This window comes from Chroicocephalus ridibundus, chromosome 1, assembly GCF_963924245.1.
Source record: "Chroicocephalus ridibundus chromosome 1, bChrRid1.1, whole genome shotgun sequence".
Classification (NCBI taxonomy): domain Eukaryota; kingdom Metazoa; phylum Chordata; class Aves; order Charadriiformes; family Laridae; genus Chroicocephalus; species Chroicocephalus ridibundus.
The window spans coordinates 140,476,324-140,620,502 of record NC_086284.1 but is presented as its reverse complement, the minus strand read 5'-3'; the positions used below and the strand labels follow the sequence as shown (position 1 = coordinate 140,620,502).

The 144,179-nt window shown below is 42.9% G+C and overlaps 2 protein-coding genes across 6 annotated transcripts; both read left to right on the top strand.

Annotated features, from left to right (window-relative positions):
* Positions 1-66,081: 66,081 nt before the first annotated feature.
* LOC134525192 (very long chain fatty acid elongase 4-like) lies at positions 66,082-126,567 on the top strand. Of its 5 annotated transcripts, XR_010073725.1 has the most exons (11): positions 66,082-71,689; positions 72,292-72,357; positions 73,824-74,011; positions 75,106-75,186; positions 76,030-76,089; positions 77,521-77,635; positions 78,442-78,569; positions 116,857-116,975; positions 119,329-119,473; positions 121,785-121,993; positions 126,212-126,567. XR_010073725.1 is itself a non-coding variant. In XM_063355823.1 (9 exons), exons 2-9 carry the CDS (start codon positions 71,686-71,688, stop codon positions 80,090-80,092), a joined length of 813 nt encoding a protein of 270 aa, XP_063211893.1. In that variant the 5' UTR covers positions 66,082-70,683; positions 71,611-71,685; the 3' UTR covers positions 80,093-87,698. The 5 variants fall into 5 exon arrangements, 3 of the variants coding, with proteins under 3 accessions (XP_063211893.1, XP_063211901.1, XP_063211885.1); XR_010073724.1 differs by lacking the exons at positions 121,785-121,993; positions 126,212-126,567 and having other exon boundaries at positions 119,329-120,051; XM_063355823.1 differs by lacking the exons at positions 116,857-116,975; positions 119,329-119,473; positions 121,785-121,993; positions 126,212-126,567 and adding an exon at positions 79,922-87,698 and having other exon boundaries at positions 66,082-70,683; positions 71,611-71,689.
* Positions 88,641-91,314, top strand: LOC134525183 (potassium voltage-gated channel subfamily A member 5-like). The gene has a single exon (XM_063355804.1). It carries the CDS (start codon positions 88,738-88,740, stop codon positions 90,658-90,660), a length of 1,923 nt encoding a protein of 640 aa, XP_063211874.1. The 5' UTR covers positions 88,641-88,737; the 3' UTR covers positions 90,661-91,314.
* Positions 126,568-144,179: the final 17,612 nt, after the last annotated feature.

Sequence of the window (144,179 nt, the reverse complement as noted above, 5' to 3'; positions counted from 1 at the left end):
GCTGATCTTTCCAAGTGCCCTAAATTCCTGTTGAGTTCAGCACCTCTTAATATGTTACTGAGCAGGAATTATATTAGCGATGACATGTGGAAAGGCAGTAGACGCTGTTGTTTGAATGATGTTCTGCGGTTAGCTCAGATAAAACTTGCATGCTTGTTACCCGCTCAAGGCAAGGGCTGTTGGTGTGAAGCACCAAGTGAAATGGAGGCCTGGATCCCAGGGTGTGACTACACTAAAAATATGAGTTAAAACAAGCCTGTTCTGTTTGGTTTTTTTTCATAATCTTTGTGATTAGTGTTTAAAATAAAGCCCTCTCTGATTATTTCTATTCAGTAACATCTGGAGTGAGGCAGGTGTTTTATGGATAAATGGGAGAAAAGCTCTTTGCCTCATTTTGTTTACAACCTGTTTGAATAGCATCTCTGTGGAAGCTGAGACTGTGACTGTCAGGGAAACCGAGATAAAAAAAGGTCTTGCTATTTCTCATTTGTTTGAACTTTTCCATGGTAATACTTTTTATGGGATGTGTAGAAGACTAGTTTAATCTTTGCTGTACTCTTTCTTCCAGGGTTTCTGTTGAGTAACATGGAGTAAAGCTCAGCAGAAGCAGAAAGATGCTAGTCTTTTTATGGGTCTGCTAGGAAATGGATTTGGTAAATGTCTCTCTGCTTAGAAATATTGTAGAGACACTATAATGTGACAAAATTACAGTCTACCAAGTAATTGGTTTAGCCTTCCCAGTCTTTAGGATGCATAGCTATATAAAAAAGCCATGTCTACAGATACACTGTCCAACATACGTGACCACAGTGACAATATGCTTAGAGAAAACGTCGGTACTAACAGCTTACTGCCGCCGTCACTACCTGACTCTGCAGAGTCCTTGCCTGCAGAGAAAATCCATGATGCACTGGTCTTTAGGGCACACAGGAGTTTCTTGTGGTCCATGTGGGCTCCTGAACTTCAGCCTGCCCTATGCAGCAGAAGCACCACGAGTTTTAGGTGAGCAGGCTTCCCTAACTGCTGATGCAAAGCTGTGCAACTAGTGGACTCTAATCATATAGAGCTGGCAAGAAGTGTGGGCCTGCTTCTTGTCATGGGACTGCATCACATGGCAGGCAGAAAGGCTGCGTAATATGTGTCTCTTTCCCACGGCAGAGTGAGCAAGCCAGTAAGGGCTGCCAACAAAACTGAATGCTGTGCCATTCCTCTTTTTGTAGAGGAGAGATGACTGGAAACCGCTCCCAGTGCTCCCCTTCTTTGCAGTCTCCAAGGAATGTGGCACTTCTCTTACAGCTTTTGGCCACGTGGACATTTTGGTGCGTGGCTCATGGAGTCAATAGAGTTGTGTCCTCTTAGGAGGGTGAAGAAATGGTGTGGTATAAAGAGCAGTTGTGTAGGGCATCCTGTTCCTTGCCCTCCCTTCCCTGTGCCTCCCCTCCCTGCTGTTCCCCTCACCTCCCCTTGTGTTCCCAGTTTCAGAATTGATGTTATCTCTGAATGTTTCCATAGACCATGGTACTTACCCTTTCTCAGAAGGCACAATATGCTTGTGCCAGCTGCAAGCACAAGGCCTTGCTCCATCCTAATCACATACTTTCTCTGGGATTTAAATTACCTACAGCTGGTTCAGGTCATGGCAAACTCCAGGCTAATGGAGAAGGATTATTATTCTGGCGTGATGCAGGTCAGCAGTATGGCAGGAAGCAGGGCAGGGAAGTATAATGTAGGGAAGACAAAGCTGTTTTACTTGTTTCTGCATCCTCACATTGGCTTTCCAAGGGTACGGTCATCTGTTCTTGAATTTTTATGATACAGGGGGAATTAATACACTGACTCTCAGAGTGCCAGAAAGGTATATTTGTAATTCCTTTTGCACTGTTTTAACATCAAGGAAGAACAGTTCTCAGGAAAGCCAGGGATGAGGAATAGTGCTGTTTTCATCTGTGTTGGGACAGGTGTTGAAAGTAATTATTTTTTGCTGAGCAGTAGTGCAGAATCACAGAAATACTGAGTTTGGAAGAGACCTCTGGCAGTCATCTAGTCCAACCCCTGTGCTCCAAGTAGGGTCTTTATATATAGAGACAGTAGCAAACGACTATGTCCAGTTGTGTTTTGAATATCGCCAAGAATGGAGACTCCAAAAAGTCTCTGGGAAAGATGTTCCAGTGTTCAACCACCTTCACATTAAAAAAAAAAAAAAAAGTTTTCCTTATGTTTAGGTGGAATTTCTTGTGGCTCAGTTTGTGCCCTTTGCCTCTTGTCCTGTCACTGGGTACCACTGAGAAGAGTCTGGCTCTGTCGTCTTTACACCTTCCCCCATCAGTTATTTAGTTATTTATACACATTGGTAAGGTCCCCCTGAGCCTTTCCTTCTCCAGGCTGAACAGTCTCAGCTCTCTCAGCCTCTCCTGGAGCATATGACAGATGCTCCAGTCCTTTGATCATCTTTGTGGGATGTGTGATCACAAGTTGGACAGTGTGGTCACAAGGAACTGTGAATTCAGACACAGGCATTTGGAGGCCCATCTCTGCACATACATGCCAGATTAGTAGCTTGGAGTCTGTCTCTGGCTGGTAGTCCAGTTGTTTGTCCTCTGTAGCACCCATTGCACAGCACCCCAGAGAAGATACATGTAGGACCATCTAAGTCACCTTATATATATTGTCAGATGGAGTATCATCCTGATTTCTGGTACATAGAGATTGCTTTAAAACCTAAAAGGTGAGGTACAGTGTCTTTCAAAAGTTAAATGGGTAGTTAGAGTAATGAGAAATACTGTTGATATATAGATATACATACATATATATATACGCACACACGCATTCTTCTGGATATATTTCTTTCTCTGAAGGTGAAGGCAAGAATGAAAATGCAAAATCTGGAGGCAAAATCATTCATGTTTCTTGTCCCTTAAGGAATTATTAACATGGGGAGACCCATTTGATCTGATGCTGATTCAGTTCACTTAAATAGAGTTTATTCTGTGCAGATGTACATACCTAAAGATTAAAGCACAGATGTTAATAATAGAAGAACAAAGATGGGAGGAGAGGTTCTCAGAACTGGACTTTTGGTAGACCAATGGTTTAATCAAACCTGCTAGATTTATAAGTGCCTTGTATGCATAAAAGTTCTCAGGTAACGGGAACTGCTGTAGGTCCATTGATTTCCACTAATTTATGCCAGTTTACAGCAGATGGAAATTGGTCAAGTGATTTCAGCAGCAAAAATAAGTTGGAGAGAGGAGGGGGGAGATGGATGTGTAGTTATTCAGATGGCATTCCCACTCCTTAAGTATGCACAGACGTATACACTAATTATTTATTAGAATTTAAGTTTGAGATAAGTACACTTGAATATATAAGCACACTCATTTAGTATCCCTCTAATTATATGCCCGTCCAACAATTTCACTTGGAAAAGAAGATGTGTTTCGTTTGAAAAAGTATGTAAAAAGCTTACTTTTTTTTTTATTATTATTTGCTATTACAAGGGGCAGGAAATATTACACATTAGCAAAATATATCCTCCGTGTCAAGTTTTATAGGAACTCCTGACTGCAGTTCATTACAGTAATGGAGGCTCATCAAGGAGCCCAAACTAGAGAAGACAACAGGAACATGTGACTGATGATAAACAACACGTCAAGACATGTCAGTGCAATGAAGATAGAAATCTCTTGGCATTGGACTGTATTTGGGAGAAATTGGTAGTGAAGGGGTAAAGGACACTGGCTGATCTGCCATAGTACATGTAATGACATCGGATACTAAAGTAAACGTAATGACACCGTAACTACTAAAGGTAGTTATGCTGTTGCGGAGCCAGAGTTAATACCCTGGTTGTGCTTCCCCATGTTTACAAAGCTGAAGATGGAACCAGCACAGAGACCGTTGCTTTCAAGCCCCCAGTCTCCTTTGAAAATGTCAAATCACTTGGATGCCTGCATCCACACTATTTTGTCCAACTTCCTTTGAGTTGGGCTCAAGACATGGAGGTAAAGCTGCTCTTTCCCTCATGTTATCACATAGGTGGTGCAGACAACCTTTTTAGCCATGGCAGCGTGAGGCATGCATGCCAGGGAAGGCTGTGCTTGGATGTCCTGGAAATGTCTTTAATTGTTTCTGTTTGCTGTTTTTGATAATTGCTGATTACTGCTATGTGGGATTCAGGCAAACACCAAAACATTACATTCATCGTAGCCTGAGGAGGTAGTGGAAACATCACTGTGAGTTGATGGCAGCGTGAAGCAGATGCTGCTACTGTAAAAACCCAGGCACAAAGGACAAACTCTGCACTGAAACACACTGTTATAAATCAGTCGTCTTCATTTTAGTCTGTCACTGTCTATGAAGGGGAACATGGACAGAGTCATAGGCGGGGAATTTCTTCCTCAACTAGGACTAGCAGTGTCTGCAGAATCAGAGAGAAAAAAAAAGAAAAAAACCAGAAAAATAATAAAAAAAGGATGCTAGGATGCTTAGAGTCTTCTGATTTAAGTGATTTTTTTTTTTAACCTGAAATCTAATTTCCAGAAGGTGTGGAAGGAAAGGTGTTCATTTTCGTCCAGTTGCAGAAGTTCTGGTGCGAGTATAAGAGTCAGAGAAAACAAAGAAGGGGTTGGCCTGGTTTGAAGTCACACAAAGCTGGAATATGTCACCGAATGGAGCTCACTTCCCAGCTTACCAGACCAAAGGAAGGAAGAGACATGAATCCTTGGCCTAAAGAAAGAGATTAAAAGCTTCCCTTCCTGATATACTGGTGGTTTCACAAACCAGCAGCTGAAGTAGAAGAGAGAGGAGCTTTCATTTTCCTCAGTTTACTTACTTCCAACAATATAAAAATCTCAACTAGAGAAAACTAGCTGGAAAGATTTTTGAAAAAAGCAAAAACATGATTTGAAGTAGAAGCTTTTTCTTTTCTCCAGAAATTTTCAGCAAATTACCCAAGAGTTCGCTTGTTGCCAGAAGAAAACATTTGTCTGTCAAAAAGAAAAAAAAATCCCCAAAGTAATGTTGACTTCTAGGCTTATTGACAATTACTTCTTTTTTTTTTTGAGAGTGAGAGGGAGCTGAAAGCTGAAAAAACCCCTCACATTTAGCAACCTTCATTATGGTGGGCGCTCTGATTTATACAAGTCCTTACCTGTGGAACCAATTCTTAATGTATTTATTGCTCTCTGTTCCCATCCCACCTCTCACAGCTCCACCCCAGCTACATCTTTCTCTGCTAGCTAGATGGGGGGAGAGCAAAGTTTGTCATGTAGAGAGAAGAATATAACTTACTGGAGGGTCAACAGGGAAGTATTGACTCTAGAGGTATGTGATCAAAGCAGTTCAGGTAGCTCCTCCACGGTAAAACTGGTGGAAGTTGAAGGAAGCCTTGTGTTTGTATTACGGGATGCAGTAATAGGCAATACTCATTCCTGTTTAAGCCTTTAGAGACTCCGAGTCTGTAAACCTCAACATTTTATAGACAAGCTCACTCACCTTTATCCCATCTTTCTTTTGAAAAAGGCTTTGATGGATAATTTTCAGTCAGTCTAAATGATTATTATTTTCATGTTTTTCAGGGTTTACATGGCTTGTAGCCATAAATTTCTAGCAATGGGAATCCCATCGGCATAGTGATTAGGCATAAAAAATTTCACTGCTCCATGAATTGCTGCTTGCTCGTTCTAGAGAGTATTTTAATCTCACTAACAGTAACTCCTGATTCATACATCTAGAAGATCCAAATCCAGTCCTTTGAGCATGGGACCTTTGAAGTCCCCGTTCTGCTGGTTTTATATGAGAGACAAAAAACACCATCAGTCTTCCTTGCCAGTCACACATCTTCAGGAAGGGTTCAATCACTGAAAATGTGACATCCTAAATTTTCTTTTCCCCAGTATCTTTTTACCGTGACTTTTCCCTGTGCTGTGTGTCAGTTAATTCCCCACCCTGCCTTTTGACTCTTTCAAGTGCATGGCAGATGTCTCACTTCCCTTGGCTTTTTTAACTGGACTCTATGAACTTGCCATATGGAGAGACTGGGTAAGTCTCTGTAAGCAAAAGGGGGTATAAAATTAGGGCAGACTGATGGGGATAAATAATTTCTTCATAAATAGAGCCCTTGAAGTCTTTTTTGTCGCACTGGGATGGAATTGTTCCGGGTTGCTGATATGCTTTCAATACAGACAATCCCAGAAAGCAATGCAGTAATTTGAGGTACAGTCTCTCTCTATATCTGTGCAGCATGTATACACAGTGCCAGCTGGAGAATCCATACCATGTTGCTATTTACAGCACTAAGTAGACATGGACCTTATGTCTGCAGAGAAGCTGTATCTTAAATTAGTTCATTGACTTCTGGGCACTTTGTTTCTGATGTGGCTGTAAAACTGTTTCTGGAGTGGGTATCTCTGCCCACTCGTGCATTTCCCTGTGTAGACAAACCCTGCAAAGGATACAGGCGGTTTGGCCATATCGGGTAACAGAGTTTATGCACAACCCATGAGAATATCGCTAATCCCAGATCTCTTTACACTTTCTTCTAATGGTCCTACCCTTCTCCCATTGCAACTCTTGTTTACAGTTCCTCTATATTTTGCATTGTTTGATACCCACTCCAGGAGATGTTTCCAATGGCTGTGCTGGTGGGGTACTATTTTTACTCTCAATCTGCATGAGCGTGCTGCTTGGCCACAGCAGTACAAGGCAGTAAAGGACTGAGTTTTGCCACTGACTGCTGTGGGAACAGTATCAACCTGCCATTCTTAAATTCAAACTGATCCTTCCCTCATGCCCCAGGACTATTTTTCATCTCCTTATGATGCCAACTTGTTTTGAAAACCATGGGTCCTCTTTAGTATTGATGTACTGGTCAGTGAGTAATCAGATTTCATGATTACTTTGTTGGATTTCCAAACTGGATTTCCTAGCTGCTGTCTACCATTCTGTTCTCTCTTGCTGTCCGGCTGCAGTCACTCCCCTCCTTTGAAATACAGGTATTTACACTGAGGTAAATTAAAAAGCTCTTCTCACCTCCAGTGTGTTGTTAGTGCTCTCTGATACAGTGCAGCCCATTGCTACTGTTCATTTATGCAATTATACTTGGGTTTCAATCCATTTATTATGTCCAAGTTATATTTCAAGCATAATTTCTGAGACGCTGTTAAGTGCTTTGCTGAGAATCGCCTACACTACATCTCCTGCCTCCTGCCCATTCATTTGGTTTTTCTGTCAGAATATATAATCAAGTCTTTCTAACTTGGATTTTGAGGGTTGGGGTGTGGGGTTTTTTTCCCCCCAGCAAAGTTAAACTATGCTGTAAGCACCCCTGCATCATCTCAGAGGTATATTCTCCTGTGGATACAGAATTACAGGTCCTGCTGGCTTCAAGGGGAGCTGCACAGAGTGACTGAGGGCAGTTGTATCCTCACAGTTTGCAGGTTTCCTTTGATTATTGTCTTCCATTGAGAATGTAGAGGCAGGGCTTGCCCAGCTTGCTTCTTTCAGGTTTGGAAGGGCTGGTATTACACTTTACGCTCCCGGTGCTCAGATCTCTTGACCTTTTGCATGGTCTCTCTGTGATGCTCTTAAAATAATACTCTACGTTGTGGAAGGTGTCTGACAGTCTCCGTGGGCATTCCGTGATGTGGGCTTAAATAGAATCACAAATTTGTGTTGGTGTGGGACAGCCAAATGGTCCTTGGTAACTTTTGGGATCCTAGAACACTGGAAAACAGTGGTCCCCTGGAAGCACCTTTGGAAACATCCTGTTCTCAGTACCTTACTGAAGATGTTGCACTTGAATGCTATTTCTTAAAATCACATGACTGCACAGTCACAAACCCATGAAGCCGTCCTTCTGGTAATGCTAAACTTGGAACCAAATTAGGTCATATTTAACAGGAGCTTTACAGCTGTATGTCCTATATAAACCCTTGAAAATATAAGAGCAAGGTGGTGTGTGTTAGTGTGGGAGTTTGATGGATAAGGATGGGAGCTATCTCAAAGAGGAATGATATTGAGATGGAGAAAAATTCCTGTGTGAGGTCTCCAGTGATATTACAGAGTTTCAGATTGGACATTAGGAAAAAAAAAGGCACCATGTGGGCCAGGTGGGTACTTCAGCAACGAAATGAGTCACCCAGAGAGGTGCTGGAAACCCCAACCTTTGGAATTTCCAAGATTTGGCAAGATGAAGCTGCAGCTGACCTTATCTAGCATTGATAATAATCTTGCTCCAAGCAGGAGGTTGATCTACGTGACCACTTTCCATGGTTTAGGCCCAGTAGGCAGCTCAGACCCGCAAGAACCACTTAATTACTCCCCCCCAGTGAAATGGGGAAAAGAATCAAACGGCTAAAAGTGAGAAAACTTGTGAGTTGAGATAAAGACAGTTTAATAGGTTAAGCAAAAGCTGCACGTGCAAGCAAAGCAAAATAAGGAATTCATTCACTACTTCCCATGGGCATGCAGGTGTTCAGCGACCTCCAGGAAAGCAGGGCTCCATCATGCCTAACAGTTGCTTGGGAAGACAAACACCATAATTCTGAATGTCCCCCGTTTCTTCTTTTTGCCCCGGCCTTTATTGCTGAGCATGATGTAGTATGATATGAGATATCCCTTTGGTCGGTTGGGGTCAGCTGTCCCAGCTGTGATCCCTCCCAATCTCCTGTGCATGCCCAGTTTACTTGCTGGTGGGGTGGGGTGAGGAGCAGAAGAGGCCTTGATGCTGGTAAGCACCGCTCAGCAATAACTAAAACATCCCTGTGTTATCAATCAACACTGTTTTCAGCACAAATCAAAAATGTAGCCTCATACAAGCTACTTTGAAAAAAATTAACTCTATTGCAGCCAAAACCCAGTACACCCCTAGACGTCACTTCCAGCTAACACTTTCATGTTGAGAATAGATGCTACATGAGTAAAAAGAGATAGGAGAGAGCAAGAAAACAGATTCTTCTGAGACTAGTGCAGCTGCAGCTTGTAGCTCAGAAATCACCTTGCCTTTCCTTTGCATGCCAGTAATGAAGCAGCCTCTGCAGATGATTTGCAGGGGAAAGATCACGCTGTGGGAAATGCTAGGGTTGAAGGGAGGGGTGACTGCTGAGGACTTCAGTGCTATGCATCATCCAGTCTCTTCTGGTGCAGAGAGGCTGTAGCTGTTTGTGAGAACTACTTCAGCCCAGGGACTGTAGCAGTGCTGAAGGAAGATACTTTTTTTTGTGATATAGAAGAGATATGTCAATGCTTTGTGGCATATTCTTACACTGGGGAGAAGCTGCCATTTTCTTCTAACTTGTGTTTTATTCCAGCATGTGCAGTTTGTGCTTCTGAGCTGGGGGAAATGATTGTGGTACCAGGTATTTTACTGCTGCTGTGCTTTTGTGTATGGGGAAGAGCGGTCACCTCTTCTCTGGTGGGAGTCCTTACTATAGCTGAAGTGAGAAAGAAGAGCAGGTAGAACTAAAATTATAGGGAGACATTTGTCTTTGGGAAGAAGAGCAGGTAGAACTAAAATTATAGGGAGACATTTGTCTTTGGGAAGAGACCATGGTTCTTGAAAACCCGGTTTGAATGCCCCAAGGTATCCAAAGATAACACAAGCTAAGGAGGTCAAATGTCCTCATGTTCCCACTAGAGAGGGGCCACAGCACCAGCGAAGCCCATCCATGGCTGCCAGTGCTGTGCTGGGACCAAAGGACGGCTAAAAGCCTTTCATCCCAGCCCCACCTTGTCCTCCAACTAGAGAGGTCTTAAATGTTTTTCATCGCTTGTGGAATCACTGTTTCACCCTTGTGTGGAAAGGGTTAAGCATAGTGGCCCTGGTTCAGTAAATCACTTAGCTGGAGCAGCTCAGCGTGGGCCAGTCATGGTCCTGATGTCTGTGCTTTCCTTCTTTGCCATCCGATTTCGTCTCTGTCTGTAAGTGTCTCTGAATCATGCCCTTCAATGCACGGGACTGATCAGCCTTACATTTGTGTTTTCCCACTCAGAGTCCTTTGGGGAAAAGGAGCTGACTTCTTTTCTCCTATGATCATTTTGGGAAAGATGTTGCAGACAGTAGTCATATCTCTGAATTCACAGTGGCAGGATGCCCAGATACCATGGAGAAATTACAAGAATGTAGAAAGGAGATGATGCTGTATCCCTTCCTTGAGCCGAAAGATTTCTCCCCTCCCCATGATCGTTTGCAAATGTCCTTGGACGTATTTGATAGACATACTGTAATGGTTTGTTTAGAACATTACCATGGGAACACAAACTCATTTATCTCATTTACGTGCATGGTCCCCATAGGGCCCTGCTGCAATTGCTGTTCAGTCACGAGTCTTAATTGGATACTTAAAAATCCACAGTGTATGAATTATTGTTGCATTACCTGCAAAGTCTCCAAAGAACTAACTCACTGTGAAGTTCTTCCTGACCAGTTCATAAGCCCGACTCCAGGCTCACTCCTGGAGACGATCAGGCAATGGCCATGCAAGTGTGAATCCTAAATTCACACCTATATGTAACAAGAAGTGCCTAACAACCAAATGCTGTAGAAGTTATTGACGTTGATCTGGGTGGGAACTAGATTTTCTTGGACTGACTGTTTTGCTTTCCAAAGCAGGGGAAAAAAAAAAAATTACATAAAACAAAATTCATGGGAAAGGAAAGTGCCTGTGTCACTTAAAAAATATACATACCAGTAACAGCTGAGCACTCCTTTAACTGAATTTGTGTTTTACACATGCATCAGTAAAGCTACGAAACAGATCAAATACCTGCGTTTTCCATTGGAAAAAAATATTGGCACAAAAGCTGTGTATGACTTTCTGTGAAGCTGTTGCAAGTATTTGTGTCAGCGTTCTGTAACTGCTCTGAAGAACGCTTTTTGAAAAGTTTTCTTGACAGTATGTTCACAGCGTGTTTTGCCTGCTGAAAAGTTTGTGCTTTCATAAGGAAATTGCATTGAGATTAAATCCTTCAGTGGAGTTACAGCAGTATGCAGTTTGACAGTGGTGATCTTCAGCACTTCCTTAGGCTAGCAAATATTTATTATTCAGTTTGAACAATAAAGTGGGATCAGTTAGAGAAGAGTGCATACTACTGCAGGATAGCTTGTCTGGAAAAAAGAAAAACCTTCATCCTCTTTTTTTTTTTTTTAAAAAAGCATTCTGTGGGTTTTAATTGTCTAAAAATAAATACTTTTGTGAAAATGTCCAAAGTGAGGTCAATGGGTTTTGCTACTATGTTTACTCTGATAGTATTAATGGGCAGAGTTTTTAATAATCTTCTCACCCTGGTATTTTCCCTTTGCTACATCTGGCACCTCCATAGCAGAGTGGTGTACAAGCTGTTAAACAGGCATGAAAATCCCACTCTTTGTGTTTCAAGCTGGGTAACTAACAATGAAATACCCAGAAAAGGGTGACAAGTTGGAATATCTAGCCCTATCCTCTTTCTTTCCTGACTGGGAAGTCATATCAGTGGGAGTTTGCAAAACAGGAGAAGATCTGAGGGCCCTGAGCAACCTGATCTAGCTTTGAAGCTAGCCCTACTTTGGATTCAACTGTAAACCTCCAGAGGTCCCTTCCACACCAAGTGATTCTGTGGGTCTCTGTTGTTCTGGCTGTGGCACCTTGTTGTAACAGCTTCTCCAATGATGACTTATCTCAGCACATCACTTAAATACTCTCTACAGCACTGAACTTCAGTTGTTCTCTTCCTCCCCTCTTAAATGGAGCATGAGCATGATACTTGTCACATACTATTTGTTGAAACTCTGGCCATCTCTCAAAACAGTTGTCTTTTGGTGGTGCCATTTTTATGTCCTTTTCCTAGACATTTTTGGGGACCAAATTCTTTGATAATGTTTTCTGTTGTTAATACTAGGGTTATGTTCCACCTATTCCATTCCATCCACCTATTCCATTCCACCTATTCCTATCCATTCCATAGGATAGTTTGTATCCTATGGCTATCAGTCATCTGAAGGTTTTTGATGTCTTGAACATGAGACAGGAATTTTGCCCACCTTTTCTCTATGTCTTTGTTTACAATTGCCGGCTACTTCCTGTGCTTGGTGTCATGATCCTGAGGGCACTAAAAGGACTTAAATACTCTGATCAGCCTGACCTGAGGCTCCCACAATACAACTGACACCCATTGGTCTGGGAGCTCCATTTAAGCTCTGGTTGGGGGCACTTACGCTCAGTCTGACTTACGTTATAGGTGCGCTTGTACCTAGTCTTGCCTTTTGGTGTCCTGGCTTACTGACCGGCTTTCCTGGATGGCTTTTCGGATGTATGCTGTAGGTAGCTTTGTCTCTGTCCCTCTCCCCTAAATGGATCTCGAAACTATATATTGAGTAGCTTGTTTCCTGTTTTCAGTCCTCTCTCTGGTGTAATTTAGAGTACAGACTTCATGCACGTGCTGTAGTCTTGTATCTAGTCCTGTCTCTGGCCCCATCTCCTGGTGTTTCTGACTGGTCTCTGTGGATTGACTTTAGATCTGACTTCTTACCTCTTATTTCATGGGACTGCCAGCAGAACTGGTCACTGTCACTATGGTGGCCCTGCTTGGCTGCTATGGCACTGTGCCCTGGCCAGTGAGGGCAATGCCTCTGTTGCAGTTGCTCTTGGCTCATAGCTTGTTCTCCATGCTTGTGCAGCCCTTGCTCTTGGTGCTTGATCTGTTTGGAGCGCAGGAGTACTCATAGAATGGTAGGGATGTCTTCATGCTTGTTAACTTAAGTCAAAATGCAGAAGGGGAAAGCTGTAAGAAAAAGAGACATGATTCTTAAGTTTATCATAGAATCACAGAACGGTTTGGATTGGAAGGGACCTTAAAGATCATCTAGTTCCAAACCCCCCTGCCACTAGACCAGGTTGCTCAAAGCCCTATCTGACCTGGCCTTGAAAACTTCCAGGGATAGGGCATCTGCAGCCTCCCTGGGCAACCTGTTCCAGCGTCTCATCAGCCTCACAGTAAAGACTTTCTTCCTAATATCTAATCTAAATCTCCCCTCCTTCAGTTTAAAACCATTACCCCATGTTCTATCACTCCACTCCCTGATAGAGTCCCTCCCCATCTTTTCTGTAGGTCCCTTTTAAGTACTGGAAGGCTACTATAAGGTCTCCCTGGAGTCTTCTCTTCTCCAGGCTGAACAACCCCAACTCTCTCAGCCTGTCTTCACAGGAGAGGTGCTCCAGCCCCCTGACCATATTTGTGGCTCTCCTCTGGACTTGCTCGAAAAGGGTGATGTCTTTCTTATGTTGGGGGCCCTGGGGCTGGACGCAGTACTCCAGGTTGGGTCCCCACAAGAGCGGAGTAGAGGGGCAGAATCACCTCCCTTGACCTGCTGGCCATGCTTCTTTTGATGCAGCCCAGGATACAGTTGTCTTTCTGGGCTGTGAGTACATGTTGTCAGGTCATGTTTGGCTTCTCATCAGCCAACACCCCCAAGTCCTTCTCCTCAGGGTTGTTCTCAATCTATTCTCTGCCCAACCTGTATTTGTGCTTGGGATTGCTCTGACCCACATGCAAGACCCTGCACTTGGCCTTGTTGAATCTCTTGAGGTTCAAATGGGCCCACCTTTTAAGACTGCCCAGGTCTCTCTGGATGGCATCCCTTCCCTCCAGTTATGGACCACGCCACACAACTTGGTGTCATCAGCAGACTTGCTGAGGGTGCACTCAATCCCACTGTCTGTGTCACCAACAAAGATGTTAAACAGCACTGGTCCCAGTATCAACCCCTGAGGAACACCACTCGTCACTTGTTTCCACTTGAACATTGAGCCATTGACTGCAACTCTTTGAGTGCAGCCATACAGCCAGTTCCTTATCCACCGAGTGGTCCACCCGTCAAATCCATGTCTCTCCAATTTAGAGACAAGGATGTCATGAGGGACAGTGTCAAACGCTTTGACAAGTCCAGGTAGATGATGTCAGTTGCAGTTAAGAGGCACAATGTACTCCCTGTTTCATTCAGTGTGGTTGTGTTTTACAATTTAAGGAACAGGCAGGCAAGGGAGGATTTTCTGGTTGATGATGTATAGCGTCTAGCTTTTTAGCCAACGCTCTGTTGTTGGACATATGTATTCAACCCTTTGGGGTGTACTTAAAGCCCACTGAGGACACCCAAGGCTTAGTCATTGTCTTCAGTGAAATTTAAATGCAGAGTCAGAAGAGGCTATTCAGTCTTGTTTGGAGTAAGCAGGACTGCAAAAACAGTGTGAGATATTTGGGTTGCACTTTAATTCACAAAACAAGTCATATTTTAAAACAGCTAGTGCCTAAACAGTAGACTCCAGAGTGAAACCTGGAAGGAGGAGGTCATGGTATTGGTAGGTCTGGCTCATCGGATGCAGTACTGTATCTGTGCATTGCAATGGTACCAGAAAACGGTGTAATCTTTGCATTGTCAATGTTTCTTCTGAGACAAAAAAATTAAGGTTTTGGCTCCATGTGGTTAACAGACTTCTCAAGTCAGACTAGCTGGCTGAAGTCCAGCGTGGGTATCTCTGTTCCCCTATTTAAATGTGCCCCTGCCTCTCACTGTGTTACTGTTTTTCAGTGCTATGTTTCACTTCCATGCTTAAAGTACTTTTTCACCTGATAGCCTATTTAAGCAACTGCCACCTCTCACCAGATAGGGGGTAGCTGGGTTTCTGTGGTGGTTGAAATGGCAGCTACATGCAGTACATAAAGCACTCTGAGTTACTTCAAGGTGAAAAGCTCTAGCGAATGGTAGTTTTGTGGCTGCTGGGTGTTCTTCAGTCTGCAAAGGGTTTCTTTTCACTGTCACTTAGGACATGTGAGCTTTGCAGGTCTCGGGGAGGAGAACAGAACAGGTTTTTCTACCCGTGTTGGTCCCTGAAGCCCTGGAAAAGAGGTCAGATTTGCTCTGTTGAGCAAGATGAGGAACATCTGCTCCTGGCCTACAGGCCGAGAAAATATGATGGTCCCCTCCCAAGCTGAGCTGGTCTTGTCTACGGCGTGCTGCTCTCCGACAGCAAGCTTCCATAGCACGCTGGTTTTGTACTCATGATGGTAAACACAGTTGAGCTTGACTGCGTTGCTTGTCAGAGTGCAGTATCCTCATTTGGGGGGAGGGGATTGCTACAGAGTTGGAAATTATGCTTTTAATCTCCTAGTAACACCTTCAGGAGATGTCGTCCCCTCCCTCCCCTGTTAAGCTTTAGAGGCCTTGTGCTGAGGTGTCATCAATTTGAAGAATACTTCAACATGAAAGATGTTTTTGTTTTATCTTACTATATTTAGGCCTTGCACACAATAGGAGTACTAAACTTGGAATGGTTAGAGCATATGGGGGTGTTGATATCTGATATTTAGCTTGATCTGTCAGTTACACAAGCATCTGTCACAGAGGTAGCAGATGGCAAAAAGCCCTAATAGGGTTCAGAGGGAAAAGAACCGAGATCTTGGTTACTGGGGACAGGGTATGCTTAGGAGTGAAACATGCTTGTGAAACATGTGCCTGTTTTCTGCATCTAGGATGGTGATGATACTAATTCAATGTTTAAAAGCTGGGATGGCTCAAGAATGTCACTTGAGCTGGGATGCCTTTTGTTTCTGGGAGTAGCACGAAGGTACGTGAAAACGTGGTTCTCAGTCCAGGGAGCTTTGCAGCCTCCTCGCTAAGTGTATGTTGCTCTGTGGCTACAGCTGTTGGAATGAAGTTAAAAGAAGTGTTTGAGAATGTGGCTTCACAGTCAGCTTATCCTGACTGAATTATAATCTGCTGCCAAAAGGAGCAGTTCTCCTGCCTCCGCTCAGCTAATGTTCCCAACAAGCCCATATCTACTTGGGTGTTCTTGAAGCTGTGCTGTGAGTCAGATCAGCTCCCCCAGCTTGGCTGAAAATTAGCTTTCGGCTTGCTCAGCCTGCTGATCTGATTATTGTGTAGCTACGAGATTAGTGGTGCTGGTGCAAAATGGGAGAGTGGGGGAAGAACAGGGTACCCAAAGCTCTGGGCAGGGCAAAAAGTGAGGAGCATTCCTTCCAGCGGCAGTGCTCTCTCGTGTGGGCTAAAGGTAACCGCAGCCTTGTCTCGAAAATACTCCGCTGAGGCACTGTGGGCATGGCAGAGCAAAAAAACCTGGCACAAATGTGCATGGGCTGGCGTGGGGCTGGAGCTCGCCTGAGGTACTGTGGTGCTCTGCTCGGTGCTGTGGCGTAGGCTTACCTTGAGCAGCTCGCATCGCTTTAACAGAACCGTCCTAACTGTCAAAGGAATGCTTTTCCCACTTCACGTGCAGATGTATTAAGTGATTCATTGTGGTCATTTTACTTTTTCACTAACATCCACTTACTTACTACAGACTCCTTGTATCATAAATTAAGACGAATTATAAATTAAGTTGAATTGGCTGAAAATGAACCATTTCTGGAGACTGCACCTAGCGGTTTTTCTTCCCCGAGCAAATGCTTTCATTCTCTTTTGCTCAAAAGCAAGCAAAATCCCCAGGATAAATTAGTTGATGTAGCAGACGTATTATGTAGACACCAGCCAGTAAAACCAACCCCTTCTGAAATGCTGAGGCCAGGCAGTCCAAGTCACCATTTCCCTCTGCTTTCAGTGCTGAACCAACACGCACGGCTCATGCTTGTGTGCAATTCTACTGGAAGACGTGAATTGGTGTGTACATACAGTGGTAGAAGGATGTACAGACGGACGCTCCATTTGCAAGCTTCTGAGAGAGGCTTGAGAACTGGGGGGGAGGGGGGCGAGGGGAGAAGGGGAAAGGATGAAGAAGTCCCAAAGCTTTTTGTGTACCTGTTTACTTTAGATGTGCGGTGGGAGTGAAATATCTTTAAACAAACAACTTTGCAGCCAATAGAAATGAATCAGTGACTGAATTTTCATAGAAATGCTTCATTTATTATCTGGCTTGTCTCCAGTACTTAATCAGGGCTTTCTTGGGAAAGGTTGGTTTTGCAGTTAATGTGAAAGCATCACACAAGCAATTTTTGTTTTACTTGCGCCTTTGCCGCATCCTTTCTGTGCAGTGGCAGCCGTAGGGATCTGTTTAAGTGGGTAGGCTGCTGCTTTCTTTTCTGTTGATGGCAGCATAACCTTTCTGTGCATAAATAAGCGGGAACCTGCTGAATCTCAGGAGTAGCATTGTCCCCTCAAAGGTAATTAAACTTTTACGCAAGTCTCGAAACCAACTACTGGCGTCGAGAGTAATTTCTCTCCTGAAGGGGTGCCTGAGACTTTAGGGTTTAGGTGCTTACCAATAAGGATGGCACTCATAATTCTGCCGCGTGGACTAGATTTTTGGTGAGTTACATGGAAGATAAAACTTGATGTTGATGAAGGTTCTTCAATGAAGAACTAAGGTTTTCCGCTGATGTGAAAAGGCATTGCATTAGGTCCTTCCAAGCACGTTTTAATGAGCTTTGGAATAAAAAAGACTTATCTAGCTTTCTTACTGCCAGTCAGATAATGATCCTTGTTAGATAATGCTGAGTGGTCTGCTTCTGGTGCAAACAGAAACAGGGCAGCACTTCACTCTCCTTACTTTGATGCATGCAGCTGTCATCTTTGTTCATAATCAATAATGCTGCAGAAGTAGCTGTGCAATTGTTTATGGCTGCACCTTGCAAATAATAAATATTTTCCCAGCAGCAACTGATTATGTGCACATTTCCAAGTGGATTCAAAGAAATGCATGTATTTAAACTGATAAGTTACTGATAGAATCTGTTAATTCAGATACCTGGGAAAAATATTCAAAGCATATTTTTTTCTGGAGTTATAAGTAGAAAAAACCCCAAACCAACTGTTACATACTGTAATTCTGGTTTGTTAATAACAGCAATTAAGGTACCCAACCAATCATCATTTCTTTTTCTTTGTTTGCGCTGGGTTTGCCTCCTAAACTGATAGGCTTGAAAGCAAAGGACTGTCTTAGAATACTTGTTTCTTCCAGAGTCTCCTTTTACTGAAGAAAACTTTTTTAGCTGACCCCAAACAGTTCAGCAAAAGGAATGTTAATAAAAGAAATTATTAATAATCCTTAGACCAAATAGACTTTTACTGCAACTTAAATATTATTACAAGATGCCGTAACTGAGCCTAAGGACAACGCAACATGTTTATTTGGTAGCTGATTCAACTGTTGGAGTTCAGCTACGTCCAAGGCTTTGAGGAAAATTAATCAAGTAACGGGGAAGAGAGGCAGTCAGAGGGAAGTCTGATTTTATTTCAAACTCCACACGAACTGTTTTCAGAAAAGGCATAGCCCTTAAATGAATTAATGATTTAACTTTCTATATACTTTTCTGTTTGTATGTTGGCCTTTCGTACTATGACCTAATCAGCATGCAAAGTTCCTTTTTCTTGAAGTCTGCTGTATGCCTTTATGTCATAGATTTTTGTTCCTGTAGAGGGAAAAGTACTCACTTTTGGGGAAGTTCAACCTGAAGTCTGTACACTATTTACATGGCATTGAAGTCATCGAATTAGCAATGTAATGTTGTTGAGGGCTGTGCTGGCTCTCTGTATGGCTGGATCTAGCATTGCCCACTTTGGGATACAGTGTAGATGCCAGGCACTTGTCAGCTTTCTTTCCTTGAAAAAAGTATCATCACACTCCTCCCACTCCCTTGCATTAGCGGGTAAGAAGGAAGACCCAGGGAACTACAGGCTGGTCACACTTACCTTGATCTGTAGGGAAGTGATGGAACAACTCATCCTGGAAACTATTTCCAGGCACAGGAAGGACAGGAAGGTGACCAAGTATAGTCTGCATGGAATTCACCAAGGGGATGCCATGCTTGACTTCATGAAATGACTAGGTTGGTAGATGAGGGGAGAGCAGTGGATATTGTCTACCTAGACTTCAGCAAGGCTTTTGATGCTGTCTTCCATAACATTCTCACCAAGAAGCTGATGGAGTATGGTCCAGATAAGTAGACAGTGAGATGGACTGAGACCTGGATGAATGGCTGGGCCCAGAGGGTGGTGATCAGTGGCATGAAGTCTAGTTGGAGGCCAGTAACAAGCAGTGAATGGGTCCAATCCTGTTCAACATCTTCCTAATGATCTGGATGGTGGGGCAGAGTGCAGCAAGCTTGCAGCGAGCTTGCAGATGACACAAAACTAGGAGGAGCGGCTGATATACCAGGGGGTTGTGCTGCCATCCAGAGTAACCTTGACAGGCTGGAGTAATGGGCTGACAGGAACATTCTGAATTTCAGTAAGGAGAAGTGCAAAGTCCTGTACCTGGGGAGGAACAACCACATGCACCAGTATATGCTGGGGACTGACTGGCTGGAAAGCAGCTTGGCAGAAAAGGACCTGGCAGACACCAGGCTAAACATGAGCCAACAGTGTACTTCTGTAGCAAAGGCGGCTAAAAGTATCCTGAGCTGCATTAGGAGGAGCATTGCCAGCAGGTCAAGGGAGGTGATCCTTTCCCTTTGTTCAGCGCTGGTGAGGCCACACCTGGAGTATTGTCTTCATTTATGGGTGCCCGGTACAAGAAAGACATGGACATGCTGGATAGAGTCCAATGAAGGGCCATGGAGATGAGGAAGGGACTGGAGTGTCTCTCCTGTGAAGAAAAGCTGTGAGAACTGGGACTCTTGAGAAGAGAGGTCTCAGAGGGATCTTATCAACTATCTGATAGGACGGGGTAAAGGAGATAGAACCAGGCTCTTTTCAGTGGTGCCCAGTGACAGGACTAGAGGCCATGGGCACAAACTGAAACACACAAAGTTCCCCCTGAACATCAGGAAAAAGTTTTACTTTTACTGTGAGGGTGACTAAGCACTGGCACAGGTTCCCGAGGGAGGTTGTGGAGTCTCCATCCTTGCAAATATTCAAAAGCTGTCTGGACGTGGTCCTGGGCAACTGTCTGTAGGTGGCCCTGATTGAGCAGGGGGCTTGGACCAGATGCCCTTCAGAGGTCCCTGCCAAATTCAGCTATTCTGTGATTAATAGTGAAAATAACCTGATGTTTCTTGTCAGTGTATTGTGAGAGGGTACAATCTGGAAAAAAGCTTCTGCTGAGGGTGACTGATTTGGTATTTAACTCTTAAATTTCCTCAGAATTGTTCTGTACAGCTCTACAGACAGAAGCCTGAAAAGACTGTAGGACCATTCAGTCTGTCGCTGTCACTGACAGAAGATAAAGTTCAGGAATATAGTAGAAATATTGACAGGAGTCACCATCTTAAAAGTAACAGCACGACCTATATCCCTGTATTAGTCTTCTCTTCAAATCTCTTTTCTTTCCTTTAAGGAAAGAATAGTTTGTAGATTGCTTTTTATGTCAGATAAGCACCAGTACCTGCCTCCAGGTGAACCCCAGGGTTTGTGAAGAATTGGCTGCAGCTTTTTACTTCAGGCTTAGGCTTTACAGTTACTGTTTGCTGTAGGTCTTCAGCAAATGGGAAATGCTGTGGGATCTGGCCCCGTGTAAGGGGGGAGCTGGGCCTTAGCGTGCCACTGTGGTAGCCTTGACTGAAAGTCTTGGGGGATCTGCGGGTACTGCTGGAGAGCAGGGTTGGAAGACTAATAGTGTCATTCCTCCTCACGTCAGCCTCAGTCAATAAGCTGGTGAGAGATGGCAATTAGTTTATGTTTCTTCTACCTGCCTCTTGCGTTTGAAGCTTGTAAAACTTCGTTGGATGGTTCAGACCATCCTGCAAATCCCCTTAATTGTAACAGGGGAAAAAGAGTACTAAAACAGCTTCAGAGGATCTGCGTTTTCCTCCTTTTCTGTGGGTCTTGCTGTTTGGTTTACTGCAATCAGTTACACCCAAGGGATTTCTGCTTAGCCTAATTGGGGCTGAGAATTGAATGTCCTGCCTTATGACTCCCCACCTGCTGCTTTTTAGCAGCTGATAAAGATATACTTAAGGGAAAAATGCTGAATTACAGCATTTTATTAGCTTGGGATTGGAAAGACCTGGTTATTCCGGGGAGTCCTTCTCCCAGCCAATGTGGGATAATTCCTTCCAGGGTATTCCTCAGACTTTTTAAATAGCTGATGTGGTGCTGCTTCTAGCTTTTCCCTTTTAAAGAGGTTATTTTCCAGTTCTTACCATTAGAACATTTCTGTTGATGCTTGTGTCACTTTCTTTTTGTACTTAAATCCAGCAGTTTTAGTCGTAGTCCCTCATTCTAATTCTCCATCCTGTGTCTCTCCCATGAGAATCCCAAATGCCTGGAAATGGTTACTGATTTCATTCTTCGTCACTTGATAGTCTGCCTGACTGTCTAATGATGCAAGATGTATGTAGTGGTGGGTATAACTTGGTATTTTTCTGGTGTTTTCAATTTTCAGAACTGATTAGATTATGATACCCTCCTATAGAACATGGCCTAGGACTTTTTTTGGTAGTATCATCAAACCGGTTGCTCTATGTATTTCTCTTTTTGTCTTTCAGTGCCGTTCTTCAGCAGCACTGCTATCCAGTTCTCTTCTTCCCACTGCATATCTACATTTTTAAGTCTTAAATATATCGGAATCCAGCTGTATGCTTGTTAAAATAATCTGTGAGGCGTTTGGTGACATTCACTGCATTCTGGCTTCTTGAAGGCTGCCAAAAAAAAAAGTCAGAGCTACAGAAACAGTCAGAGCTGCAATGTGGGTAGGAAGTTACTTGTATACAGCATGTAGCTAATAAGCAATATTTGAGGATCTGAGTTGGCCAGGGTAGCAGAGTCATGTTGATTCTGTTGTTGGGAGAACAAACAACAGAAAAAGCATTAATCTTGCTTATGTTTCATACCTCTAATTTAGTCTCTGAAGGCCCTTTTGTATCACTTCACTGTCCTACTGGGTTTTGGGGTTTCCAGTTTTGTGTGCCCTGTGAATGCCATCTGTTCATTATTAAGAATGATAATGGGGCCAGACTCCAAATTAGTAATAAACTATTAGATCTATTAATATTACGTAATATTGATCTTTTCTATTGTTTGGTAGATAGATAGCAGGCTATGGTCCTTGGACATGATGACTGGTGGTACATTCTCATCATCTTGTCGCCACTTCTGTAACCCTATTTGCACATTCCAACCTTACAAGTCTCTGGCCTTCTGTCAGTTTCATAGAACTGCAGAGAATTCTTGGTTGGAAGGGACCACCAGAGATCTCTTGTGCAAAGCAGGACCAACTACAAAGCTACATCAGCTTGCTTAGCTTCTGATCCGGGTATCTTCAAGTATGAGAATTAAATGTGCTAAATATTTTGTCTTTGCGCTGAATTCTCTTGCATCCATGCAAACTGTACCTTTGACTGTCTTGCACTGCGGTGGTCTTACAGCATGGGTAACGTAATCCTTCACATTAGCACATCTGAGTGGAGAAACACCAGCAGTGGGGGGAGGGCAAGATCTCCTTTCTGGATATTTATGAGCACTGCACTTGGCTCCCTCTAAGTTACCTTTACAGTCAGTTGAGAAGAAAAGGAATTGCTGAGTGTGATTCACGGACAACCTTAAATGTTGACCCACTTACAATAAGTGGGTCATGTTGTGGAAATGTCTGTTTGACTCTGGTGACTATAATGGGAGTTCAGATGACTAGCTGAGATGTTTTAGTGATTCTGTAAATTCCTAGAGATAACCAGGGTAAATCTTACCTCTAGTTTCTAAAACCTGTTAGAGATTAGATATGGGTTCGATGCAGATTTTCAGCCTCATAAAGACTGCAATGCCTCTGAGCAGGCCCAGGTGACCTGTTAAACACCTGGGATGCTATAGAGCACAATATTTGAAATGCCTAGAGTCTGATGCAATGATGGAGTAGTATTTCGGAATCATGTTTTAGGTTTTAGGCATCTTTTTTTTTAGTCTCGCTGTAAACATCAGAGTCCTTTTTGGCTCATACTTAATGGTTCATGGTGCTAACTTAAAGAGATATATGAATGCATTGCTACATGGTGTGTTGTAAGGATAGATCCGCTAACTGATAGATACCAAAGTGCTCAGTTACTGCATTAACTGAGGCCACAGAAGGACCTGAGATGGAGTGGGTGGTGAGATGGAGAGGGTATCGTAGTAGAGTTTTCTGTTCTCTAAATCCCTTGTCACAAATTGTGTTAATATTAGATCTCACATTTTGCATGATTCAGGAGAATGCTGTAGGGGTAAACATTGGCTTCTAGTCAAGCACAAGTGCAACAAGAGAAAGGGTGAAAAGAAAATGTGGAGGAAAGCACTGTGGACTCAAATGTGGACAGCAGAAGGGAGGGGTTAGATGGTGCTGTTCTCTGACCTTCCAGAGGACCGCATAGAAATGAGTCCACCAAGAAAATAATGGGAAGGCTGAGCTATATGCTTTATCAAAAATATACCAGAATAAGGTGGAAGAGTGCACGTTTTAAAATAAAAGTCCAGTGAGTATTTTTGCCCAATACAGGGGGCGTGAGAGGGAAGTCCACTAGGGCTTTGAAATTTAGTAGTAACAAGCACCCACAGGAGCAGAATGTATGTGTACCACTGTATATTAGAGGGAATATACGTCTAAGCGTAGATATGTGGCTAGCTTATGTATGTAATGGAGGCTTTGTATGTTTGAGTACTGTCTGATGGAAGTGATTGTTCTGGTGCCTATGAATGAGCAATTCGTCTTTCTCACTCTCTTAGGTCTAGTTTTTCTCCTGCCATTTGGAGCGTGAAACCTGGTGATCACCAACTTATGCTAGTGACTTCAACGTATGGGATGGCATTACTGCAGATGAATGAAGACATTAGAATAATTGCTTGCTCTAATCTTGCAATGAAGGATTGGGATATCCTTAAAATATGCGTTTGAGTAAGTGTAGTCCATTATGCACCATCATAGCTAGTAAGGTTAAGCTGAAGTTTTTTATGCTGATCAAAAACTAATCCAAGCAGGGATGCAAGTTGTACGAGTGCTGGATGTGATTTGACAACCAGAGTAGCACTCCTGTATATGACAAGCAAAACTTGCTGGAGTTTCTGGTTATGTAAAATGAGTTTCCAGCAAATGTACAGTCAGTCCCTATCTACCAAAGTATATACAATACATGAATGCGGGCACCCACTTCCCCAATCTTTTCAGTGCCCCTATAGAAAATCAGTATTTCTTTGACATTCCCAGGCTCCGTGTCTTCGTACTCCCCACATGCTTGCTTCAGTGGGAGCTTTTTTCCTGGTGGACTTTTCAGGGTTTTCCCTTCTTATGTCATTGGTGAAAATAAACTAACGTTTATCCTCTAACCTCACACTGTTCAAGGTATCTCAGTAACTGAGGTGAAGCTGGGTGGGCGACTTGTTACTTTTCTCTTTGCCTTAGAGAAAAGGAGGGCGCTGTGTTATGGAATAAAAAAAAAAAAAGAGAGGTTTTTTGAGCTAGTAGGAAATGCTGCTGCTCCCCACTGTTGCACAGAGGTGTACCAGCGTGGAAGTGAGGAGGAGAGGTACTGATGGTTGGCAGGGAATTATACTGTTTTATCTGAGGAAGAGAGTCATGGGCTTGCTCTGCATTTCCTTTTCCTCCTAGGCACTGTTGTGTCAGTGGAAAGAAGCAAGAGTGTCATGCCAGAAACCCAGAGGCTTCTAAAGAAAATGGTTTGCCTTGTCCCAACCATTCCTGCTACTGAAGACGGTCTACTTAATGCTGGCAGCATCCTTACCCCCATATAAAGAGTGAAAACTAAACCCTTCTGCTTTCTCGGGCTTTATCTTTGCCTTAAGTGGGAAGAGGAAATGCGTGCAGGACTTCTGGGGGGAAGGGATGCAGGAAAAGCTTAATGAAGGGAAACTAATTTTTGTACCTCATCCTTTATGGGTTTAGTCCAACTGTTGGGATCACTCTTCTTAAGGTCTTACTCAAGATCCTTCTCTTCTACAAAACCTAGACAAGGTGTCCTGAAAGGTGGACGGAGGTAGTAGGCAGACATTTCATACTGCTATGATAATTGGAAGAAGTTTCCAGTATATTGTATTGGTAGATAAATTTCTGTCTGCTACATTGTCCTCATCTCTGCATCACTCTTTAATTTCTGAAGTCTTAGGATGAGTGCTTAAGAACTACTTTAAGTACAAGAGTAGTCTTTATAGACATTTACACTGGGTTTTGCAGGATCAGGGCCTGAAGATGTAAAGAGCATTGTATTGAAGGTGAGGTCTTCTGTGCTGACAGAGAACCTAGCCCAGCAGATACTGATCCTGAGTGAAGTCTTTGGATGCTGCTGCACAGCAAATATATGAATATCGGTTGTTCTCATGTCTCTCTCATGGTGGGAGAAATGCCTGTAAAATATTCCTTCTTTCTGTCTTTGCAGGAGGTGGAAAGCAGGCAAACAAAAAATGCGTGATTTTTCGGAGATTTGTAGGGGGTGGAAAAGCAATAACTTAGGGGACAAGCCACAGTCATTGTCACTCCAGGAATTGACTGTTATTAATTGTGAGCTTCTGTCCCTTATTTTTCCTTAATAAAGACTCCAGAAGGCTTTTCCACTTAGCGAACAACCTGTTCTACACAACAGGGAGTAAGGAAGATGAATTCATCTCTATCTCAAATTTGGATGAGGAAGGAGAGGAACATTTGGTCTGTGGTGAGGGGGCACAAGCTGCCTCTTCTAAAATGATCTTCTACAAAGGCCAGTTAAGCAATATGCTGGGTTTGCTGATTCCACACCTGGAAGTGTGTGTGCACAGTTTTTCTTTTCATGCTGAAAAGTTAACAATTTTAAAAACCGCATTTAGGAAAGTTTGAAACAGCGTTTGAGATGCGGTCTTTGCTCAAACTCCTTTTGTTCTTGCTATCTAGGTTGCATATTTGTATATGCTGGTGACACGAGTTCTATTTGTTTATAATTTTTTAATGGATAACCTTAAAATATACTATTACTAGTCATACCACTTTTATATTTAAAAAATAAAATAAATGTTTCCTTCTCTACTATTCTTTCTGTCAATCCATTCACCTCCCCTGTGATAGCTAGCTGGCTTGTGCACCATTCAAGAAAGCTGTGGTCATGGGGCAGATTCAGCTGCTCCAACTATCTACTGATATTGCTACTTCTTAAGCATGGCTTAGTCTTTCTGTGGTCTGTAGCACTGTGCCTTTACAAGCAGAGATTTTTTTGGTAAGCATCAGCTGTGTTTCCTATTATATCAAATTAGCAATAATTTACTTAGGGCAAACATCATGAGTTATGAAGTGGGATTGTGTCTAATTGCGCTGGCCTTCTTCCATCTGGGATTTCACCAGCCTTTTCCCTATGATCCTTGTTTGATAAAGCTTCCCTCTGAAGTAAAAGCAAGGGCTGGGAAATGGCAAGCTGGAGGACTCCGTATAATTCTCGATATTCTGAACTAAAGCACCCTGGTGGTGTCGCTCTTACATCCTGAACCTGAAAATCGCAGGAGTCCTATCAACTTAAATGGCACCATCAAATGCCCAGCTCCCTGAAAGGTCAGGCCATACATGCAGATGCTGTACCAGGGTTTAAGATTGGCATGATAATATGTTAATTTTGCCTATAGACTGATTAGCATCCTTCATCTGGTCTGTTTTACACAATGAACACAACTGATTTTAGCAGCGATTACAAAACAGCTATTGGCTACGCTTTAGATCCTATTTATGCTCTAAATACTATGAATAAGCGCTTGCCATTAACAGAAAAATGTACTGTGTTCTCTCTGATCCTTTGAAAGTGTGTAGATCCTCCCCGCTCCGCCCCCATTTTTGGGTCCCTCAGCACTTGGATATTGAACTTTTGGGAGTGATGCTATACTTCACGTGTCCTTCTTCTTACAGGCTATGTACTCCTACCTTTCCAACACAAAGCAGTGAAATCTTTCTTAATCTAAATGTAATGCTAAATGTAGAGGTGGAAATGCACAAGAGTAGAATTATATATAGTTCAGCCAATAGTATTGTTGTAAACTAAATGTATCTAGTAATTATCAGGATGTTCCTATATTAAGTTTTAGAGATCTCCTGAATTAGCTGTTTAAAAAAAAAAAAAAAAAAAGAAACTTAAAAACAACATAACATGCACCAACAATGACTGACAGCATGAATGCTCTCAAGGTAAGTATGTCAGGGGTGTATTGGGAGATTCAGGTTTGGATTTGCAATGGCTTATGGCAACAAAAAAAACCAGTATATGTTGGGCTACAAATTATATAAACTTCCTCAGAGAGAAACTAGAAGGAGGCGAGCAGTACTACTGGAAATGGCTCTTGAATGTTGATGGAGACAGTTTGAATCTTCACTGACCAGTGTTTTGCATAGTTAGGTGTGTTTAAACAAAAATTAATGGGAGTCTTCACCGCCTAAGCAACAATTGAACAGAAACTGAGCACACAGCAACTGGTTTTAGCCCTGACGGCACACAGACTAGCCAACAGGAATACAAGCAGAAACAGCAGAAGGGAACAGGTTAGCTGAATTACAGTGGTTCCCATGTTCACTGTTCTAAAGTCCCGAATTTTAGGATCCTCACCTGAACAGCAAAGGTGAGGGATTTGGTTTTGTTTTCAATTCTTCATAATGCTCAGGAGTTTGGGAGGAGGGTAGGTGAGTTAAGGTGAGTCAGACTAGCCTGCCTGTCCCCCTGTGACACCTGCAAGACCTGAACAAGATGAGATGCTTCAGTGCAGAGTGCTGAGATGAAATCAAAAGATGAGCAAACCCTGCGCTCCAGCCTTTGCTTGTAATCGAGCTGTCCAGTAGCACTGACATCATCTCTTGGAGAAGGAACTGAGAGGAACTTGAAATCCTGGAGAGTTGAATACAGCCCTGTTGGATGGGGCCTTCTGGCCCTCGATGGAGACTAAGATCAAGCTCTTTTATGTACATAGTGTTTGAAAAAAAAAAAAAAAAAGAAAAAACCACCAACAAAAAAATCAACAAGACTTATGTTTAGAGAGACGCTGTTAGTTCTGGGAATGGGAGCACTGGCTTTTTCAGACGGTAATGTGCTCAGCTCCCTTTTAGTCCTTACACAGACTCTCTCTCCTCTTTTCCCCTTTCTCTGGGCCCATGGGTTTTAAGGTCTTGTGGGACAGAAAACCTTAGTTTAAAATGAATACAGCATAGTTTTTTTTCTGAAAACAATCGAGATTCATGCTACAGATTCCCAGCAGAATGGAAGCATTTCAAACCAAATGAGTTACATTGGAAAGCAGAAAGGTAGGATGAGGACGTGTAACAAGCATATAGAAGGACTGCATGACAAATGTCTGCATCATCTCTCTTTTTGTTTTAAATTCTGTCATTACTGTATTCTGTCTCCTGGATACCGGCATTAGGAAAAAGTGAGTTATGGTATAAATTCTTGGGGTGGGTGGGTAATACTGCATTGAAAAGCTCCACAGGGAAATTTTGTCTTTATTGTTTGTGTTACCATATTACCAAAAGGCCTTTGGGAATCAAAACATTATTTGTTAGGCACTATATGGAAAAAGTCTCTCCACTTTAAGTAATAACCATGTAAAGAACGACTGCAGTGGAAGAAAAGATAAGAACTGGAAGCAATACTAGGAAAATCCATTATATGTATCAATATTGCATAGAAATCTTGGTAGAAGATTAAATTGGATTTTAGAATATTTACCTCTGAAGTATATAATGCTGCGCTGAATCTGTGGAGATAGTTCTAGGGAATTTAGCTTTTTGATCTCTCACTTTTCTTAACGTAAGAGATATTTGCATGCTACTAGTGCAATTCTTAGGCTCCCTAGACATGCCAGCATGCTAGGGAATGCTGATGGCATCATGGAGAAACAGTTGCTTATTTCACAGGAGGAAACTGGCAGAGGAATCATGGAATATGCTGGTAAACAGTACCAAAAAAAAAAAATAATTAAAAAAAATAAATATTGAGTGAGCTGGAAAAAGGTTAGTGACACTGGCAGCTATATAGGTGAGATTCCAATAGGATGCTTTGGCCAATGGTAAAAATGTCTGAATAGAATGGACCGTAATTGCAGTTAGTATAAACTTACTGTTTCATCACAGCCATGATCTCTGTGGAAAACATACCTTCATATTATATTAACTTTGTATTTAGACAGTTGTAATTGAGGCCAGAATGGGATATTGTTCCATCATGAAGTTCAGCCTTCTCCTTTCCCAGGATTCAGAGGATGCTGGATTTCTAAAGGACAGAGCAAGAGAGACTCATGAAGGGAATGCCGCTCCCTTCATTTGCAGATCAGCGTAACTCTAGAAGTTGTGGTGGACTGACTCTTGCTGTGCACTACTCTACACGCAAGGAGAATTGGGTGTGCAGCTTCTGGAGTATGCTTTTTCATTAGCAAGTAGCTTTTTTCTTTTTCTCCAGAACACGCGTGTCTGAAATGAGTCTGAAATAGAGAGATCTTGATCTAGCTTCAGTCACAGCAAAGCGTGGACATTGTTCCATCACAAACCAGCACTCATTGCCTTAGCGTGCTTGCTGCTGGATTTGGGTCCATACCATTAAAATCCACTCAACCTAGTAACTAGGTTTATCTGTTTTGTAGATTATATGGCTGTCCCTGGGAAGAGAGGGAATTGTTTTTCCTGATTATTTAGTTGAATACCCACTGTTCTTTGATTCCTTTCTTTAGAAATAGGGCATCGCAGTTCCCATAGATTTAAGCAGCTGTCGTGTAAAAATCATTAGGGAGTACAAGCAAGTCTTCATCGCCTGTACTGAGTGGAATTTGATCACTGTTTATTGCATTGACATATTGGAAGAGCTTTTGCTTTTGAATGTGGTTGCTGATTGATGCTGACATTAGTATATGATTGCCTGTGAAAGTTTCTTGTTATCTCCACAGGATCTCGGTGCAGAAATCATGGCAACAAACACTTAGATAAGTAAAGGGGCTGGCCTTACTTTGTTTCTTTAAAAATAAATAAAAATAAAGCTAGGGGTAGAATTAGATGGTGATGAGAAAATCCAGACTGAACACTTGGATGAAATATAAGCAATCAGTCAGCATGCTTGTTCCCTATATTGAGTATGTGCATGTCTTCAATGTAGTGAATGACCAAAAAGACTAAGCACGGCTGCTGGGTGCAGAAGCATAGTCAGTTCCCATCTCTGTGCAGAGGCTGGTTCCCAAACTACTTCCCTTTCCTCCTTTGGAGGGGCAGAGTTGCTTAAGTTGTTTTCCAGTTCTTCATACTCTATGGACCCTGCCCTTCTGTCTCTACTCCTGGTGGACTCAGAAACGGAAAAATATCGTCCAAGGTGGTAGGCATTCAAAACTCAACTGGACAAGCAGAGCAATCTAATCTAGATTTTAAACTGGCCTATTTGGAGCACATGATCGCACTGGATACCTCAAGAGGTCCCTTCCCTAGTCTCTCTATGCTTTTTAATATCCAGATGCTGCTGGATGTACCAACATGGTGGTTGCAAGCCTGTAACATCTTAATGGCCCCTGTTTACAGGAAATTCTGCACCTGTTTATCTGGCCAGAATTATACAATACCAAAGAGAACTGGGGAATCTATTAAAGTTTCTGTATTTAAACCCTTTCTGGGTATTGCTTCCTTATCTGCTTCCCATATGAAATCAAGACTTTACTGTATTGGATGTTATGCCTAGACAAAGCACGTATCTGTGAATGTATATTTTTCTCTTTTCTCAGCTAAAATGTATTCAACTCAGATTCATTCCCTCGGCATAAAGCTGAAGAAGGCTTCTTCAGCAGCAGAATCCTGCTGGGTAGGAAAAGGGCTGTGTTGCTTGTGGGCTAGAATGCGACTCTAAAAGTGAGAAATTTGAGAGGGGTCAGATAGGCATCTGGAGAGAAATAGCTATAAGGGTGTATTCCACCACTTTTATACGTGCTGAGTAAAATTGTTCTCCAAAGATAGCAGTGCATGAAGTAAAATATTATGTACTGCTACCTCTGTGAGGCCCGAAGGGCTTCAGAACTGTATTAGTCATTCAAAAGAGACCCAGGAATAGATGGTTTCCATCTGTGTGTCTGCAGCTAAACTGCTTCTGCTGTAATGTGTTCGGGGGAGAAACTTGGTGCCTTCCCACTGATGCCATGGTACTGCTCAGGAAAGATGATTTGCCTTGTAACAAGGACTCAGAAAAAGTTTAGAATGTGATATTACCTTTGCTTTATGTTATCAGGTTTTTTTCTTAAATCATGCTCTAGTGTGTGTATACTTACATCTCTATGTAAAAATATATACATTGCTACAGTCCATCTGAGTGGGGAAAAGTTCTTATAGAAAACATCACCCACTTACTGCCTTGGGTTAACCCAGAAGGTCTTCTGTTTTATTCTTAAGTGTGGTCCTTACAACTTAAAACATTTTGTATTTAAGCATCTAAACTTGTTTAGAGTTGCTCAGCAACTGCCATTTGAGGGCATTAGGAAAATAAATTTTTTGAGGGGAAATTTGTCGAAACAGAATATTTGAGCATTTGTCTGGAAAAAAATAAATCAGTTTGAAGTTAGAAAACATACAAAAATGTCACCCTACTTACCTTTCCAAAATACTATATGTAGAAACCTGGCTCATGTTGCTTATTGTTCTGTTATCATTAAGTATATGCATATGAAAAGGGAAAGTAAACTTCAAATCAATATTTTTTGTAGCAGTCTTACAGGTATTGTTAAAATAAATTGAGTTATGTCTATTATTCACAGATATTTTTTTTTTCTAAAAGCTGAAAATGCTTTACAGATGTCACAAAATGCAAAATCTTCTGGTTGACTGAAACTTGGAATTGTTCCGAGGGGGGGTAAAATACAGCCCCGAAGATCTTAGCCGTACTGGATATTACTGGAGATGTTACTACAACCATATCAGGGTGAGAGAGTTGCATTTATTTCAGTTGTTACCCATCCAACTTCAGGGGCATGCACCCGGGTGAACTATATTTTCTTTGTCATATTCACAAAACAAACTATTCTGTTCCTGTGTGAAGTTTGGGGGTGAACTCTCATGTGTGCAGAGAGGCTGACTGGGATATAAGATGGGGGTTGAGGACTATGGATCAAAGCAGGGATGTATGAAATTGGCAGTGTAGGCACACCCTGTACTTACCTGGAATAACTTTTACAAAGTTCATAATGACAAGCTAGCTGTTCTTGCTCAAAGGCTATATTCTCATTGACCTCTCGGAACAAGAGAAACTGCCACTACTGTGGCTTATGCCAGTGTAGCTTCATTGACTCCGGTGGTGTAAGATAAATCATGGAAAGATTTAGGTGGAAGAGACGCCTGGAAGTTTCTAGACCGATCCTGTTCCAACACAGGCTGTAATCCACAGTCCTGCTCCAGCAGCCAGTGCTGAGTCCCTCTCTCACCCCAGTCTCGCCAGCAGCCGTGCCCAGAACACGCCAGTCCTGTCCCAAGGGCTAGGCTGAGACCCTCACCCACAGCAGCAGCTGGCACCACAGCCCCAGGGTGCCTGCAGCCCCATCTCACTTCGGTTGCTAGTCCCATGTCTTCTTGCGCCCCCAGTTGCTGGCACCTTGTCCTTAAGGCATTCACACGCATGGGATAGGCTGTGAGATTGTACAGAAAGACAGTTAAGAAAGGTTTTAATAAGAAGATAGGGCAGACTGGAGTGATTGGGTGCAGGGCTTGGTCAGACAAATGTGCTGACCAGTGAGGATTTACATGTGGCTGGCCCGTTTTTATACCTTTTTCTCTCCGTTTTTTCTCCACTTGGTTTTGCCCCCGTCCCCCTTCCCCATAATGTTCCTATGGTTTTGCACAGTCCCACAGGCCCACTTCAAATATCCTGAGTCCTGTTCCTCTTGTTTCCCTCTTCTGGTCATGTACCAAGTCCAGACTGGCCCTCGCCAAAGCTGTGTCTGGAGTTCCTTGATAGCCCATCAATTAGTGGCAGAACACGTTTGGTCTTTGCCAGTGCCTCTGTATCTCTTGTGCACCTGGTTTGTGCCTCTGCATGTTCTTGCTTTATTAATTCCTCCTTTATTTAATATCCCCTTTGCACTGAAAGGCTCCCTGATTGGATAACCTTAATGAAGCCGAGGCTCTCACTTTGCATGTACCCTTACAGTAGTGGCTGCCTGTCTTGTACTGGAGGTGCAAAAGTGGATGTAGTAATCCAGAGTGCTTCGCTGGAGCTGAATAGAGAGGCAGAGATTATGTTTTTACCATTTTCACTTAATTACCACTGATTAAACATATACTTAATATGGTATTCACAGTGTTAGAGTATGAGCAATATTTCAGCGCATTGTTTGCTTAGCTATCACAAAACCTGTTATCATCATTGAACTAGAATTAATTTCTGGAGCAATGCTCTGGGGAATGATTCTAATGCTATTACCCTGAAAACAACAGCCAAAGTCTAGCTAATTGCAGTAGGAGCAAACTTTCAGAAGAGAGTTAAACGGCACCAGGAATTCACCTGTTTTCTACGGTTACAATCTTGTTATTTCATCTGGTTAGAGAGAATTAACTACTCATTCCCTGGCCAATATACCCATTATGGTTTTCAGTAGAAAAGCTCCAACACGGCACTACGTGGTTGCAGGTGACCCAGCACAAGCCCTGTTGAGAACAGTGGAGCTAAGATACTTTCTCATCAGCACGAATGGAGGCTCAGACTGTGTGGGTTCAGAGGGGTTCAGAGCACTCCTGAGATCACAGGCTAGTATGCGTGTGAAGGATAATCTTCTTTTCCTTCCACTGAGATGAGAAACCTCAGTTACCTGAGCGGAGCTGTTAGTACCACTGATGCAAATTCAGAGATTAAAATCTGTCCTTTACAACCATGTGCCTATGTTAGGGGCAGAAGGCAGTGTGTTTTCCATGTTGAAAGAGAGCCAGAACTGCGCTGCCAAGCTGTAACATTAGAAGAGCTGTAATGAGCCCAAAAGAAGTTGGGAGAGTATTAGCTTACACAAGTGACCAGAATCTGTAACTGATACGGAACAAAACAGTATTTGTGTCCTCTCCATGCTTCAGGTCCAGCAAATCTCTTCACTCTCTTAGCAACGGCCAAACTGAATAGACCTGCAGGACCTTTCATCACTTCTACCAATATGTGGCCCTTGTCCTGCTGCTTTTGTCAGCAAAGACTACATTTTCCATCACTTCTCTTCAGACAGATTGGACAGCCCTTCTTTCTTTTGCTGAACTAATCACCCCCTTGAATGACAAGCCAGCCAGATGGAAGAAAAAAAAGGAAGGTAAATAGCATATGCCTGAACATCCTGCATGCAGGATAAACACATAAAGGAGACTGGAAACTCCATGGTTTTGACTTCTGAAAATATCTTTATTTAACAGGAAGGGGGAGGATTTGACATCCTGCTTTCAAAGTCACGTTGACTTTGAAATGTGTCAGTCTTCATTCCCTTTCAGGGAAGGTTTCTGAAGATCAAGAAAGAAAACAAGCTTTTTTGGCATATGCCCTGCCTGTAGCTTCTCTTGTTGGTCTGGAAGGCTATGGTACCCCTGTGCCTCTCCTGAGCCATACCTTCTCTCCCTTGCAGGAGCTGAACTAGGGATGTCCATGGTCTGCATCTGATCTTGCTTCTCAGGTAACCCTGCTGAAGATGAGAATAGAAAACAGCAGAAGACCAGAGTCCACCCTTACTTTGCTTAAATAACGTGTGGTCTAGGACACTAATCCACCACCCTCTGTGTACTAGAGTAGCGCCAGTAATTTCACTAGGATCTATGCAGACTGTTGCTCTATGCAGGGCTGCTGGTCTGTGACTGCTTTTGAAGCAAGCCCATTCACTTTCAGGGTTAGGTCAAAGCTTTTTGCCTTGGACTGAAAGCATCAGGAAGGTGTTTTGTCTTGATCAAGTCCACTGTCCCTGTATAACCTCTGTGTATGATAAACATTGATGTTTATCTGGTATGGTCATTCCAGCCTGTGCGGATAGACTTAACAAGCTGCTGCCCTTGGTTTACAGGTAGGGAACCGTGGTACAGAGAAAATAAAGGACACATTTCTGGCCCTGTTTCCCTTTGAGTGTTTAAGGGCATCAGTCCCGTTGGTAAGATTGGTATTCAAAAGTGCTTCAAGCATTAAGAGTCTTAAAAGCCAGTGAAAGACAAAAAGGTTTAGATTTCAAACTGCCCAAGTTCTAGCTGAAGATTTCAAAGTCTCTCAGGTGCTTCAGGCCTTTGATGATTGCTGAAAGATTGCTTAGGGCTAATTGGTTGATAGTTAGGTGCCTTTGAGAATCTTGAAATACACTGACCTCAGTCAAGAATCCGTACCCTGAATCAATAACTTGCCAGTAAAGCATGTATGCTTTTCACTGGATGTAATTCAAATAACAGAAAATAATAAAGCAAGGCACCAGATGTCTTAGTACAAGTAAGGATGCCTTAAAAAACAGTTTATTTCTTGTCTGTTTCTCTATAAATGATGAAAAAAAAATCAGAAGCAAACACTTTACTACTTCAGCTCCTATATTATTTACTGTACAAACGCATTTTCCCCTAAGAAACATAATAATGAACTAGCCATCTAAATCAGGCTGTAATTTCAGTTTTCTTCGGAGAAAAAACTACCTCTTACAAGCAGCTCTTAAAAAGCAGAGTGGAAAACATTAGTGAGTCTCTTCAGCAGCATGCCCATTTAAGAGTATGTCTGTCTTTTTGTAATAGGCTCATATGATAAGAGAACATGGGATTACTCCACATGTGCATCCCCATGTCTATAGTCACTGATTCTGAGTGACTGATACCACCAAGGTGGCATCTTAGCCTGATGCAAGACTTTCAGGATTGAAAGATGCACACACTGACAATGTGAAGTAATTTCTGGAAGCCTTTCCGTCTTGGAGGATGTTTATGATGCCATTCAAAATGATCTTTTATCCAGAGAAGATTGTGGCTCATTGCTCACACGTTTTAGTTCAGTCAGCTTTTTCCTTTTGCACTGGGTACAGTTCTTTTCTGTGTTGAAGGCTCTCTCCAGAGGAAGAACAGGCTTGCTCTTATGCCAGTCTTGTCCAGGTGTCAGGTTTAGCATCACAAGGAGTGCTTTGATTTATGCTGCTGACACATGATCGGGCTCTAATTAGTTAAGCAGAGTTTAAGCAGGGGAGTACAGTTCCACTGAGAACAAAATCATCATGAACATTTATGCCAGCAGTGATTTTGGGACTCTAAGATTTATCTATCAACATACCTTTATCAGAAATTTGAATTATGTCTGTTTCTCTCTCAGCTGTATTACTCTTTAATCAGAAGGCTTATGAAGGAGCAACAGTTAGCCTGGAAAAAATCTGTTTCACTTTCAATAGGCGTTGGGTGAAGAATTACTCTGCGTTTGAAACCTTCCCCTTTTGTTAGTGTGCGTGTATTTATTTATATTCTAAATCTTGCTTAAATTATTTTATGCTTGTATATGTTTTGTTTTGGTGGGTTTTTTTTGGTTTTTGTTGTTGGTGTTTTTTTTTATATGGACCTATCCATGGCTTACAGCAAATTTGAGTGTAGTTATTGAAAAAATAAAGACTTTTAATCCAGAGGAGAGAATCAAATCTGCACTGTCTGTATTTCAGAAGATCTCATTTTTTGGGTCTCTTCCTTTGGAAAGAAGGCATTTAAAGTCTCCAAGCCAAATAAATATATAGTATTTCCTGTAGACTGAACAACTGCTGCCATATTAAAATCATTTGGGCGAGCAACTTGACCCATATTTGCCCGTATGTAACAATTATTGATAGATAGAAATGACTCGCCATTGAAGGAAACCTTGGGCCAGATTCACCCATTACATGAGTAGGCACATCTCTATTAGCATTAAAATACTGGCAACCACATATAATAGAAGTGATTTTAGCTTTTATGGTCTTTTTTTGCTTTTTGTGCTGCATATGAGCCAGTGGTTAAGCCCGTCATGCCAGTGGGTACCTAGTAAGGAGATGTTCTATCATAACCAGTTGCTGTACGAACATAACTATACAACATTGACTTTTACTTGGATAGTACTGCATATCTTGCATCACCTTTTTTGTGATACACTTTTATGCCTTTATCTCATCGTGTATGGAAGCTTGTAATCTGATTTTGTCTTGGTTGAAAGAAAAAGAGCTTGTGGCAGCGTGGTGCTTCATTTGTACCCTGAGAGTTCTGGAAATTATTTCAACCCTTCTAGCTCAACGTTGCTCAAAGTGCATTGCTCATTTTATTCTCTTTGGCCCAAAGAAATAAATCAAAGGAAAAACTTAAAAAGAAGAAGGGCAACTTAATGTGAATTTGCATAATACTGTTTGTGCAAGACCATCCTTTCTCAGGTATAAGGAGGAGGTCTTTGCAAACGTGCCATGTCTACATTGGCTCTGTGTAGCACATAACAAGTGTGTCCTGCTGAGATGGGGTTGGGGAGAAGACGGGGAGAATCGTCTTGTGCATGCTGAGGTCTGATACGTAGGCTTTCCTCTAATGTGTTTTATTGACATCGATTACAGAGAATGGAAGTTCTGTGTATGCTGTAGTTTCTGTTTAAGCCTTATGAGACATAAAATGTTATCAATTTTGTTGTCGATATTTTATGCTATTTATAACATTATGTGTGATGGTTGTACATTTAAATTATTATAGAATCATAGAGTAATTTGGGTTGGAAGGGACCTTTAGTGGCCATCTGGTCCAAGCACTTGTCAAAATAGGGTGAGCTCCAGAGATCCAACTCAGAGCTAGACTGGTTTGCTCAGGGTCTCGTCCAGTTGAACTTTGAATACTTTTTCCATAACTCTCTCGACAACCTTACTCAGTGCTGATCTGTTCTCAGGGGAAGATTTTTTTTCTTTATATCTAAGTCAAATTTGACTTTTCACCATCTGTGACTTGCTTCTCATCTGCTGTGCACTTTTGAGGAGAGTCTGGCTCCCTCTTCTCTATAATCTGACAACAGGTAGTGAGAAGCAGCAATCAGATCCCTCCTCAGTCCTTCTCTTCTGCAAACCAACCCCCTTCAGGTGGGGTTTATTTAATAAGCAACGACTGCAGAGCTCTTATTCCTCTTGATTATTTCACGCGCTCAGTCACTCTCTTGCTTCCCCCAACCCAATGCTACAATCTCTAGATCTCAACTTTGCTCCCCAGCAGGGAGGTCACTGCTGGTCTGGGAAGGTCAGTTCCTGCTATGCAGCTCCTTGCATGTGCCAGTCTGGGGGCCTGCTGGTCAAGGTCCCTGGACATCCCCGAGCATTAGTCTCTGCTTAGCAATCAGATCTCCAGGATTTTCTCCCACTTCTAGGATCTTTCCTCCAATCAAGATCTTCATCTTGTTCTTTCCAAGACCCCTGCTGCTTTTTGGAAAACCTTATTTTTAGTGGCACATCTTCTTTCTTGAAGTTAGACCCCTGGGTTTTCCAATCTGAATAGCATATGTACAGAACAGCAACACATGAATGGCCTCCTAATTGAAGGCTCTGTCTCATGTTTCTTTATTAATAGGAGGATTCAGGATTGTTTTCTCTATGTGCTATCTAAATTTATGATCATCCCTTATTGGTTTCAGCTAGCAAGTAGCCAAATTGCGCTTGAGTTTAAAAGCTGAATTTCAGATGTTCACCAACCCACACACATGCAACCAATTATCTGCTGCCTGTTAGCATTCCCGATGTAAGCTCTTTTTTCGTCTATGGCAACTGGGGAACCCAAAACAGGACACAGTACTCCCGATGTGGTGAACAGAGGGTAAGAGGCAATTTCCTTGACCTGATTTCTGCTTCCTGAGTTGCTATGTAGTTAACCTTCATCACTGCAAGGATGCACTGCTGGCATGCATTCAGCTTTTGCCCACCAGGACACTTGCTTTTAAAAGCTGCTCATTGCTGCTTTGTGGAGTTAGTCTGTTGCAGATGCAGGACTTCACATTTGCCTACGTGTTAAGTTATAAAATTACTCTTGGCCATAAAGATTCATAGTAAAATTTACTTTAAAAGGGACCTGTGGAGGTTATCCTGGCCAACCCTCTCTTTCAAGCAGGGCTAACTTCAAAGCTAGACCGTGCTAGTCAGTGCCTAGCCCAGTTGTGTTCTGAATATCTCAAAACTAAAGAAATACGTCTCAAATCTAATGTCTATGGAATACAATTAATTATTTTAAGAAGGGAAGAAGGTCAATTTATAGGCCAGGATCAGGAAAATCCACTTAAAGATGAGCCAGTAGCACACTGCAGACAAAAAAGATGTACTTGCACAATAGTTCTGCAAGAATGTTAACTCTTCTGATTGACACCTTCCAATACTACTGAAGAACTGGTTTGGATTGACTCTCAGAGTACCAGTAAATAAGGATGTTTCTTCTAATTTCTAGCCTTATTTCTAGCAATGTTTTTCTTATCAAAGTTAGATAAAATCAGATACAGTCTCTGGGATGAAGAAGGGAAACAGATTTATGAGGCATCAGCCACTCTGCTTTGTCACCCCAGGATGTAAGTAGAAAGAACGCATGGTAAGAAATTTGTCTTGTATTTTATTATTCATCTGAAGTGTTCAATTATTAGTGCTATGCTAATGAAGTCTCTTTGGATTGTCTGACAGATCTCATGATAAACTCCTTAACAAAACAATAAAACTGGGAGGATGTCAATTGGCTAATTAGATAATAATCAATATTCAGCAGCAGCAGCTGTGACGAGATTGCAGACAGATACTAGGCTCTGTTCAAGGACTGGGTACTTTGTTGGTTCAAGTTTCAGGGAACATGTTGCCAAAACAATAATAGTGTCATATGACGATAGTTAGGAGAAAGCAACAGCAGCCTAATAGTGATATTAATCTAAACTGAGTACTTAGAAGGGCTTTCTCCTACATAGATTACTATGAAATAGTTGATCCTGGCAATTCAAATTTTTTCTTGAGATGGGTATTGGACAGGGCAGATATGAAACGCCCTGGGTAGAACCTTAAATTCATAAGTCTCAAAGGAGCCAGCAATATGAACCCATGATATATTAAATGTTTAATTATAACTCCACAGATACAAAGCTGATCAAAGTAGTCCTTTACATTCTCAGAGGCAACCAGAGCAGGATTTACCTCATTTAACTGTAGGCATCTACAGAAAAGACATAGCCATTTAATTCTGAGCAAGCTATCTCAAGTCCCATGATATCCAGAAACAAAAAACAAGAGTTGTCTGTTCTAATGGAAGTGTCTGCATTATGATGGAGATGAGATATGTCCTGGAAGTCTCTGGTTCTGTTCATTAACTCCAGAAGCCTAGACAGTCACGTCAAGTGCCTGAAGTTGAGAGAGATGAATCTCACCATGATTAACTGCACCACAAATACTAGTGGTAATGAGAACTTGTTTGGTGGGTCTATTTGTATGGTAGCTCAAATGACACAAGTTATGCTTCGCTTACTGATATACAGCTGAAACTTTGCTTACCAAAATTCAGCTTATTCCAAATGTAATTTGGAGGTATGCAAGGGTGAGTACAATTTGGCCTTGCATTTCCATTCACTTGCAGTCCATCTTCATTGAAAAGGGTGCCCCCATTGGCACTGGGTTGGTGAGAACCATACAGTATCATGGACAGGATATTTCCTCAGAAAATTAAGCATGATCCTAAATATTGTTTTAATCACCTAACTGCAAGACATCTTCGTGCAGAAAACCCCTAAATTTCCCAGAATTACTTCCCACAGTAGCTGGGGGTGCAGGGTTTTTTCTGGGCTTGTGTGAGGTAAAGAAGCAAGCAGGAGAAGACAGCGTGGCCTGGATGGTCAGGGCTGTGCTAGAAGCAGCTCCCTCCCGTGTAGTGGAGGAGGCTGTTAAAAAATGCCTCCTGCAAGCTTCTGCCCCTGGTGCAACTTCTCCTGAGGGTTGTGCTGCGCTGCAAAGCACCTCAGCGATTCTTCTCCTTCCCCAACAGTTTCTGTCAGGCCTGGCTTGCACTGTCTGACTCAAGCCCAGAAGAGATGACCACTGCACCTTCCACCTGCCAGCGGCTGAGAGGTCTTCAGTCTGGGCTTGGGTATATGAGGAGTGAACAGCATGCAGCGGAGAGACGCAGTAGCTCCGAGTTTTGCGACTGTAGGGCTAATGAAAGACTCAGGCTTGAGGTTTGGCTGACAAGTGGAAAATAAGGATTGGGGGAAAATGAAAAAAAAGTCAAGAAATGGCAGTACAGCAGAAGCAAACAGTTGACACAGCTTATTGCGTCTTAAAGCAGGTTAGTGTTCCAGGGTTGTACTGCCGGGTGAGTTTGACAGGTTTATGCTGAAAGACACCACTTAGAAGTGTTAACTTCTTTTAGCTTAGCCTTATGGAGCCTTTTCACTGCAGAGTATAAAGCTGGCTATAGTCTTCATAATTCATTCTTAAAATGTGAGGTTAATGTGTAGCTACATTGGATATTAAGGGAAACAGATGGAGCAAGGAACACAGTGAATCACAGGGAATCTGTTCAAGAATTTTTCTCAGTAAGAGAATTTTTCCTTACTGAGTCTGCCTTAAATATCAAAGAAATCTCAAGTCACCATATAAATGCCAGTTCTACCGTCCCCTGGTTGGTATTTGAAGTTTCCAGCTAAATGTTGAGTTTGTCTGTTCGGGTTAGGGGTTACCAAGGAGAAAAAGAAAATTCATTCTCATTGAATTCAAGTTAGATCTTTGTTCCCGGTCTCTCTTGAAAATCTAAGAGTTTGATTTCTCTGGTGACCATCTGGACTATTATGCTTCGTAAACCTTACAGTTTGGCCATAACATGCAGGTCTGCTTATTTCAGCCAGAAGAAGACACTCCCAATTCCTAACACAAATCATACCTCATATCTAAACTTACAGTAATTCCAGACTACCCATCAGCTTCCTGGCCAGCTGCCCCAAGGCAGAGGAAGGCTGTGTGGTTACATAAATAGGGTTGTTGGAAGCATCAAGTGAGGTCAGCTGGCATGGTTCCCACAGTCAGAAAGCCCAGCCAGGATTTCCATTGCTCTTCAATCAGATAGGATGGAGGAAGAATGGCTCTGATGATCTCAGCTGCAGCTGGGGGCTGATATCTTTCCAGAGCTGGATAAATAATAAATGGCCCTGGTGATGGATGTCTCCAAAATGTGCTAATAATTTTAATATAATGGAGTGGATGGTATAGGTGTATGTTTGTGCCCTCGGCTGGTTGGAGCCAAATGATCTGGTGTTTTTCATTTGTGTGTAAGTGAACAGAAAATTAGGGCCCATTGACAAATTTGTGGTTATCCCCTGGAGGAAACGATCAAGGGATGTATCACTACCTCTTAATGTTTTCAAAACAGGTTTGCTTTCAGGAAGTAGAAGCTTTAGCTGAATATCTCTCATTGTGCTTGGTGAAGAAGTGAATGGATGAAATTGAAGTCTATGGAACATGAGGAGACCACACCAAGAGATCAAATAGTCTCTTTGTGCTTAGATTCTACAGAAAATATTTTACCTGTATTTTCTGTTAAGAGTTTTGAGTGAAACTTTTCTAACCATCCTTTGAACTGATCAAAAAAAGAAAAGTAACTTTTTGTCTTGTTCCCCATTTTGAGAAAAACATTTTGTCAGCTGGTTTTCATGTCTCTTTTTTCTTCCCCCCCTGCCATGGCTCATATTGCAGTAATCTGTACTTTTGGAACAAGAAGATCAGAGTTTTGTATATGCCTTTACTGAAATAATCCTCTTGGCTATGATGCGTGGCAAAGTGGCAGGTCTGAAGTCTTTTGTAGCATTTGACCTCACCTGCTGGGTAAGATGCGGTAAGGAGCTGTGCTACTTTGCGTGGAGCTACAGCAAAGTATCCCCCACTGTTCCCTGTGCAGAAACGAAGGCTTTGCACCATGCATTTGGCTAGAACACCAGGCTCATCTTGGCTTACCTCCTCACAGGCTAGTGATGGGGAAGAGTGGATGTGTCTGTGAGTCGGTCCTCCCCTCTGTCAATTCCACCTCCTTTGTCTTTGGAGTGTGAGCTACAGTCAACCAACTTTTAACCATCTAAACCCCTTTTTGTTCCTCTATAGCAAGGAAAGGAAACTCAGCTTCTATTTAGAGGGGACAGAAATCTGTGCTGATGTCAAAGTTCGTAGCTCCCATTAGCAGACATATGTAGTAGTTCACTCTCCAAAAGGCTCTGTCTGGACTTACACTTGGTTTCTCCTGAGGCAGAAGAAGACAGAATTGACACATTTGCAAAGGCAGAGATGGAATTCTGTAGCTGTTCTGCATAAGGCCATAGGTTCACTATACTGGGGGTCATGAGCAGCCTGGAGAAGGTGTAGGCAACCTCCTTTCCATGGCGTCCTGTTGGTTTTCTGCGCTAATGTGGTGGCAGAGTGGAAAACTGCAAGCTGCTGGGCTAGGCAGACAATCCCCTATACGATTCTGAAGCAGGCTGTCTGTCTCTGCTTGTGTGGGGTGTTGGTTCTTTCAGTCCATAGCCTGAATGGTGGAACCCTCAAAATGAGCTAGTATTACACGGCCCTGCAGGTTTATGTGTCACTATTCAGGACCTGAAATGTGCCGAGTAATCAATAAAGAAGAAAAAAAGCCTCATCCTGTCCCTGCTATTTCTCCTTGTAGAATATGCTGTGGTGGCATCCAATGAGCCAAAGCATGGGGCTTCTCTTCCCTTTTCTGTGTGTTGGTTTGCAGCAATGGTGTTTCTGGATACGTTGATACATCTCTGCCACCCTTTATTTCACAAGGTTCCTTCTTTGCCAGCCCTTATGAAACTTGTGACCTTTCCTTAGTATTTATGTCACTCCACATCTTCTGGGCACTAGCAGGATGCAGTGCAATACCAAGCCTGCTGGTGGTCAGAACCCTTTTTAGACCAGAGGTGGCAGGAACACTGGGCCTGGTTTACGCTGTTGTTGTTTCTGTGACTTGAGCAGAGATGTTGCTTACCCACCTCCTCACCTATGAAGTGATGGGAGAGTCAAGGTGAGCATTTCTCACGTTCTTTTGCAGGTGGGTGTTGTGTGGCATGTGGCTTTGGTACCCTGTGTCACCGTAGTAACAGCAAGTCATTGTTTCCTGGCAACTGTCAGGGTTGCTAAGAGAAAAATCGGCACCATTTGTAAATCTGACGTCTTTGACATCATCTGCTCACATTACATTGGGATGAGTTTGATGGAGAGAAGAAGACCTGGTGGCTACTCTCATCTCCTTTAACCCATCTGTTTGTTGGTTTTCATAAATAATTACAGTCTCTATAAGGCATTGGAATAGCCTGTCTGAGAGTCAGGGAACATGGATGCTGTTGCTTGCCCTCCTTGATCCATTCAATAACTAGAGGTAACACTTTCTGCCCTCTGATATAAGATGGAATGAGTTCTGTGGATAAAAATCACTATCTAGGTGCTAAGTGTTATCGCTGATCTTTGATGCTGTGGTTCCCCAGTACATTTCATAGGTGGCTTCACTGAGAAAGAAACTTCCATCGAGCCGTCTACTCTGCCAGTCCTTCATTCTTAAAACATTTTGCTTCATAAACCCACCTGTCCATGGGCCATTGTGTGAAAGCTGTAGTTGAAGTGGGGAGTGTGTGTATGGGGAGGGGAAAGAACAGCAGATTCAGTAAGGTATTACTCCAGCCTAGCTCTGTGGAATTCAGTGGAGTTATACCAACGCAAATCTAAAGCAACACAGTGATGGATTGATAAATCCTATTTGCTTGCATCTGCCCACTCTGAGCCAGAGCTGGAGACATTACTATCTGCTGGTGCCTGCCAGAGCATGTGCAGAGTGAGTTGTTGTGCTCTCTATGGTGCACAGGAGACAGATGGTGAAACCCACCCATTCTGAAGCATGCCTACAGACAGTACGGGTTTTGCAGTGTCGTGGTGCTGGCAGACAATGCCACAGCAATATTCGTACGTTTTAGAGAACTGGCTAGTCTCAGAAGTGCTATTGTACCAGTAGTCTCTTCTGGCACCTTTTTGTTCCGCAGCTGCCTGCACAGCTTTTGGCACAAACCACTGATGGAGACTGGGAACTGCTGTGGCTGGACCAGCTCTGTGATTTAATGTGAGAACTGGACTGCAGGCAAGAAAGCCAGATCATCTCAGCTCCTGAGGTGCTCTTAGGAGAGGAGAACCAGCGGAGTGATGTTCTTCACCCCTTCTGAAATTACAGCAAACCCTCCGAGTTAGCACTGTATAGGCAGAGCTTCTCTTGGTTGCTGGGTGGAGGGCAGAGCAGATTAATGGAGAGGATGTCTCCTCTACACTAAATGGCTAACATTTCTTTAGCTGTACAAGTGGTGCTTGTGACAAGACAATGAAGCCCTGTGCGCTTTTGCAGAAGCCATCAGAAATCCTGGGGACATTCAGAAATGCTCAGTTTTCCACCAGTTCCCTGCAGCTGACAGTACATTTGTGTTGACCTTGGTGACAGCACCAGCCTCACAAATGAAAAGGACATGCATCACTAAGAGAAGAATTAAATTTGCAACGAATGGCTTGTATTTCATTTTCTGTTACTGTCATTTTTATCTGTCCCGGCTAATCCTCGTGTCCCTAGAAAGCCTGCCCTAGTGTTCTGTTTCCTGCAGAAGGAACAACGCCTGTGCCCACAGCAGGGGTAGCTTTCTCAGGTCTTTTGTCAAACGCTGTCGTGTACCCCCCGAGCTCCTTGTTCCTTTGCTAGTGGTGGGGAGCCTGCGGCTCGCTGATGTGGAGTCTTCTGCCTCCTTCTCGGACACAAAAAAAAAATCGGCTCTGACTTTTGAATGGAGTTTGTAAAAGCAGCATTTCTCAAATGAAATTGTTGTTACCAGTTTAGCAGACAGGGACTCTGTATCGGTGTGAGAAGGGGAAAAAGTAATTTGTTAGACTGCAGCTGTCACTTCTGAGATTTTCATCCCTTTTTCTCTTATGTAAGCGTGAGAGTATTACGGACATGAGATATGGGGGTTACAGGCACGTGACATGGCTTCACACACCTATCTAGACATCCCTTTCAGCCTAGCTTGCGTTAGAAGAGGTGGGGGATTAAAGAACACATCCGTTTCTTGTTTTAATAAAATGTAGGTGTTTAGCATAATTACCAGTGCAACAGTGACACTGTGGGTGAATCCAGATGTGATTAGTGTGTTATTTTTCTCCTTTTTTTTTTTTTTTTTGTTGTTGTTTGTATAAAACGCCACTGTGGCTCATTTTTCAGGATTGTGTGATTATTATTTTATAGTGATCTGGCTCGGCTCAGAAATTCCTACCTGGAAAACCTGATAAGGTGAAGGTGTCCCTTAGGACCAAGAGACAGTCACCTGTAAAGAAGTGGGCTAGTAGTCTGAGCTACCTAGAGATGTTTGCCTGAGTTGCAGAGGCCCGTGATCTGAGTTTTGGGGGAGAGAAATTATTTGGTGTCAGGCTTTAGTCCTTGGCTTCTGGAGCCAGGCCAAATCCACTTCCTAGAATTAAATCATAGTAGTCGGGGGCACGATGATAGCTGGAAATGACCAGGTGATCCAGTAGCCTCTCCTGTCCTCCATCAGACATGAGGAGGAAGAGGGATCAGAGCAACTGGGGAATTGAAAACGGAGCCCGTGACAGGTGCCACTCGCTGTGCCCCACTACGAGAGGCTGGCTTACAAAAGAGGGAAGGGCGAGAGGCTGGCTCCTTTCCACCGCGAGCTCACTGACTTTGTAAGGTCATGGCGGGGCTGCCTTGACTCCCTGTGCGCCACGCTTTCTGCTGCCCTGCCAGCGCAGCGACTGCGGAGCTGTGGAGCGGCGCTTCAATTCAGCACACCAGACCGCAGCCAAGTCGAGATGACTTTGCAGATGCCGGTGTTGCGCATGAAACGACCTGAGATGGGCCATGATGCAGCTCTCGCGGCAGGACTGGAGCACTCTACCCAGAGGAACAAGGCGGTGGATTCCTCTTCTAAGCGGAGTCCCTCAAAAAGGGTTTCTTTTGCAAAAGGTTTGGGATTCACGCAGCTGGCCAAAGTGAGAATGCGTTTGTATTTCAGAGTCAATGGGAGTTTTCCTTTACCCTCTGTCAAAAATGAGGGAGACAGAAGAGCTTGGGAACCATGAGAAAAATGTTCCCAAGAGCTCTGTGGATAGGAGAGATTTTGTAGCAGCAGCTTGCTCTTTGTATCCCCAAACAGATCTAATCCAGAGAAACCTGAGCACAGCAAAGCCTTTTTCTTGGCAGTATCCAGCACCATTTCCTCTCTATGGAAGTACATGTCTCCAGTTCTATGCAGACAAAATGCCAGGGCTTCATCTGTCTCCCTCTCTTCTACCAGCTGAGAAGCCAGTGAGTGCCTCTCTAATGAAGGATTAACTTTGCACTCAGATATGTGCTCCTTGTGCCCTCCCCACATACTTATGCAATCATACTCAAAGCATATTAAGACATGCTCACTGAATAAAGCCAGGTCAGGTGTTGAGGTGTCAGTCTGCTGGCTTATAAGTAGCCCTGGCTCCTTGGCTTTGACTTGGCTAGCAACAGCAAGGCTGTGCTACAGGTTCAAAAAAGTACGATTGCAAAGGTTTTGGTCCCCACCTCCCATCTGAAGGCCATGGCTCCCTGAGCTGGCTGGCAGCCTTCTTTTCTCCGTTGTGATCCACATGCAGCCCCCAGCAAAAGTCCTGAGGCATTTAAGGCCCTTAGCGAGGCCGGGGCTGTGCTAGCTGCCGGTGGGTGGAAGAAGAGCCGGGGAGGCACAGCAGTAGCAGTCCAGCAGCAGGGCTGTTTTGTATGTTTTTGAATGTTCTTGGATGCCAGCCCTAGCTAGAAAAGGGGACTTGCTGGTTGGGTGACAGGGAAACGGGAATGAAAATGAACTCTGGGCATTTTTTGTATTAAAACATGTCCCCCTAGCCCTGATTGAACTAATCCTGCAGGACTTGGGGTGCCCGTGTCCCGACAAGCAGGGTTTTCAAGGCAGGTCTGGCTGGTGGGCAGTGATGAATGTGCCCTCGCTTTGCATGCAGCAGGGATGGGGAAAAGAGCCTGAGAAAAACAGTAGCTCCCGCTGCCAACAGCGTAAGGCAGCTGACTTCTCAGATGTCATGCAGATCTGAAACATCAAAGGGGCTTCTCCTGAACTAGCTGACCTTTCATTACATATATCCTTTCGCTAATACCCAGCAGATTATCTTTGCCTTATTTTCGCTACTGTGTTCTAGACGTGTGGCAACCCCCTTGCTTTGAACATGCTCCATGATGGCAGAGAGCTGGTATTCGCAGTGACTCTGCTGCTGCAGGTGGCTCCCAGTGGGTGGCGGTTGTTCCTCTCTGAATTTTTTTTTTGCATGTGTGTTCCTGGAAGTGCCTCAAAGCATGTGCCACCACCCCCATGCTTCAATCTATCTGAGCCACAGGTGAGCATCAGTTCAGCGGACACCGAGAGAAAGTGGGTTTAGCCCTGTTGCTGTGAATGCAAGAGTTGACCATGCTAATACACGTGGGAGGCTGCATCCCAAGACCACTGAGGACAGTAATGTCCAGTGGCTTTCTGTCTCCCTTGAGCAGTCTTGCTGGAATCCACGGAAGGGTTCATGGAAACAGATGTGAGAGAGGTGTTTCTGGGGAATGTGTTACTGGTAACTTCTGGAGATAAACATGATTATGAGATGATGAGATGAAGGAAAGACAGCACAGAGGAGAGAAACCCCCTGCTTTTAAGTACTGTTCTGCTGTGTCTTAAACATGCTGTCATTGGGCCCATCACGTTCTTGTTGAGAGGCAGCTGCACAACGCTGCCATGCCCGCAGATTGCCTCTGACTCTGCTCTCAGGGCTGTCTGCAGCATTCTTTTTCCTGGGTCTGCTGTTCTGGTCCTGGACTTTTTCCAGCCAACGCCTCCCACCTGCATTGCATTCTGGTATCAGTGATTCCCTTATCATGTTCTAATCTGCTGGAATAATTTGCACCATGTAAGCAATTCTTGAAATGTGCATAGAGCTTATCCTTAGGGCAGAGGACAGACACTCACAAAGAATACGAGAATCACTAGAGTAAAAACAGTTCCTCTAGGAAATAAAGGGTAGAAAACTTGTGTAATGTATTACTTGGACCATTAGGAAACCCTGGTTTCTAGGAGAAGAGAAGAAGTGAAAGAGGTGCCCGTGTGAGCCTGCCTGCGTTGGCATACTGGCCCAAACAGTGAGGGTCAGCTTCAGTCTTCAAGAGTCAAGACCCTGGATGTCTGTTGCATTCACCAGCTATCATGTCATGTCAGCCAGTCGTGAAAGCTAGCGGCTTGAGGCTGTGCCTGTAAAAATGGGTGTCTGGTTCTCTCCACTGTCCTTTTGCAGCCTTCAACATCCATGCAACTTGCGTGTCAAGTCTTTCCATTGTGATCTGAATTCATCCTGCCTTCATAGTCGGCCCATGGGGAGAATGTTCAGTACTGAGTTAAATTATCCCCCAAACTGACTTCCATCTACTTGAACAGCCCAACTTTCAATGTGCTTGCACAGGTTATCTTCTTTGCCAGCAAACTAGCTTCACTGTTTGAGGGCTGCACTCTCCAAGTGGCACTCAATTAGCATTTTCACTCCCGTTTGATCAATTTGTTGCTCCCTGCATGGTCTGTCCCTTTCTCAGTATAGAGATGGGCTGCTCAGGAAGGCTGAAGTGCCACCGTGAATGTGCTCATGTGCTACGCGGAGGAGCACTGGAGCTGACAGAATGAATAATTCTGTTGGGCATGGCTACAATTCAAAGTACTCTTTGCCTCTTTCGTCTCCTGGGCATCTATTGACTACCATCCCTCTACTAGTCTTAAAAGAGGCAGGGGTCCCTACCATACCAGGACCAGTGGATCAAACCTTCTAATTAGCTCTCTGTATATTTTTTTTCCATTTTTCTCAACCCCAGTGAGTTTTCCTGATTGAAAGATAGGTTTTAATGCTGGACTTAATCCTTAAATAGTGAAGCTGAACATTTATATAGGGTCTTAGTTTCAGGAAGGATGGCCAGGAACTCTACTGACAGCAAAACCACGGTGATTTTTGTTGTTAGCAAGAACACAAATAATAATTGATTATAGTTAGCTCAGGTTTGCCATCTCAGAAAGAATCTGGGAGCCACTGGATGAGACATAGAAAAATCAGGCAAAGCTGTATTTGTAGAAGACATGCATGAACTGTACGAAAGGTAGCCTGTTCTATATAGGGATAGCTTTGCCTAGGCTATGAAATATTATTGAAACAAAATTGGAACAATCCAGTTAGGTCATGCAATGAGATATGTGATTTATGAGGGTAAAATCAACTCAACATCATCTTAATGACACACTATTAAATACACATTACTAAATTTGATATCTCCAGGAGCACGCTGCCTGAGAGCCAGTGTTCCTATCTAATTAAGTGGTTTCTACTCATTTTCAAACACATTGCATAGCCATAAGAAAAAGAGTAGAAGCACTGTTTTGGAAGGTTACTCTTCTGGATACAGGTAAAGGTATACAATTTCCAGAAGCCTCACTTTTGCACAGCACCTTTGTTTTGACCTCCTGAGCAAAGAATGACTGATGTTTTAAGCTAATACACCATATATAAGGAATGGCAGCCAAAGAGCCAACCTATGTTCGCTTCTGTTTCCCCTGCTGCAGGTAAACTAACCTCTGATTGCATCATGGGTGGTGGCAATGTCTTAAACAATCACAGCTAATATAATGGCTTATCCATGGACCAAAAACATAGCCAAGCACAAACACAGAGTTACTTAGACTTTCCCTGCTGTAGCAAGGAAGGGAAATAGTGTAAGACTTCCTGTACTTCATCTACCTGAGTTACCTAGATGACCTTTCCAATGCTAATTAAGCTGAGTCAAAGATGTGATATGAATAGTTCTTGAACACAGGAAAAAGCAATAAATATACATACAGAGTTCTGAAAGCTCAAATTACTCTTCCTGATGCAGAGAATGTCTGTCCCCTAAGATAAATGCCACCAAACAATGCTGGATTCCTGTCAAAGTGGCAGCTGATGGCCATTCTGGGAGCATGACTACCAATGGTTCAGCATCTGACATCTTGGCCTGTTCTGCTTCTGCAGGATTCAGGCATCAGTTCAAGTTGGCCTCTCTCAGCAGAGCTCATTCCAGGGACTGAGAGGCGGAAAATCCCTTGCATATAACATACCTTTGACACCCCAAACTTCTATCCCCTCTTGAAAACTGGAAGGTGTCCTGTGCCTCAATTTCTACATACGAGGAGAGAGCTCTTTCCTGTGCTTCTAAGGTTTTGCCCCAAAGACCACAAAGTTCTTCCGTGCTATTTTGATGGGAATCATGTGGAAACATGACATAGATCTTTTCCTTATAATTGTAGTTTATGATTTCTGTCCTTTTCATGAACAACAGCCAGAAAGAGGAAATGAGCAAGCGGTTTATTGGTATCGAAACTTGCTTTTCTGTTCTTGTGACCATGCAAAATCCATGGGGTGTTGCAGCGCTCCACATCCAAGCAGAGTGATATCTGGTGATACTCCAGATGATACCTGGAGTGCAGGGGAATTTGTGAGGAATGTCACAGCATCCTAGAAAGCATTCTTGGACCTGCAAAGAGGACCTGTTCTGTTACAAAGTCAACTGAAGTTTCTAGGAACGATATAATCATGTGAAGGGAGACCAGATTTAAATTACCAAGTCAGTAGACGTCATCTGGAGGAACGCAGCTCTGAGGTGAAAACAGATAGCAGTACCAGGGTGAACCAGAGTTCATTTGAATTAAAGGGCACTATGCATGAAATTAACTATGCTTTATGCAAAGCAGTTGAGTGGATGAGCAGCCAGCAAGCCCCTGTAGAAGTGCAATAGGTAGAAGGTTATGTGTTGATGTCTAAAGCAGGACAATAAGTTATTAGTCTCTAGGGGCAAACTGTCACACAGACTGAGTTGCTGGGCTGGGTCCAGGACAGACATACAGGAGAGAGGACCACTGCTTCCTACAGCAGAGCGGGCCTGCGTCTTCTACTGCAGCACAAATACTATATCAGTGTCCTGAAGTGCTCCATGAAGAGGAAGAGGTGCCTTGGTAAAAAGGTGCAGTAGTGGTGGGATTAGCATGATGCTACTGGGTGAGATATGCAGGTCATGTAAATACGCTTGGTATCAGTGGACCTCCATCCACCTTCTGTTTGTCATCGGCAAACAAACTCACTCCATCTCCGTTCTGTCTTCATCCCCTTCTCTGATCACACACGGCGAGTCAAACAGCTTGGTCTGTGCCAGCCTTTGGGTCAAAGTTCTTGAACCCAATATCAGCTCCACTGAACGCTCCTGTTAGCCTGCATCTCAGAGCAACCCTCACTGTATGCACTAGACTGTCACGTTCGACAGACTATTTTCACACTAAAAGTCCCCTTGCGTTAGATTAACAAATGACAAATAAGCTGCTGCAAGTTCTTATGAGAATCCTACAGGATATGCCAGTGTGGGGACATTTTTTCTTGGGGGAAATCCTGTCACCTTCTATGCATAGAGAATTGCAACAGAAGGGTCCATATGGATTCACAAAGGAAATGCTTCCTGAGCATTTGAGATGGCAACAGCAGACAGGATTCCCTGTCAGTATAAGCGTATGAATGTCCTCTGCAAGCGCATGAAAGTGCCAGAAGTTCTTGGTGTCCAGTCTTTTCATTTTTATTTTTTTGGGGGGTGACTTAATTTTAGTTTGCAAGTGCATCAGGTCTCTTCCCAGGCACTGATAGTCAGAAACCCAGGAAGACTGAATGTGATTTACAGTCATTTCCCCATAAAAGTTGGAGGGCCAGCACAACCAGGGTCAAAGACTGAAGTAATAGCAGCTTTCACAGTAACAACCAGTCTTTCATTTCTAGATCACTAGCTCACTAGAGTAGCTCCAGGTAAATTACGACAGAAAAAAGTTCTAGGCCAACTAAGCCAAGTGCCAGAAACGCCAGAATGGCAAAAGGTCTGACAGGAAAGAAAGTAGCCATTTCTATGCCACCTTCCTCCCAAATATGCACATAAAAAGCTAAACCAGGAAAGATATGAATGACTGGTCTTCATTCTGCCTTTACTTAGAGCATCCTTATCTGAATTTAATAGTTGACCACAACAGCTAATATCAACATGAACAACAGCACAACAGCAGCTGTAGCTTAGATGTTCAGGTCTATATTTCAGGAGAAATCTTCCTGTGGTGTTAAACAAGCCTTTATCCTTCATTTTCCCAGTTCCCTGTTTCATAATACCAGTAAATGAAGCATATCCTCCTGCTTCATGTGATTTTTAGACTGGCCATTAGGAAGCATTTCTGTACCAAGAGGGGGGTCAAACACTGGAACAGGCTTCCTAAAGAGGTGATTGATGCCCCATGCCTGACAGTGTTTAAGAAGCATTTGGGCAATGCCCTCAATAACATGCTCTATCTTGGTCAGCCTTGAAGGGGCCAGGCGGTTTGACAAGATCATCATTGTAGTTTCCCTTGCAACTGAAATTATTCTATTCTATTCTATTCTATTCTATTCTATTCTATTCTATTCTATTCTATTCTATTCTATTTTTGCTGTCATTGCCTCCCCTCTGAGTCTGGATAGCGGGGGGAAAAGGGAATGAGAGTCCCAAAGGGCACAGCTGTTCATTGAAACTATGGGTAGCAGATTTCAAGTGAAGTGGCTGCCAGAGCAGTCCACACATGCCAGGCTGTCAAGGAAGTGCAGCTCAGGAGCGAAGCACATTAACAGCACTGCAGAGGCTGCTTACCCAGCACCTGCCTGCTTTGAACCTGGCTTGAATCAAATACATGAGCCTGTGAATGCTCACAAGTTCTAAATCTAGTGTTTAGTTTCGAAAGCCCCGTAGGAACTTGCTTTTCCTCCCCCCTCCACGCCTTTCCCCTGTGTCAAGCCTTTCTCCTCAGTGACTCTGCTGTGTGGGCTGGGAGCAGGATGCTGAATCTCTGCTACCCACTTTGCTCCCGGATGGGAACAGGAAGGATGCCACCATACCGTCGCTGCCCTGTGCAGGCTTCCACTTCCACAAAAAGACATAAGCTGTGTTTGCATGCAGGGAATCTCTGTGTTTCCCATGCCTGTTTTGTTCCACACCTAAACCTCTTCCGAGTGTGTATGCTGAACAGAAAGCTGGCAGAAGCAGCACCTCCATCAACTTAAGAAGAATTGTTCTTTAGTTATATCCATACAGTAAGAAATTGAAGTGCGGGGGAAAAAGTGAAACTTGTCATTATTTCAAGTGTACATATGTTTTACTGCATGGAATCCTGTTATTAAATAACACTCTCTGTGTACATACATAATAAGAGCGAGTGTATTTGCATGTGTGTCTGATTTTCCCAGCAGTCCCACCGTATTTCTCTTGTCAGGAAGGCGAATGATCATACTTTGCACTATTTTTTCAGTATATGATGCTCCTGAAAGAGTTGATGCTTTACTTAACTACAATTTGATGTGGCCATTCCTTCTCTTATAGAAGGCAGAGGCTTGTGTTTTTAAGGCAGTAGCTATGCTGCTTCTTTCATTTCCCCCCATAATTTGCTAACCTAGGATTATAAGCATTTGGTGATTTCCTGGCTTGCAGGATTTAAGCACTGACTATGTTTATGTTCCAGAACATGGGTAGCTCCTGCAAACCCCTTGTTCATCTGCAAACTTTCCGTCCTGCTTGTTGACAGGTGGCTTTTCACTCCAGTCAAGGTCTGAGAATCTCCAAGCATGCTGATTCCACGGTAAGTCTGGAATACCCGTTCCAGCGCTGCACCACTCTCACTGTGATTTTCTTTTCCTTATATCTAGTCAGCGTATCCCCTGCTGCAGCTTCTGAACAATCAACACAGATTAAGAATATTTTGACTAGGGTTTCATGAGTCTGAAATACCTCCATGGCTCTGCTGGAATAATTTCATTTTGCAAAGTCTGAAATACTTTATTTGTATTTGGACCTTTTCTAATGTGTTGAATACTTTAAAATAAGCTAATTTTAAGTAAAATTTGAAGCTCGTAGTCATCCTAAAATTAGGGAAACAACATTTTCACTTTTTCACTTAAGCAAATGTTGTTTTAACAATTTCTGAGGATTTTTCCATAAAATTATCAAAGCCAGCCTTTTACTTTTTATATTTTGGTATTTCAGTGTATTGTGGTTTTTTTGTTCTGTTTTGTTTGTTTGTTTGTTTGTTTTCAAAAAGTATGTTTTAGTCAAAACATATCCCACTGTATCAGTTCAGGAGCCCATGGAAATATCTGCACAATCAGGTACTGATGAATCTAATGCTAAGTGTGCACTGGTGGGACATGATCCAAACTGATGAGCTTTGATCCAAACCTGTTAGTCAGTGAAGGTCCAGGCTCCACAGGAAAACCTGCTGAGACAGAGATAGCTCTCTCTTCTTTCATATTTACGGTCTAGATTCATTCTGCATAACTATGAACTCTAAGTAGGTTAGTGACTCCTTGCCCCTCTGTTGCATCTGAGGAGAGAGAAGCATCTAGAAAGGGCAGCTCAGACCTCATCTGACCTGGTTTCCCACCATAGGTGTCTGCCTCCCTGTGATAACTACCCAAGGATCTCAGCTTGATCCAACTGCTAATTTAAATGCTTTACAGAGGTGGCAAAAACCCACTGCAGCAAACAAGGGCTCAAATTCCCACAAGGCAACTCCCTTCGGCCCATTGCAGGTATTTTCATCATCTGTGTTAAGATTTAGAAGCCATTCGTAAAACGGACATTAAAGACTTGGTTTGTTGCACAGAGATTGAGGAATGAGGGGATGTCTCCAGAGTACTAATGCTTAAGCTAGTACTCTCCGTCGGGACAGTATGAACACCTTCCTTCCCAGAGAAGGTGGACAGAAGCAGAGAAGGTGTACTTGTGCATCTTTCAGTGGTGGTTTGAGCTCGCTTTTCTAAAGGATATTGGTGTGAACATCCATTTTCTGTGAGAAGGCTTTCCAGAAGTGCTAAAGCAAGCTTGTTGCAGAGTTGGTGGTGATAATAAAATTTGGGACGTCAGGTTTCATCTCCAGCCCTGGTTCCTGGGCTGTTATCACCTCCTTTTCATCTGATGGCTCCCCATGTTTTTTCAGCGTAGCGTAGCGAGGGAAACAATTTGCAACTGAGTCACACTGAGGCGTTCTGCCTCCGTCACCAGAAGGCTTAGTTTTGCTTTTTATTAATTACAGGAGTTGAGTGACTGCTTAAAATGCAACAGTATGGCACTGGTGTCCTGTGAAACATATGGGCCCAGGAGAAAGGTCTGACCTGAGCCTCAGCTGGTGTCCCCTGACGTCAGACCAACTACACCTGTTTAGAGCCGCTGAGGGAGCTGGTCTCTTGTGCGCAGAGCTAAGCCGTTTGCTAAAGGGCAGCCTCGGCTAGGCTGAAGGACTTGTTTTGGGATGAGAGAAGGGATAGTTCCGTACTTCCCACCTATTCTTTTGCAATGTTTGCATCGGCTTACCGATGTGGTCTTGAGAAAGGGAGAAAGCAAGCCTTCCCTGATGACTCCAGTGGTGCATGTATTCTTTAGCAACCCTAGAAAGGGAATGCTGGCTTCCTACGGTGAGAATTTCCATGAGTTAGAAGCTGATAAGTTTCCCAGGGTCACCGAGTCCTCTGGCTCTTCTGCTTTGTCAGAACAAGTAAATATACAACTGTGCCAGGGACACTGAGGCTTAGATGGTCTCTGTTCCCTGGAGTTACTGCACCAAATCTATAGCTGGGGAAAGGCAGCATAATTCTGCTTTGCTCCGTTCTCCTGTTTGAAGCTTCAGCCCTGAGGATTTGTTTATCAGCGCTTCAATATGCCAATACGCCATGTTTCAATATGAAAATTCAGCATGTTACAATGCTAACTGGAATGACGTTTAATTTTAGAAGACACCTCCTTTCTGTGTGTAGGAAGATGGGATTTGCTGTGCGCTGAAGTGCATAATAAGGCTGTTATCGAACATTCCCATGCTGGTGTGAATTAGAAGCAGCACAGTTTTAAAATCAGCAAAGCTGCACCCACTTAAAACCAGCCTGCTTTCAAAGTCTTTACAGGGGCATTTTGCACTCAAGTGACCAAGTACATATTAAGGGTCATCTTTTTTCTGGAGCCACATCGTTTTATATCAGCTGAGAACCTGACTTTGCACCTGTATTCTACCAAGTGTGCCAGATTTGCTATGCGGTTGTGCAGCAAATGCCTAAAGACTGGTATGGTACCTGGAGCAATGCATAACAGGACTCAGATATGCCCGTGACCAAGCAGAAAAAGTCACTTTCTGGGGAAGGACTGTGAGGGAAGTCATTCATAGGGAGAAGGAGGACTTTTTGGATCACTGCTAAGGGGAGGGAGGGAAAGGGGAAGGAAGGGAAGAACGGCCCATGAAGCTTTCCATGACAGGAGCTGTGCGAGAACTAGTGCAGAGGAGGATGAGTCACCTTCAGGCTTTGGCTTGGGTGGCAAGGGAGGCAATTCCACCCCCCAGACTCCCCCTTCTTTTGCTTTATCACTGCTTTTCTGCTCTCAGACTCTGCTGTGACCCCCGATTCTCCGTTCAGAGAGGGATGGTGGCAGTGCCACACATGTGGGAAGAGCAGAGCAGGGAAGCACAGCGCCTGCTGTGGGGGATCTCAAAGCCATGCCTTTTGCTGGGCTTTCAGTTGGCTGTTAGAGGGCTGGCCTAGGGGCTGTGGGTAAGTCTGACTCTCCCATGTTTTATGTAGTCATTTTACACCCACAGAAATGGGGAAGGAAGCACCAGCAAATCAAGAAATCTCCATTTCTTTACACTAGACTTTGCTTGCTTTGCATTATATTCCACGGAGGGAAATTACTGCACAGAGCCGTAAGCAGAGACCTTCAGACCCTCATGTTTTCAGTACTGCTGCTGATATACAAGACTGGAGGCAGCGAAAGTGACATTTCGCCTGACTTGAACTATCTAACACTTAGGCATAAAGTCAGTTAATTGTCTAGGCTCTTTCTGTTGTTAGTAAAAAAGCTAGGCACTGCTAACGGGTGATTCATGCCGCACTATGGTAGATCTGACAGATAGGCACGGTGACTCACCTCCTAATAACCCTAGTATGCCTCCGCTGGCTGTGGGTTTGCTGAAGACATCTAAATTCCAGGTGGGTAAACTTAGGTGAGATGAATCTTACCTCAGGAATCATTTTTTGCTGCCATCTCTCACCTTCCTGTGCAAACACTTTCAGTGAAACATGTGCGGTGACTTGTGAAGAAATAGGCTTTTCAGTATGAAGCAGAACCTCCGAAATGAATATTGTGAAATGTCAGTGGCTCTACCCATGTACCTATGGCCAGCTTGTAAGGGAGTAACGGTTAGACCTGGAGTTGGCAGCCTGGAGCGTGTCAGCAGTAGAAAACCACCAGTCCGAGTGCTCGGTTTGTTTTCACCCACAGAGATTCAATTACAGGCTGAGATCTCACTTGTTCCTCTGAAATCCCCAGAAAAAAAATAAAAAAATTATTTATACCCAAGGAAAATATTTCCCTATCAGAGCAAAGCAGACTGATTAAATGGCCAAACCAACATGAAACAAAAAAACCCCAAACATTGTAAACAGCACTATTGTTTTGGAGATATCCATCTCTTATTAGAAGAAAAAAATATTTATCTGATAGCATTAAATATAGCCTTTATACATAGGTGAGGTACTTTTTTCAGACTACCAACAACAGGGAAGATGTCAGATGTGCTGTATTTGCAGATCAAATGCGCAAACATCCTAGATGTGAAGATTTATTCCTAAATTTCCATTTATTCCAAACCTGAAACTAGCCGGCTGGGTGTCTGTTCAGTAGATTCCAATCTGAGCAATATTACACATGAGTTTTAAAGAGAGCTGAGGAAAGTTTCTCACATGCATAAATAGTATCTGATTTGATTATTAAGGGTCCTCTCATATTAAACCACTGAGAAGTTACTTATTTGAACTTGCTCTGTCATTGGCAGAGAGTTGTCTTTGGAAGTTGAAATTAAATATGTAGAAACTTCTTTAAAAACATTATGCAAATTTGTACTCACAGTACTGTTGTGCCACTGGCAGATAATGTGGATTTTGCCAAATGCACGGCACATTACAGGCCTCTAGTGGTAGAAATAAAAATATATATATTAGGATCCATCTCTGTAACAGTTCCTGATGGTACTTACTGCAGTCTTACTAAATTGCGTAATGCTTTCTGTTTATAGATTTGGCCTGCTAGTTTGCTCACTTGAGGGATATGGAAATTCTGCAGAGCTCAGAGGTGTCAGTGACAATTTTCTGTTAATCTGAAAACCACAATAAGAAAGTAAACTAGGTTGAAAAAGAGAAAAGTACATAGAGTATGTACGTTTGCTACTACTCTTGCTCAATTTCAAGGGCTATTTGCAGTGCCCAGACATGGCAGAATGCAAGCCCTCCCTGTGAGTCTGGCAGGTTACAACCATGCCACACCATATATGCTGAGGCTCAAGCCTTAGCACTGCTTTTTCTGCCAGGTCTGTGCATGCACAGGGGCCTACCAGTACATCTCAAAGCCTGGCCATTGCCCGGTTGGTATCACCTCCCTGACAAATTTGAAGGTGTTAGTTGTCCAGAGGCATCCTCCTTTCAGTCCTTGTCAAGGAGCATACCATCCTGCCAGGGTGATCTGGCAGCATTTAACACTTTATTTGCCCAGCGCAAATTTATTTGTCTTGCACAAAGTACAAGACAGTGACTAATCAACTCCCAGAAGGTTCTTCGGTGGTTTGTCTTGGGTTTTTTTGAGAATTACAAATTTTCACTAATATTGAGAATAATACTCTCAAACGTGGCTTCAATTCTAAGATAAACATGATGTGTGAATTTATACCTCCCAAGGCTGGACTTCTGTACCGTTTCCACTACCTTCTTTCTTCTCAAGCTTGTGTTCAAAAGGAGCTGAGAACTGCAGGTGAAGAACAGGAAGAGAGATGATTTGGAGGATGTGAAGGTAATGATTCCTGTGTTTTGGATAGTATTAAGTGGAAAGTGATAATGAAACCTGAAGAAGATTGGAGGTGTTGGGGGAAATTATGTCTGCTTGGTAGAACAGAGATAGGAATACTTGCACATATTAAATGCTGATGGTAACAAGGCCAGCAGTTGTTATACAGTGTCTCTAAATGGAAGAATTTCAAAATTGTGCATAACTGCTAATGAGCTAGTAAGGCTCGCAGGTTGCCTGTAATGAAGTTATCCCTGTTTTATAGGAGTGATACCAAAGAAAGCGTAAAGGTAAACACAGCCCTGCTCACACAGGAATAACTCAGAGCTGTGGGCTGTACTGTGTCCAGTGAACTGGACTGACATGGTATAACCAGGATCTAGGATCTCCAAATGCTGGTGCATGCCTTAGTCTCAGCATTCTACTATATTTATAAAGGAGTTAATGGTTCATTAAATATTGTTGATAGAAGTACTATATGTAAAAAAAGTGAAGAGTGTCAGAAGAGACTGAAGCTAGATAAACTATTCCACTCTTTTTCCCACTTAGGTGTTCTTTATTGGACAGTGGGATTCATCACTGGTCACTGCATTTTAGTGAAGTAGGCAAATTTGAGAGGCTTCAGAAGAGAACATACTCGGAAGTGAATACGTTACTGTAAGATGCATCCTCTTGTGCTTGAATTTCTTCAGATCCTCTTATCTCCACTTATCAGGCAGGGGAGGAAGTATCTACGTTGTTGAAGTTTGTCAGGTAGAGTAAAAAAGAACTTGCTCATCCTTTTATTGCTTTCTTTTGGTTTTCTCTGTTACACTCCTTTATCCTGTCCAGGGGATGTGTGAGTTTGGTACACAGAGCACCCACATTTCTCAAACATTCCCACTCACGATCCACAGTGAAATTCTAGTGACCTGCAGCCACGAACTTGGAAACAATCACTCTTTGTGTTACCTGTTTGTAGCTATGTTTGAAGACAAGTTCAATGTCTTTGGTGGCTGTCCAGTGAGATGAAATTCGGTGACCTACTGGAAATCATATACAGTTCAGGAAATTCTGTGGGAAAAGGGAAAAGTCCTACCATACTATTAAGTAGTACCTAGTTATGATAAAAAACTTCCTTCACTTATCCCAGTAGCCCAGTTGCAGGGCATCCTGCCGTTATTGCTAAGCCAACTCACACCAACATTTTAAAGAGATTGTTTTTGTAGCAGATCCAGCTGCTTAATGTTCCCAAGTACAGAAGAAGAGACTGTCGTGTCTGAGACACGAACAAAGGCTCATGGCTACATGGCAAAAAAAAAATGCTCAGCTAATAAAATAACTGGCATCAGTCCCTAGTCCACAACTGAGCCCTGGCATCTATGGCTGACTTCCAAGCAGCTCACAGGGAATGAATGTTTGCCTGAGATCTACATGATAGCTCTGATAATCCATTTAACTGATGTGTAAGGGACCCAACAGAAGTGATTTCCTGATACTGCCAAGGGGCAGGTTATTCTATTAATTTAGGACCACAACTGGTCTATCCTTTTTATGACTAATCAGTGCCTCTCGTGGGAGTGGAAACCTGCTTGCCTCCCCTCCACTGCTGAGTGAACTCCCTTGATGTATCACCACGTTCCCAGAATGACTGCAAGCACTTAGATGTCACTTTAGGCCCTTCACTCGTCACCTTTTACTGTGGCAGATGTTGTTTGGCTAAGCTGTTACTCCTGGGGAACAGGGCTGGGCAGACAAGGCTGTGAAATCCCAAAGCGAATCTATTTGTAAGTGGGTTGAGAGCGACCTACTGATGAATTATGTGGAGGGCGATTATGACACTGCACAAACCAGCCTAATCACTACTTCTGCTGGAAACATGACTTCACTATCAGAATCCTAAATGCATACCTTTGGATATGCTTTTGCAGGGAGCAGCAGGAAACCTTTAAATCTGTGCTTCTGCCTTACCTACTTAGTATAGAAATGGAACTATTAAATTGGGCTTCAGCACATTATTCTAATTTCAGTGCACAATTTCTTTAGTTCAAAGGAAGCCCGTGATCCATGTGAACATTTTTTGCAGAAACAGGTCCTTTTTATTCTATCTGCTTTCTTTATATCATTCATTTGGGCATTGCTTGCTATACAGTCATTATATCATGTTTTAATTATCTAAATCTCTTCATGACAAAAAGGCTTCCTTGATATGCTAGGCATGAAGGGAACAAGTTGTACACCATCCACTTTTTTAACGAACAAATGAGACCGAGGTATGTGATCTGCATGCTCAGAAATAGTCTTTCTTTCCAACGTCAGCATCTGCTTTGTATTGCATTGTATCTCCTGTGGCAGAGATCAGCATTTTCCTCTCAGGAGGGTAGTGGGTTGACTTCCAATTAGGAGTGTACACTATCATTAAGAGTGTGTTTCCTATACTGAAATATAGAAGATTGTGTCCCAAAGCACTGTAAGGCAACAAGGTCAAAACTGCAAGTCCAGGAGCACTTACAATCCTGACTTGATCAGTTACAAACTTCTTACAGTAGTTAAAATAGGAAGGAAGACTGAAGTATATTGCAGCTTGAGGTACACTGAGCTACCAAAGCAGGATGGCTAGTCTACATCATCACTCAGGATTTGGCTGATAGCCTGTAAATATGACAAGACCTATGACTATAGGCTAGGTTAAAATTCCCTAGTATGTAATGCTATTGAAGGGCAATGGAAAGCAGGATGTTTCCCATTGCTGCATACTGCAGCAGGAGGAGAGAGAATTCCTGCATTCCTCTGGCTAATTTCTTGTCACCTTTATGAGGACTGTACTGGCCAGCAGCAACAGTGACATTAATGATGCTACCCATGAACATATTGTCTTTTATCCGAAGATCTTTCAGCATATGTAAACAGTAATTAAGCTCCATAACACCTCAGGGAGTCACAAAGGATTCATGTCACTTTTAGGATGCAGCTCTGCAGCTGTTTGACTGCATATGGCCTTGCTAGTTATTGATTGATTCACCACGAGCCTAAGGAGTCTGCCAAAACTGGAGTCACAACTGCATCCGTTTTCTGCAATAAATGGAGGGGGAATAGCACTTTTTTTCCCCCAGTGATCATACACACTGTTTTCATTGCTGTGAAAGCAGTGTATAGAATCCAGCCCAAGTCCTCTCCAGTTAGGAAGTTGCCACTCTTTCAATTTGAAGGAAGGTATGATGCCTCAGTAAAGATTTCATGTCACTATGCCTTTTGTTATGAGTTATATTAACTCAAGACAAAGTCTTCTATTTCACATAGGCCATGCATAGATAGACGCTAAGGACGGGCAATAACAAAACTGAATCTTTTTTGCTATTGTAAATATAAGGCAATTTCAGGAATGTGTCTGCTGTATTCCAAACAGTAATTGCATTAGATGGACAGAGATCGGAACATTATGTACTACCTATTGGCTACACAATCCACCATTAGAAATTGGAAAGTTGAGTTGTTCACTTTCTGACTCCGATAAATATCTGCTCTGTTTGGCTTCCAGAACACCGGGAGCAGATGTACCAGATCATTAAAGGTGGAAAGAGGATTTTGCATCCTCAGCTTTTATTGCTACTATAAGTACTTTGGTAGTCACTGCATGGGGAATTGGACCCTGCAGAGCTTGCAATCTGCATGTTAGACACGATCAAGTGCTTTTCAGACATGGGCAGGATAAAGGTAGGAGTAGGCAAAATGGAAATAGAAAGTAAAGTCGTAAGAGTTAGGGAGACATCCTGGTTTGGCAGTTGCCTGTTGACCACCACGTGCCAGCAATTTGCAGGCATTAGTGTGAAAGATTTGAAGATGAAAAGGAGCGAGACATTTCCATGAGGAGGTTTCTCGAGGTGTAAGGCTGAAACAGAAGGGGATGAAAGCATGGTGGCATCACAGAGAGATTTGGGTAAGACTAATTTGATGTAGACATCTTTGCAGAGGGAAGATCATATGGGTATCTATCTGCTGGGTGAACAAGAAGAGGTAGAGATGTCTTAGACTTTCAGAATCCCCATGAGGCTGACAGATGTTGGTATGGCAATTCAGAGCATCTGATTTCAAAACCAGAATACATTTTTTGCTTCTAATGCCAGTATTTCAACTATGAGAGCAACTTCTTTCCTGTAGTGGGAACCCCAGTCATTTTTAGGTAGCCCACACAAAATCTGTGCACCGTTTATACCTCTTGTCAGCCTCTGAAGTAGCATCTAGTATGACTGGCATGTTTGATCAGGTAGGTCATATCTCTCTTCAGCCTCTGAAGTAGCATCTAGTATGACTGGCATGTTTGATCAGCTAGGTGCACACAGTGGAGGAATATCAGAAGGCACGGTACAGGCAGAAAAAATTAAAAAATCCCTTCTCCAATGGCAGTGGATGCTCAGTTGCAATTACTATTATGTACTTTCCCTTTGAAAGGAACAGCTGGTCAGAATTAATTTCTCAGTTCACTGCGGTTGGTTGTTTTGTGTGGGAGTGAAATGTAAGAACAAAAATTCTTAAAAGAATTGAAACATTCAAGTATTACAAAGAGAGAGGTTTATAAAGGTTTTGTATCCCCTTGATTTCACAGGGGAAAACAAGAAATAGGGCTCATCATTCCAGATCAGACAGTATGGTGGTGCAACCTGCCCTCCACCTCTCTTGGCCACTTGGTGCTTGGTGTGATTCCCCGTCCCTGGGCCACATATCAACCTAGAAGTCAGGCATGAATTGCAAAAGACAAAGGACCAGAGTGTTAAGGCACTCCCTTAACGCACCTGGCTTCTGCTTCCACTATTCCTTAGGAACGGTAATGGCAATCAATCACCCCCTGACAGCCTAGTACATCTCTACCTGGATCATGGCCAAAGGGAGGTGATACCAGAACTCCAAGATCTAGCAAGCTCTGGACTTGCACAACTGATGGAAAGTACCAGAATATTCCATCGTCTGAGTTGGGCTGGAGTAGAAAAATACCTGACGAAAGTCAATTATCTCCCTATAAGTAGCTATTCTAGAGAGACCCTTTGAGCTCTTCTGGATCACAGCAGGCTGTGATCAGCATCTCTCCTGAGTAGGGATGCTGCTCAGGTGGACACCTGGAGGATTAAAATGCCGGGGCAAGTCAACCCTCGAGTCTCAGTTATTGCCTGCTGAGGAATGCTGATGCATTGTGACTACACCAAACTTGAAGATGGAAATTTTAACTGTAGGCTAGCCTCTATTTCATCCACCTCTCTATGTACACATTAGCTCTTATGAGCATGGATGTTCTTATACTTTACTGGATCCAAATATCTCTCTGTGCCTCCGTAAAAAGGGGCACCTGTTGCCTAATTGGAGTCGTCTGTTGCGAAGGGACCTTTGGTCCTAGCAGTTAAAAACTCCTATGTGTGTGTGTGCACGACCGCTCAAGTGGTGTGTGTTTGTATGTTTGTGCTCATATGTGTATGTATTGATTTGGGAAACCTTATAGTAAGTTAGTGTGAATCACATCACCAGTCACAGTCCAACTCTGAAACAATACCGATTCAAGACACAACGAAAGGTCAGTAGATTTTGAGGTGAAAGTCAAAGGTTTCTGAGTTCTCTAGGCCTAAAAGTTGTTTGGGAATGCACTTTTGGAGATGGGTCTGCTTCAGGCTCCAACAACCAACACTGATGCTTGGTCACAAAAGCACATAATGAGAGAAGATTCTTACCTCAAATAACTGGTCAAGTAAGTAGGTAAGACTGACAAAAGGTGGGCATAGAAGCAACAAGGACTCAATTCAGATGCTGACACATAGGTATCTATTGCCTCTGGAGATGCCTTAAGATAGCTCTGATATCCATGTGGAGCTCCCAGATATGGCACAGAACCTGCAGGAATCCTTTGCAGGAGCAGCAGGAGATTAGGTGAGGTACCTTAGGGCACACTGAATGTCAATAGGTTCCTATGTGTGGGCAGCTGAATCAGTCCTTACAGCTCCCCTAAATATAATAGAAGCTAAATCAGATGTAGATACCTATAGGTAGACACCTAAATTTTGTATCATCTTGTAAGATGATTGCCATCTGAAATCAGTTGTCCAAGGTCACAAAGACAATAGCCTCAGAGCCAGAAGCAGAACCCTGTTCTTGCACCCAGATGGGCAGAATATGGCTGATATGGCTGTACACTAACTGCAGGTCACCTTCACCACGATCCTATGAGATAGGCAAGTTTTCCTTCTATTTTACAGATTTGGAAACTGAGGCATAGGATGACTCTTCTGAGATGACAGGGTATGCCTCATATATCGTATGCAGAATAATGAAACTGAAAAATCTATGCTGGTAGAATTAAAATTCTGGGGTTTAAGACCATAATTTACGCAAGAGCTGCTGTAATCTTCCAGTCCTCTGCATAGAGACAGGCTGCTCAGTACCTCTGCCAAAACCTTTCTTCCTGTAATCTGTGCTAAACCTTCCAAGGTCTGTGCAATTGGTTGCATGGTGTGTAAGTGAGGCAATCAAGAAACAGAATCCCTGTGCCAGAAGGAGCTTCTTCCTTCAACTGCTTCACTGTGCATCTTAAGGGCTTCTGTTTGCTCTAAACATATATGGGTTTGGATTTTTCATGCACAAGACCTTTGTGGACTGGACCCAAATATACTGAAAAGTTTGGTTAGGTTTTCAGAGTGGTTTAATGATGGTTGATTGTCACCTAAAATCACTGTATTTCTCCAGAAACATATATGAGCTGGTAATTGCATATTAGCAAAACAAACTGAGTCATTCAATTATTATTCTGTAGGAAATTCTATTGCTGTAAAACCACCTATTATTATGTTACCCATTGTTGAGAGAATACTCATAAAAACAGCTGTTATTTATTTCTGTTGTTAGCAATTGAAAGTTGATGTGATTGTTAAAGAGCGTGAAGTAAGGGAGATTACATGAACCCTCCTCAACAAATAAGCTCATGAAGATGCCATTTCAGGAGTTCAGAGCTTTCTTTGGAGGATGGTCTTGCCAAGGATTAAGGTAGTGCTTCATCTGCTGGTAGTGTTGACAATCTAATCCTGTCCTTGAACTTCTTATTACTTAGGTACACCCACCCTAGGAGGTATGTTATTCCATAACTACCTGTAGACCTTGCTTAGCAAGAGTGCAGCTGTAGATATGAGCTGAATGAGAGATTTGGGTTCCTTCCTGTGCTGTGGCATCTGCAGCTCTGACATTTACATCTTTTTGAAGCATTTTTCCAGCTCCAGGACCCTCCATGCTAGATGAAGCTGGTCATGAAAGTGCCACCAGAGATGTATGCTGCAAACTAGTGGCGTACATCTTCCTTTGGACTTCATTCCTGATCAGGTGGCATCAGTTTCATACATAAGTTACAAGTAATTTTAAATATCTGCATATAAAACACTGATATGAATATCTGCATGCATAAAACACTTGAGAGATTTGGCTCAGTTTAATTGCATATGAGATGAATTTGATGCCATTCGAGTTTTCCAAGGGCCAGGTATATGCAAATTTTAGAAGGTATCTGGCCACCTCAGATCTTTAAATGTGTGCTGGTAGCTAAGGTTGTGGTGCCTTAACTGGTTAGATATTCTTAGACCCAACTTAAAATTCCTGCTGCTATTATTTGGTGTTTTGTTGATTTCAGCAGGCTGGCGATATCACTTGAAGGTGTGTTCTGCTACAGAAGAGATCTTGTCTGTCACTGGTTTCACTATCACCCCATGCATCCCTGCAGTTTAGAAGCTCATATAGAAAGTCAGTTTGCTTGATTGGTAAACTTAGTCATTTTTTTTCAGGCAGATTTCTTGTTGCTTATTGGTGTTGTATGAGCGTGGCTTATACCTTTGTAACATTGTGGAAATGAACAGAAATGGGATATCGGATCTAAGACTTTCCTGCCCTATAGGACTTGGCCTGGATTCGGCGGATAACTGAAGTAATAACATATCAATGGTTCAAAGATCAGATAAGTTAAAAATAGGTCTTAAATTTGGTGAAACAGTTTGATTAATAGCAAGAAGCAGTTCTCATTTTTCAAGCAATTTTATCTATATTAAAAGAAACTTTTTAGGTGGGTAAGTAATTTTGATCAAAGAGAGCTAAATTGCTATTGCTCACAGCTACAAAGAGCATTGCTACAAGAGATGAGGTTAGAACCCAGTAGGTTTTGGACTTCGACAAAGTACACCTCCTTCATATGAAGTGCCGGTAGGAAAAGCAAAGCACCCAGGCCTATCAGATCTGATAAGCCTCTGCTGTGGTGTTGAGAGCATATCCATGACGTAGCCTGGATATCCAGATAAAACTGGCCCACTGCTCCTTGTTTTTTTCAAGTGCTGAAACAGGTCTGTTTTGTTAATTTGTGCTTTTAGTACAGTTTTCTTCGGAAGGAACAGCAATCAGAGGACCAAATCACAAAACCTGCATCGTCTAGAAGCTCTCAAAATTGTTTACTGTTGGTATTTGTTATTGGTAATGATTTTGTGGCAAACACCCATGTTACATGCAGGAGATGCCCAGCTTTTAAAATAGTTAGAATATGCAATCTTTTAAATCTCTGATTGACTTATTTGAGCTGTCACATATTGTACATAACTGAGTTGCTTATTACTGTGGCATCCATGTTCCTGCAATACCCTTTTTTTTTTGACAAATCACTGAACGAAAAACCCAATTCACTTTGGCATTCAGAGCTCCCCTGATACTATTTCAGTGAAGGAGCAATGTTTTTTCTATTGAGTTTTGGCTGAAACTGAAGGCCCCAATGGCTTTTGTGTGTGGTCCCCACAGAGCTGCCCTCACAGTTGTACTCACATCCATCAAAGGACGCCCATTCTCGGAGTGTAAAAGTACCATGTTACTGATGTCATATCTCCATCTGCCAGCCATGCTAGTGAACACCTGCAACAGTACCACTGGGAATACTTCAGGAACAGGGCAGGTTTTAAAAAATGAAATACGGTTCATGTTTGGTTTTTTTTTATCATTTCAGTTCACATGAACAAATAAAATACTTTGCCTCAAATGCAATGTGTTTGTGAAAATTCACTTCAGCCAAATGTTTTTCACCAGGGTAAAAAAGTTTGATGGAAAAGTTTGTGTCTGTAATTCCGAGTCTTATACATCAATTTAAATAGTTCAACAAACATTACTTAAAGTTACCAGACAGGAGTAATAAAATACAGTCCCATCTACAGATAATAGACAGGTAGAAAGGGCTGGTCTGATTTATTACCTCCATTGATTCACACAGATAAATAATCAAATCTTTTTAAGGATTTGGGCACCAAAACTTTAGAAATTAAACCTGTTGGTTAATGAGCAAGTACAAACTTCAAGAAAGGGCCTTCATAGGAAGCTCTGCAAAAAATGGTATGTTCACTATCATTGTGTCCCTGAACCTGAATCGACAATCTGGATCAACAGAAAAAAAAAATCCAATATGTCACCAAAGGTCAGTCAAACCTTATCCTAAACTGGGTTGCCCTTCTGAGGCCCCCACCCCTACAACGCAAAGCCTACACCCTAAATAACCTTTTCCAAAAGTATCTGTTTAATTTCTTTCATAGTTGCCACAAGCCATGGAAACACAGTAGTTGTCCATCAGCATCAACAAGTGATGTGTTTCAACGAAAAACTACCACCACGTGGCATGTCTAATTATCCTGCTTTCAAAAGCTGATCTTTGGCATTTTGCCCTTCAACAGTATTTGTGATGTATCTAGTGACAGACACAATGCAGTGGTACATGGCATGATGCTACCCTCTTTTTTTCAGAGTTCTGCTAGTAAAATGTGCCCACTGGGAAAATAAGAGGGCGTATCTACACTGCAGGTGCAGGTGCACTTCAGGTGACCAAGCAGAACCCCATCATGTGGCTTTGCATTATTTCCTGGTGGGATGGGGCCCAGGTGCTGGTTCTGCGTTGGTACCTCCACGTGGGACTGACTCACACGCACTGCAATTACTGACTTGAGCCACTGCCGACTAAGGCTTTCTGTGTTTTTCCTTGATATGGTTGCTGGAGATCACGAAGTGGGAGACTTGGTATCACTGTCAAACTCCTCACAATTTTTTCATATATCTTTAAAAACAGTAAACGTGACTCCCCTAGGGACAGAGGCTGGATACGAAGGGGTGACTCCAGCTGACTGTGCTCTGCCCTCCCAGAGTGAGTGAGTGGATGGGTGTTCCCACCATTCTCTGCTCCCTCATTTTATGGTTTGGACTTACTTTGAATGCACAAAAGGCTCATTGACAGCCCCTTGTGATGGGCTGAAGGAGTGCTCCGAACAGACTGTTTTCCAGGGTCTTGTCCAGGCATGATTCCTCATCTTTTACTATTTGAAACGCTGTCATGGCATGTCCTGAAGAAAACTGCAGAAGAAATGCTGGCCTGGCTCCCACTTGGCCAGGCTCCCAAGCGTGACACTAAAGGTCAGTGGTTCACTCCTGGGGAATCCCAGTCCTCTTCCGCATTCGTTTTCCTCCTCTTTCCGGTCCCCTAATCTGATAAATCATGTGGGGAGAGGCAAGAGAGGGAGGGGGAGGAGTATGTGATGTAACCTCCACTCCGGCAAAGTTACGAGACAACACCACGGTGCCTGCAGCTCGCTGTGGTTTTACCAGTGGGTACTGCTGGGAGACCCTGAATCGTGCTTAAGAGGTGTGAAGACCCACCACCCCTGCGTGAGACCCAGCAGGTGACATACTCACCTCACCTGCAGAGAAGAAAGCCGAGGAAAAAGGCGCCTGCTTTTTTGAAGCTGCTTAATTGCAGCTTCTTGTTTTGCTGCCTGCCACATGCAGCCGGAGTGAGAGAAGCAGCGGCTGCGTGCTGAGGACGCCCCTGAAGAAAGGGAGGCGCGAAGCCAGCTGCACTGCTGGGGTAAGTCTGTTCCTGCTTCCTGGGTTTCCCCCTTCATTACAGGCTGACGGCTGGGGGGAGGCAGAGGAAGCGGAGTGGAGTGAGCTGGAATGCGTATGGATTGTTTGAGGGCATGTTAACCATATGAAATCCCTGCTGGATTGACTCTGAGCCAGCTGATAATCACTGTCTAATCTCTCTGCTGGCAGATTCGGCCCGGATTACAAGGGCGTGTGTCTCTGTGTCAGGCTGCGTATGACATGTGTTTGTGCTGAGGGTCTCGGGGTGCGTGTCAGAGAAACGCACCAAAAAGGGTTTTGACTGCAGTGATTGACTGCCGGAGAGAAATTTGGGCAAGTATGCTTCTGTCACCCACATGGTGCTGTATCTGCGGTCGCATGCCAGGCTGTGAGGTCTGCAGCCAGGGGGGCGTAGGTTTCGTTGCGTGTCACGTTTCACCAGAGTGAGTCTGTATACAACTAGGATACAGCAACGCCTTGTTAATTTGAACAGGTTTTATCCAGATGTGCAAAGTCAGAAGTACAGTTGGTAAACGGTGCCAGGCACGCTCTATGCACTTGTAGTTCCAGCAGAACTATGGGGTCTGGGTGTTAAGAAACTGTTCATATTAATAAGGCTCCACAAGACACATTTATACTGGTATAAGAGGCCTTATATTGGGCTACAGTTTTCTCTGCTGTGTATTGCACAAGCAGTAGTGCTGTTGCAGGAGCCCAGTGGGCACAGGAGAGTAGGGGACAGGTGCAAAGGAAGCGCAGCTACTCTTGTACTCAGCAGTCTGTTAGAAGTCAAAGGAGAAAATGTGCTTTTCTCTATACTGGGAGGAGATGAAACTGGAAGGAAGCTGGTCCTGTGTATTTGCTAACAGACAGAACTAGGGCAGATAACACAAGCTGTTGAAAGTAACCGCAGTAAAGTGTTTTCTAGGTGAACTTCCAAATGCCATTAAGAAGATCTCCCTGCTAAAGGAAAGAAGGGAAGAGGAGGAGCATCATATTATATATGAGTATGCTAATTTCATATACTATATTATAGAATATATACAAGATGAAGCAAAACAAACTTAACGTATAAACCGGGCCTCAGAAAGCCAAATGACCAACGTAACTCAGTTAACATCTCTGGAGTTGCAGCAGTACTGAATTAATCCCAAACTGCCTGCTAGCAGTGCGAATCTCCAAGAATGCCTGCAGAAGGATGCAGTTATGCCACCCGGTGTGTGTCCTTGTGTGAATGTTGTGCCTACACTGCTTTAGGAAAAAGTGCCACGTGACCAATTTCCCAACATGGTACACAGAGCTCTTGGCTCTGGTATTTTGCAGGCAGCTACTCAGAGTATTTTTAGAGGAGAAACTTCAACAAAATATCAAAAGCTGGAAATAGAAGTTAAGTAGCTAATCATTGCAGGGTGTTCTCTTCCTTCCTTTTTTAAACCTGACCCTAATTCTGGTACGAAATTTAAATTTCTACGGAGAGCAAACTATTTTCTTTTCGTTAGCTGTAATCCTGAGCCTTTGTCTAAGGAGGCTCCTTATTCAAGACTCAGTCAAGGCTAGGATAAAAGTGGTTAATCTGATCCTGGAGATGCTAATTTTAATTTCTTTCCAGAACTTGTGATGGCTTCAGTTTGGCAGAAAACTCAGCAATTCTACAACTGGATCATTGAAAATGGAGGTAGGTGTAAATGCTGTCTTAAATAGGAATTTCCACATAAATAGCGTGAACGTGAAGAACAAACCTTGAAGGACCACGATCCTCATATGAGCACACTTTTTTACATATGAGCACACTGAAAGGAGGTTGTAGAGAGGTGGGGGTTGGTCTCTTCTCCCAAGTAACAGGCGATAGGACAAGAGGAAATGGCCTCAAGTTGCACCAGGGGAAGTTGAGGTTGGATATTAGGAAAAATTTCTTCACTGAAAGGGTTGTCTTCAAGCTTTGTAACAGGCTGCCCAGGGAAGTGGAGGAGTTGCCATCCCTGGAGGTATTTAAAAGACATGTAGATGTAGTGCTGAGGGACATGGTTTAGTGGTAAATTGTCAGTGCTAGGTTAATGGTTGGACTTGATGATCTTAAAGGTCTCATCCCAGCCATAACAATTCTATGATTCTTGACACAGCCCATAATAGGAATAGTAAAGAACTGGAAGGTTTAGAAGGGATGGGGAGTAAGAGAGTCATGTGGACAGGGGTGGCATTTAAAAAAAAAAATACCCTGAGGTCCATGAGCTCACCAGTGAGCCAAGGACCAAAATTCAATAGAGGACTTCTGCGAGGATCCCAGGCCTAGAACAGTGAGAGGGGTCTAGGGCTTGGGGCTGGCAGGTCCAGAAGCAAAGGGAGATACTGAGGGAGTTTAGCAGAGCAATGACCAGAATGGGAATAGGAGATGAAAACATGAATGGGAACTGTGATGTTTTTGCAGATATCACGAATCCTGCAGTTCTGTGTGTCAAGGATGAGGCAGGTTTAGGAGGAGGTGGCATGACAGAAAATCCGTTGATCTTTCCTTTGCTGTAGGACTGAAGAGCAGTTTTAGCAGGGAAAAGTGTTTTTCCTGTGTCATTTTCCATTGAAATGGCGTGCTTTTAATAGAGTCAACCCTATGAGGAGATGTGAAAATGAAGGGGTGGAAAATTTCAGATGTCTTGAGCATTGTGGGGCAGGAAGGAAATAACACCAGTCATTGAAACAATTTTATTGTTTAGCTGTAAAGATTTACACTCCTGAAGCGCCAGGAACCGTTTGGTTTGTTCTGTGCATCCCTGCTGCTTGTCTCTTGAACTACTTCTTTTGCCCATGTGTGTGGGACAGTCTCACAGCCTGTGGTGGGGGCTCCAGGTCCTGACAAGAAAGGTCTGTTCCTTGCTGTGCTGCAGAGGGCTGGTGCTCAGCAGAGCAGTCTTCTAGTATTCCAGTCCCAAACTGAATGTCGTGCTGAAGCCTTTTAGCACAGTCTGGCACATGGAGCTCCAGGGGAGGAGAAGGACTGTGGTACTGCCTTGTACAGACACGTGAGACACCAATTTTCTTCCTGCCAGAGAGCATGCTGCAGAGACCATGCTAAAGGGAAGTAATTAAATGTATTTGCCCTACAGCGTATGTGATGTGCCAGCTTTGCCTGTGTGTTTTGCTTTTCAGATCCAAGGACAGATCCGTGGCCTCTGGTCTACTCTCCACTTCCAGTCACACTTCTCTTTGCCTTCTACCTCTTTGTTGTGGCTCTGGGGCCCTTCTGCATGCGTCAGCGGAAGCCACTGAAGCTGCGAGGCCTGCTGATTGCCTACAATCTAGCCATGATGACATTATCAAGCTACATGTTTTACGAGGTGAGGAGACGGGATTGGCTCCTAGGTAAGCATCCGGGAAGTGTCTGAAAGCCAGAGCCATTTCAACAGCTTTTGCTGATGGACTCTAATGAAGGGAGTGGGAGCTGACTTGGACATGTCCAGGTTTTGCTACAGGAAAAGCAGTATTGCCCCGTTGAAAGCATTATTTCCAAAGCATACCTCATTTCCTCTCATTTCTCAATCTTCCTCTCATTCATAAAATTAACATTGAAAGGTTCCCGACTGAATGAGTTGAAAGTTGAGATCTCCCTGGTAGACACAGAGCATACAGAGGATGTGGAAACTCCTCATTTCGTCTTGGGTCTGGCTGGTGAGGGACACATCTCTGAGAAAGAGAACTGCTTTTCTAGACTTACGCAGTCCTCCCCGAAAGTGCCAAGCACACTTCAGCTTCCTGCTGCTGAGAGTATCGATGACATTGTTTTCTGATTGTTCTCAGTACATAAGCCTGTCTACAAGCCTTTCCCTAGTTTGTGTAGGCCACTGAAAAGTCTTCAAGGGAACATGGCTGAATAGGTTTGAAAAAGCATTTTGATGTCGACAAACTTGCCCTTTTAGTTTATAACACAATCATTACATTTAGTTAAAGCAAATTGCAATATTTTTGAGCAAATACTACTCAATCGGAGGACAGGTATGAAAACTGCTTGTCTGTGCTTGGTTGTTCAGTTATACTGGTTACTCGGTCCAGGTTTTGTCTGTCCAATTAATAGGCAAATGCAACCAGCCAAAATAAAACAGTATGGAATCTTTGCAAAGGAAAACAGTGTAGTTTCAGAAAGATTCTGAAGCCTAGAATTCACTGTTCCTACTGAAGTGTTTTTGAGCACACCAGTGAATACATAAAGAGTTACAAATATGCCCATACCGAATTTTCTTTTTCAGATTCCAAACAGGATGTGAAGCACTTTGTTTTAGGTTTTTACTATTTGCTCCACTTTATAAATTACAGGGATTTTCTGTCAGTGAGTACTAGATTAATACCCTATTATTTTGGCATTAATAGGCACATCTTTTTGGAACAGATGGTGTTGAACAGAAAAGGGATCTCTATTGCTTTTCTTTTATTTCAGTTTCTGGTAACTTCAATCTTGGACGACTACAGCTACCTGTGCCAGCCAGTGGATTACAGCCGAAGTGAACTAGGAATGAGGGTACAGTTCTATACAAAGCTTGCCTTAGGCCCTGCTCCTCCCATGGGTATGCAGATTGTTTTGCTCATAAAGAAGGCTTTTACTCCAGTTTGTTGCTTGTAAAATCTATTTCACTGAATTGTCTGCTTCAACCGTTGTACTTTGCTTTAGTTGTCTATAAATCAATCATCTCAGTCAACATAGCCATCGAAGTTCCCTCTTTGATCACTGGAGAGAGGGTGATCCTACCATCTGAAGATAGATGTCTAGTGTAGATATTGCAAATTATGTCTGAAATATATGTGATTCTCCATTGACTATCTAAGGATTCTGGGTGATCACTATCAACACGAAAATCAATTTGCATGACATAAATCTTACTCAGCATTGCTTTTAGCGGAGGGCTTTGGCTAAAACTATTCCTTTTCTGGTCGTCACAGGGTGAGATGGTTCCCACCAGCTTCACCTTTCCAAAATACTGCATGAGTTTTTTGTTTGAATTCAAACCTATTATGCTTTGCTTCCAGATATAAATAGGCTTTGAACAGATGCAGTTTTTTTAATACTTGCCGTCAGGCTAGAAACAGTTTCTGAGCAGCTCACCCTTGCCTCATCAAAGAGCAAGCAAATCAGCAAACCAATCATCTGACCAGCCAAAGCAGCCCTGAATGCCTATCCTCCCCACAGATCAACAGGAAAAAAAAAAAAAAAGGCAACAGCCATAAAAAAAATCCCCTTAGTTTTTCCCTTTCGCTGTCGATCCCAGGTGGGAAGCCTTCACATAGTGCATAGTTGAAAATCTCAGGCAGTGAGACTGAACAGTGATTGCTTTGAGGTCTAACAGCTTTTCCTTGTGCTGCCCAGCAGATGGCAAGAGTGTGTTGGTGGTTCTTCTTCTCCAAAGTCATCGAGCTGCTTGATACGGTAAGGAGGACTCGGCTCCGCTCCATGGTGGGACTAGTGCTGTAAATAAATCGCTTCCTTGTCGGAAAGGGGCAGGGTGCCAAAAACTAGTGTCCTCAGTTGATCCTGTATTGATTTGGTTGATGCTTTTCAGTAAATGCTGTTTTCATGTGTTCTGCTCTGCCTGTTTGTGGGAATAAGGCTAATACTGTTAAAGAAGAGGGTTCAGCTTCATTGTGCTATTTTTTGACAGCATTTGGCCTGCAAGAGTCCAGCACCGCCACTGGCTATCATACTGCTAGGCTTCCTCAAAAGCTCCTTTCCAGAACAAAAGAACCACTGCTGTCCAGTTTGCTGGTCTTTGTCGCAGTGGCTGCACGCATTCGCTCCCCAGCACCCTTCCTGCGGGTGGGCATTCCCTCCTAACAACAGCGCTAGGGGAGGAGCTTTGATGGTGGCTATTGCCACATGGTCCCCCAAGTTATCAGCTACCAGTTGATTAAGGCTGCCAGACAGTATCCATCTGTCTGAATAATAGCGGTTAGCTGGGCAGTAAAGAAACTGGAAATGTACAAGTATGTGTCCCAGTATTTTTACTGCCACAGATAATCCCAAAGTTGTGGGTTAAAGGTTTGTGCCCTGTGTGAAATTGAAAGTTAACCTGAAGACAGTACCATTTTGTAGCTTGTCTTCAGGTGTCTTGTATTATAAATAGTTGACTGAACAAGGGAATCCCATCTCTCTGCTTGGTCAGCAGGAGTAAACTGTGTCCAAGCCTGTCTAAGACTTCACAGACTAGTGCTCTTTGGGGGATAAGTTGACAACACACTGTCTGAAAAGTGAATCAACATGTGGAGCCCTCCTAGGCCTATTTCCATCGGGTTGACCAATTTTGTCACTGTTTCCATCATCAACAAAAGCAGCTTTATGTCAGTCCTGAATCCCTGAAAAGCAGATTCACTTTGTATGTGTGTGTGTGTGCATGTGCGTGCTGAAATACAGTGACCTAACACGTATTCATCTGCCAACATAATTCTCTTTACTATGCAAATTCCAGAAGAGCTTGGGCATTCAACACAACACAACACTTTTTCTGTGGATCATTCTCTGGTACCAGTAAACATCTAACCCATGAACTGAAAAGGACCAGACACAAGCAGCTGCAAATTATATGGAAGCTCAGTCTGACACTCAAGTGTGTCTCCTTTGGACCTTGGGACCTGAATCCAAAGTTAAAAATTGCTGGGGTTCAGTGGAAGAAATTCTACCTTCCAGTTCTTCCCCATGCCAGATAATATACGATCTATTGCATGTGTTGAAATTCAGCAGTTTTTATCTGCAGCAGAGGAAATGGGTTTGGGAGATTCAGAATCATATTCATACCACATTTAGTGTAAAATCTTTTGTCTAAACACATCAATTCAAGATTTTACTTTGTCTCTCTTCTTTCAGGTTTTCTTTATTCTGCGCAAGAAACAAGAACAGGTGACTTTTCTGCATGTGTACCATCATGGCACGATGCTGTTCAACTGGTGGTCAGGGGTCAAATATGTGCCTGGAGGACAAGGTATGCTTCTGTAGAAAACCTTGTGTTTCAATTTTTCTTCTGCTGTGGAGATAGCATAAACAGTGCAGATGGCCTGACTGGCAGGTAGGGAGCTCACCTACTTCCAAAGGTGTGAAAAATACGTGTGTTTCAGTTGATACCATCTGCTCAGCTCTTTGGGCTATTTAGACTGCTATATTCACCGCCTCATCCAAAATGAGAATGTGCCACTCATTCCTTGTCCAAATCAAACAATAACATCATGTAGAAGGTCTACTTATATATCTCCACCCATACCAGTGCTCTCTCAGTCCCTGTTCAGCTGGGCCTGGTGCAGCAGCCCAGGTTCTAGCTCTCCTGCTCTGAATGGGTCCAGCCTAGTCCTCACTCCTTTTCTAGTCTGTATCCAGGCTGATTCTCCTTTTCGCCCCACCAAAGAGAAGCACCTGTAACTGACAGAGAGAACTAGACCACTATAGGTAGGCCCTATACAACATTCTGGGGTATTTCTTTTTTGGGAAGTCATTTTGACTACACGGTCTTGATACCAAAATGATATGAAATGCTTAGGTCAGAAGATCAAGAATTCTTTCCTCTGCCGTTGAAGCTCTCTTCTCTGTCTCTGAACACTAGATATGGGATGGAGATATTCTGAAAGGAGAAGGGAGAATATGACGTTCTTCCTAGGCAGAGTCTGGATTGAAGGTTCATGCATAGGTGTGATGTGATGTATTTTCACAGCATCATCGTAGTGGCTGTGAGCTCATCACAGGGTTAGTCTTAAATGGTTTGTGTGTCTTCTTCATCCTGTCTTCTTTACTCCTCAGCCTTCTTTATTGGGATGCTAAACTCCTTTGTACACATCTTCATGTACGGCTATTATGCCCTGGCCAGCCTGGGACCACAAATGCACCGTTACCTATGGTGGAAGCGTTACCTAACCATCATGCAGCTGGTAATTAATTTCATGTGTTTGTCTCTGCACTTCCATGTCTCGGGTGTGATGACCCCTGCTGTCTATCTCTGTCCCTCACTGGCTCAAGTCTTTCTGTTTGCTGCCTATGGAAATCACTGTGTCCTTAGGTGTCCCCATGTACCACTGCAAGATGTGAACTGATTGGTGACCTGCTCTGAATGGTACTCAAAAAACCAGCAAGAGGCCTTCAGTGACCATATCAGCTAATAAGTCCTCACCTGTGTAATGGGAAGGAGAGAGAAACATTAAAAATTACACATCTCTGTTTTCTGTTGTATATGGCAGGCTTTTACCCTCTAGAGCCCTGAAAACAGCTTGATTTTGAGAGGTGTGGGGCAGTAACTAGGGAAAACTTCGGATTCTCAGGAGGGCAGGAGAGTGGGCGGCCTTCATTCTGTTTCTTCAAAAAGGAAGAGTATGTCTAACTGTAGGCAGAGGCGAGTTAAAGAAAAATATGTGAGTTTTACTCTTTCTGTAGAGAATCCCTTTGGATTTTCTTTCCCTCATCTCTGAAGAGGTGACAAATCCTGACAACCCTATGGTTTTTCAAAGATACAGCATAAAAGCAATGTTCCAGACAAGGACAATGACTATAGTTAAGCATGTGGGAGAGTTAATTCCATACAAAGCGAGGTTTCGCAAACAAAAACTGCAGTTACCAGAGAAGAGGAAGAAGAGTTAGGGTATATGTAAAATAGTGGTGTACTGAAGGCTGGTCCAGAATTCTTATTTATACTTAATGGCAAAAGCAGAACAAGAAAGCATTGCATAAAGTGCAAAGGTATTTGTCATGCAAAATATAGCACAGGAAATCAGTTTTTATTTAACATATTTTCAGTAGGTGAAACTCATTGCTTCAGGATATTGAGACAGGTGAGTTAGTTAAAAGAAAAAAAAGGATTAATGTTTAAATTAATAGAAGTAGCATCTGTAGTTCTTCTATGTAAGCTAAAATACAAATCAAAATCTTTATGGGTATAGTAATATGATTACCATCAGCGAAGAGGAGTCTCCCACCTTTATTTTCCATATTCCAAGATCTCAGCTACTGGCCCATGGCAGAGAAGTGGCACAAGGGCAATGGTCTGCTTCTAGGTGGGAGAGGCTGGGTTCCAAACCTGCTCCTTGCAGCAGTGGGCAAGCCTCAATGTTTGGTGGACACGTGACAGCCTTTCATGTTGGGAAAACAGTGTTAGGCTTGAAAGTCAAGTTTTTCAGGGATGTCACTGCTAGTTTGTTGTGATACTTTTGGTGACGGACCAAACTGTCAGTTGAGGTATGTCTCATGTAGGATCCCTAATCTGGCTGCTTCTTTTTTCCCCCTCTTCCAGTGCCAGTTTGTAGCCATTGCTGCTCATTCTTCCTACAACCTCTTCACAGAATGCCCATTCCCTGATGGCTTCAACATTGCAGTCTTCCTCTACATTCTCAGCCTCATTGTTCTCTTCCTACACTTCTACTATCGGACCTACATTAGGGGAAAGCAGGAGAAGCTAACTTAAAGAAAATCAAAGAGGAGAGTGAGCGCAGTCCAATGAACCTGCACATTCACTGCTGCATCTAACATGACTGCATGAGGAAAATATATTTGGGGAGTGCGTGCAAGGCTTTTGTGTGCAGACTCGCGGTTGCCTTCAAATATCTTAAGTTAGGAAGAAAAAAGGAATGACATAAACTCAGGGACTAAGGTATTGAGGAGTACACTTAATTGAAACTGATGCAAAGCCAAGCCAAGTAGTCATCAACATAGCAGCCTTCATGAAATTAGCACCAGAAGATCTCCTCCTTTCCTTCTGTCTGTTAGTTCAGTTCACAAGGTCTACCATTCAGCCATGACTCCTTGTCTCATTTCTTAGGCTATAAAGGATTTTTTTGCATTTCTAAGACTCTATCAGTTTACTGTTCTAGATCAGGCAGGGTCAGGTGCCTCCAGCCTGAAAGCAGCGTCCAAGTAACAACAGCAGCCAGGAACTCACTGGAACTGCAGGATGCACTCACCTGTACGCTGCATCCCAGCCTTTCCTATTGAGAAAGCTCCCACTAGGACTGGGGTGAATTACAGATATATGGCCCTGATGGTTTGACTGTATATTAACATAAGCAGGAAGGAAACTGGACATTACATCCAACTGGACAGATGCCTCTGTTCCTTCACCATTCTGAAACTAAAGAAGGCATTATTAGCACTTTCATTGTAAGAAATAAACTAATGCATGATTCCATCACGTATCACTTTCTGGAATGCTTGTTTGCCTTTAGTTGTGCTCCTAACAATAGAGACCGTTTAATGCATGAAGACTACTTGGCATTCCTCCTTAGAGATGCTGTATTTTTTTAATAAAAAGAATAGATTGAGATTGCCTATTAATACCTTTTTCCCTCAGAGTTGTTGTTGTTGTTTATTATTATTGTCATAATTTTAAAATTTTGCTTCTCATCAAAGATAAAAAGTCTTACATCACTATAAGCAACCATGTCCGCTACCAATGTGTACGAGTATTAATACAATATGTATAAAGTCAATTCACTGGCTAGTGCAAAGATACATAGCTCCATTGACTTTATCATGTCCCTTATTGGCTCCTTTTTTGCTTCTAAATTGACTGCAACTAGAATTTGCCACTTACATTCATCTGCAGACAGTAAAATACTGTTAAAGTCCTGACCTGGTAGTGCTTTGAAAATGCTAAATTCCGATTTTAAACTACAATGTGATATTTATTGACTGCACTCTACTTTTGTTGATTAAAACTAGTATTATGGAGCAGTGATTTTTTTCACAGTTGAAACACAAAGCTCTTGAAGGAGAATATTAGAATTAGTAATTTGGATGCATTGCCATTGCCAAGCCAAATTCACCTCAAAAGTATGAAAGTCTAGCTCCTCTGGGAATGTTCAGATGCTACTCTGAACCTAGCAAATGGGCGTGCACAAAAGAAAAATTGTGTGCTCTACCCCAATCTGGAATTTAGTGGCTATGCAAAAGAAATGCAACTTGTTCATCATCGGTCTGTATTCACCTTTCCTTTCACCTTGCCAAGCCTTTCCTTTAGCTACTGCACGCACATGTATAAGATAAAACAGTATTCTTCCATTCCTTGCCCTCCTGCCCTTCACACACATACGCAAAGGATTCGTTTACATTACCACAGTGATACATCATAGATATAATTTCATTGATTTGAATAGTCTTTCTTCTGATTTTCACTGGTGAGTATGGAAGAAAATCCTGCTGTGTATCTAACATACTGTATTCTTGTTGAGGGCTTCCCCAGAGACCTCTCCAGTACTGAAGATTTAGTGCAAGTAAAGCTGTTTCATTACTCCTATGCGCTTAATGATTCACTTTTGGTCCCCTAGTTTCATAGTAGAGTGTACCTTCCTGCAGCTGGATAATTTATCTGTGCTTATAAAGAAATCTAATTAATTTAACTCTTTTTTCCTATATGTGAGGGGATCATGAGTACGTGTCAACCTTAGTTTCCCTTCACATAAGCTTTTTCAGATTGTAGTTACTAATTTCAAGGGCTTCACTAATAATTTTATACCAGAGTAAGCATCACATATTTTGATTTTCCTTGATTCATTCATAGTTCATGACTGCTTAAAAATTAGAAATGAGCAGGAAATTTGGATGTGATTAGTCAATATTTTTTGCAAATCCACTCCTTTTTAAAAAATATAAATTTGTAAACACATCATTTAGCTTTTTCTTAAGCAGCCTGTGAAGCTCAATTTGCGTCCGTGTATAACTGAGCTTCCTGCAATGGATTCTGGACTGTGACTGGCCACAGAGCTGGTAACAAAATACAAAAGTATGAATTTGCTACCTAACAACTTGAAGTAAGTGACTGATCCCCTAAATCACGTGCCAGTGTAACTATTTGTCCTAGACATGCAACCTTTGATCTATCTGTTCCACTCACAGCCTGAGTGAGTGGCCTGATCTTGCACTTTTGAACCAGTAAGAGCTTTTTGTCAGTGTGACTTCAATGGCCATAGGATGAAAATGAAGTATTTGCAGTTGGGTGATAAGAGGGGATCAAGTTTGCCCAGGAAGACCATGCTTTGCATACCTAAATATTGGTATGGAGTACAGCCATTACAAAAAGAATCAATGCAAACAAAATTCACTTGTGTGAGTACTTGCACTAGCAGTGAAGATTAAATTGCATAGTATAGCTGAGTGGCTCTGCAGGTCTTGATTCTTTCCTCCTTTTGATTGCGCTCACTTGTCTTCATTCTTCTGTTTTACACTGGGATATCACAGTTGGCATTGTCCACTTGGGGCATCCTGTTGTGACAAGAGCAAAAAGCCAAGAGTAGAGGTACATGTTCCTGGAGTTTAAAAGAGAATAAAGGCACAGAATGAGATTTTCCCTTTAAAATCAAGTCCCTAGAGTTAAAGATTACAGCACAATAAAGCACTGTAAGTCAAAAAGGCTGGGAATTACAAATGGCAAGTTTGGATGATTCATGCTATCTGGCAGAGTCCAAAGCTTTGCGGGTGAATTGAAAATACCCTGTCACAGCTGGATTTATAAAAACCTCTGGGCCAAATGCTGATTCCACCAATATCAATGAGAAAGCCCGCAGATTTCACTGGAAACAAGATAGCACAGCTGTGTGAAAAACAATGCACTCCGCTACAGGGCCTGGTTTGCGTGTGAGCAGACTGGAGTGTTTTTCAAGCTTAATAGATGACTTTTAAGGGCACGGTTGTGGGCAAGTTTCCCCCTTATAAAATGTGGGTCATTATATGTTCTTGGAGTAGTTTATATTCACAAGATGTAAAGCATAATGCAAGTAGTCTGTTTAAATGAATAAGCCTGATATCTGGTAGTGCTCAGCATCTTTTCTGCTGTTCAAGTCAATGTAAATTATGGATGTTCTGATCAAATTACTTTTGAATTAACCAGACCATTTACTCAATGCTTACTTTCTCTCTGAAGATAAATGAGAGGGATTCTCATTTTAATCAAAACAAAATACAGAAAAGAAAATCAATTACTATTTAATGTTTTTTCCATCAGTGTATGATGGAAAGTTTCCAGAGGAACTTGGGTTTAAAATGGCAAAATAATATAAAATGCAGGAACGTGGTTGGGGTTTAACTATCGGATTTTTATTATGTACTATCAGAAATTATGACAGTGTGTGTGGTTTTTCAAAAAAAGCAGAAGAATTACTCTAAACAACTAATTAAGCAAAACCAGAATGCAGTAGATTGCTTGTACAATAAATAAAAATCTGTTGATACAGATGTAAAACACCTCCAAGCCAAACATAAAAAAAGATCAGCCGACTCTATATATAGAACAGTGTGAATTTGCTGAATTCATTAATGAATAACTTCATGGATTAGGCCTTGATAGATGGAGTGCTCACATCCAGATGTTTACTGTGATTTGTCAATGGCCTTGTACTTAATCCTCCCGAACAGGAAATAAGAGTCTTTTCTCTGGGGTCTCCCTTGGGGACTGTGGCAGTCTCTCGCTGGCCTGAATCATCTCAACATAGGATCAGGCTGCTGGGGAATTAACCAAGTGGAGGAGGCACAGATTTGCCTTTAACCCCTTCGGTTTCTTCTCAGCCTCAGATGGCTTCCTTGCCATCTGCCATGATGGGAATGTTATTTAGTCATGGTGAATTAAAAAAGGAGTCACCCATGTCGTCCCGTGAGGCATATTTGTGGGGTCCCTGTCCCCACAAAATGTGTCAAAGCAGGCACGTCTAGTCCCACCGCCACTGATGGGGAGGGCTGAGGGCAGATCAAGCCTCTAGATGCTGGTGCATGCCTCTTCACATCTCAGCATCATATTTTTTATTTTGGTGAAGCTGCAGCGCCACAGCCACTGCCAGTGATAAGGGATGGCCCAAGAGGGAGTATTTGTGAAAAGACTGGATATCCCCAAGGTGTCCTTAGTCAGGTATGCCAGAGGGTGTGTAGTGTGTGTGTGTGTGTGTAGGTAGATGAACGCAGCCTCTGCAGACCACCTCTATTTCTCATTTCTCAACATGTGAGACACCCACATGGGATGGGTTACTCATTTTGCTGTGTGCAAGTGTCCCACTGAATGAGAGCTCCCAGCAGCCACACCACTGCCGCTCCTGCTATGTAATGATGTGTATTTGGTGCTGCTCATGAGCCCATGATGGCTTGGATCAGCCAGTTGTATCTGTCCCAGCACCCAAGAGCAGGGGCAGGTGAGAGAAAAGCTGAAGATGCAGCAGGGCTTTGGGTGGCAGTTACAGAAGTCTCATACCTGGTGCACATGATTACACTGGTCTGAGCACGGGCATGTATTATTCATGTCTCCTGCATGACGGCTGCACAGGGCAAAAGGATATGATCCTTCTTTTCTCCCCATGCAAGAGTTGGTAACGTAGCATTGGGGATGCAGCCTGCCTTTAGGCGAAGGCAGATAATCTCTAGCTTGGACAGTGTTTCTTCTTCTGCAATGCCTGTATGAACCTCTCATAGGCGCTAGGTGGTAAAGTAGGGAATCTTAAAAGATTCACCGTTGGGCAGCCCCTTGATGCTGCCTAACCAGGAGAGTCCCATTTATTAGCCGCCTGTCCTGCCTCAGGAGAAAACCTGCAAATGAGTCTGCAGGATAAGCCACTAATGGTGCTGTGTGGACAAGGTGGAGGGGGGGAAAGCAACACCCCAGTCACAGAGGATGACAAAAGGCATTATAACTGGATTAGAAGAACTGAGTGTCAGTGGGAACTGGAGAGAATGGCAAGTTTTGGTGTGGATGTGCTGGAATGTAAGGGACTGATTGCGTGTGTGCATGTGCTCAGGGCAGAAAATACTTCTTGCTAAAACACAAGTAGGGGGAGAAATAAATTCTTTGTCAAAGTATGCCTGGTTAAAATATTAGTAGGCTATTTCTTCAGCACTTGATACGTCCTGCTATTCTCCATGTTATATTTTCTCTCCAGGACCTTCACTTTCTTCGGTAGGACTGCTCTTCAAGAAACTGTTCAGTGTCTTTTCATCACATTCAAAAAATAAGGGATGCTAAATAAGAATTGCCATTTGAAATTCCCTGCTTGGAGTACATAGATGTTTCTTCCCCTTTAACATCATCCTTCCACTTTCTCTTCATCCCTTCTTCCCCTCTTCCTTTGTATGCAAATATACAGATACCATACTAGATTCTCAGAACTGTTAAAGCTGCAAAGAAAGTAGTTATATTCTACTCAAACACTATAGAGAGCAGCGATATTTTCCTGCTATATCAATTAATAATGTACAATTTCTTCATAGGGTTTTCAGTGAGGCTTTCAGCAAGGTGAATGGGGGCAAGTCTGTCTTTTTCTCCATACTTTAGCATTATCCCATCTGCCTGCAAATTGAGGACGCGAACACGCAACATTTGGAAGGGCTAGAAACTTGGGTTTAATCAAGGGCGAATTTAAAATCAGTGTAATCACTCCCGGGCGTCAGAGAAGTGCTGCTCCCCGTTGTTGATGAAGGAACGGCAGAATGGGTAAAACCGTTTGAGAGGCAGCAAGTTTAGCAGCCCTCTGTGCACTTTCTTCTACCCTGTACGGTGTCCATCAGCCTCCCTGGGCTGTGTCCCCAGAGGCTGTCTGCCACAGTCCTGAGGACGCCTACTGCATAGCAGAATTCTTGAAAGCGACTCGAGGAGTGGGAATTGAAGTGTAGGAAGAGGGTTGAGAATGGATGGGGTGAATTTTGTGAAAGAGGGGGGGGAGATCTATGATGGTTAGCATGTAAATGTCCATCTAGAGGGCTGGGGTTTGTTCTTGGGGCCTGTGGGGACTTGTCTAATGCAATGACAGGTCACATAAATGCAGGGTGATTGCAAGCAAAGGCAAAATGTAACCCTTGCGGGAGGAAGTCCCTGGAAGGGGGTTTTGCAGGTGCGGACAAGGGTGTATATGTTCAAACACATGCAGAAACAGCAGACTGAAACAAAAAAGTACAGAGGTGAGGGAGCAGGCACAGATGCTGGCAAGTCACCTGTTTTGTGTTGTGTTACTGGTTATATTCGTATGCAGATGAAAGCACAGATGAGCGTCTGTGGATGCCTGCCACTAGCCCTGTGGAAGGGACATACTCGCTGAGCAGACTCCAAAGGTGTTTGTTGTGATAGCCAGGTGCCACGGTTCCTGCCATGCAAGTTATTAATTTTGACTGGCGTTGCCTCCGGGAGATCTATATGAACTTGTCTAGGGATGTTTCCCCTTGAAATAAATGATTATTCCTGAGGCAAGGTTTGGAGGGAGAATATCTTGCATTAGAGGAGCTGACAGAGCTGGAAAACCAGAATAATTTTCCAGTTGTAATCGTCTGGTTATAATCCCTGACGTGCATGGGTAACAGATCAGCCGTTACTTGTTGGGGTGCACAGGTGTGTATGTATTTATTTCAGTGTTTGCTAGTCCCAAAGGGTATTATGCTACATTTTGCAGGTTTGATACATTATTCCATTAAATAACTATAAATCAAAGGGCAATTATTTTCAAAGGGCTCCTTTAGGAAACTTACCTGTAATTTTGCTTCTAGCAATTACTTGTGTGAGTAGAGTGGTCCTTTACTTCACCGGCACAGTGGTAAAACAGGTCAGTGATTCTGTGCTCAGTTCTCAGAGATAAATTATTGAATACGACCATGTCATGGGCAAATCATCACTTACAGTAACCATTTAATATGTTTTTTTTTATTTTGGCACTGTTTTTAATATCTTTGGGCATATTTCATACACAGAGATAATATTTTAAATTAAGTGAAGCTAGGTAAACTATTCGATGGAGCTATGAGTACTACCACAAGGATATAGTAAAAATGTCACTGCAGTGAAGCCAACTGGAAGGCAAAATGGTTTTTCACTTACTTTAGTATTTTCTATACTTGATTTTGTTAGAAACCCAGAAACTCCGCAAGAGTGGACTGGTATATATATGTATAGGTTTTAATCCTACAGTATTTGTATACGTTTAGGATATTCCCCTGTGGACCTTGAATAGAATAGATGAGTTCATGGTTTGAATATAGAAAATAAGATCTTAGCATTGATTGTATTACTGAGCTGTAATTGAAGTAATTGTGTAAAGCTGCTTCAATTCCTTTTCTCTAATAAAATATGCATCTGCTGAAATGTACCAGCCTTGGATGTGGGTTTAAGAATGCATCAAAGGGAAAGTACGGTCCCTGTCTGCAAATGCTAACATGAAGGTAGCCTGGTAGAAATATTGTCATCTGCTGGCTTTGGAAGCACCTTTTGGAGCCGCACCAATTCCATGATAAACTCGGGGGAGGAGGAGGGAGAGCAAAGCAAAGCGAAAAAAAAAATATACCCAGTCCCTTCCTTTGTTCTCATTACGCTGGGGAGGGGGAGGATGGAGGGGGGGAGGGGGAAGATGGGGGGGTGAGGGGGCACACGCCAAGAGGCGCCAGGAATCCCCGGGGCTTTCGATTATCATTTTCATTATAGGTGAGTGGGGGTTTACAGCCAGAGCCCTCCCTGCGCGGCAATCCCTTTAGCGAGTAATCCACGCGTGGGGCCCGCACGGTAATCCCCCGCTGCGGGGGCGGGCGGCGTGGGGGCTGGGGAGCGGGCGGAGGGCCGCCCCCTGCCCCCCTTCCTGGGCACAGCTGCCCCCCGCCACCCCCTGCGCCCGGCGTCCTTCTCCTCCGGAGCGCCCCCCCCCCCCCCCCGCCCCGATCCCCCTGGCACGGCGGTCCGGCGGCACCTGTGGGCATCCGCAGCGGCCGCCCCGCCGGGGGCCGTCGCGTTGCCGACGGATGAGCTCGGCTGCCGCGCTGCGGAGCCCCCCTCGCCGGGCGGGGCGAAGGGGGATGCGCTATCTCGGTTCCCGGGGGAGGCTGCCGCTGCCTGCACGGGGGCGCGGAGGAGAAGGGATCCCTTTTGACGTCAAGTGACCATAATATAATGATGGCTCGTTCATATCCGGGTCCCCGGGCGGCTCCCCCGGGCCGCGCTCGGCTGCGCGCCGCCGCGCAGTGAGGCGGAGGCGGGCAGGGCAGGGCAGGGCAGGGCAGGGCAGGGCGGCAGCCCGGAGGTAGCCGGCGGCGGCGGCAGCGGCGGCGGGGCGGCGAGCGCAGCATGCCCGCCGCCTCAGACGCGCCTGCCTCCTGCCGCCGCTGCCCATGGAGATCGCGCTGGTGACTCTGGAGAACGGCGGCGCCACGGCCATCGCGGGCGGCGAGGATGCCGCGGCCGGCGGCGGCGGCGGCAGCGCCCGGGCTCGGCGGCGGAGCGACTTGCTCCACATCGCCGGCTCCGCCGCCGCCGTGCCGCGGCTGAGCGACGGCAAGGAGGGCGCCCCGCCGCTGCCGCCGCCGCCGCCGCCGCCGGACGAGGAGCGGGAGCGGCCCCCGCCGGCCCCCCGGGGAGGCGGCGGGAGGCACCGCAGCGGCAGCGCGGGCAGCCCCAACGGCCAGGCGGCGGCGCGCGGAGCCCCCCCGCCGCCCCAACCGCCGCCGCGCGCCCCGCGCCCCAGTGCGGCCATGGAGATGGGCCCCCCGGAGGAAGGGGGGCACCGCCGGGGCATGGCCATGGCGGCGGCGGGCGAGGAGGAGGAGGAGGCGGCGGCGGCCAACGGGGGTGCCATGCACCACCAGCGGGTGCTGATCAACATCTCGGGGCTGCGCTTCGAGACCCAGCTGGGCACCCTCAACCAGTTCCCCAACACGCTGCTGGGGGACCCGGATAAGCGCATGCGCTACTTCGATCCCCTCCGAAATGAGTACTTCTTCGACCGCAACCGGCCCAGCTTTGACGGGATCCTGTATTTCTACCAGTCCGGTGGCAAGCTCCGCCGGCCCGTCAATGTCTCCATTGACGTCTTCGCCGACGAGATCCGCTTCTACCAGCTGGGTGAGGAGGCCATGGAGCGCTTCCGGGAAGACGAGGGCTTCATCAAAGAGGAGGAGAAGCCCCTGCCCCGCAATGAGTTCCAGCGCCAGGTCTGGCTCATCTTTGAGTACCCCGAGAGCTCTAGCTCAGCCCGGGCCATTGCCATTGTCTCTGTGCTGGTCATCCTCATCTCTATCATCACCTTCTGCCTGGAGACCCTGCCGGAATTCAGGGATGAGAGGGAGATGCCCGTGCCCCTGCCCCCACAAAGTGGAGGTTTGAATGGCACGATCGGGGACTCCCCACCCATGCAGACACCCAGTAGCCTTGCTGACCCTTTCTTCATTATCGAGACCACCTGTGTGATCTGGTTCACCTTTGAGCTCCTCGTCCGCTTCTTCGCCTGCCCCAGCAAGCCCGAGTTCTCCCGCAACATCATGAACATCATTGACATTGTGGCCATCATCCCCTACTTCATCACCCTGGGCACCGAGCTGGCACATGAGCAGCAGCAGCCTGGGGCTGGCAGCAGCAATGGGGGTGGGGGCCAGCAGCAAGCCATGTCCCTGGCCATCCTCAGAGTCATTCGCCTGGTCAGAGTCTTCAGGATCTTCAAGCTCTCCAGGCACTCCAAGGGTCTGCAGATCTTGGGACAGACTTTGAAAGCCAGCATGAGGGAGCTGGGCCTCCTCATCTTCTTCCTCTTTATTGGGGTGATCCTCTTCTCCAGTGCTGTCTACTTTGCTGAGGCCGATGACCCCGAGTCTCATTTCTCCAGCATCCCTGATGCTTTCTGGTGGGCAGTGGTAACCATGACCACTGTGGGCTATGGGGATATGCGACCTGTCACTGTGGGGGGCAAGATTGTGGGTTCCTTGTGTGCCATCGCTGGTGTGCTCACCATCGCCCTGCCTGTCCCTGTCATTGTATCCAATTTCAACTACTTCTACCACCGAGAGACTGATCACGAAGAGCAAGCTATCCTCAAAGACGAACACAGTAGTGCTCAGGGCAGCACAGCAGGGGGAGATGCGAAGAGAAGATCCAGTAGAAACTCCCTGAACAAATCTGTTGTGCACTTGGAAAACAATGAGGGGTTCAACAATGACACCAGCTCCTTAGAGAAAACCAATATCAAAGCGAAAAGTAACGTAGATCTCAGAAAATCCCTTTATGCACTCTGTCTGGACACCAATAGGGAAACAGATTTGTAAGGAGAGGAGAGAGTTGGAGATGGGAGATGCAGAAAGATTTGCTGGTGTCAGAAACTTACTACTATAACTATTGTTTTGGTACCAATTAATTTTTTAAATCAGGCTATATTTTATAAATTGATCAGTGTCCTGAGTAGTCCTCCAGAAATACATGTTTTTATGTTCTTTTTCCATGACACAAAGGGTCACCTATTTTTAAAATAGACTAAGAATAAGCTACGCTCCATGATGCAGGAGCTGGTAAATTGTGACAGTGCAAAATCTAATTTGTAGAAACTTATTTTAGCAAATGGTGGTTGGTTTTAAATGGGTCATTTGTAACCAATTCAGTTGCTCCAAGTTTAGTATTAAAAGAGTTGGGGGATGTGTGTGTGGAGAATGAATGGACCGGGGGGGGAGGGTTTTTGTACTGTAGTTTCAAACTGAAATTATTCCGATATATTTTATATCTGTATAACTGTATGTATGGTTGAAAGGGGATTTCTTATTCCTGTGAAATACGACATCGTTAAAGCACTAGAAACATTAGCAGATAAGCACTTTCAGTTTTCCACTTGTGATCAGTACAGATCTGGTTATCTAGTATGTGAAGTGAATTTGGTGCTTTTAACCCTATAGCAGAAAACTTTTATTGTCATTGATATGTTAGTTTCTTGTGAGCCTTAAATTATTAAATATTGTAGATATACTTCTTTATAAATAATTTTATTAATTACCTTACCGTTTCAGAATTTCTAAATAATTCAGTCCTGTGCTTACTGTCCCCACTCAAAAAAATGTATGTGCAGCTTTTTTTTTTTTTTGGTAGTTTTACAGTTTTATACCTTTGTTATATTTTTGAGACCGAAAGAAAAAAATTGTCTGCTGTTACTGGTTTTGATCCAAGTGCACAACAGATCAGAAGAATGAGGGAATGGATAGATGTAACAAGAAAGTAGAATACGAGTGCAGTATCTGCAAACCTATTTTCATTGTACACTCCAGATTATTTTGGCATGTGTATAAGTCACCTTCATGTATCCATACCATTTGTGTACACAGTTCACTCTTTTTAGTTATCATAGACTGGAAACGGACGGCACTTAAAGAGTCTAACATGGCATGCCGTGCTACTTAAATAACCGTTGCGTGGCTTATATCTTGGACTCAGATGGAAAGCATCACCTTTCATCAAAACACATGCTTGTTTTCTTTTATTTCCAAACAAAACCTTTTCAGTGCTGTGGATTTTACAGATAAGATGTTTCTGAAAGACGAGTGACACATTATCTTCATCGTGATAATACAGCACTGTACAGCTTACTAGTGAAGACTGACACAAAGTTGCTTCTTTACTTTAAATCAAAAAGCTGTGTTACCATTTGCAAAGGACATCTCTGTTTTCCCCTCAAACTGTTTTATTGCTGAAGGATGTCTCATGCCTTTACCATATACAGTGGCACAGCAAGACTAGCAGAAAGAGAAGTCTTGATTGTCAACGCTCAAGGTTTGTTTCTAACAGATTTTATAATACAACTAAGTAAATACTAAATCAGGATTATAATTTATGCAAGTACCTCAGATATATGTACTGTGATAATTTTAAATCAGCTTTACAAAACAGTGCTTTTATATTCTTTTGTCCAGACACAAATTCTGCTTGCCCATCCCTTACCATGCCGTTTAATGATAATGGCCAAATGCATGATGTTTTTCTTTCCTATTCAGTAAAACAGGCATGGTAAGGGCCAGGCAAGTAGTATTTTTCATGTTTGGTATAAAGAACTGTCACACAGAGCTCAGCCCAAAACCCAGGGGTGAGGGGGAAGGAGGTTGAATCTGATTATAGAGAACAGGATCTCTCACATTAATTGTAGATGTTGGTTTCTTGGTTGGTTTGCGTGTTTATTTAGACGGGGAATGATGCTGTAGTATGCTGAGAAACTGCCTGCAAGAAAACCAGCAGACAAAGTGCCCAATCCGGCTGCACTTGAGATACAGGCAGATATCCTGTTTGCTTTAGTGAGAGTTTTTCTATCCCGGTGAAGTGCAGAATTGGCCCTTTGGTGAGACTGAATCTAAAATGAAACGAGGTGGTATTACTGCTTGTTGCACATGCTGAGATCTAGGTCGTTGTTGGACTTACATTGAAGCTTTTTGCTCAAGCAAATAGTTTGATTTACTTTCAGTGATTAAATCCATGTGACTCACCTGAATAAGTACCAAACACTGCAGTGAGTCTTTTGGGATCAAATTTTGGTTGTGTCTTCCTTGAATTACTGCCCCCACCTTCCTGACCGCTTTTACCTTCCATAGTTTGCTCTTCCAGTTGTGCGTTGTGCTGAATGAGACCGTCAGCTCCTCAGAGCCTGGGCAATGTCTTTATTATATACAGTCCCTTATTTAACAGTGGAACCCTGCTTATGGCTGGAGCTTCTGCATATTAATGATCTGAATTACATAACAGTAATTACTGCAATTAGTGGAGTAACACCAGTGTAAAACTGATGTAGGTGAAAGCAGATCAGGGCTATGGGGAGTGGGTTGATCTGATCTTAAAAGCCCATTTCTGATGGAAAGGGAAGGCCTTGTCTTCCTCATTCCTTTTCAGTTTTCTTCCTCCCATTGTGCGCCCTTTTGTTGCTTACCCTGAACTGGTTCTGTCTTTGTGCAAGTACGTGTGCAAGTGCTGCCTTCTCTTCCAGGAGCTGTTTGAGCTCACTAATCTGGCAGAAAATCCAATGGAGAAACAACAGCAACAACAACAAAGTAGATATTTTTCTGTCGAATTAGTGAGTTGGAAAGCAAGTGAATGCCAGTGCCAGTGCAAGGAAGGGATGGGGAACGTCAGTGGTGCAGGGAAGTGAGGAAAGAGGGAGGAGTGAAATCCTCACCCTTCAGTGGCAGTGAACTCTTAAGTTACCATGGCTGCTTGTTGAACCCTAGTTCAGGTTTGCAGAGATAACACAGGACTTGGTCTTGCAAGGTGCTGGGGGCCTTTAACTTCTCACTGGAGCCAGTCTGCAAAATTCAGCTCTGGATTCCAGCGTATGTGCCCTGCTATAACTGAGAGGAGAATTTGTCCCAATCAAGATCTAGCTCTGTGAGAGCAAAATACCCTAATTGCTGCACAGGGTTCTATGCAAGCTTGTCAAATCATTCCTCGACCTTCAGTTTGAACACGCTGCGTTTTTCCATAATAAAACAACAGAACTTTCCAATAAAAAGAAAACCAATTATTCTCAGAATATGGTTGCAAATATTTGTTTGGCTTGGCTTTCTAAACAGTCGTCAAGCACAGTTCAGGCAAACTCAGCTTTGACACCTTCTTTACAAGGATGCATAATTTCTATTGGCTTATAAGGCAGTAAAGGATTTGCTTTCTAATGAGAGAGGTTGCTGCCAGACACTGAGTAATACGACCAGAAACATGGTTAGATCACAGTTCAGCAAAGCGCTTAGCATGGGCTCAGCTTTGAGCACATGCTTAAGTAAAGCATTGTTCAGCAGGTATTTTAGACACGCTGATCTTTGAGATCATTACTTAAAGATGAACTATATACCCTGCTGAAAACTTAGAGCCGTCTAAGTTCCCGTTGGACTTTGGTGCAAATAATTAGGTACGTGGTACAGTTTGTGAGCCTGAAAACAAGTGGTGCTGCAGGGCACTGTAATCGGAACACCGGATTCTTATTACAGAAAGAGTGCCTGTTCCTGCAGCCACTACACATCCGAGCAGTCCTCTTGATGTGATCAGTCGCAAACCGAGTAGAGAGATTGTCTGCATGAAGAATTGCAACTTTGGCCTGGCTGAGAGTGTATTTTCACTTTCCAGCAGTGAGAACCTGCTTTTGCTCTAATTGATTTTGGTGTCAAGAAGCTTCATTGAGTTCAGCAGGCAGCATGTATCTGTGCCTGGGATACAAGCAGTGTAGAAGCCTCGTAACATGCGGATGCAAATTTCTGCCGCGAAAGAACATGAGAGAAAGAGAGAACCAAATCACTCCGAGAAAGCTCCTGTAAATGTGAAACAGGAAGAGAGTTTAGGCTATGTATGCCAATTCTAGGCTCATTACAAGAAAGAAATCTGTCCAAACCATTATTGATTTTATGTTAGCTGACCTGGAATGAAAAGCAAATGGAATAAAACCTCTTTGGAATATCAAAAGCCACAAGATATCAGAGATTAATGAATAGCAAATCATTGCAAACGTAAAAAAAGACCCAAACCAATGCTTTTTTTGTAAACTCTGTTGACTAGGAGCTACATCACTGAAGATTTCTCACCCCACACATGCCTATATGCTATAGTTATTAATGTCTTGTCATTTTGTGTGGGACAGTATGTACCGGAATGCATTACCCTTCCATTCTTCCATTTTGGGGATGCTGAAGTGAATAGTCTTTTGGGTCACCAGTAATGTAAGTTTAGTTTGCTTAGCCTGGCCCCAAGGGGAGTCTACATTCCCATTTTACTTTTCCATCATTCTAAAAAATGATAAAACAGTAACTATGAGTTATATAACACCATTCATCTCCTAGTGCTTTAATAGCACGATGATCTTCTATATACAAACCTGGTAAAGAAAAGGCTGTGGAAGGGAAGACCAAGCCTTTCAAAGGGGGAGAGGGCTAGGAGAAACACAAAAATGAGTGTGCTTGGCTGGACTGGGACATCTCAAATGTGAGATCTCAGGGAGGGAGGGAAGGGAGGAGAGAGATTCACCCTGTGGTCTCCTTTCTGGTCTCTTGCATAGCTCCTGGTGTCTCTGCAGGCAAGGGCTGTATGCCAGCATCTGTGCACTGTGACCCATCTGGTGGGGTCACTGAACACAGAGGGATAGTTAACGCTGCTTTGAGCAGCACAAACAAATCCCTCTTTTGTGTGCTCTTTTTATTTGGACTCTGTAAGGAGAAAACGGCACTTCTGCTGCCTGTTGCCTGGCTTCTCGTGCTGCAAACACCACTGTTCTGGTGGTGGTGGTTATGGGGCCTCTTGATTCACAGCACGCTGAGCACTGCTCTGAAGTAGCTTCTCTTCTCCACGCACTGCTGTTCACCTCTCATTAGGTAACAAAGGAAATACCAGTGCACTTTCAGTCTCATGAAAGATATATACGTATGCAAAAAGCCTTACTCTTCTGAAATTTATCAGTGAAGCTAGTTCTGAGGTAAAACAGGGAGACCATTTAGTGGCATGCAACAATGCCACTTAGCCGTAGTGAGGAATGTAGCTACCTAGCTGAGATTTGTTCGGGTCACTTGGAAGGATGTCCTGACCAGCAGTGGCATTTGACAAGGGCCTGCAGGCAGATTGCTGCTGCACTTAGGGAATAATGAAAGGAGGACTTTAAAGACCGTATCAAGACTCGCTACTTGGCCAGTGATGGGATTGGTATGTTGTATGGCAGTGTGTTGGAGAGACTAATAGACAGACACAGAGCTGTTGTGAACCAGTGCCTTGAAGATGGCTTGTTTACCTGGAAGCATTTTTTTTTTCTCAGTAATACCAGTTGATGCAATAAAAGCTCGTTTCTCTCTTCATAAGTACTACAAGTAAGCACCTTTGTATAGTTAGCATAGCTTTGTTGAAAGCACCCAGTAACTGCAGCTCCAGATTCTCACCACAGTATCAGCACTAACTGACTTTGTTCTGTTCCCCACTGTTGTAAATACGTGGGACTTGATTCTATGCTTGTGCCAGCTTATGTGCCACTTTCCCTTGAACTTACAGCTCAGCTGCCCTCTAAGATAATCACATATTTTTTGACAATGTGATGAATCCGACTCAGCAAGGAGTTTGCCGTTGTGTACTCTGAAATCCCACTCCAGGGCACAATGAACAGGTAGTCCAATTTAGGAATAGCTTTGCATTGCCACCATTGGGGCTTTCTTTAAGAACTTTGTGCTAGGGATAGATACCTGGATTTTGTTCTCAGTGATGCCTGGGTGAATCCAAAACAGCATTGTTAAAATCCAGTGGCTCTGACTGCAATCTTGTTTCCATTGTTCTGAAAGAGATGCAACATCCTTTGTTTTCAGTTAATTTCTCCTCACTTGACTTGACTTGAGATGAAAATGAGGTTACCCTTTCCAATGGAACAATGTTACTTTGAATTTTCAGCTAATTGACCTGATCTCCAGAAATTACCTGATCTAATAGTAAAACTAATAACCTTTCTAGCTGACAACAAAGTGTTTCCATTAGAGCATGGGCTTCCCAGCACACATAGTCTATATGTTTACTGCAAAATTAATAATTTTGATTTTATTTATAGATAGATAGATAGATAGATAGATAGATAGAATTTAAAATTTACCAAAAGCAATCTGCAAATTCTCTTCTGTAATTCACTCATGTTCACTGTCATCAGGAGGATGTTTCCACAGAAATCAGTGCAGGTTGTAACACTTGTGTGACATGCAGAAGGCAGAAAAGAAAGATATATCTCATTTCTGTGTTTCAACTACAGTGTGCCAGGGAGACTGCTACTTGCAGTCTTATGGGAAATGGCTTTTAAGCAGCCAAGGATAACTCAATTTTTTTTAAAACATTCTGTGGTGTTTTATTCTATTTAGTTTATGTCACCCATTGAAGTCCTTCTCACATGAATAATGACTTAGACGCAGGGTTCCCCAGTCTTCACTGATATTATCTGAGAAGATGCAGATCCAAGATGAAGAGTTGGTTCTGCAAATAGGAGTGATTTGCATTTTTGCCTTCTCTTCCAACTCCCGTTAATTTGTTCTTGGATTACTCTGGCTCTTACCCTTTGGATTAATACCTCAGTGCTCACTTCCTCCCTTCACTTTTATCACGCAGTATATTTGATGGTGATAGCAGTCCTTATTGCAAAGCAGTAAGTGGCAGAGCTATCCTGCTGCTGTATGTTGTAGGTGTGATTAGTGCTGGGCATTCTACAGCTCTCTCCTTTCAGTTTCAGATGGATGTGTTGCTAGAGGTGGTTGTGTTAAAATTGACATAGGAAATCATGTTGCTAGAGAAGCCACGTTGGGTGGAAGTCCATAATAATTCCCCTCTCAGGACAGTAGTAGTTCTGCACTTCTCCAGTTTTCTGACAAAGACAGTTTGGAGATAAATGTTGAAATATACAGTCTCTTCTGTCAGATCACGTCTCCAACCCAGTCCAGGCAGTGGTGGTTTCCCTGTGGTCTGTTTCCTGTAGGTAAGGAGTACAATGAAGCCTTGAAGCTTTTCTCATGAGAATACAGTTGCATAATAAATACTCATATTCAGTGTGGCAGTTTGTATGAAGATCCTGGAAGAAGTGGTGCAAGTTAAATAGATTGGTAGCGCAGCTATCTAAGGGTCTGAGGTGTGTACAGGAACCAGAGGTTGGTAATGTTAAAATTCCTTCCTTTGTATGGTTTCACTTCAATGGTGGTGTCCTAGCACTTAGAAATACCCCCAGAAAATCTCACAAATCCATACGAGGGTTTTCTTTGTTCCCCCCAGAGTTAGTAGGGATTAGCTAGACTCTGCCATACTTAATTCTCTTGAGCAAGTTCAACAAACTTAAAATCTCCTCTTCCTCTCCCTCCTCCCTGTTTAATTGTTAGTAGAAATGCACGTGACTGGGGGGAAGGGGGGCAGCTGAAAATTATATGAATTATTTAATCAGTGTAGCCTTATTTTTTTTTTCTATCTTGTTCAAAATTATTTGAAGATGTGAGGGGGTGTAATTGAAGGAAGCCTTTAATGTGAATTTGCAGTGCAGATTTTATGAGTTCCTTAGTTCAGAAAACACTATAATTTTCAAGGCAGTGCTGCATAAGAGGCTTACTTAAAGACACAAAATATTAATGTGAAAATACATGTTGTTGTTACTGTTTTATTATTATGCAATTAATTTTAGGAATGTTTTAATTAGGAAATATAATCTTTGATGTGCTGAGAAATTCTGGCCATGCAAGAGGACTGATGCAAAGAAGCAGTCAATTTGGAGGGTGACAAAGATTGTCCTGGGAAGGAATACCCTCTAGCTAAAGCTTAACCACTATGCTTTGAAGGAGACAACATTCCTTGAGCCAAATAAGAAGCAAAGGGAAGAGCAAGAGTCTATAGCTGAGATATCAGGGCATTTGCCTAAGAAAGCGAAGGTGAATCCCAGAGTTGTTTCTGGATTTCAGCTACTGGGCAAAATACCTACACAATATCTGTCAGGATCATGTTTCAAAAGTCTGCTCAGTGATTTGAAAGAAAGGATACAGGTACCCGTCTTTAGGAGAGTGTGCTAAAAGGTGCATCCAAAGCAGACACTGACATCTTCCTGCAGGCCTGGTGGAGTAAATCCCAGTAAATGGCAAAATTCAATTCAGATTCCCAAAATGCACTTTTCTCACAGGGTATCTCTAAATGACCTATTCCTTGGGTTAAGATGCTAACTTTAGGGGCTCTGATGCCAGTGTGTTGAATGTTTAGAGATGCCCCATATCTCTCTGTGGGCAAAAATTCTGTAGCCAAGGCATTTCAATCTGGATTTCTCTGGAGCTGAGAACAGCACCCATTCTTCAGTGGCCCTATCTATCTCTTTGACTTACGAAGCACAGAGGAGCACCAACAGGTGTGTATAGCTCGCTCACATACAGTGGTTGCAACAGGTAAACTATTTCAGCAATGCTAAATATTATTATTATTACACAATGGAAAAAAGTAATTTATTATTAGAAGATAATTAATTTTCTAACTTGGTCTGATAGCTTTGCTCTGATAGCAGAATTCATTTAACTGCATAACAGAGTGTTCACAAGCTTGTCCTGGTTGTGTTTTGAAGGATTTTTTTTTTTTCTTCAAATTTTAGCTGTCGTCTTGACATTCTGAATTGAAACCATCTTAAGGGGTCGCTGGAAGGTGTACCAGGAGATGTAAGAAGGATCTCAGTGACGCATACTCAGCAGAGGCTGAGGAGCATAGACTTTTTGTTTTTTCTCTCTCAGCGTAGAGTATGAGAGAGAAATCCCTCTGGAAGCCTTGGAAACACTGTGCGTTTCAAAATGGAATTTGCAGTTCTTCTTGCTAGTGGAAAATGGGTTAGGTTTGTTCTTAATAAGGAAGGTGGATATTCCACTAAGGAGGACATACGAATTCTCATAGACATCCTGACTGCATCTATATTAGAAAATGAAACGTGCCCAGGACCATTCTCTGGCACTGAGGCCAGTTGGCATACAGCAGCCTGTGTTCATACTGTTAGACTTTCCCTCCAAAACAAAGTGGCCGGAGAGAGACTGACTAATAGGCTTGGTTCCTGGCCTGTGCTGATTCCCACATCATGCCTAGGATTTGGGAGAGAGCTCTCTGGTACAGACTTACAGCTGTGACCAGGAGCCTTTAACAGTGTAGTTGATTGTGATTAATTGCCTGTGAATGTTCCCTCAAACTGTTTTTAACTGACAAATGTAGATACCACTCAGTTTCATACTTAGGGCTGAGAAGTATGCCCTGCTTTGATGGTATATGGCATCTTGCCCTCAGACAATTTTTTGGAGTATCTTAAAAGCTTTACACTTTTCCCCTACCGGTACTTTCTTACCTTAGACAAGAATCAGTCTCTATTCATTAAGCACTATTATCTCTGCAGAAATCTGCTCTCATCTAATTCTGCTGCCACCTGAGCAGAGTATATGCAACTATACTAAAAGTCACCACACAAATCCCCAACTTTTTAAAGTGCAAATGGAAGAGCATGAGTGAATCTGACAGTGAGAGCAGGATACTGTGCTTTGGTTTTGACTGACTGATTTTCCTGTTTGCACACCTCTACTGTAGGTTATACCTTGTGTTTCAGTCACTGTCACTGCATCTTGTAATTCTGTTTAGGAACTGTGATACAGTTGAGCCCCTGGTGGCCAAGCGCATCCCCTGTTCTTGCTATCCAGCAGGCTGCACTAGAAACTAACCGGAAATGAAAAAAAAAACACAATCAAAACAAAACAAAGGGGCTGAGGAGACAATCCTAACTGCATGCAAAGAAATACAGGAATTCAGGCAGTCTGAGAACTGCAGAGATCCCACTGAGGCCAGCCTCCTTCCCAAAGAGGTGGTCAGCCTCACCTGAAAGATCTTCTGCAGATGTTAACCTGGCCTGTATCTGACACGGACAAGGCCCTTCTGTGCTGGTCCATGGTGTTTACACTGTGAGTTGAGTTTCCTTCCCTTTGCATATATGCCAAAATGATAATTTGGTCCTAAACTAATTGCAATCTGAAAAAGGAGTAACTGAAGGTCAAAACAAATACACACTTTCTGAGAATTGTTAGCTTCCAAATGGCTTTGACTTGTCTAAATCCATTGAGATAGCCTCAGAAAAATGTGCGTGCAAGTAAGGACTATTCTGAAAGCATCACCAAGCTTCTCTTACAAAGCATTGGGATTTTAGATGTCATACTGGAAGGAAAGCTAATACAAGCATGTGTAACTGTATTACTGCTTCTAGTGCTGTAGAAACCGCGGACCGCCCAGCACTGCTAGGAAGTGGACCACCACTAGAATTCTTCTGTAACTTCAAGGTGAATCTATATACCAGCAATTGCTCTGCTGGGGTCCCCAAGGACTGGAACATATGTTAAGTTCTGTCAGACTAAAGAGTAAGAGTGCATGTCTGGAAGTAAACTTCCACTTGAAATCTTTTCTGATACTGTAATTTATGGATCTGGACAGCTCTAACTGCAATAATTTAAGATGTTAATGCTGCCAGCCACCCCAACAAGTGGGTGAGAAGCAAGTCCCTCTGAAGGGACCACTAAGGACAGGTGAACCTATCAATGACCTTTCATTTTTTAGTTTTTGTATACACAAGCATCCCATATGATCTTCCACTCAACATCTCCTTCCTTCTCCTAATGACTGTTTTCTCCTTTGTCTCCTTCTCTGTGTCTGGAGTACTGTGTCCAGTTCTGGGCTCCCCAGTTCAAGAGGGACAGGGAACTGCTGGAGAGGGTGCAGCAAAGGGCTACCAAGATGATTAGGGGACTGGAACACCTCTCTTATGAAGAAAGGCTGAGGGATTTGGGTCTCCAGTCTGGAAAAAAGACAGCTGAGGGGGGACCTTATCAACACTTATAAATACTTAAAGGGTGGGTGTCAGGAGGATGGGGCCAGGCTCTTCTCAGTGGTGCCCGGGGACAGGACAAGAGGTAATGGGCACAAACTTGAGCATAGGAAGTTCCACCTCAACATGAGGAGGAACTTCTTTCCTTTGAGGGTGGCAGAGCACTGGCACAGGCTGCCCAGAGAGGTGGTGGAGTCTCCGTCTCTGGAGACATTCAAAACCCGCCTGGACGCGTTCCTGTGCAACCTGCTCTAGGTGACCCTGCTCTGGCAGGGGGGTTGGACTAGATGATCTCCAGAGGTCCCTTCCAACCCTATGATTCTATGATGATTCTACGATTCTCTGACAGAGGTTGTCATCCTTCAGTAGGAGTGGCAAGAACAGACTTCTGAGTACTGAAGGCCTGATTGATGATGGCAAATGTTCTGGACAATAGAACTTGCTGGCTGAGGAATTTCTGCTTGGAGGTGGTTTCCTCCAGCTGATGGATAGGCAGGGGGCTTAGTGCAGTGGTCATGTCTTAGGTGGCTATGGCAAAGACCACCAGAACTTGGGGTCTGGAATGATGAGGACCACCATCTGGAAAGTCTGATGGAACTTTTTATGTCAGGGAATCAGTCTTTAAGGTCTGTTTCAACAACAAGTAAGGTTAAAAACTCTGTTTATCATATTTATGTATTATTCAGTATTTAGAGACAGGATACGTACTTTAAATGGACGTGTAAAAAACATGTAGATTTGCAAGAAAGTATAATTCAAGAGCCAAACGCATCCCAAAACCATTGGAGCCAGTAAGGGGAGGGAGCCTTTCTATTAATTTCCCCTAGAAAGAGAAGTTGTAAAGTCATTATTGCAGCATTCATGGAAAGTGAAATATATATCTAAAGTATTTCAGGAGCACATCCTGCTCTCTGTTCACTCTGTAATTATGGATTAGTTCTGCTGAAGTCAACTTCTGTTCCATTCCAGGAGAGCTACTCAGATAGACTCAAGGGCTGCAGTCATATCTTCTGTTTTCCTTGAATCTTGACAGACCAAATTAAATGGAGATCTCTCTTACAGTGATAGCATGCTGACGGCATGTGCTATGGGGAGAAGGGAGTGTGGAAACAATCCTGCTTCTTGCTCGAACTCAGCTTGCAAAACGGCAGCACAGCATGTCTTGTTAGTCTACACTAGTTTCTCAGGCAAAGCAGGTGATGCTGGGAAGGTGTGTGAAGGGTCCAAATTTGGAAGAGAAAATAATCGGAGACTGATGACTGGAACAGAATTCACAAGCCAAAATGCTTCCTCCCTGGGGAAGCTCTCCCACAGTCAGATGTAGTGTTGTTTAGCTGTCTGGTTTTAATTCCAGGACTGCAAAGAAAGCGCGGGTCTTAAGGCCCTGCCTGGGACTTTTTTTTGTGTGCTGTTGGGTAATGAATCCAAACATATAGGGATCGTGCCTGAATAAGAATCCCACATACCATCCACGTCTCATGCCCTAAACCCATACTATTCCCTTGTCTGATTTTCTGATTGAATTGTCACGGGTGTAAAATCACACTTTAAAATTTCCTCCTGTTATTTGCATAGAGCTGAGAGGCAGGAGCCAATGTAACATACTTTGAATTTGTTTTCCTTTTTAGAAGGGGCCTGCAGTTTGGATTTTTTTTTCCCTTGGGCTAATGTACATCTGATGTCAGGCTTCCCAGATGAGAGTGGTTAGACTGGCGTTGACATTTTTAGAAATATGTGCGAATGGAAAAATATCCTGGGAGTGCTGCCAATGGCTGATTCTGTAAAGTTTTAGTCTCTGTTGAATAGGAAACATGAGCCAGGTACCTTTACTGAAAAGAAGCCTTACTCATGAAGTGTCTGTACTCAGGTGTGTGCCATGCATGCCTTCTCAGTTTAAGGAGAGGGCAGGGGCAGGAGTGAATTCCAGCAGGCTGTGACTCATTCAGGCGATATTCAATTCCCCTTTCTGACCAGATGATAAACAGACAATTAGCATCCTTCCCAATGGGAGGAACAGCTACAGCAAAAGATCCTGGCAAAAAATGGATTTTCCAAGGTTTAACTGTGAGGGCAACAAACAAAGTGGCTCAGACAAATCTCCTGCCTGATCCGTGGCTGTGCCTTCCAGTTTGGTGCTGACGTGACTGGGACAAAACAGCGCAGAGCTGAGCTGATTTGCAGTGAATCAGGCCTGCAGCTTTCCATTTCACAGCGAGATGGTAGAATTTGGAGGATGAGTGCAGCTGATTAATGGCGCTATGAATGTCAATAATTTTTATAGGCTTCGCAGTATGCTCATTTTAACTGCCTCATCAGAGTAAATGTCTCGTTAACAGATAGTAGATTTTCACACAGCGCAGGTCAAATGCGGCTCTCCCTTGAAGAGAAGCAGACCATCCTAAGTGAACAGGGGGTTGTACAGGGGTTAAACCAGTGCAGGACGTGCTCTCAGGGTGCAATATCACTGCTCGCTAAGAACACATTGGCTATGCCTATATCCAGGGCTACAGCCGGCTCCTGCTGAGTTGCTGGCTCTGTTCAGTTTGGATCTCAGTAGGAGCCTGGAGCCAGGAGCTGGTGCTTTTCACTGAGGCAAAACAGTGCTCAGTGAGTGGCAGGGCCTTGCGGCTCCAGCTGAACTCGGTGCTGAGCCCAATCTGCTGACTGGCAGCATCTTGCCTCTGTGAGAAGCAGAATCTGATGAGTTGCCCCATGGCTCAGTACTCCATGGGAGCTTTGGTGGCTGTGTCGCATGCAGCTGTCCCGCCGCCCTCCCCTGATGCATGGCAGGATGCTTGTTTGCAGCATGGTGTTGCATGCCATCGTTCTCCCAACGCTGTCTCTCTTTCGCAGAGTTAGCAGTCTCTTTCTCCTCATCATCTCTCTTTACCTTATGCTCACATGTTGACAAGGTTGAGTGGATGCGGCTGCACCTGGTGCTGCATACGCCAGCCCGTGCATTATGGAATGCATATTCTGGCCTTGGCCGGCTCATGTTGTGGATGACTCCCCACACAGGGACACTGGCTTAGTGGTGGCCTTAGCAGGAAGTTTAGATGCAGCTATCTTCACACATTGTTTCGTGGTGGGATTGCTCTGTAACTGCTGCGTGGAGCACCCCAGAAATAGATTCTATCAGCTTTACAGAAAACAGTATGTTGAACTGAACTGGATTCACTCTGCGTCATTCTGGGGAAGGGTTTGGTGGTTTCCAAGGGAAACAAAGTTTTTTTAGTCACTCTTTTGTTCATCAGTAACTTTTGAGCTTGTTGGCTATTTTCAACTAAATATGGCAAAAGAACACCAGCCTTGAAGAAAAGAATATTTTTGTTTACAACTTTTGTAAAGATAGATGGTTGCACGGGGGGAAGAAAGACCTGAATTAATACTGTTTCTTTTAGGGAAAAGCTGTGGCATTAGCTCTCCTAATTGTTGTTCTGTCAAAACAGGAAAGACATGGTGAATGAAATGCACTATCAACCTGGGTATATTCACAGACTTCTCTGAAGTGTAGCAACTACTGATTAGATGGGATTTATAGAATAACAGTGAGAAGCAGAGTTGTGCTTAGAAATATGTCAAATAGTGCTGGCATATGGAGACAGAATTCTTTCCTTTCATCTAGCAGTACTTTCAGAATGTTTTTCAAACTTTTAACTTGTTATAAAGCCTGCTGTAGTTGCAGGGGGAGGGAGCATGGAGAGCGAGCTTGCTTGATTTCAGTGAGTTTGGGGTCAAGTTCATCATGGTCCATTCTCATGCCATCCTGGTGTTTTAAAACATGAGGAAACAAAACCTTGACATTAAAGCTCATATCCTTTTCTGCTCCAGTGCAGTAAGGAGCTTGGAGGGGTAAGAAGATGAGAGGGAAGAATTTACAAGAAGACTCTATCTTTACTATTGGAGTATTTACTATTGGGCTATTTCTATTTAAAATAGACTGTTTTAAGTAGATTGGCTTGCATGCCCCTTAGCAGCCCTGCACAGCAGCTGTACCAGCTGCAGCTCCGTTACTTCCTAGAGCTGAGTAATAGTTCATCCTATTTGCTTTTCTAAGCATAAGGCACTCTGTAGAGTTAGTTGATTCTTCACTACTCACTAACCAACTATGCAATACATATTATGCCCACCAGTGGCATTTGCTATAGGACTTTCTGGCCTGATTTGACAATGGACAGGAAGAAAAGCAAACCTTTTTACTGTGCCATGTTTAAGACTAGACCTGAAAAGCATAACTGAGCTCGAGGCAACTTTCCTGAGATCACACAGTAGTGGGGTGCAGAAGAGAGGGCACATTTCCTCATGGGGAAGCTTAATTTTAAGGACCACGTAGTCACACTTTTTGCCCACAAGTTTTACAGTCATAAACTAAAATGAATCTGTAAGGTACACCTAACCAAAACAACTGTCACTTTACTGCTCTCTAGCAGGACAGCAGTTACATGCACTTTTCTGTGTTATCTGCAAACATGTTTATCGCTATAATCACTAGACTTTACCGTTCTGGTCTAGCCAATGCTACCTGTTTTATTTACATTCTTATACTGTATTCACCACTGATTCTGTGGATGAGACCCTTCCAATGATGCCATAAGAAATATACCTAATAGCCCTTGTGTATTGGTTCTCTCAGTCTCTTCTCATGAGAGCTGTGAGCAGTGAAGTAGATGGAGGTTTTAAAAAGAAAATATAGATACATACGTATTAGCAATATGTGATTTCTGAGAAGGAAGTACATCTTGGAGTTTATTCTTTATCCTCCAGACTTTGGCCCTATCCTGAAGGAAGCCTTATTTCCTGGTCCCTTATGGTAGGAGGTTTTGCTGTGTTGAGGAAGGCATTCGCTTGCTCTAACTATCAACTTGGAGCTCTTAGCTGATTTTTTAAATACCTTGGACCAACGTTCTGTTTCCTCAGTGTTTCCTCAGTTCTGTTCCAATATATTTATCAATGATCTGGATGCAGGAGTTGCACCATTAGGAAGTTTGCTGATGATACCAAACTGTGAGGTGCTGTTGACCGTCTTGAGTAGAGGGATCTAGATAGAATGGAGCTTTGGGCTATGATTAATGGGATGAAATTTAAGAAGTCAAAATGCTGGATTCTGCACCTGGGATGGAGTAACACTAGTCACACGTATAAATTGGGAGAGGAGTGGCTGGAGAGCGGCCCTGCAGAAAGGGACCTGGGGGTGCTGGTTGACAGCAGGCTCAATAGGAGTCATCAGCATGCCCTGACAGCCAAGAGGGCAAACTGCACCCTGGGGTGCATCGAAAACATGAGAGATGCTCACCAAATCGGACACTAGCAATATTTCTAACTTTAAACCATGCAAAAAATACAGTATCTCTAACAAGCCAAAAGTAAACAGGAAGAGCCCCACATTTGAAATCTGATTTTTAAATTAATCTTATGATGCTGTGAAGTCTGACTCATGATTGTTGAACACCCAGACTATCCTATTCTGTCAAAAATCAGCCTTATTTTGAATGGTAAGAAATGGTAAGAAGGGCTGCAGAAGAGGGGCAGAGTCCCAAACATGCTGGGCCAGTGAGGACTTCGAGGTTCTAGAAAAATCTTCAGTAAAAGCCTTGAGCATTATTTGGTTTCCCTTTGTATTCTTTTACCACTACAATATAAATATAACAGTCTGCTGCAAAACAAATAGAACGTAAATCTGCCATTTTCTCTTGACCATTTTGAAATAGTCTGCTAGAATAGCCAAAGAATGGCATGCAGGCAGTTTGCAGAATCATTTTGCATGAAGCGATTTCAAAAAGCTTCCCCAAAAGCTACCTACAAGTTATTAACTCACATTTGGGAACCATCTGCCCAGTGGCTTTTCAAAATAATGCTATAAGGACACATGCTAAAAGCAAGGAATGTCTTACAAAAGCATATTTTCCAGAAATAAAGAAAAGGCAAATCCCCAAATAGTTGAGCCTTACCTTTTGTTATATCCATAGGTGATAAATCATAAGGTATTTGGGAACAGAAGTGTATCTGGGGCATTGACACAACATATGTATGTTCTGAGTATCATCTTGCAGTTTCTATTGCAGAATTTTGGTGCAGCTACGTTTGTTTGGGGAAAATGCAGTGTATGTAACAGGAACATTAATATGGCTCTTCAGACTTTACAGTCAGGAATTTACAGCAATTTTCCTGCTGCAGAGAAGGACCAGGCATTGGAGATAGGGTTTTTCTAAAGCTGTAAGGATTTGTCTACATGGGAACACTTGAGAGGTGTAATCTGAATGAAAAAAAAAGCTAGATCTGAAGTACAATGACTTGAAGTGGAGCATGCCCCTCTGTGGGTAATCACGTTTGGAAGGTAGGCCTGACTCATGTGTAATTTAGTTCACTTCAGAATACTAAAACAAATTTAATCCTTATTATTTGAAAGGGGAATGACTGTGCAGGGACTAACCAGAATAAACATGGCTTTTCCCCAGGAAGACAATTGCCATTTTTAAAAGTCATCTGAGAAGTCAGGAAAGACACTGAAAGTCATTGGAAAACAGACGTGCCATCTCTGCAATTTGCTGCACACAAAGAGCACAATTCAACAAGGTGCTGAGCAATATTTTTTTTAGGCTCTTAATTCCTTTTTCATCTGTAAGTGTTGAAGGCAATTTGGTATCACCCATGGTGCAGTACAGATGGCATTGAGAATGACCTGTGCTACTCAATATGCAGACATATCATAGCTCTCATCAAATTTCATGGCCATTGAATGAAGAGTAACTTAATCCTGTAAGGTATGAAAAAAACTTTTTGCAACTGGCTTCAGCAGATGTAGGATCGAATAGTACTGCTGCTGCTTTTGGTAAACTTTCACACTACTGGTTGGACAGAGTAGCAGTCGGTCTGAACCTTGTTCTGAACTAGTGAAAAAAATCACCGAGCGCGCACTTTGAAAAAGGGTGGGGATGAGATAATTATTATTCACTGCCAGCTCTGAGCCTAAATTATGATTCAGGCTGTTTCTGTGCTCCCTAGAAAGGCATCACATGGCATTATATAAGGCTGGGTGTCACTGTCAGTAGATAATGCTAAGCCTGAAAAAAATGGAGCTGCAGAAGATAGAAGGAAACGGAGGCAAATGGGACTTCTGTATTTCCTTAAGAAAAGTTATCTGAGGGGTTACAAGTAACAAGCTGATGTTTAAAGGCCTTGTGTAGCATCACGGCATGCCAAGCTAGTACTAAGTATTTGAAAAGATAGCTGGAATAGTAATCTATTCCATGTTTTTTTTGTCTGTAGTTTATAATTTTGGATAATCTGGATATTCCCATAAGTGTCCAATCCCTTTGGAATCCGGTTAAGTTTTTGGCCTGTATGATCGCCTGTGTCACTAAGTTCCATAGCTTAATTACATGTTGTGTAAAGAAGTGTTTCCTTGTCCTGTTTTTAAATTTCCTGCCTTACATATTTGCCACTGTCTCTGGATATACATTTTTTTTTCTGAGAACAAAAAGTCACAGTCTGTCTGATATACTAGGTTCTATATAGCATACATTTTGCCCAGAGTCTTCCTATTTGTATCCTTCACGAGGCAAATAATCCAGTCTTCCCAACAACTTTCAGTATGACAGTTTATCGTGGCCCTGGATGATTAGCACGTTTCCTGTAAGCCTTCTCATCTGTTTTGAGCTCCAGCATCTAAAGCTGCACACAGGGTTCCAAAAGGGGCTGATCCACTGATTATTGTAAAGATGACGTGACATTTTCAGCTTTGTTTTCTTTTCCACAAGCACCCTAGCATCTTTGTAGCTCTGACTGCAGCTTGCATAGTCATGACAAGCCTTCTCTTTGCAAGTAATAAAGGCCGTGTCTACACTGGTGGTCTCTCTCAGTAACTGAAGTAGAGCACTGACCTGAAGTGGTGGCAGCCAGGTCTCTTGAATGTTCACTGGGGCAAGTGTCAGGCTGATTCAGATTTAAATGCCAATGTTGATCATTTGGGCTAGCTTCTTTTTAAACAGCTTGTATAGACATACCCAGCGGTGCTCAAGCCCTTTTTTGGAAAGCATGCAAACATTTAGATCTCTGTAATACATGTGAGGAATTTTTCTTTAGAAATGATACAGCTGCAAGTTTCACTGGCCATTTTGGCATGTATTCATCTAGCTCGTTCCTCTTTCTCTGAAGGATCTCAAAATTCCTTTTTGTCCCAACTACTGTAAATAAATTGAGCATTTGCAGGCTACTCTATCTCACTTCCACCTTTCCAGAGAAAATGTAAATATTCAGTGAAACAAGATCATAGAATCATAGAATCTTCATGGTTGGAAAGGACCTTTGAGATCATCAAGTCCAACCATGCACACACAAAAAACCCAAACCCTACAATCTCTGTCACTACAGCATGCCCTGAAGTGCCAAATCTAGACATTTCTTAAATACCTCTAGGGATGGTGACTCAACCACCTCCCTGGGCAGGCTGTTCCAGTGCCTGACCACTCTTTCAGTAAAGTAATTCCTCCTAATATCTAACCTAAACCTCCCCTGCCACAACTTCAGACCATTTCCTCTGGTCCTGTCATTATTCACCTGGGAGAAGAGGCCAACACCCACCTCTCTGCAACCTCCTTTCAGGTAGTTGTAGAGGACAATGAGGTCTCCCCTCAGCCTCCTCTTCTTCAAGCTAAACATGCCCAGCTCCCCCAGCCTCTCCTTAAATGACCTGGTCTCCAGACCCCTCCCCAGCCTGGTAGCTCTCCTCTGGACATGCTCCAGCGCTTCAATGTCCCTCTTGTATAGAGGGGCCCAGAACTGAACACAGTACTCGAGGTGAGGCCTCACCGGTGCCGAGTACAGAGGCACGATCACTTCCCTGCTTCTGCTGGCCACGCTATTCCTGATACAAGCCAGAATGGGTACCCTTTCCTGATCTTCTTCCATGATTACAACCGATGTGTCCCTGACAGTGGACATTCATCATTTGAAGCAAGTCCAGACTTCACAGGAACAAATTGCTAATGGAAGACTGTCCTTTGAATATGAACTAGAAGATTATCACCTGCTGGGATCTAGTTGTGTTGGTCTAGTTATTTCTCTAGATTTTAGGAGGCCAAGCTAGGCTGCTGAGTGCTTTAAATGGAACAACAGTCAATGATTAAGGACTTCATTGGACACTGACTGTGTCCATTAGCCATTCTGAGTGCAATGATCTTATTTCTGAGATATTCAAGTGTTGTAGTGAAGGTAAAACTGTGTATCTTGGCTGTGGGTGTGCGGGACTCTCCTGAATCACGCTTTCATCTTTTCCTCTTCTTCAGTTTGTGAATGGCTTTGTTCTTTGTACAACTACCAAAGCCGTTAGCGAGACTGCCTTATCAAGCTGTCCTGCTAGTTTTGACAGGCTCTGTGAGGCTCAGAGAGATAACACCTCCTACAGGCTCTAGCAACACCTGTTGAAGTTATATGCTGTCAGACTCAACATTGCCTTACCAGCATGAATTTGCCTGTGCAGATAGGCAGCTGGTAGCTGTAGGACCATGAACCTGACCTGATACTACATCATATTAAGGGAGCTGGTATTGTTTCAGCAAACCTTGTGCCTTTCTGATGTGATGTTCTGGTCTACATTCCCAGTTCACAGAGAAAAAGTCTGTCCTCACAGAGCCTGTGTAGAAGCAGGAACAGAGGAAAAGTGATGCCTCAGAATGATTGCTCTCATACTGCTGAACATATCAGGGCCAATCTAATTAAACTGCATGCATGGAAATGAAGAGCTAATCTATCCCTTACCACGGCAGTCAAAGTGTGCAGTTTAGGTAATTGCCAGTGTCTGTCTTAAAAACAATAGTCCCAGTCCTGATGCAGTTGAAGACACTTGGCATTGTGCCACTGACTTCACGGGGGTCAGAACTGAGCTCAGTGTTCTATTTTAGACAGAGCACAGTTCAAGGAGAGGATACTGATCTCTGTCAATAACTTAAAACTGAATCCAGTTGCCACAGCATCAGGTAATTTCTTTGGAAAGTTTGCTAGGCTTTTCAATATCAATACTGGGTTTCAGAGGTATATTTGCTGAATTACTTGTTTGACAAAACCCCTTAATAAGCAAGTCTGCTCTCCATCTGGTGCTGATCTTACTTAAAATACAGTGAGATTGGCAACTAATTAATTGATGGACAGAAAAAGAGTTGCATAAATCAGTTAATACTGGTACGTCCAGTATTTTGGACTGGTAAGTCCAAAACTTTCTTGTAGTTTCTTGAAAAAACAAACTGTGAACCTTTCCTCTTAGGACAGAAATGCTTTGTAAGATGTAGAAGTATCTCACACACTTCTGGTGCTGAAATACTGAGTACTGATGTTTGTTTTTTTCAGATTCCTTTCTTGCTAATTCTTGTTCCAAATATAGTACCATACTTGTCTTGAGACTGGTTACACTTCATGTTCAAGGCAAAATTCTTGCACTTTCAAGATTCAGTTTTATCTTTAAGGCTTTAATCTTGCATCAACAACTTTAATTGCTTTCCAGCGATGCACTGAACAAGGAACTAACAGTCGTCTTTGTTGTTTTCAGTGCCAGATAGCATTTATATCAAATGGTGGGCCTCCTTTTGCCATGAAGATGAAGTTACAGAGATGCAGTGTACAGATGTTAGGCAATTTGATCAATGCTATCCAGAAATTATAGTGATTATATACATTTTAGGATTTAGTTTCCCTTCCAGGTCCCAACTCCTTCTTCTGCATCACTAAAACGAAATCATGCTAGTTTTATTTTTTTCTAGAATCCCTACTAAAAATCTTGTTTAAAATGAGTATGGGAAATACACTAGATAAGGTTGAAATGTTGGGCAGAGAATGGCTTGAGAGCAGCCCTGAGAAGAAGGATTTGGGGGTGCTGGTGGATGAGAAGCTCAATGTAAGCAGGCAATGTGCACTTGCAGCCCAGAAAGCCAACCACATCCTGGGCTGCATCAAAAGAAGTGGGGCCAGCAGGTTGAGGGAGATGATCCTGCCCCTCTACTCTGCTCTCGTGAGAACTCACCTGGAGCACTGTGTCCAGCTCTGGAGTCCTCAGCACAAGAAGGACATGGGGACCTGTTGGAACAGGTCCAGCGGAGGACCACAAAGATGATCAGAGGGCTGGAGTACCTATGCTATGAGGGCAGGCTGAGAGAGTTGGGGTTGTTCAGCCTGGAGAAGAGAAGGCTCCGAGGAGACCTTATAGCAGCCTTCCAGTACCTAAACAGGGCCTACAGGAAAGATGGGGAGGGACTGTTTTCAAGGGCATGTAGCGATAGGACACGGGGTAATGGCCTCAAACTGAAAGAGGGTAGATTTAGATTGGATATCAGGAAGAAATTCTTTATGGTAAGGGTGGTGAGGCACTTGAACAGGTTGCCCAAGGAAGTTGTGGGAGCCCCATCCCTGGAAGTGTTCAAGGCCGGGCTGGATGAGGCTTTGAGCAGCCTGGTCTAGTGGGAGGTGTCCCTGCCCATAGCAGGGGGGTTGGAACTAGATGAACTTTAAGGTTCCTTCCAACCCAAACCATTCTGTGATTCTGTGAAAATTCCCAGGAATAGGATTAAAATGGGATGAGTTCAGAAGAGAAAAGTACCTGCATGACTTTATGACTTAACAGTGACAAAAGACATTTTTTCAGGTAAGGATGTAAATATCCAAACTAGAAGGCTGTATTGACACAGTCATAGAATCAGAGCTTTACTGATCTTCTCATTGAATGATCAGGAAGGGAAAAATGGTTGGTCTTGATGTCTCAGGCTATCAGACGAATGAAACCTCCTGCAGGCTTGAAATAGTGAGAAAAAACTGTGAGCTGCTCTATTTGACAGCCAGTTGACCTTTGTGACCCACATTAGAGTTCCCTGTGTACTCTATTCCCCACCCAGTAATTTCTGTTTTCCTTTCTCCATAAGCTCCAGCCATATGATTTTTCACGCGAGAGGAAAGGAGAATAGCACACCTCATCAGCGTGACAGACTCAGGTCTATAATCAACATTTGATGCTTCGGTTCAAGTTCCTCATCAGAATGCTGGCAACTTGGGGTTTGAACTGGCCCTTTATAATTCCAAGGGAATATCTGATAAAGGGTTGGATTTCTACTGTTGCACTCTCTTTTTTTTTTCCCCACAAGTAATCCCATCCAGTGCATAACATGTATCAAGGAATAGTGTACGCCAAGCTTCACTCAGTCTTCTGGCTGAAGCATCTGGGAATGTGGCAAGACACAGCGATCCTCCCTCTTAATTTCTCTTTGTGATCTTCTGCTGTATGCTTGATAGCGTTCACTGTTATCTTGTGAAGTCACATTGAGCAAGACCATTCTTTGCATTGTTTTAGTTAGCAACATGTTTAGGCTGGTCCAGAAAAAAATTGTACAGTTACCATCCAGGATACGTGGTCTTTCAGCCTACAGTGCCCTTGTGGCCCATCAGCCACGTGCAAGCAGCTATCACAAAGGGATGTTTCACGACCAGCCTGCTTGAGTTTGTAGGAACTGTGAGTTATTGTCTGCTAGAGGTAGTAAAGAGCCCATCTCCCATCTGACTGAGAAAAATTTTCCCAGAGAACTCTGAATTGAAACAGGCATGTTTCCATGAAAAATGTCTCTTCTGAGGACTGAAGATCCTCCAAACAAAACTGTTCACTGAGGAAGTACCTTGCTTTGCTCTATCCCATGTATCAGTTGACTACAAGTGAGCACAATGGACTGTGCCCCTGCATCTTCCTTTCCTTGTGTTTGAAAGAGACAAGTGGGAGGAAGTCCAGTATCCAGAATACCAACCTCATGTGAATGGAGAGCTCCTCTTTAAAAGTGGTTTCCTGAATTTTCTGAGCAATTGCTTTCATGGCCTTTTGTGTCTCTCAGATGACAAGACGAAGCTGAAAAGTAAGATATTGTAAGAGTCCCACTTAATTTGTACAGTCGACTTAGAACAGCTGCAGACAAATACAGGTTCAGGACAAGAGACTGCAGCTCAGGACAAACATTACTCCAAAGGACTGCTGATATGAGTTTGACAAGCAAAGACTTGTTTAAGTCAGTAGTACCAAGGAGCCTGTCTATTGAACAGAAAGCTCACAGCTGCTCACAGCAGGACACTGCTGTTTTAACAAGATTTTCTGTGGCTGCTCCAATTCCCTTAAGCTTTTTTTTTTTTTTTGGTAATCATCTTTCAAACTGCAGCAGCATTTGCTGTCCTGAGGTGCTCACTCTAGTGGAAGAGATTCTAGTGGAAGCTTCTACTGCAGTTTGCACAGGCTTCATTTCAGGTCACTAATCGCATCCTCCTCAGGCTCTCCTCAGGCTCTTTAATTGGTTGTCTTCCAGCTGGAGGAATTGTCTGAAAGAAGTGACATGACTGGTGTGTTGAGGTCACATTTTTAGATTGCGGGTGCACTGAGGGAAGCTTCTGCCCTTTGGATTCAGGGAAGACCTGACATTTGAATGTGGTGTGGATGTGCAAGCCTTCAGTCTTCCTTCCCTACCATGCACATCTGCTGCCCCCTAGGGCAGCCAGTTATGTTGAGAATGGAAAGAAGAGAGAGCAGAGGATGTGATGGGTGACTTGAGCTGGTGTCTGGATGCTAAGCAGCAAAGTGTCTCTGCTGGATTAGGCTACTTCACCAACAAGAGACTCATTGACTATTCTGAGTCACCATCAGAAATTCACGTGAAGCACTTGAGTTGAGGTGACAAGATAGGAAGTTTGCCCCAAGGCAAATGTGGAGAACAAAGCAGTCATAGAAATAAAACATGCTGTATGTTTTCTGGTGTTACCTGTATAACTAGATTTGACAGAGTGGAAAAGCAGGAGGCCAGAGGATCTAAAAGCATGAGATGAAGGTCTATTTGAGATCCTTTGGTACATTTTTCTCTGAAAACTGAAGTAACTCAACGGAGCACGAGCGATCCTTACACTAACCTTACTTCAGAACCGAGCTGACTCCTACCTACCATCTCAGAAAAAAGGCAGATTACTTTGGCAAGATACACACTAAGGTCCTTGGAGAACTCATTGCTCCAGTACCTACATGAGAGGAATATTGCTACTGAGTGGAATTCTCATCCCTGAGTTAGGATTTTATTCCCTGTTCCCCACATAAATGCCTTTTTTGGCAAGAGGTAGATATTCTGTGGACAAGGCTTCTTTGATTCCTTCCAATGAAGTTCATTTTTTTAAAGTGACAGGGCAAAAAAGGAGAAAACATAACCTTCTAGCCTGAGATTTACTGGTTAGTTTCTGGTAAGAATGTTTATTTGAAGGTGTCCAATTGCCAATTCAAATGGTATTGAAGTACTCCGTCTAGCTTAGGGATTATTTTCTTGTTCATATAAAGAGTAAACCCTCTGATATTGGCTTCTAACTGTTTAGAAAATGCCCTCAGAAAGATGGAGGTGAAAGTTCAGATACAGGCAGACAAAGGAGGGAATTGGGATTCTTGAGCAAGAGGTCTTAACGCTCAACTTGGAGGCAAGAGAAAATAATTATGCTTCCTCTTATCACTCTGATTTCTGGGATGTGGCAGAACTTAGGTTCCTAACTAGTGAACACCTGGTTACTTTTGGATTTAAACAGAGGCCAGAGCCTATGTACTTGGGAAACTGAGTCCGCTAAGAAGTATGCGTGCAGGGTTATACAGCAGCAGACCGAACTGGGATTTTGATGTTCTACATTTTGGATCACAGTAGATATGCATGTAATTAGTAAGGATTTAAGTATCTAATTTGTCTTGTGGCCTGGCCTTCCCATCCCATATCAAGTAACTGTGGTTTGGCCTCATGAAGCATAGATCCGTCATGGTCTGTCTAGTGTGGCATCGAAGACTTATATCCCTGAGGTGATAAAGTTAATCAAGAAATATGTAAGGAACAGCTCTATTACTGATGTTGAATTTCATTAATCTGTCTCACAAAAGCCCTTTATCACCTCACAGGATGAGTCTTATAATTTTTCTAAAGGTTTGTGCAGTGCCATCTTTCCACATGACTGTCTGTAACTTAGAACGCTTTTGCCACCTATGTCACCGATGCTATAAAACCAGGAAGAACTGCAACCCTCACGAATACTGAAGACAGTTTGCTAAAGAGGCTGCAACAGTCAGAGCAGTTATGCAATAAATCAGTGAGTGATGTTGTCTCTCCTTGTTTCTAAGAGTAACCTGGAGCTCGTGCATCCAGATGGTTTTCCACAGCATCGTCTTCCGTAACACACCAGTGAGCCACGAGACTGAGACAGAAATTCCAGTGTGGGGAGGGTGTGAGTCATGAGATGGTGAGTGAAAGAAACAGCAGGATAAAAATAACAGAGCACAGTATGATGCAGAATATTAATCTCTTACCCTGTGTTATCCTAGCTTGTATTACATATACTACTGTGTTATACCGTAGATGCTCTACTGCTCAAAACAGATCTCTCTATGCTACTCTGAAAGATTATGGCTCAGGATGCCAGATTGCAGGGACTTTTAATACTTCTGCCTTTAAGTTGGCTGAAAATTCTTAATCAAGAATAAGTTCCTGCAATAGAATATATATAGTGAAAGAGTATCAAAATGCCACTTCTGCAATTCATATTTTTTTATATTTTATATGAAAAAATCAACTTCAGTTAATTTAACATCAATTGAATAAATTTATTTATTCAAAAATTAAAATTATGTCTCTTTTAAAATCCCTCTCCTTTTCCAACATTCCTTTTTTAATTCTTCCTTCAGGAGGAGAAAAGAAAGAATAAAAGTATTAAAATACCATGAAAAACAGACATAAAATTCAACTTTGATTCTAGCTAACATGAACGAGTAGAAAAAAAGGAAAAAAAGTAAGAATCAGTAAAATCAGAAGAAAAGCCAGGTGTTTTATTTTGAAATATGAATCCCTATTTTTCTAGTAAAATTTGCATTTCTGTCCTGGCTGAGCTTCATTCTGAGATCACTCACAACAAAATCAGGAGCCCTTCTAGGGAGCTATTGTTTTCAGCTCAGCTAGTTCAAAGTATTTGAGTAAAGTATCTAACCCAATCACCTTGACATCTCCTATAATCACGGGAGCAAGACAGTGATCTTCAGAGAGCTATTTGGAGCTTAGGAAGCCTATTATCATGTTATTTTTCAATTCAGTCAGGAATCTGGGCATCACAAAGACAGCAGGAGCTTTTCCTTTAACTTCAAAGGGTGCCAGCTCTGGCACTGAGTCTTCATTGCAGATTAATACATGGACGGCTCTTTTGATAGAAACTGTGTCTCTGTTATTTGGGAGTGGGGAGAAATGCGTATTTTATTTCCCACAGATTGAATTCAAAATCTTTCAAATGGGTTTATTTTTGCTTTTTTTTTTCATGTAAGTCACCTTCAGGCTTTGTCAGGACTGTGGAAAACTTTGTCAAAACTGGGGAACATAGAACCAAATGACCGGGCGACCTCCTCTGACAAGCAGTGGTCCCTGTGATGCAGCACTTAAAATGTGAATGACCAATCTTTGTATGGCTCTCCCTCCTCTTTGCCCTTTCAGGACTGCCTGATGAAGTGAAGCATTTGCACACATAGTGAAAAAAGATGCCATTTAATCATGATCAATTTAAGGTCACTTGATTTAAGGCACATGTTTGTGTAGAGTAGTATGGTTTAGATATGCAGTTATGGTCAGAATACTCCTTGCTCCCTTTTAGATCCTGTTGAAACCTATTTCTTTGATCCCACTAAGTTGAAACTTCTCTGAAAAATCCCATTTTTTCTTCTTTTTTTCTGTTTTTGTCTTACAGAGGCTGCCTGGGAAATTACTTGGGAATATCTTTCTGGTTTTTAAATACCATTCTTAAGCAAACTTCTGCAATTTTTTAAGTTTATATTTCCATCTATTAACTTATTCTTGTGTATCAAGTCTGTATATTTTCCAATACGTAAAGAAAAAAACACTTATTTTTTAAGTTATACAAAAATGGAAGTCATTGTAATCATGATTTGATGTCCTTGGAACGTATTTTATTTACTATTCAATAGCCACTGTTTTTATTAGGACATTGTTTGAACGTAACTTTAAGCCCAATAAAGTTCCAGGACTAATCTCCTGGGAGAGGATATTTATGGTCCATATTTTCAGAGAGGGAGATTGGAAGTAGAAAAAGGCTTAAGTATTTAGGCCTCGGTTCAACTCTGAAGTCAGGGGAAATCTGTCTGTTGCAAATAGTCATTTGACCAGTTGAAGTAGTCAGTTGCATGTGCAAATGCCCAGCTTGGAGGGGTAGTTGCATTCGGTGTACTCATTGCAAGCAGGAACGTAGGCCTCAGACTGTGTATACTACTGCAGGGGAAATGACCTATTTTTCTGGAGAGGAAAAAAACCTACCATAAAGATCTAATTTGCAAGAACTGTAACAGTGGAAACAATACTTTTTTTCTCTAGGATATTTGGTTATGCAAACAAATTGATGAAGACAATATTTCCAGCCGGAAAACCACTAATGGTGCTGGGTGTCACTCAATTAATATTGAAAGGAAAGTGAAATAGTGGTGCCTCTTTCACTTGTTTCTAAACCATAAGTCTGTATCCAGTGTGGAGCCTCATGATTTGCTCTTGATATTTACTATAACTTTTTGCATTACAGAATTCTGATTGCTTTCCTCCCGCAGATACTGACCGTTAGGAAGACACTGCTGCAGAGACTGAAACCAAGCCCATTTATTCCTTGTTCTCAAGTCATCTTGGGTTAGAAGTTGCTGAAAAATCGTCTCCTGGATAAATAACTGTGATGTCCCCATCAAGCATACATTCTCAGTAAGCTGGATTTCTTCATTCAAATTGTTGAAAATCTGTTCTGCTTGGAGGTTTCTCTTGCAGAGGAATTGTTCATCACCACAACAGGAGTGTGCAGGGGTCCCATAAAAGTTTAAATGCTTTGAACTCACTCCCAGGAACAAAAAGACTTTACTACTTCATATTTTGTTTGGAAATAAATGAGTTCTTGTCATAGATTGAGCATCTTCTACCATGATTCTCACATATCAAAGTTTCTTAACATTCTGGAAGTTGATTCAAGTATTTGTTCTTTTTCTTTTATCGGCATGTTTGTTTATTTATTTTGTATTCTTGAGATGTGTTGCATCTCTGGAGTTTGTATTTCTAATTTTAGCATAAAAATGCTGTACATACAAGTCTAGAATGCATCTGAAGTTTAGTCTAATTTTTCACGTGACTTTGACTTGAACATTTTTCTGTTTATGTTTATATTGCTATTTCAAAAATGTGCATTACCTGTACTCTTTATGCCTTTTCCCCATCTATAACTCAATAAAATTATGTCCCCATTCTGCAGAACCATATCACATGTGCATAACAGTGATAACAGTTTTTGAATAATAATGACCAATAATTGTAAATGGATTAATCTATATCTATATTTATATTTGTATCTAATCTATATTTATCTGTCACGCCCTGAAATTCTTCTGATGTAGGATTTGAGATAGTGAAAAAATTACCAGGGAGCGGTAAGCTCAGCTCAGGAATAATTCTTCATAAGGCTATTTGGACTTGAAAGGTAGATTTTTCTGTTCCTTAAAGGTGTATGTTCTTTATTTCAATTTTCACCATGGCTAAATTTTGAACTGGTATTAGCCATGTGAGTCAATGGAGTGTTACCCATTTCATCAGGCTGCTCGTGTCTTTTGTGTCTCTACAGCTCAGGGATAAATAAATGACTGCAATTATGTCCTTTGTCACGGAATATGCAAGTTTCTAAGGAATGCTAGCTTAACCTTTCAGAGCTCCTAGTCATTGTATGATTAAGTGAGATTATAGTCCAGGAGTTCTGCCACAGGGCTGGAACAGCAAAGGCTTGTGTTATGTTGAATGGCCTAGCATGAGTTGTCTTTGTGAGAGCAGGTATATTAGATGAGTTCCAAGCATATGTCTCTCATAGGAAGTTAACAAATACTAATTTGAGTACAGTACCTGAAATTTCTGTGAGAATCCATGTCTGCTGACTTTTCATGGACCCTACATTTGAGACAGAGCACAGACAAAATCAACGCCTTCTGATGAATGGCTGTTCAGTGGAGGAGCCTAGTAAACACCAAAGCAGCAGATCCAAGGATGGAGATTGTTTTGGTCCACCGTTTGAAGTTAATGCAAAAGAAAAGGCTCTGAGATGTTTGTGTGAGGACAGTACTTCCCTGTGCTACTTTTTGAACTGAGTGCTGTAGGACCTGGCTCTGCCTTTTCAGAGTCTTTAAGGCAGATTCTCAGCTGGCATAAACTAGCCTAATTTCTTTGACATTAGTGGAGCTCTTCTGATTTATACCCATTGAAAACCTGAGAGCTTAGCTGCATTTCAATGAAACTTGTTTATATGAAGCACAACCTTTTTAAAGGAGAATCTGTGGGCTGATGCAAGCCTTAGGCCTTTAACTGGTGGACCTTCCCTCTTGTCATGTGGATATTAGAGTTCTTTACAACTCCCTTGATTTTCTGTGCTTCTATTTTGTAGTGGGTGGATATAGTGACGCGCTCAATTCTGTCCTTAAGTGTAGCCCTAGCTGACATCAACAGACTGCACACGTGCACAAATGGATGCAGGACTGAGGCTTTAATGAGTAGATTTTTGAGTGTCTGGAAATAGGCTTTGATCTTAGAGTGAACTTATCAAACTTCTGTGGGCTATGAGCATTCAGAGACATTAATACCCTCAGAGCAAGGACATGAAAACATCCAATGTCTCTTCTGCTTTGTGGAGATTCAGCTTTTCTTGGCATATTTGCTAGAAGATGTTCACTGCCAAGAGAAACTTGAGGCCATTATACAATAGTAGCTTTTTACTGCTGTAATATTCCTTTGGGTCTCCAAAGTTTAGTGAAGTCAATGGGAAATTTTCTATCAGTTTCAGTGTTTGGGGAACATATCCTTGCTACAAGTAAGACTCCCATCAAATACAGTTATTTACAAAGCATTCAAAGAGGGAAAGACATTTCTCATTCTTATCCGTTTAATGCTGTATGCCAAGCCTGTGTTCAGGATTCTAAATTGTGTAAACTGAAAAGTGTCCCATTTAAATAGAATGAAGTCTGAACCAATTTATCTGCTTCTCTAGGATAATTTGCCACAGGGAAAGGGCAGTAGGACCTCCAAAGAGATGTCTGAGGACTGTGAGAGATGATAGTGGTCATGATGACAGATGACTAGTCTGACTCTATAGACTTACCTACTCCAAGACATATCTTCCTTGTTCTACCGTTGACTGCAATCATATTTTCTCCTGTACCCAAAAATGACGGATCTGACTCCTGTTACATCTTGAAGGTATAGTATACACATCTAGACATCTCCAATCAGTAACAATATATATTCATGTGAACAAACAGCTGGGGCTGGCTTATAATTATGTTACTAGTTATAGGACATCTTCTTTCATTTAGGTTAATTACTGCTGCTGTCTTGCCAAAAACATATTCATTAATTTCTTTCTAACTTCTCCTTGTCATTATTAGAGGATATAAAGCAAGTTATGACTTCCTAGAGGAACTTGTTTGCATTCCCAAATTGCTTTTATTAGGTATGGCCAATGGCCTTTCTCTTTATTACTTTTCTTGCTCCATTTTTCTGATAAACACTGCCAGGACAGTCATGGCTTACAGTGTCCACTGTTCTCTGTTCTCACAATCTAAATATAACACTTCTCTTTGTAATTCAGTTGCTGCTGTAACTTATACAGAGATCTGACAAATGCAGGGAATTGCAATTTATGCACAGTAAAAAAGACTGAGGACTTTGTGCCTACTTCTTGTTATGGAAAAGCCAGCAGACCACAGCCTGGATAGAAATCTTGTAAAAGAAACAGCTATCATAGTATGCAGCCCTCAGTTCAGTCCCCTAAAAGTGACTGACTGGGGCCAGGAGGATATCTTCTGATTCTAACATTCCTCCTTAAGTATCTGCCATAGGATGAGTAGATTTTGTTTTGCTCTAGTACAGAATTTCTTGTTCAAGGAGGAAAATAGTAAGGGGGCTCAAGCAAAGGATAACAAGAAACTGATAACAATTTGAATAATTATCATCTTAGCTATGTGGGCTGCTCTAGTAGGAGCTGTACATCTGGATGGATCAACGTTTCCATGGTAGACTTGAATGTTTCATGCGCAGGATCAAAGTATATAGGTAGCTGAACTGGGTTTACTCATTCTTTGAGAATTAGGAGGTTCTGGGTAGGATTTCCACTTTGGTATGGGATGAAAAGCTAAAACATAGCTAAAACATGTTCATGGTTTAAAAAACTTATAAATCACTTTGATTCTATTTATCAGCTTTTAATTTACAATAAAAATTCAATTTGAATGAAAATATCTTCAACCTGAAAAAGGGAGTTTGCTTAGAAATTGACTCTGTCCCTAACTAGCTCCTAGCCCTGTGCTTGGGCTTTGTGGCTATAATTACAGGAAGAAGTCCAAGGTAGGCAAGAAACAAAACAGAAAATTCTCCTAATACTAAGAGAGGTGATAGACTGAAATTCACGGAGGTGAATGTGCTTCAAAGACCTGGCTACCATAGGATGTTTAATCATGGGATTCAGATCCATAGGCTTGTGAGCGTGCTTACAGCAAAGAAACCTTGCAGAGCATGTGCTTGCAATATGCCCAGCTGAATCAGCTGCCAACACTCTACTGAACGCTAAGTTCATTCATTATTATTGCTGCGTTTTTAGGAGGCAAGATGAGCAAAATCAACATCAATCTCCAACAGATGGGACTAGAGAAGGGCAGCTGCAGGCGTACAGTGTACTACATAAGGCATGCAAGTGCATGTGGAATCCTCTGCCCCCAGAGCTCTGGTGTTTCTGTTACACAGGCAGCAGGAAAATACAATTATCTGAATTAACTGTCACTCCACAAATCCCTTTACTTTGTGCTGTCCAGTCGGAAAAATAGGCAGGACTCAGGGAACACTCGGTACAGAGGTGCAATTTGTCACGTGGCAGCAAGGGCAGCCTTGAAAGAGCATGTTACTGCCTACATGAGATGAGCGAGGACATTACTGTGAGCCTCCTGCCTTTTCTTTTTTGTTCTTGGTATCTCGTTTTATTTTTTTACCTTTGGCGCTGAAAAGCTGGTAAATACGATTACAGCACAGGCATACAGAAAATAAAATATAGTGGAAACATGTGTAAACAAGATTACTAGGCCAAAACAGTGCCTCTCAGCACATTAACTGCATTGTGGGGGATGTACAGCTGGGGCAGGCCTTGAGGCATTTTTGCCTGGGTACAGCAGATGCGGGTGGAAAATACTAATGCAGCGCTCTCAAGAGAGCTGCTCTCATGCCTGTTCATTAAGTGTAGACAAACTGAGGGTGGGAAAGAAGCACAAGGAGTCTGATCCGTTTGGGGTTTTTTTTATTATTCTTTCCCCCCACCTCAGTCATCTTAAAATCATGTTGGATTTCCACAACTTTAAAAGGATCTCAGCTGTCATTTTGCTGTTGCTCATGCATGTACCAATGTACACTTGGTATGACAAAGATAAGACATCAGGAGTTGCCTTAGGGTAAGAAATCCAATAAAGACCAAACATATTTTGTTGATGATAGGGAGGGGATAATTTTGGGTGGGTTGTTTGTTGTTGATTTAAAATGCTTGAGATTGTTGATACAGCCCCTTTCTGTCTAGCCTGGTAACCTGTCCGTAATATGGTCTGAAGTGCCATGAACGCTTATCTTCGAGAGGTCTACATGAGGAAGGGGCCACAGGAGAAAAAAATTAGCTTGTATTTAAAAAAACAAAACCACATCACGACAAACCCTCCACCTTTCTGCTTGCTGGCAGAATCTCTGCTCCCTCCCACGCAGCCCCAGCTGCAGAGCCTTTACTTGCAGCAAAAGCTACCCTGCTTGTGCCAGTCTCCAACCACTCGCTGCTCCCTCTCCCTTCCTCCCTCATAGGGAGCAGCAGCAGCAGCTGCAGCCGTGGCAGCCCTCTTTTCCAGCTCTAGAGGGGTGCCCCACTTACGTAATTTGCGGAAGGCAAAGGAGGAAAACATTTGTTTGCTGCTAGATGGGGTCAGGGTGAGCATCCTAGCTGCAGAGATTAACAGCTCCAGTTCTGCAGTGAGCATCCTGCTTCGCTTTCAGGTTGGAGTGAAGTATTTCACCCAGGCCCTGAATCTGTCTCACCCATAAAGTCAAGGCAGAGGAACTCTGTGCTCACGTGCTTCTGCATTTAAAGATGCCTTTCAGGCTATAGTTGAACCTGGTGTTTTGAGTCAAGGCAAGTTAATAGGTTGTGAGGATGACGGCCATGTGGGAGCTTTTGACTGGCAAAAGCTGGTCTACTTTGGCAGCGGAAGGATCAGTGCTGCTACAGAGGGGTCCTCTGGTGAGAATGCCACCTTATTCCCCTCTCTGTCGAGCAGGAGAAGGAGAGACTAAGTAACTTATTGAACCATGCTGAATCCTGGCTGAGTCATGGGTCCTTAGTTTCTATCCATAGTGAGTGAAGTTAAAAGTAGCTTTTGGGAAGAAAAGGGGGTAGAAGGTGGGAATTAATTTTCCTCTGGTAACCCTGGGGTCTGCCCCATTCCCGCCCATCAGTGAAATGCACGCTAGTGTGAAAGTTAGAAACAGATGTGTGCTCCACTACTTAATGAAGTGTGAGTGACTGTTTCCCTTCTTGCTTAGGGAGCACAGCAGAGCTCTCGCTTTTGTGCCACAGGCAAGTCTCCAGTCTGAACAGTGACTCTGAAGCTCCAGTAAGGCTGCTAGAGAAGAAGTGTCGAGGAGCGAGGAATGAGCTGAGCAGTCTTTGGGAACTGAAGGGGTGGCAGCAGCTTCAGTGCTATTTATATGTAGCTAAGATCTATTTTATAAATGGATCACAGCTATCATTCCTCAGCTGCACAGAGGTCACGGACCTCTGGGAAGGATAACCAGTAATTGGGATTAACTTAAACAAGATCACTCAAGGAAAGAAATGCAAAATGCCATTTTGAGAAAAGTATGCTCCTAAAGTGTAAAAAAGATGGAAAGCTGACCAAATTGACAGATATCTCTTATTTACTTTCCTGTGAACTCACCAAAGTACTTAGAAAGCTGTTTCTCTTCATGTATTTTTGTGATTCGGCTTTTTGTAGAGCTGGAGGCTATAATGACTTATTAACATGGATTGCCAGGTAACTGTGCAGTAAGAGGGTTATTGCAGACATTTTGAAAGAGCTTTAAGGTGTCAGAAGTTCACCAGATATGAGTAACAGAAAAAGAACGACATGACTTAGAGCAGGCAGGGACACATCATGGCTACTGAGTTACAAATAGAAGCCCCCTCAAGCTTTACAGTCATCTGCAAGAGTTTGGAGCTGAGATATCCATATAAACAACTCATCAGAGAGTCACAAATAAGACTGTTGGGAAAAAAGATCCCATCTGACAGTGGAGAATTCTCACACAACAACCTGATTCTGCTGTTTGCTAGGATTTGTTACCCTCATATCCCGTGAGTTTCTTTCGACTCTTTCTCTCATTTTCTCTTTACAGCGCAGGCTGAAAGGCAAATAGCATGTAAGAGCAAACCCTTACCTATCCGATTACAGCAAGAATTGTCTCTGTTCAGAGGTGCATTAGGAGAAAAGTATACTAGAGAAGAAAACTCTCCCATCAGAGCCCTCACAATGTTGTTCTCCATCCTGTGTTGTGCATACCTGGGCCCCACTGCCACTGCCTGGCTAAGCAGGTGGAGAATTCCCAGGCTCAGCACCCCACCCAGGGGAGCTTCTGGGTTGCTTCGGCTTTGCTGGATTTTTCCATGCCCTCCGTCTTTCATCAGTGTGACAAAAAAGCAGTCTGCTCCCTACATGTATTTGTTACATAGAGAAAAGAATAAAGACCTTTAAATGTTGTGGGACATATTTTTCTTCTTAGCTTTTTCCAGCCTGCTTTGCCAAACTGGCACTCCCAGGTCAGCCTCTTTTGGAAATCTCCACAAATAAAGCCCGTACTAAAAAAACGCTCAAATTGCAAATAACCATAAAGATGAGTTTGACAGTTCATAGCTGACCAAACTTTTCTTCACTTAAATTGGGGTTTTGTTAAGCAAGATTTGGCATTCTGGAAGAGAAAACTCTAATAGCAAAATAATTTTAACATTCTCTGAGGCTGCATCTGGAGTACTGTGTACAGTTCTGGGCCCCCAGTTCATGAAGGACATGGAACTCCTGGAGAGAGTCCAGTGGAGGGCTATAAAGATGGTGAAGGGAATGGAGCACCCCTCTTATGAGGAAAGGCTGAGGGGGACCTTATCAACACTTATAAATACTTAAAGGGTGGGTGTCAGGAGGATGGGGCCAGGCTCTTTTCAGTGGTGCCCGGGGACAGGACAAGAGATAACGGGCACAAATTTGAACATAGGAAGTTCCACCTCAACATGAGGAGGAACTTCTTTACTTTGAGGGTGGCAGAGCACTGGAACAGGCTGCCCAGAGAGGTGGTGGAGTCTCCGTCTCTGGAGACATTCAAAACCCGCCTGGACGTGTTCCTGTGCAACCTGCTCTAGGTGACCCTGCTCTGGCAGGGGGGTTGGACTAGATGATCCCCAGAGGTCCCTTCCAACCCTATGATTCTATGATTCTATTCTATGATTCTATGAAATATCTAAAGGGCGGGTGTCAGGAGGATGGGGTGAGGCTCTCCTCAGTGGTGCCCAGCAAGAGGACAAGGGTCAACGGGCACAAACTGGAACACAGGAAATTTCTTCTCAACATGAGGAAAAAAATTCTTTACTGTGAGGATGGAACAGGCTGCCCAGAGAGGTGGTGGAGTCTCCTTCTCTGGAGACATTCAAAACCTGCCTGGACGTGTTCCTGTCCAGCCTGCTCCAGGTGAAGCTGCTTTGGCAGAGGGATTGAATTAGATGATCTCCAGAGGTCCCTTCCAGCCCCTACCATTCTGGGATTCTGTGATAAAAATATTTATTTATTTTTTTTATTTTTAAGTGTTTAAAGCATTTTAATGCCATCAGAGTGCAGTTCACAACACATATATAGAGGCAGCTTTTTTATCACTGTTGATCATCTAACAGGTTTTCTGTGTGGAATGTGAATATGTGGAATATGTGGAATATATGTGGAATATATGTGGAATATGAAGAGATGATGGGAAAAAGAAAGTGAGAGGCAACAGTTAATGCTAGTTTTTAAAACTAACAAACCAGATTAGTGCAGTTAAGTAAATGTGACAGCTAAAACTCTGACTTCCCTGACTCTGTCTATATGAATTGCCGGTAAAAGAAAATATCTTGTCTACCACTGAGATGAACACTTTCCCTATTATAGTGGTGTATGTCCTGAAGAACTCAATGGTGAGCATTGCCATTCTCTGGATTTGTGCTGGTGCAAATAATAATAGAAATTCCTCCTCACAACTTTCTTTATTCATGATATAAGGAGATTCCAAGAATAAAATCTAGCTAATTATCTCCTGACCCACCCTCCAAAACATGAAGCTCAGGCCTAAAAGGACCTTACCTTGTGGTTGTCTAGTTTAGGAATTGACAATTTTTATTAAGATTCTCATAATGTTCAGGATAGGCACAAGGGAAAATCTTTCGATAGTCAACCTCTTGAGAGCTATATTCTAAGTAAAAGCAGAAACACATGAAAGAGTGTGGATGGGATATGGGATAATAATAGATTCTTTTGCCAAGGCTGAAGGCCAAGAAGTTGGGATGGCTGACAAGCAGGTGGAATTAGATGAAAATGAGGTAAAAATATTATCTTCTCCCCTTGGACACAGAAGCAGGGCAGGTCTATTCGAAAGAAAGTGCTTAGCTTAAATTGAAGCTATTTTGAGGCTACATAACCCTTCCCCTTCTCTGTGTAGAAGCGAGCACCAAAGATAGCACAATCCATCTTAGCAAACAAATGTACCAAATTCCTAAAGGGATGGGTTACTCTAGAGGCTGCTAACAGCCTCATGAAGAAGGTATGAAAGGCTTGGAGACAGAGGGCTTATAAAAAGTTGTACAGCGGGGAAGAAAGTAATAGGGAATAACTTTAAAAAAGAAAAGAAGAAATTATTTTAAGCCTCCAAAATTCAGTGCAATAATTGACATTGCATCATGGGTGTCTCCCATAAAGAGTAGCGAAGTACCCAACCTGTGAATTTTAAAAATAGGCAAATGATGCTTAATATTGCATTTCACAAATGATGTTATAAGGCCAATGAGATCCCTTGTTTCAGCTTGTTAACATAAAAATAATGTGGGCTTGCGGGTGCCTTGAAAGCCAGCAAGCAGACTGTTGAATCAGCCTTACCTTTTCCTGATTTGATATGAATGGTGTAAAACAGTTCTTATTAAGTGTATGTGTCAGTATCATAGAATCACAAACTTGTTGGTTGGAAAGGGCCTCTGGAGGTCTGGAGTTCAGCTTCAAAGAAGGACTCCTGTCAATGCTAGATTAGATCAGCTGCAGCTGCCTCCACCCAAGTCTTGAAAACCTCCAAGAGTGGAGTTTCAGTCACTTTGCTGTGTCACCTACTCCAGGGCTACACTACCTCTTGGTGAAACACTTCTCGATGACCAGCTTGGACCTCCCAAGATCTAAGTATATGAGGTGAAGTGAAAGAAAGCCTACCCCTTCTGATGAGCAGGACCGGCAAACTGGTAACAATGGACAAGGAGAAGGCTGAGGTACGCAACACCTTTTTTGCCTCAGTCTTCACTGGCAGCCTCTCTCCACACACCTCTCGAGTGCATGGACCACAAGGCAGGGACTGGGGGAGCAAAGTCTCTCCCACTGTAAGAGAAGATCACTTTCGTGACCACCTGAGGAACCTGAATATACACAAGTCTATGGGACCTGACGAGATGCATCCCAGAGTCCTGAGGGAATTGGCTGATCATAGAATCATAGAATTATAGAATCTTCATGGTTGGAAAGGACCTTTAAGATCATCGAGTCCAACCAAACAACCTACAGTCTCTGCCACTAGAGCATGCCCTGAAGTGCCAAATCTAGACGTTTCTTAAATATCTCTAGGGATGGTGACTCAACCACCTCCCTGGGCAGGCTGTTCCAGTGCCTGACCGCTCTTCCAGTAAAGTAATTCCTCCTAATATCTAACCTAAACCTCCCCTGCCACAACTTCAGACCATTTCCTCTGGTCCTGTCATTATTCACCTGGGAGAAGAGGCCAACCCCCACCTCTCTACAACCTCCTTTCAGGTAGTTGTAGAGGACAATGAGGTCTCCCCTCAGCCTCCTCTTCTTCAAGCTAAACATGCCCAGCTCCCCCAGCCTCTCCTTAAATGACCTGGTCTCCAGACCCCTCCCCAGCCTGGTAGCTCTCCTCTGGACCCGCTCCAGCGCTTCAATGTCCCTCTTGTACAGAGGGGCCCAGAACTGAACACAGTACTCGAGGTGAGGCCTCACCAGTGCCGAGTACAGAGGCATGATCACTTCCCTGCTCCTGCTGGCCACGCTATTCCTGATACAAGCCAGAATGCTGTTGGCCTTCTTGGCCACCTGGGCACACTGCTGGCCCATGTTAAGCTGGCTTCACCAGCACCCCCAGGCACCCCCAGGTCCTTTTCTGCCAGGCAGCTTTCCAGCCACTCTTCCCCAAGCCTGTAGCGTTGCTTGGGGTTGTTGTGACCAAAATGCAGTACCCAGCACTTGGCCTTATTAAACCTCATACAGTTGGCCTTGGCCCATCAATCCAGCCTGTCCAGGTCCCTCTGTAGAGCCTTCCTACCCTCAAGCAGATCAACACTCCCACCTAGCTTGGTGTCGTCTGCAAACTTACCGAGGGTGCACTCAATCCCCTCATCCAGATCATTGATAAAGATATTAAACAAAACCAGCCCCAAAACTGAGCCCTGAGGGACACCATTGGTGACCAGCCGCCAAGAGGATTTCACCCCATTAATCACAACTCTCTGGGCATGGCCATCCAGACAGTTTTTTACCCAGCGAAGAGTACACTTGTCTATGCCATGATTCGCCAGCTTCTCCAGGAGAATGCTGTGGGGGACAGTGTCAAAGGCCTTACCACAGTCCAGTTAGACAACGTCCACAGCCTTCCCCGCATCCAGAAGACGGGTCACATGGTCACAGAAAGAGATCAGGTTGGTTAAGCAGGACTTCCCTTTCTTAAACCCATGCTGACTGGCCCTGATCCCTTGGCTGCCCTGCACTTGCTGTGAGAGCTCACTCAAGCTCAAGATGTAGTTGCCAAGCCACTCTCCACAATATTTGAAAAGTCATGGCAGTCAGGTGAAGTCCCTGGTGAGTGGAAAAAGGGAATCATTGCACCCCTTTTTTAAAAGGGTGGAAAGGTGGACCCTGGGAACTACCGCCATGTCAGCCTCACCTCTGTGCCTGGGAAGATCACGGAACAGATCCTCCTAGAAGCTCTGCTAAGGCACATGGAGGACAGGGAGGTCATTTGAGACAGCCAGTATGGCTTCACTAAGGGCAAGTCCTGCCTGAGCAACCTCGTGGCCTTCTATGCTGGAGTGACTACATCAGTGGACAAGGGAAGAGCTACGGATGTCGTCTACATGGACTTCTCTAAAGTCTTTGATGCGGTCCCCCACAACATCCTACTTTCTAAACTGGAGAGATAAGGATTTGATGGGTAGACTGTTCAGCAGATAAGGAATTGTTTGAATGGTCGCATCCATAGGGTACTGGTCAATGGGTCAATGTCCAGATGGAGATTGGTGACAAGTGGTGTCCCTCAAGAGTCTGTATTGGGACCAGTACTGTTTAGTATCTTCATCAGTGACAAAGACAGTGGGATTGAATGCACCTTAAGCAATTTTGCGTACGATACTAAGCTGAGTTGTGCAGTTGACATACCTGAGAGACAGGATGCCATCCAGAGGGACCTAGACAAGCTCAAGAAACAGGCCCATGTGGACCCCATGATGTTCAACAAGGCCAGGTGCAGGGTCCTGCATCTGGGTTGGAGAAACCCCCTTGTATCAATATGGGCTGGGGGATGAAGGGATTGAGAGCAGCCCTGTGGAGAAGGACTTGTGGATGGTGGATGAAAAATTGGACATGAGTTGGCAATGTTCTCTTGAAGCCCAGAAAGCCAAACTTATCCTGGGCTGCATCAAAAGAAGCATGGCCAGCAGATTGAGGGAAGTGATTCTCCTGGTGTGCTCTGCTCTATTGAGACCCCACCTGGAGTGCTGTGTCCAGCTCTGGAGCCCTCAGCACAGGAAAGCCATGGACCTGTTGGAGTGGGTCCAGAGGAGGGCCACGAAGATGATCAGAGGGGTGGAGTACCTCTCCTGTGAAGACAGGCTGAGAGAGTTGGGGTTGTTCAGCCTGGAGAAGAGAACGCTCTGGAGGGACATTACAGCATTTCAGTACTTAAAGGAGGCCTAAAGGAAAGATGGGGACAAGCTTTTTAGCAGGCCTTGTTGTGATAGGACAAGGGGTAATGGTTTTAAACTAAAACAGTGTGGGTTTAGACTAGATATTAAGAAGAAATTTTTTACAATAAGAGTGCTGAAACACAGCAACAGGTTGCCCAGAGTGGTGGTAGATACGCCATCCCTGGAAACATTGAAGGTTGGGTTGGACAGGGATCTGATCAACCTGATCGAGTTGAAGATATCCCTGCTCATTGCAGGGGCTTATCCTTTCCAACCCAAACTATTCTATGATTCTATGATTTAAAACTAATTTCCCACCATGCTGCCATAGTAATTACCTTTGTCATGAGATGTTCTGAATCAGACTGCATTATGATCTCTCTGCTTTGTGCTGAGAATGTGGTTCCGTTAGTCACAGAACAATGCATGCAAGAGAAGTGGGAAGCTGGAAAATTTGCACCAACTAGTATTCAAAATCAACCTCCTCAACACAACTTTTCGAAAAAAGCCTGACGTTCAAGTCATCTAGGGCTTCGTGGTTGTTAGGGAAGGTGTTTCCTACTAAGGACTTTCCATACAGAAAGAAAAACACAGAAGTGCTCATTCATTAGCCTGCATTTTTTGAGTGAAACCATCTGTTACCTGTTTCAAACATACTAGCTTGTGTCAATGAACAAGCACTCAGAAGCAGAGCTGTAGCATGCACAGCATCTGCCTACTGAAAGGGCTTGCGTAGGTGTTGGTACATATTTGAGTAGGTGCACATCAGCTACTTAGTGCACACTGCCTTGTAATCCTGCATCTGCAACAGTAGCCTCGTGCCTTTTAAAATAAGAAGGATAACAAGAGCTAACACAGAATTGCATACAGAATGCTGGGATTTATCACAAAAGACCGTGTTAGGAAAAAAGTTACAGCTAATGAACTCAGTGAACTGAAAGGCAGACGCTGACACAGTGTTATCTTTCTTTCCTAGGGTGTATTGATTTCATCAGCCTTTTCCTTTCAGTAAAATGCCTGAGTACAAGTGATATTAGTATCTCTAAACTGGATTCTACTGATAATATCTCAAATGAAAAAGCCATAAGATGTACAGGAAGTTTCCATAAATCTATTGTCTCAAGTAGCCATGTTGCTGAGAACAGTTTTCATGATGTTTTCCTGAAGGAAATTGCAAAAAGCATCTTCACTCCAGGGCCACATTACCCATGTAACCGCTTTTTAAAAGAATCTAGAAATAGTATAAAGATTTGAGCTCCATTCCAACATAAATTTCTGATCATGAGGCACACTGCGGTGTGTGTGACTTAAAACACAAACTGTGTCAGAAAGACTTTTGGCTTTCTCCTGATGTGGATTGATGCACAAAAGTCATTCATAGGAACTCACTTTTTGTATTGCTTGGGAAATTCTTACGTCTCATATTTTGCTTTTTTCCCCATATATTTTGTCCTAAATTTAGAACAGAAATAAAGATACTTAATGAAAGGAACTGACAGTTTTGAAAGCTCAAACTGCATTATTATATAAGCTGTATGTACACACAGGATGTGTATGAAATTATGGTTACACTTAAATAATCTTATTTGTATTAAGTGCCGTAGAAATCAGATAAGAAGGTGAAACAAAGCTTTACTGTTATGTAGGGTGAAACATCTCCATTCACCTAAACCATGTTGTCCAGCAGAACGTTGTTCTGATTTTTTCCACTAGTTCCCTTTTTGCTCAAAATTGCGTGAGACATCTCCCATTTGCCAGGAAATTAAAGACTGAGAAAACTACAGTGATGATCAAGACAGAAACTGAGAGTAAATAAGGTCTGCATTTATTCTACTGTGGAAGATGATCTGGTCTGATGTGTGTGGTCAGCTTTTTGTGGCTCACATCCAGGATCTCCATCAGGCTCTTTGTAGGCTTTCTTCTGTCCTTGTAGTCTCTAAGCACCTCCAGCAATTCATTGGAAACCACAGAAAAAACAGGTCCTGCACTGAATATGTTGATCTAACTCTGTGCTGGAAGAGTGATGTGGAAATATGAAGAATAATCTACGAGGAGAGTAGTCTCATATTTCTGATCTCCGCTCTGGGAATAACATCATTCCCTTCCAGTGGTACAATTACACAGGTATCTGTGTAATCTAAATTAGAGTGAGTAAACATCCCATATCTCAAAGTGTGTTTGTCAATGCAGTAATATAAGGAGGAAAAGTATGAAAGACCGGAGACTTTTGATAGAGTTAAGAATAATGAATAGGATTAAAAAAATACCAGCCCTACTGACGTAACAGCTCTGGTGTGCCTCACCCTAGTATTAGAGCCCTTGTGTTTGTTTCTCTATTGCCAAAAAGCTTAATGGGGGATAAGGTTTCTATCAGTACTTAAAATTTTGTTTTGATATTTCAGATACCACAGAACATAACTCAGGGAAATAATAGAATTTCCTTTAAGTAGCATTGATCCAATTTGTACCTCATTATTTTGAGCTCTAACAAGTCAGAAGAATTATCTTGAACACAAAATAAGACACGCCTTTACTATACATAGATTAAGTGGTGTGATTGCATCTCATTCCCTTATGTAGATTAAGGTAAAAGTAGTCTGACACCAGAAAAGAGTTCTGAAGTGAACACTATTTATGCAGATACTCTCACCTGCAAAAGCTCCAGCCTTCACAAAAACCTAGTCTTCAAGCTTTGGTAAATATGGTAAGGTTTTCTGCCCTAACCCTTCTTAATGTCCTTCAAAATATATATATTTTTTTTTCCTCTTGATGGTAGTTATTTAGCATTTCTTCTTAAAATATAAGGAAAAACATTTTCTTTTTTTTTTTTTTGATCTACATAATCACTAATTGTGTACATTGTCATGTTATTGTGTCCCATGAAGTTTCCGTATCTCTGTGGATTGTTCTTTGTTTACTCATTGTAATTTACACTTAGATGTTAAAGAAAATAATCTTTATACCTACAGCTGTGAAACTTAGATTGAATGACTGTGGTTCCCTACTAATGTTTGGTGGTCAAGGTGGCACAACAACAATTATTTTTTCACATGGGATTGAATTTACAGTGTTCTCCACCCTAACACTTACCTGATGGTATCTGAATACGAAATGAGTGTGAAAGACTACAAAGTTGCACTCAGTCTGTGTAAGTACAAATAAATGCACAAAGTAAGGACCAGTGGAAAAACTCTCTTCTCTTTATTTGTCATGCTTAGAGAAGTTTAAGGGCTGGTCTTCAGATAAGTTAGTTCGGTTCACATCAGGTGAGTGGGAGAAGATTCTGGGCCAAAGAGATTGAACTGATCACAATGTGAAGAAAACTTGACCTGACAAAACCAAAACATGCCCTTACATTGGCTGCAGGATCAGTGACCCCAGTGGCTCTTTCCCCTTTCTCTCCAGTGATTTGCTTCATGCACCATGAAATGTGCATTATTTTGACAGCCAGCAGAGCACTGAAAGACGGAAAACAAATATTATAAATGTAAAGTTCTTGACTCATTGAGTTGATCTGGCAAAGTAGATGTGTTTTGTCATGTGTGTTGTTCTTTAAACTCGAAAACCATGAAATGACTTTAAGAAGACTCTGAGACAAAAAGAGATCTGTTTAAATCCCTAATCAGCCTTCTAATTTCTGATTTCTTTCCTTTCTTTCTTGTCCCCTGTCCTTTGCTCACAGAAAACTATTAACCAGAAGTCAGATGCTTGAAACAACTCAGAGCATTCAGTGTTTGCAGTAGAAACTTTGCTTCTGATCACTTGCAGTAAATGCTGTTTGCTCCTTGTCTTGCTTGAAGATAAAAGATTTTTCTAAAAGCAGCTGCCTGGCTAAGAACAGAACGTAGAGAGCTGAAATTCCGGGGATTAAATTGGATTTTCCCATGCAAGAGCACGTATACAGTGAGATACATGCCATTCTGTTTACTCCTCTATAGAGTCCAGTGAAGACATTTTCAAAAGCTCGCAGAGAGCTCACATACCAGGAGAAGTTACTTCTCGGTGATGAATCCATACTAAATTTATCTCAATTCCAGAGCAGCAGTTTATAGTGCTATAGTTTATAGCAGTTTATATTTTAAAAAAGAACCCTCTTTCCTTGCCTTCAGAGTCTTAAGTTTCACTTGGGAAACTTCTCTCAATGGCTGTGTTTTTTTTTCTCTTTCAAGTAAAATCACGAGCTGCTGAAAGGTCCCAATTTAAGTTCTGTGAGACGGCAGGGCCCCCCAAGTGGTCTCCGCCAATATGACTCTTGGCAAAGGCCACACGCCTGCTCTTTTATTTGATTTCCTCTGTGAGGGTGAAATTCCCACCACAAAGACAGCAAAGGGCTGGAGAGGGAAGGTACTATATAGTCCTGGAAGTCAAATAGTCAAAACATTAACCTCAAAGTAGAGCTTAACCTCAAAGTGATGGGAAGGAATACAGAACTTAACGGGTACATGAGGCAGATAGGTAGGGGTACAAGTTGTGGGGATACAATGAGAAAGAGTAAGGGGGACATTGTGTTCTACTCTGTAATAGTCCACGTAGTCAGTGGATGCCGCTGAAAGGAAATCTGCCTGGGTACAGGATATAAAAAATAATTAGGAAGAGGCCCCATAGTCAGAGAACGTCATTATAGGAAGTATTTGGAATGACTGCTCTGTAGCGTTTTCATTCCCCAGTGAAATATATGGAAGGTACATGGGGGATTTGTTATCATAGAGGTTTCTCATCATTCTCAGGCTGTCAAGCTGAGCAGAGAGAAAGGATCCTGCAATCAGATTGGGTATGCAACTGGCCTGATATCTTTCTGATATGCGGGTTTGGGGGTTAGTTTTTTGCTATTTTATATAGTTGTCGAACATATTTTGTAAAAATGTACCCAGTAGTAATAGCTGGAATGCAAAATGTCTCTGCCTATTTTTCTACAATTTCTCCTTTGAGACTTAAGCCTGGAATGAGATCACTGTAAGTGGACCTTTTTGGCCCATGTAGGCTCACATTGTTCCCTCTTCCTCCAAGTCCACTGAGTTTGATGGATTTAGAAGCAGGTGCCAAGAATATATCAGATATAGGTCAAAGGTATTCATTTTCAGATATGTGATGCTTCAATGTGTAGGGCAGTTTTTGTGATTCTAGGATGCTAGCAAACTTGGTTTTAAGAATAAATTTTAAAATAAATGGTTTATTAAAGAAGTATTGTCAATAGCTTCTCCCTGAAAACAAAACAAAGGGATTCTTTCATTTCATCTGAAGACTCTGAAAAGAACCTGTAGGTTTTAGGATGTGGGTAGATCTGTAGGCCTGTCCAACTCATGTCTGACCTGAGTGGGAGCTCTTGAACATCATGGTAGGAGACATATGTATATAGTGTAAGTGCCAACACACTATCCAGTAGAGCATGTGTAAAATATATTGGTTATGTGATGTCAGTAGGTAAAAGATCACCAGCTCTAGTGCATATTTTGGTCTATGTGAAATTGCAGAAAAAACAGAAGTTACACATAAAGTTTATGTAAGAAGTGCAGTGGAAATGCAACCATTTGCTTCAAATCCTGTTCCCAGCTCTGTAGTGACAGCACGTATTTCTTTGTTGCAGTCCTCAATAGTGAACTTTGAGTAAAAGGAGGAGAGAGGAACCGTAGCTTCTCCCAAGAAAGAACCGCACTTCTTTCTTGGGAGAACCACTCCATCCCTGAGATGTGCAGCTGAGTAAGTTAGCATGAAAGTCACAGAATCACAGAATCCCAGAATCCCAGAATGGTGGCGGTTGGAAGGGACCTCTGGAGATCATCTAATTCAATCCCTCTGCCAAAGCAGCCTCACCTGGAGCAGGGTGGACAGGAACGCGTCCAGGCAGGTTTTGAATGTCTCCAGAGAAGGAGACTCCACCACCTCTCTGGGCAGCCTGTGCCAGTGCTCTGTCACCCTCAAAGTAAAGAATTTTTTTGCTCATGTTGAGAAGAAATTTCCTGTGTTCCAGTTTACCTGTTGACCCTTGTCCTGTTGCTGGGCACCACTGAGGAGAGCCTTACCTCATCCTCTTGACACCTGCCCTTTAGACATTTATAAGCATTGATAAGATCCCCTCTCAGTCTTCTCTTCTCAAGGCTAAACAGACCCAGGTCTCTCAGTCTTTCCTCGTAAGAGGGGTGCTCCATTCCCTTCATCATCTTTGTAGCCCTCCACTGGACTCTCTCCAGTAGTTCCCAGTCCTTCGTACTGGACACAGTTTGGGGAGCCACACTGGAATTCAGGATAACCTTTGCAGGTATGGAAAAAAAAGACCAAAAAATTAGGATCTAATTCAGCAAAGAAATGTCTGTGTACTTAAACTCATATAGTTTCCAAGTTTAATCTAAATGCAAGCTGGAAAATGACTGGTGAAACAATGTTTCTGTAGAAAAGGACAAAAGAGTTACACTGGTATGCAAATTGACCATGAATCTGCAAAATCATAATGGAAAAAATCTAAAAACCCTGGGAATGTGTAAATAACTGTGTTGAATGAAATATCCTTGAAATAATCCTTCCTTTGTACTGAGCATAAACGGGATCTTGGCTGGTGCACTCTGTCTCCAGGTCAAGGAAAATGAGAACAGACTGGAGGAAGTCCCCATCTGAGCAACAAGAATGAGGCTCAGAAAACATGCCTTCTGGGCAAGAATAAAAAAGCTGAGTTTGTTTAGTTTGGAGAGGGGAAGTGTGAGGAAAGTTTTGATGTCAGGCAAAGAGGAGGATAATACTGTTTTGGGACACTTTGGAAGTGGGATGAATGCTGTAAGACATTTGTGAACGGATGCAAGACCAGAGCAGAGGAACACCAAGGTGATTCATGACGTAGGATGAAGTGATGGGGGAGCTGGGTTTGTTCAGATAGGAGAAGAAAAAGCTAAGAGGGATATTATTGCTTATCTCCTGTTACCTATTGGGTGGTTACAGAGAACAGCGGGTCACATTCTTCTTTCTTGGAGATGCACAGGGGCAACAGACATAGCTTGCAGCAAAGAAAATTCCAACTAGTTATGAGAAAAAGAAGAGCCGTAATGAAATCCATCAAACACTGGAAGAGGTTGTCCAAAGAAATTGCGGAAATTGTCAAAGTTCAACTGGAGAAAGCCCTGAGCAACCTGATCTAGCTTTCAAGCTATCCCTGTTTTGAGCAGAAGGTTAGACTATAGACTTACAGAAGTCCCTTCCCACCTAAATATCTCTGCAATTTTATGAAAAGAAATTCAGGTTAGAAATCAGGTGTGCTTTTTTAATATTAAAAATAGGAAGAGCCTGAAATAGACTGTGTGGAAACAGTGAGGTGTCTCAACTGCCAGAGGTTTCCAAGAACAGGGTAGACTAGCATCTATCAAGAGAAGTTTAGAGACAATACTTCCTAACTCAGAACAGAGAAAAGCTCTAGATAATACCTTAGAGTCCCTTTCAGCTCTGTTGTCTCTGATTCTCTGAGAAAGGTAATAAGGATGTATTTATCCAAACCCTCATAGCTTTGGCTCTCTCTTTGGCTTATGTATTTGTCCTAGCTATAGACAAGAATGGCAAAAATAGTTTCTGGACTGAAGTAGTGAATGCCTGATAGCGACACTATACATTTCACTGGGTCTTAGATATGGGGGCTGAATCATAAATTTTCAGGAACTGGGCACCTTTAAATCCTCAGCTTCAGAAATTAAGCTATGAGAGGGAGAGCTCCAGCTTTTCCTTGCTTATGTTTAAAAGACCTTCCTGTCTTCAGAAAACATGCTGACCATATGAATGGACCCATCTAAGGAGGCAGAATGCAAACCCCATCTTTTCCTCTAGTTGGGGTAAACAGTAGTGTGAGAGTTGAGAACAAGACTCAGGAAGCAGGCTTGTTCTTGGGTTTGTATTGTGTTAATTAATTACCCTAACAATGCCAGTCCTGGGAAAAGGAAAGAACTTGTCATCTACGACCATATAATCATAACAAACAGTGTTAATGGTGTGCACCAGAGGTACATTTGTTTCCAATAGGATTTTTCCAGTGATGCCTGTGTGTGTTGAAAAAAGTGCCTCAATAGCAAGAGTCACTCTGGTATTCCAAGAGGAAAACAAAACAATATCCTGGTTGAAACTATATCGGAATGCTGCTAACCATGTGGCATAGGTTAGCTGTTAAAGCCAGAAAAAAAATAAGATTGAAATAATGTGAGGATTACCTGAACTGCTCCCCTACCCCTGCAGTCTGTCCCATATGCTAGAGGAATAAAGCAAGATAACTGATTGACGATGCAACTTCACTAATTCATTTTGAAAGGAAATAATGCCCTATTAGGTACTTGCCTGCTTGCATTTAAATAACAAATACTTACAGTCTCAAGATCTTAAGGGCTGCAATCTTCTGTACGGAGGAAACCATCTTTAGTTTAGTGATGAAAAGAAACAGATGTTCTCTCCTTTATGCACTAATCTTCCTGTATGTTTCAGAAAATTAAGGTTTGGGGAGTGGAGTTGGCGGGGGGTGGGGGTGGGGGGTGAGTTCTTCTTCTGGGAGAAAAGATTCAACAAAAATCACTTCAAGTAGTTTCACTAAAATTTGTCTTTCTATGGTTCAGTAGCTTGCAGGCAGATTGCCAATCGCTTTTCCAGAATATTAACAGCTTGTTTTAATGATTCTGTATTATGCAACCTTTTTGTATCCATCTCCTCTTGAGCTGTTCCCAATTTAATATGGGCTATATTGTGTCAAAGCAATGCTTTCTCTGCTGCCAGATTATGTGCAAATTCTACTGTGGTTTAGTGCCAAGTGTACTTTAGGGTGAGGAAGGCAGATCCTCATCTGGGATTTATTCTTATTCTGCTTCTTTTGTGCACTTGAGATGAAAGACTTTCATAATAAAATTGTGTATCTGGAGACGTCAGGCAATTCTGGGCTAACTTGGGTCTAATATATGTTTTTATCATATAATGTTTGATCTAATCATATACAAGTAGAATATCGCACCTCCAGTGGCTCTACAGGGAGACTTTTCTGAGTGAGGCTTTAATCTGTTTCCTGAGTTTTTGGATGGGTTTAAAGTTTTGGGTCTGTGGTGGTTTTTTTTTTGTTCATTTGGTTGTTGTTGGTTTGATTTGGCATTTTGACATGTGGCTTCTTTAAAGAGGTATCCTCAAGATCCCCTCTGACTCAAGTTTGTATTAAGAAATAGAAAACTGGCCAGAAGTTTGGGAACCTCAGGGTTATATTTGCCTTGTGAACAGTCTATGCTTGCTAAGGAAGCACCAAAGGAGGAATTCTACCTCCTAGTTTTCTTTTTTTCTTGTTCAAAATTAGTTATCAATGTAAGTAGAAAACACTGAACCTATGGCAATAGATCTGAGAGGACACTTGGGCCTTTCTCAGTCACGTATTTGTTCTCAGAATTCTTTAGGGTAAGGTGGCAGAAGGTAGTGCAGGTAGAGTTTCACATTATTGTGCCATGGTAATGCATGGGAGATCAAGTGACAGCTTGGAGGCCAAAACTTACAGAGATGTTTCAAACGTGGGTCGGGTTAGTTGTGACCTTTCTGCTTCTGAAGGGCTCTGCATATTGAGAGTTTGGCCATTACCAGCTATGTCGTCATCAGGTTTAAATTTATTTTGGGGTGGGAGGTCCACACACTGTATGTAACACCTTAGTAGCAGTGAGGCTAACTTAGTTCTTTCACAGATGTAGGTAGGCAAACTTAAACAGGACAGCAAGTAATCTGTCAGGTGCATGCATGACTGACGCAAAATAACTTACAGTGTGAGCTATCTAGCAAGCGGAGTGCGCAGGTTATTTTGCTGATAAATATGCCATATTCAACAGCGGAGAAATGTTCCCAGCCTCTTCCATGAGTAGTAACTGTACGCTACCAATTAAAAGAAAAAGGAAGAAAGCCCACATGCATCTGGAACTTCCTTGAATTAAATGTTCTTGCTTTGGAAAAGACCATTTCTATACTTGGAGCTTGACAAAGCTGGAGGTAAAAATCTGAAAAGTGGGGAAGTGAAAATTTTCCCTCAGCAAATTTAGAAACAAAAGGGAAAGTTAAAAATATGTGAGAGCTGACATTACCTGCTTCTGTACCCACTGGACAGAATTATGAAAGCTACTTTGTGGAAAAACAGAGCAAACTTTCTGCTGTATTTTGGTATACTCTTTTTTTTCTGGCCACGTTTCTGATTTTTCACTGCATGTGCAGGAATAATGAGGGCGTGCAGGCTTCTGTGGTCACAAGGGTTTGTTTCTGTTTCCTTACATTTGTCTGAACATGGCCACGTGAACTTCATTAAACTTATGGTCATGATTTTAAAGCATAAACAGAGAAACACTTTCCACATTTCCGTCTTTCTGATTTTAATACAGACAAGTGATAGGAGAAATCAGTTAGTACAGTGGTGTCGTGATGCTGCATCAAAAGCTGATGATATTTCTTCAATATGTTAAATAATGAGGCATTGCCATCACGACCTTCGAAGCAAGGTTATATAACATTCAGATGCACACATCATGACTTGTGAATTAGTGTCGTGATGGCAAAGCTAGGTTTCAAGGCCCTTTGAAATTAAGTTGACTGAGACTTGCTTTTCTTAAAACCAGCTGTTGTGCTGCACTGTAGTCACCTTTGTTGCTGATTCTAATGAAAAGCATTTCCAATGATACGTGATATAGCCTGCTAACGTTTTGGAGAGGTGAAACCAAAGGCTGGTGCGGGGTTTCAGTTAAGTGATTTCATAAATTAATTTTAATGTGACCTGTAGTTCCTTTGTCAAATAATAGATTAGCAAATGAATTTGAATATGTACTATTTGAAAGATGAAAGCTAATGCTAGCATCTGAACGGAACCTGGAAACCTGACAGGATTTATTGAGCTCCAGTCTTCTTATCATATCTGGTGAATAATTCATGTCCTGAAGGTGGCGGTGGCAGAACGACTGCATAAGCAGACAAGAGACAAAACCAGACATTTACCTCATCCCATTCTCACCTTAAAGTGTGTGTTCAGGCACACACAATTTCTACTCAGAAACTAATTTCCTTAAAGCGTTGAGTAATTCACAGCATCTCGATGCAGCCTTCCACATAAGGGAGTGGACCACATCACTCTGCCAGACAAGGCAGCAGGGGTAGAAGGCAAAAATGACGGTGTTTGAAGTCGAGGAGGGTAGCTTCCTACATAGCCAGCACTCCACTGCACAGTGAGCTTCTCATGACCCCACTGATAAGGGTGTGCCAGGAGATTTGCTTCAGGCATGTGACATTTTCCCATCCTAGATAACAGACAGGTGAGAATAGATACCATGCGGCTGTGGGAACTGCACATTTAATTCAATATAATACTGTTGTGTATAATTTTAATACATAGTTTATGCAGCTGTTGCCCCAGATCCTTGCAGGTTAACATAGCAGAGTGAACTAATCATGATCTGGGAACATGATCAGAATAGGCCTGTGGAAAGAAAAGGATTGTCTTTTCCTTCTGCTCGTGGAACACGATGACAAATGCTTCTACTAGGAACTAAGCTGAGATCACAGAGTTTCTTTTTAGAGCGTGCATCAGGCAGGAGGAGCCAGGTGTCTGGTTCTGATCCAGGTCTGACCTCACTTTGAAAGGCTATGGGGCTCAGTGGCCATTCTCAGGCCTATTCAGCCTTTCAGCGTGATGTGGTCTGTTGCAAATAACCTGCTTTCTGGAAATCACTTAGTGGATAATTATTGAATTATTTTCTCAATGAGATCAAGGAAAGAAAACACGGTTGAGACGCATAAATAATTGATTCTATTGCTTGAAAATACCCACTGAAACTGATGCCATGACTGAGACCAGTTTTTTATTCAGAAAATAAAATGTCAAATTAAACACAACTCTATTGATACACCGAGAAAATGTTTCTTGGTATAATGCCAACATCAATAATTATAAAGGGGAGACAGCAGGCTAAAAGGCACGGCTGGCAGCAGTTTTAAAATATTTGTCCTTGGTGGGACTGGAGACTGCTTTAGTTTAAATTTAGATTCCAAAGAAAACTAACATCTCAAAGGGCATATCATAAAACTTACTGTTTTACTTGTTGCAAATAAGAACAAACAAGGTACAATGGAACAAGCTTATATTGGCTTTAAAATACTGTT

What these genes read in the sequence shown, in the direction of transcription:
- LOC134525192 (XM_063355823.1), top strand. An exon ending in GAAGTGAACTAGGAATGAGG is followed by an intron (nt 75,187 to 76,029) that starts GTACAGTTCTAT and finishes TGTGCTGCCCAG; the next exon opens with CAGATGGCAAGAGTGTGTTG. An exon ending in TCATCGAGCTGCTTGATACG is followed by an intron (nt 76,090 to 77,520) that starts GTAAGGAGGACT and finishes CTCTTCTTTCAG; the next exon opens with GTTTTCTTTATTCTGCGCAA.
- LOC134525183 (XM_063355804.1), top strand. Translation starts at nt 88,738, where the DNA reads ATGGAGATCGCGCTGGTGACTCTGGAGAACGGCGGCGCCACGGCCATC.